General features: G+C 43.2%; 2 protein-coding genes across 2 annotated transcripts; one reads left to right on the top strand and one right to left on the bottom strand.

Annotated features, from left to right (window-relative positions):
- The first annotated feature begins 74,868 nt into the window (after nt 1–74,868).
- On the top strand, nt 74,869–103,653 carry hsf2 (heat shock transcription factor 2). Its single transcript, XM_078542162.1, has 12 exons — nt 74,869–75,020; nt 75,352–75,460; nt 80,911–81,038; nt 82,831–82,955; nt 84,117–84,192; nt 85,373–85,434; nt 87,218–87,299; nt 87,388–87,518; nt 89,312–89,560; nt 90,236–90,341; nt 97,002–97,071; nt 103,196–103,653. Exons 1-12 carry the CDS (start codon nt 74,928–74,930, stop codon nt 103,483–103,485), a joined length of 1,521 nt encoding a protein of 506 aa, XP_078398288.1. The 5' UTR covers nt 74,869–74,927; the 3' UTR covers nt 103,486–103,653.
- A 956-nt stretch (nt 103,654–104,609) lies between these two features.
- serinc1 (serine incorporator 1) lies at nt 104,610–140,854 on the bottom strand. The gene is made up of 10 exons (XM_078542163.1): nt 140,701–140,854; nt 134,033–134,194; nt 129,585–129,778; nt 127,278–127,357; nt 125,211–125,348; nt 124,681–124,850; nt 122,857–122,947; nt 121,183–121,324; nt 107,611–107,841; nt 104,610–106,157 (listed from the first exon to the last, which is right to left on the bottom strand). Exons 1-10 carry the CDS (start codon nt 140,737–140,739, stop codon nt 106,019–106,021), a joined length of 1,386 nt encoding a protein of 461 aa, XP_078398289.1. The 5' UTR covers nt 140,740–140,854; the 3' UTR covers nt 104,610–106,018.
- Nucleotides 140,855–144,179: the final 3,325 nt, after the last annotated feature.

Here is a 144,179-nt window from a genome sequence, read left to right as displayed (position 1 = left end):
CCCTGTCGAGCCTGCAAAGTCATCCATACTAATATCTGGGGGCTAGCGCCAAAATTGGGAGAGCTGTCTCACAGATTAGTCAAGCAACAGCCTGACATAGTCATCCTCACAGAATCATACCTTACAGATAATGTCCCAGACATCACCGTCACCATCCCTGGATATGTCCTGTCCCACCCGCAGGACAGACCCAGCAGAGGTGGTGGCACAGTGGTACACAGTCAGGAGGGAGTTGCCCTGGGAGTTCTCAACATTGAAGTCTTAAGGCATCAGGTCAAACATGAGCAAGGAAACCTCCTGCTGATTACCACATTCCACCCTCCCTCAGCTGATGAATCATTGCTTCTCCATGTTGAACACCACTTGGAGGAAGCACTGAGGGTGGCAAGGGTGCAGAATGTACTCTGGGTGGTGTCTTCAATGTCCATCACCAAGAGTGGCTCGGTAGCACCACTGCTGACCAAGCTGGCCGAATCCTAAATGACACAGCTGCCAGACTGTGTCTGCAGCAGGTGGTTAGGGAACCAACAACCATCAAACTCCCTGCCGCAGATGCATCTGTCCATGACAGCATCGGTAGGAGTGACCACAGCACAGCCATTGTGGAGGTGAAATCCTGCCTTCACATTGAGGATACCCTCCATCGTGTTGTGTGGCACTACCGCCGTGCTAAATGGGTTAGATTTTAAACAGATCTAGCAACTCAAGACTGGGCATCCATGAGGCACTGTGGGCCATCAGCAGCAGCAGAATTGTACTCGAACACAATCTGTAACCTCATGGCCCGGCATATTCCCCACTCTATCATTACCATCAAGCCAGGGGATCAAACCTGGTTCAATGAAGAGTGCAGGAGGGCATGCCAGGAGCAGCACCAGGCATACCAAAAAATGAGATGTCAACCGGGTGAAGCTATAACACTGGACAACTTGCGTGCCAAACAGCATAAGCAGCAACTGATAGACAGGGCTAAGCGATTCCACAACCAACGGATCAGATCTAAGCTCTGCAGTCCTGCCACATCCAGTCATGAATGGTGGTGGACAATTAAACAACTCACTGGAGGAGGAGGCTCCACAAATATCCTCATCCTCAATGATGGGGGTGCACAGCACATCAGTGCAAAAGATAAGGCTGAATTATTTGCTACAATCTTCAGCCAGAAGTGGCGAGTGGATGATCCATCTCAGCCTCCTCCTCAGGTCCCCAGCATCATAGATGCCAGTCTTCAGCCAATTCGATTCGCTCCACGTGATAGCAAGAAATGGCTGAAGGCACTGGGGACTGCAAAGCCACGGGCCCTGACAATATTCCGGCAATAGTACTGAAGACTTGTGCTCCAGAACTTGCTGCGCACCTAGCTAAGCTGTTCCAGTGCAGCTACAACACTGACATCTACCCGGCTATGTGAAAAATTGCCCAGGTATGTCCTGTACACAAAAAGTAGGACAAATCCAACCTGCCCAATTACTACCCCATCAGCCTACTCTCCATCATCAGTAAAGTAATGGAAGGGGTCATCAACAGTGCTATCAAGCGGCACTTGCTTAGCAATAACCTGCTCATTGATGCCCAGTTTGGGTTCCTCCAGGGCCACTCAGCTGCTGGCTTCATTACAGCCTTGGTTCAAACATGGACAAAAGAGCTGAACTCCAGAGGTGAGGTAAGAGTGACTGCCTTGACATCAAGGCAGCATTTGACTGAGTGTGGCATCAAGGAGCCCTAGCAAAACTGGAGTCAATGGGAATCAGGGGGAAAATTCTCTGCCGGTTGGAGTCATACCTAGCACAAAGGAAAAAGGTTGTGGTTACTGGAGGTGAGTCATCTCAGCTCCAGGACATCACTGCAGGAGTTCCTCAGGGTACTGTCCTCGGCCCAACTATCTTCAGCTGCTTCATCAAAGACCTTCCTTCCATCATAAGGTCAGAAGTGGGGATGTTCGCTAATGACTGCACGATGTTCAGTACCATTCGTGACTCCTCAGAGACTGAAGGTCTCCATGTCCAAATGCAGCAAGACCTGGACAATGTCCAGGCTTGGACTGTCAAGTGGCAAGTCACATTCGTGCCACACAAGTGTCAGGCAATGACCATCTCCAACAAGAGATAATCCAACCATCGCCCCTTGATGTTCAATGGCATTAGCATCACTGAATCCCCCACTATCAGCATCCTGCGGGTTACCATTGACCAGAAACTGAACTGGACTAGCCATATAAATACTGTGGCTACAAGAGCAGGTCAGAGGCTCGGAATCCTGCGACGAATAACCCGCCACCTGAGTCCCCAAAGCCTGTCCACCATCTACAAAGCTCATGTCAGGAGTGTGATGGAATACTCTCCATTTCCCTGATTGAGTGCAGCTCCCACAATGCTCAAGAAGCTTTACACCATCCAGGACAAAGCAGCCCACCTGAGTGGCACCACATCCACAAACATTCACTCCCTCCACCATCGATGCACAGTAGCATCAGTGTGTGCCATCTACAAGATGCACAGCAGGAATTCACCAAGACTCCTTCGACAGCACCTTCCAACCCATGACCAATACCATCTAGAAGGACAAGGGCAGCAGATAGATGGGAACATCACCACCTGGAAGTTCCCCTACAAGTCACTCATCATCCTGAATTGGAAATATATTGCCATTCCTACACTGTTTCTGGGTCAAAATCCTGGAACTCCCTTCCTAACAGCACTGTGAGTGTACCTACAACACATGGACTGCAGCGGTTCAAGAAGGCAGCTCACCACCACCTTCTCAAGGGCAACTAGGGATGGACAATAAATGCTGGCCCTGCGAACAAAGCCCACATCCCATGAATGAATAAAAAAATAGATAGGGAAATACTGTTCCCCCTCATAAAAGGATCGAGAACGAGAGGGCACGGATTTAAAATGATTTGCAAAGAAGAAATTGTGATGTGAGAAAATACTTTTTCACACGGCAAGTGGTTCGAGTCTGGAATGCATTGCCTGGATGTGCGGTGGAGCCAGGTTCAATTGAGGCATTCAAGAGAGCATTAGATGTTTATTTGAATAGTAACAATGTGAAAGGGTACAGACAAAAGTCAGGAGAATGGCATTAAGTCATAATGCTCATTTAGAGAGCAGGTGCAGACATGATGGGCCAAATGGCCTCCTTCTGCGCCTTAACAGTTCTGTGACTCTGTGAATTGCTCGCACAGCGTTCGATCACCAGTATGTTAGATAAATTGGCATACTTCAAACTAAGTCCTTTTTTAAAGGGTTTTAAAATGCTCAGCAAGAACTGCTAGTCCACCTGAGGCAGATGCCCTAGTAACAACATAAACAATCATGTTGTTCAACTGAAATATTTTTGTTGCTGGAAAATGGGCTGACGTCAGGGAAACAAATGGAAGCCCTCTCAAAGTTCAGCTGCTACCGAGGTAGTCAGAAAATTTGTCTCCTATATGTTTTGTTGTGTGGTAGGGCTTTAGATGGGATTTGGGGATTATCTGGTCTCCTAGAAGTATGCTGCTCCAGTCATTTTAAGCAGAACTATTTATTTACATTAAATATTTACACATTTGGATCTCCACACAAGGTAAGAGCTTCTGCTCTCTTCGAGATCTCGCTTGCTACTCAGTCATGTGACCTGACATCATCATTATATCAGCATCATGTATGCTTCCGATGTTAACTCTTTACTGTAGCAAAATACTGTAGAAGCTGGAAATCTGAAATAAAAACAGAAAATCCTGGAAATAATCAGCAGGACACGGGAGCACCTGTGGAGAGAAACAGAGGCCAGAATTTTACGTCAAGAGGGCGGGCACACACCCGACCTGAATGGACGTGAAATAGATGATGTTGGGCGAACATCCTGACGTCATTGTGCACTCGTGCGATATTTCACTCAGCGGGCATGCGCAGCAGCTTGAAGCACTCCTGCTGACAATTAAGTGGGTGACTAAGCCCATTAACGATGCAATCAAGAGCGATTTTACATGGTCTGTCCGCATTTAAGGTTGGCGGATGGGCCAATCTCCCAGGTGGCATTCATATTTCTGCTCAAACCTCACTCCAGGGTGGGATGAAATCTCTGTGAGGAAATAGAATAAAAAGAGATATCTGGGTACTGTTTTTTTAGGAAGTATGCTTCCAGGTGCTTGATTGTGCTGCATGGACATATTTTGCAACATTTTCGTGGTATCCTTTAGTCTGTGGAAGTCTGCAGCTCCCTGGGGCAGTTGTCTGCCTTTAGGGAGCTCTCTCTCGAGGCGCTCAGCCGCACCCTTGGTTACATCGGTGTCCACCCACTTCCCGCTCCCACCCCAGCAGCGCTGAACATTTCAGTGCGTGTTTCATGCTGGCTGGTCATTAATTGGCCGGCCAGCGTGAAATCACAGTCGCGGGCCAATTGCGACCTGTGGTCCATTTCCCATCTGCTCCCGGGCCCGCCGATCACGTGCGCCCGACAACTGAAAAATTCAGGCCAGAATTAATGACTCTTCATCAACCTGAAATGTTTGGCAGAATTTTACAGTCCCCCGCCGAGGGGCTTAAAGATGGAGGGGCTCATAAAATGCAGCCTATGGCCTGCCCTACCCTCGCCTGCCAACCTCTGACCTGCCTCCCATGCTATGGGGTGTTGTTTTGCTCACGGCAGGGGGAGATCCATGCCAAACGACAGCCATGTCAGGCATGGGGGTAGGTCCTCCTTTGCGGTTTCCCTGTGTCCATTGCACAGTGTAGTATAAGGATCCGGCACATATGGGGTTAATGTAGGGCTGAGTATGGTACCGCCCACACTGTGATGTAAGACAGCACATGACCCAGACCCAGGGTTAGTCTGGTGTTGAGCAGAGATGTGTATAGACCTAAGCATGGAGATAGCTCCTAGCTTGTGCCCTTTACTGTACATGTGTAAATAGTTCCAGTACTTAATAAAGGTTTACAGTTACCCTACAGAAGACTACGGAGACTTATTTAAGACATAGCAACCTGTAGCCTACACCATCCCAACATGGGGCAGCAATAGGATAAAAACCTAGACCCTCGCTAAAATGCAGAGACAAACCGAAATGCTGGAAGACTAAGAAAAAATCAACAAAGCACCCTGACCTGAAAAGAATATTCTCAAGAAGCAGAGGTCAAATTTTCATAAAACGCTCCAGAGAAAGGCATGGAAGCTGATGGCAATGATTTTAAATTCCTTACTGCAGCAGGAGACTCCATTGAATCTTCTTTGGAAGTCCAGGCCCAGAGTGCGGAGTCGACAGGACCTGCAAGTCTTTTAAATTCCGGGCAGTGGCAAGTCCTGAGAACTCCTTTGAGTAATTCAGTATCAGAAGGACCATTTGAAAGAAACCCAATCCCTGAATCGGAGCTTGAACATGCAATGTCGGAACTCATCCGAAAGAGAAAAGAAAACAAATTAATTAAATATTTTGGGAATGTTGCGACTTCACAGCTCAGCAGAAGCTTTAATTTGACTGACTCGACAGGTTAGAAAGTAAACTGCTGAACAAAGGAAGTCAGCAGGCAGCTGATCCAGCTAGCCATTGTTAATTATTTTCTCAAGAGCACCATCGCCATTTTGCGAAGCCCGCCAAAACCGTAAATGCCTTTGTCTCTGAGCGAATGGTAATGCCATCTTGAAATTCAGACAGCTCTTAAAGCTGAAGTTTTAAAAATTTTTAACATGGATCACAATTCCACATTTTCAAGTCAACTTGGACTAATCCAAGACCCAGACCAATCGCAAAATTATAGACTTTGGAGGAAAAGATTCTTAAGATACAACATCGCTTCAGGTTTAAATAAAAAGTCAGAAGAAAGCAGGTGAACTTGTTGCTTTACCCATAAGGCTGGGAATTAATGAATCATCCACAAAATTCAAAGAGGTACTAAAATCATTCAACATTATTTCAAACTAAGAAGCAATAAAGTACTCAAAAGAGCTAAATTCAATAAGAGAGTCCAACGTCCAGGGAAACCAACCAATTCATTCATCAATGATATATCCGGGATGGCAGAAGGTTGTAAATATGGAGATTTAAAGTCTGAACTCATCAGAGGCAAAATTGTAGCAGGAGTAACAGATGATACACTCTCTGACTTTCTACAAGCAAAGGAAAATCTAACCCTGAAAAAAGCAATCTAGATATTTAGACTGTCTGAGCTCCATGAGCAGCACAGGACAATCTGAAGGGGAGAGAATAAAACTTGGTGCAGAGGCCAACCCTCAATCCAACTTGTCAGGCCACAAAGACACAGGGGCACTCTGAGCGTGGGTAAGCAACCCCTGAACTGGCCAGCAGAGCAACCATGCCAATGCTGTGGAGTGAAGCACCCTCACAGCAATATCAATGTCCTGCAAGTGCAGCCCAATGCTTCTAATGCAACAGGATAGGACACTATGGCAAACTGTGCAAGACAAAAACTCTGAAACACACAGGAGACCCAAGGAGGATCCATGAGTTTGAGATTGTAAGCCCAGAAGACACACAGCCATGTTTCTTGGGTGAGGTCAAAGATCTTGGTTTCTCATTTTGGAATGCAGATATTTCTGCCAATGGTCATCAAACAAATTTTAAATTAGATACAGGAGCCAGCTTGACAGTCCTAGTCAGACAAAGAACTGTGGCTGAAAGACCTCTGGCTTCAAACAACGGACACACCATTTTATGGGCCCGGAGGAATCCGCCTTCCAGTTGTTGCTATGATCCTGGGACCACTGAGGTATGACAGCAAACAGACCTTCGAGCTGATGTACATGATCTGTAACTAGCCTTTCTCTCTCCTGAGCAGAGACTGTGTAGACTTGGATCTCCTCAAGAAGGCAGATGATGTCAAGACTACCACTATCATTAGCCAGCCAGAACAGCACATTCCCGAGTACTTAGACAAAAAGAGTACCCTGACTAGGGCTTCAGCTTCAAACTATCTTCTCTCTTTGCAGAGCAGGTTTGTCCATTCTCATTACATGTCCCAGGAAACCTTCATTGGTCAGACCAGCCAACCACCCAGGAGGTAACCACGACATCTCCAGTGGAAGAGATTGATCAGCAGTCCGAGAAGTCTCTAACTCGGCCCCGACAACGTTACAGCAGGTCAACACTCCAACCACACTGCATGGACTGCAACTCCCAGTGGCATGCCAAAGCCATAAGAAATGCTGGAACCTGGTAGCAACTGTCCATGGCTGACAACGAAACACAGAGGTGAGTGCACCACTAAACCTTGTTCTTGCCACAGGACCGCTCTACCTCAGCCACAGAGGACGTTGAGATGACCCACATGATGATAGAAAAAGCAATAGAAGCAACAAGGAGATGGATACAATGTTTGTCCACCCTGCAAGAAACAACTTAGAGTAACAGCAACCACCCATCAACGCAACAGCTGGACTGACCAAGTGTGGTTCAACATGATGGAATGGTAGGAAAGAATGAAAGCATACCCAGATGCCTGCTCAACCTCCAGACCAACAGGAAGAACCAGCAACAACAGAGCCTACCACTCCTCCGACAGAACTGCGAACAAGACGGGTTATAAGGCCTCCAGAATGCCCAATCTTCTAAAATCAAGGACTTAAAGGGAGGAGATGGGATAGTGATAATATAGTAATAGTGCTAATGCAATAATAGTGCTAATGTAATAACAATAATGTAAAGGTGTAGGACTGATTACAATGTAAGACATGAAATAATTAGTATAACTCCAAAAACATTTGATAAAGACTTGGGAGGAGGTGTAGTACAAGGGTCTGGCACATATAGGGTTAATGTGGGTCTGAGTACAGTACTGCCCACACAGTGATGTAATAAGGCACATGACCCAGACCCAGAGTCCATGTGGTGTTGAGCAGAGACATGTATAGACCTAAGCATGAAGACAGCTCTTAGCTGGTACCCTTTACTGTACATGTGCAAATAGGCCTAGCAGTTAATAAAGATTTACAGTTAACCTACAGAAGACTATGAGAACTTCTTTAAGACACACCAAACTGTAACCAACACTCTCACAAAACAACCCCCACCCCCCCAAGGTCATACTCAACCCCCACCCCCTATAACCTCCATCCCCAGCCTCTCAAAGCTGGCCCCCCCAACCACCTCACTCCCCTTGCTGGGGCCTGCCAGCCAGGACCAGCCAATACCCTGGACTTAGCTTCAGTCTGGCTCAATAACTACAGTCTGGTCTCCATAACTTTTCTTCAGGACCTGCTATAGTCTCAACAGTGTCCACGGAATACTGTTCAAACCTGGCGCTGCTGGGACTACAGAGCTGGCTCCACCTGACTGGCTGGTAGCTCTCTGAGGTGGCATTTCCTCCCTAGGCGGAGGCAGAAGTCTTGCCCTGAGCCAATTAATGACCTGCCAAATGTTAAATGGCTTCAGGGCAGCCGGTATCAGTGGGAATGCATTCCCCATCAACACTTTGGGTGGCAGGGCGGGAAACCCTGCCATTTGGAAAATCTTGCCAGCTAACTCTTTCTCACTGCCTGATCTGCTGAGTATTTTCAGAATCTGTCTGCTACATCTGGATATCACTCTTTATTTTTAGTGTGTATTAGGAGTCTCAATAATACATAATGGATGCCTTGTTTATTCAGCTCATGAAGTATTACAACCAACTTCTTTCTCTCCATGACTCTTTATCAGGTGGAAGTAGATTGTATACAAACTCAGTGTCCGGTTTGACCCAGAGCTTTCAAACTCCTTATCTTGTCCAACACTAAAACTCGACACTTTCAGCTTCACTCCCTTTTCACTACTTTTATTATTTCAAGATATGACTTCCTCCTGAATATCCTCTTCACACATCCCCTAAAGCTCCTCTCCACACACTGTGCTTCCTATGAAAGGTCGTAGGCCTGAAATGTTAAGTCTGTTTCTCTCTCCACAGATGTTGTCTGACCTGCCAAGTACTTCCAGTATTTCCTGTTTGTATTTTAGATTTCCATCATCCACAATATGTTGCTTTTCAATTAGACTCTGCTTCCCATATTTTGTCCTGTAGCCACTTACACATCATCGCTGACATTCCCAAATTCAAAGTCTTATCCTTATTTTGCTTGTCTCTGGTTGATGTGATGCGCCAAGTGTGTTAGCATAGTGAGTGGTGCATAGTAGTTAGTCTGCTTGTGACCTCTCGCTTTCAGCTCTCCCTGCTGGCTAGCAGTAGAACCAGCATTGCTGCAGCGTCTCCATGAACTCTTGTGTCTCTGCTGGAAGAAAAGATTTGTGCCTCAAGACATGCGTGATGCAAAAATAGTCACCTTGTGCAAACAATTACCGAGGCATCACCTTGCTAAATATTGCGGGGAAGGCTTTTGCTCACACTGCTCTGTCCAGATTGCAGACCCTGACGTCATGCATTTACCCTGAGCCTCGTTATGGCTTCAGAGCTGGCAGATTGACGGTTGGCATGATTTTCTGACTTTAGCAATTGCAGGAGAATGCCATGAATAGCATTGACCACACCACATTGCCTTCATAGGCCTCACCAAGGACTTTGATCTTGTTAGCAGACTCTTTAAACCATTGAGGAAAGTAGACTGCCCTCCTTGACTTTTGGGCACCATTTCCTCTGTCCACAGGTTACAATGGAGCAACATCAGATGTTTTCAAGATCAGTAGTGGGGTAAAGAAGGAGTGCGCCCTAGCATCAACTAACTTTAGCATACTCTTCTCCATGCTGCTATTGTATGTTTTTGGCGACTCAAATTAGGGTGCCTCTGCATACCAGAGGTGACAGCAAGCTGCTCAGCTTGGTAAGACTGTGTGTCAAGACCAAAGCACAAGCCCTAGACTGTGAGTTGCTGTTTGCTGATAGTGCCAGTGCTGACACCCCATACTGAAGTTCACTTGCAGCAGTTTGTGGATTGGTTCTCCAGGCCTGCAATGAGTTTGGACTGGCAATCAGTGTTAGGAAACCAAAGTTATGGGCCAGGATGCAAAGACTCTACCTTCCATCAACATCAAAAACCCCAATCTAGAAGTCATAACCAGCTTCACACATACTGGATCACCAACTACCACCAACCTGTCACTTCAAGTTGAAATCAGCACCAGGATTGCCTAGGCTGCAGCTGTCATGTCAACGTTGAGAAGACAAGTTTGGGCCAACAGAAAACTAACTGAAATACAAAGCTCCGTCTGTACCAGGCTTGTGTTCTCAGCACCCTCCTTTACAGTAGTGAAGCTTGGACAACTTATGCAAGCCAAGAAAAATGGCTGAATAGCTTCCACCTCCACTACCTTAGTTGTATATTGGGCATCTCCTGGCAGGACAGAGCGCTGAATGTGAAAGTATACCAGAGTGCAGGGATACCCAGCATATTTGCCCTCTTCAGTCAGCGGCAACTCTATGATAAGCTTCTTTCAGCTCGAGACTGCCAGCTTACCCATGTCTGTGATCCAAGGACATCTACAAGTGAGACCTCAATTTGATTGGGATTGGAGTCAATGCATGGGAAGGCTTTGCTGCTGACCAGAGTGCCTGGAAACAAACAATCAGGAAGGGCGTAAAATATACAGAGGACAAAGGAAACAACCAGATGGCAGAAAAGAGAGCCTGGTGGAAGGAAAAAAAACATCAGTCAACCTTGGGCGAACGATGGAGGAATAGTCTGTGCTATAAGTGGTGCCATGTATCTGGCATGTGCCACATGTGGCAGACAACCCAGTGGATGGAGGAGTTGTGGGCTGACTTCTACAGTATGGCCTCATCTTTGACTTCTGTGGAGTGCTGTGTTGGTGCGATGTCCCTGAGCTGCCAAGTGTTCAGCCACTCCAGGTAAGCAGGTAGGCCGTGGTTGAAGGAGTGGTTGCTTGAAGCCTACAGCGGCGGTTTACCTCAAGCTGCTGTTTGCATTGTTGGTTGATCCTTGGCCCCTTTGATGGTAACACAAAATCTGCATGAAGCCCCGATGGCAGAGGTGGCCCCTGCCCAGATACATGTGACACCCCCCTCCAATGTGCCGGGTCCCTCTAGGCCTCAGCCACCCATAGGCTGCTCACTGTGGCCGTCTCATACACCAGAATTGAAAAGGCAGCACCATGTTTTCACATCAACAGATGGTGCCAGGAGAGCACAACTTAGGAGCAACGGAAGCTCTGCTGGTAAAATTTAAAACGCATCTCAAAATCACTGTCAATTGGCTGTTTAAAAGCCTCAGTTGCCTGCCTGCTGCCATCATGCAAAATTGCAATCCTGCTGCCTGGGAAATTTGGCCAACAGTGGGAGGATGTAAGGGTTCCACTCTGACACATTCCCCACCATTTTACCATCCCTAATACCTCCCAGCCTGTCACCACAGGGCTGGAAAAACTCCTCCCATTATTTTGATTTTTTTAATACCTTTTAACAGCTATGTAGAAAACGTCATCACCGTATCCCTAGGGTTGTTCTACAAGCTTGTAATAGGTCATTAGCTATAGCCTACAAAGAACCATAAGCATCTCTCTCCATTTGAGAAAGACAATTGGCTCGATAAAGCTTGAGGAGCACCACTCTGCAGCATGGGGCAAGGTGAGGAGGTAGGCCTCCCTGAACTACCAGGCCTAAAGGTTTGTCAGAAAACAACCAGTAGTTAAAGGGTTCATCCCTTTCCTTCGTTTCTACAGAGGCTCCATAATAATAAAAAAAAGTCCAGTTTAGCTGAGAAGACAGCAGTTTGATCAGTTGCTTCAGTTTCAGTATTCCTTAAGTTTCTGTAGGTAACTGTCTATTGTCTGTGGTGCTCAGCTACTTCATAGTACTATATTTCATATTTCACCTCTCTCCTAACTATACTTCAGTTCTGTTGAAGGGTCATGAGGACTCGAAACATCAGCTCTTTTCTTCTCCACCAATGCTGCCAGACCTGCTGAGTTTTTCCAGGTAATTCTGTTTTTGTTTTGGATTTCCAGCATCCGCAGTAGCTTTTAGCTTTTTGTTTTTACTTCATAGTACTTAGTGTCCTTTCTGTTTTTGCAATGACATCAGCAGGCTTATTGTTGAACTCTCAGCATTCCTGCAAAATATTATAAAACTGCTTAACATCTCACTACATTAAAAAGGCCTCAGCTGTCACAAATAGAGATAGATGTGCACTGTTAAAAAAAATTCTGCTGTGGCAAATATAAACCCTTTGTATTTGTCAGACAAGGTCACATCTATTATTTTTCCTTTTAATTCTTAGTCTGAGCAATTGTACCAGCAGTAATATTTCACACCTGAGAACAATAAAAAATGACAACCTGCATTGGTCACTTGCAGCCGTGTAAGTCCCTGAACTTGATCTGCCATTTAAAACACAACCTGAAAAAAGAATCCTATCCTATAGATTGTGATTCACCCCCCTGACAATGAAAAGGCTGTACACAACTCATTTTGTTGTGGTGTAAGATGTTATTTTGACAAAACTGAAACACAGCTTTTAATCTGAAAAAGTGGTTGGAACATCAACAGAGGGTAAAATTGACCAATTACCCATTGATTCGCTAAATCGAAAGTGAGAAGGAATCTGTGGTTGCTTTTGTCGTAAGTGGAAGTCTGGCAGTGATACTGCAGTAAAGCATCTCTTGAAAAGTCTTGCCTGGGTTAAATCATGTGAAATGTTGGTCTGCTACAAAATCATTTGTCTTTGTTCGTATTGTTGATTGTAAGTTGATTTATATGATTCAGCAGCCTGGAGAAATCCAAAGTAAGATAATCAACAGAACCTAATGGGCTGCTATGCAAACAAGCCAGGAAACACTCAACATCACTTAAAACCCAGTGACACTCTCCATTTATGAATGTTAAATGAAGAGATATGTTCACATACTGTGGGCTCAACCTTAATTATTGGAACCTTCTACATAGGAATGATTTTTGAATCTTTGAAATTTACAACTTTAGGTTTTTCCCGGACAGGGGGACCATTGTCGTGTTGCGAACCTGATCATTACAGCAGTAGGACTGCTGATGCAATCTTCTGGGAGGCAGCCAATTATGAGGCCGCCTCTGGGATTGCCTTCCAATTAGGGGCAATGGGCGAGTTGTGGAAGTGAAGGGTGGGGGGGCTGCAATTCAGAGTGCACCATTGCAAGCAAAGCTGGCAGTCTTGGTAAAGTACAGCTGAAGAGAATGGAATGAAAGTGGATGGGATGAAATGCAGGCACAAAATTACTGGAGGAAATGGCAGCTCACTACCAGTAGTGCCCATAACATCAGTCTCCAGGATCTCTGGATCCCAGGATCAATCTCCAGCAAGTCTGTGCCAGTGGGCAACCTCAGGCTTACCAGGAAGATGCCAACCAATTGTTTTATTATGATGCTCCGACCTCCCGCTGTGCATATGCCTCAAATAAGTTGATGAGTTGCAGGCACTATCTGGATCTCATGCGGCATTCCATTGCCCCTGGAAAATGCCTGTTAGCTGCTTATTTAATGACCTCAATTAGCTTCCCACCACTGTTAGGTGGGTTGCCATCAGTGCACCGAAGCCGCCTCTGGAAAAGTGGGGAACACATTGGGGTTGCTGTCCAGCACTTTTGTTTTAATGATCCTCACACAACCCCACACTCACCCCAAGCTTCAATCCCACCTCCCAAGGCCTGGAAAAACTCCCTCCTATATATTGATTATATTCACAAGAAAGGAGACATCACATAATACCTCAAGTCATGGCCATGTGGATGGTACAAACTTATTTCCTGCAGTTCTTAAAGCAATGTCGCCATTTGTTTCCAGTAGAGTATCAAAACTTATGCATCAGCCTTGAAACGCACGTTTAAAGATATAGTTTTGCATTGTAATGAGCCCAGAAAAATGACTGATTCAAAATCACAGAAATGTCAGTGAAAATAAGTTTAGAAAATGCCACACGTTTATCACGCAGGAGTTGTGAGAAAATCAACTTTTGGATTATAGTGCACACTTTTTAAAATGGCTGCCTTGGTTCTACAAGGAAGCGAAGATTAAATAAATTTTGAAGTAAGGAGCACAGACATTGAAAAAACTGCTTCAATTTTAGTGAATTTACCTTAAAGGGTTAATCACCAAAACACACAAAAAGTTCATATTGGTGTGACCACGTTTATATATTTTATTTAGTTCTTTTATATATGGAACACATTTACAATAATTGTTACTTAAAAAGTTGATTTACTTATATTATGGGAGACAAAACATAAATAAGCGTCAGTACAACTGACCCTCACCTCTCATCCCCCATCCACTCCTCGTGCCACCCCGATGTTCCTTCATATAACCCATGACACCACATGCCCCCTCAGATTCCCCCATGCCACCTCTATGCCCTCTCAGATCCACTATGCCACTTCCATGCCCCTTCAGGTCCCCCAGCCAGCTTCATGTTCCCTTAGACCCCCTCAGGTATGTCCCACAGCTACTCACACATTAACCAATATGGGCAGATCTCAGGATATCTTATAAATATATATATATATATTTTAAGATAAACTTTTAACAAGCTAATCCCACTCAATGACTCCATTTTGAAAAACTTTCCTTCAAAGATAGCCATTCCAAAAAATTTAAATCCCCTCAAGTGCTCAATCTGTTGTAGAAACAAACACCTATTTCAATGACCACATCAAAGACAGATAATCCTTTAATAACCTCTTTAGCTTGTCAATCAAAATGTATATACAGCCTCCTGCTGAAATAAGTGGCTGTGGACCTTTTGAAACTCAGACAAACATTCAGAATGGCCACAGATATCAAAATAGCCATCCCAACTCACAGGCAGTGAAGCCTATTGAAATTGCAGGAACCAATGCCTAAGATATTTTAAACTACACTCAATGGCCCATCAATCAATGTACTTGGCAGCAGATGTTTGTTTTTCTTTTCTCTAAATGATAGCTGCTGAATGTTTTTTTTTCATTTGTAAAGAGCTCTGAGCTTTTAAATAGAGTTCCTAAGAAGCATTTTCTTCAGTTCTGAATGCATAAGAGCGCTCTTCTCAATGGGTAAAGGGCTTTAATGCATGTCAACACTTATATAATGCTGGTGAAATTAATGCTCAACTTATCTTTGCAGGACAGAGCCATATATTCAATCACTGCAGTGAAAACATACCTACCTTATAACACAGCATCTAACTATTGAAGCTGAAAGACAGATTTATTTTATACTGCAAAGCCTGTCAATGAAGGAATTCCAGGGCAAAGTGACATGCCCTCCTTGCCCTCAGAGTTGGCACCTGTTACTGTCCCCATGCCTACCCTGACACTGCCTACTCCCGATATCTGAGCCACCTGTCTTATGTCACCATGACCCACCCGGTGAGACTTTCACCTACCAGACTCTCACCCTGGGCTTGCCACCCTACCGCATCCCACTCCCCACTGTTCCCTCCTATCACCAGTACCCTGAGTTCATCCCCAGGACTCCACTGTCAACACCAATGACCCCACCCTCTAAGACACTCTCTCCTCCACCCCCAACTTCCCTGGACACTCTGATCCCCCCTTCCCCATACACTGTTCCACCACCACCCCCTACCACTTAGCCTGCATCCTGTGTCCAGCCTTGGTGCAGCTTTTGCTACTGGCACTCAATATGATTGAAATTATATGGGATACCCAAGTAGGAAAAAGCAGCATCTACTGACCTCCAAGTCATGGCTGAGATGAAGCTCACGAGGTGCACGCCACTTAAATACAGATGTAAAAATTAATGCTTTAAATTCTCACTGGGGGAGCAACTTAATTTGGAGGGCGAACTTAATTCTGGTGAGGTATTCTTTTAATAAGCATGCATGAAATGTTAATGCATGCAAATGGAGAGAAGCCAGACACCCGCCTTAAAAGTTGGGAGAGTTAAATACAGTTTATCCTGCTGTTGGAAAACAGACTTTTTGCCTCCCACCAAATTAAGTGCCCCCACCCACCATGATATCCACTGCTGGTTGGACTGGAAGATTCCACCTATTGTCTCTGTCATGCAATCATGTGCCAACAATATTCTGGTTACAATCTAAAGGCTTAGATTGTAGCCAGAATATTGAGCCTCCCCCCCTTCACCTAGTATATTACCAGCCTTGTAATTTTCACTAAGATTCCCCTTGATTTTTTTCCAAGTGATTTTTGATCTGAGTGCCAACCACAGCCTCCACTGAACCTGTCCATGGACTTATGAACTTGAACATTGACCAGTGTTACCCTGTAGGTAACTTAACAAGAGTTAGTCAGAAAAACACAAGTACCTACTTTGTAAGTGCAGTACCCGCCAGCTGCAATGGCGGCTTTTCACGCTGTATCATCCCAATCCCACATCATTAATCATGCGTTCCCAGGAAACACGCTGTTTCGATGGTGGGCGGGCTCACATTCGCCCGCCACGCCATCACCTCGCCACTTCCTCACATCAGGCGCCATATTTAAAGTGCTGCGGTGCACACACCTCTCAGTGAATCCAGCTCAGGACTGCTGCAAGGAAGACATGGCCCTGAAAGGCAGGAAGACTGCAGCCCCCCCCCCCAGTTTAACGATACGTCCCTCGAGCACCCTTTGGACGCCATGGAGGCCCGCCATGATGGCTCTACCCCCACTCTGCATAAAGACCAGCAAGCAAGGTCACCCATCCAGCATGGGAGGCAATGGTCAGCATCAATGCCCTGCAAAGGAGGAAAGCCACCCAGTGCCAAAAGAGGATGAATGGTCTCAACCGTTCCGCCAGGGTAAGTCACTCTTCTCATCACTCTCAACTCACACTCACAAACCAATCACACATCCACAGGGATATCACACCTCAAGGACAACACCACTAACTCTCACACACACTCTCACATCTCCATCAGGTTCATATCCTCTGGAGCTCACGTCCTCATCCAGTCCACGTCTCTGCTCGCCACACAAACATTCCATGCAGTGCCATGCATCCTGCTCACACTCTCTCTATCTGTTTTCATGCAGGAGAAGCTGGCCCACAACAGCAGCGAGAGGTCCCAGACTGAGGGTGGAGTAGCTTATATTAGGCCCCTCACTCATCTGAGGAGCATGCCATCGTGCTGACTGGTGAGGACGTGGACTGTGCCTATGGCAACAATGAGTTCGACGGCGAACACCCAGCTCAGGATCCTGCACCACATCATCCCTCTCTCAACGCAATTGTGAGTGCTCTCTCTCCTGCTTTGGGCTCTGCTGATGTTGTAGTGTGGCCTAGTTGTACTGTTAGTAATAGAGTTGATCTGCAGATGCTTCCTAAGTGGAAACATTAAGTTTATTTACAATATACTCAGCAGCAACTATACCTGTGCTTTCAACTCCAACCCTATCTCTACACTGTCTGCTGAGGTAGCCCATGCTACTCTCTTATTGGTTACTACAGATCATATGATCTTTCCTAACAAGTATTATTCTTAAAGGTACATTACACACTAAATAAAATCATAATTACTACAGCTGACATGCACTAATTATTTCTACTTTGGTTCACAGGGAGCTCTGCCAAGCGACCAACACCCTCAGCCAGCCAATCCCTCAGCTCCATCCAGGTCCTCACCTCCAACCAAGAGGACACCTCCTCCATTGAAGAGCTGGAAATAAACAGCCTTGAAGACCCATCACTGCACTTACCCACACCCTGCACCAGAGCAGAAATGCACACCTCGTTGGGACCTAGATCTAGAGCAGGCTCGGGTTCACAATCTGGTGGTCTCTGCACAGACACGTGTCCGCAGCAGGAGGTGGCAAGTTCAGCTGAGCTCTCTGGCATTCGGAGCACTGCTGGGGAAGAGGCATCTGTGCGGTCTGAGTCAGTTGATGAGCCTCTGGATTTGGTCTTCCAACCCATCATGGAGAGTCAGCAGAAGGTGGGGGAACATCACCCAGAGCTGTTGGAAGCCCTCAACAGAGTGTATCCGCCTGCTCTCTGATAAAGTGGTGCCCACACGCACGCATATGGAGGTTTCCATGGGAAGGATAGTGAATGTCATGGAAACCCTGGTCCAGCAGAACGCAGAGATGTGCGCAGACCCGCACTCCATTGCAGCAGCCATGGGTGAGTTCCTGCATTGGCAATGTTGAGAGGGATACGAGATATCTTGACGCCCCCTCCAGGTGCTCCTTCCCCTCAAGGAATCAGGCTGGGGCCCTCGGGCAGCCGAGGGGAGGAGGAGTGGCAGCTGGACACCCCTGAGTCATCTACTCATGAATCTCAGAGGCTGTCTACTCCCTCTGAGTCCCCTTTGCCTGTGACCACCTGAATCTCGTCCTCTGTTACCACAGAGGGAGCAGCTGGCCCACAGGAGGCCAGACAAAGCAATCTGGGGCTGTCAAGGCCTTTTCTCTCCAGAGAACCCACACCAAAGTCATCAGAGGCAATAGGGCCAATGATTACACAGGCTGTCTCCACCCCTGCTGCAGATGTCAGGGCAGCACCTAGAAATCTAAGGCATAGAAAAGTTAAGAAACACTGATCAAAGTTGGTTTCATGGGTGAACACATTTTGTCACTTTACAATCTGAAAATATATTCACTTTCACAGAATAATGTGTAATGGTGTCTTTCAGCTTCACTTACAGTATTCGCGAGTCAGCCCCTGCATTCCCCACCCCCCGTCCCCACCCCACCAACTAGCAGTTCAGCTGCACACAGCCGGCCCACGAGTGATTCTGGAGGGAGAAATTGTGTGCGGCTGGGCCTTTCAGACCTCATGCAAGCACTGTCCCACGCACACTAACCCTTCCCCCATCACACTCATCTCACCGTCCTGAGCATTTTCAATGCTGCCTGCTGGGGTTCTCTTTCCGTTGTCCATCTGAGCTGAGCTGCATCTCCACCCACCCACTGATCACACTCCCATGCAGCGCATGATCTCGCCCAACATGAGTTTCATTTCACTTTCGATTTAACAAGCATGGTAGTGGTACAGTTTTTATGCAGGTCCCCCATCCTTTATCCACCCCCAGTCACCCATTTCCTTTCCCCCATCACCGTCAACCTCCCTGGCATCACCTTCCACCTCCCCACTGTCATCCACCAGCCACAAACCTTTTCTATCGGGGATGTCCAGGTGAACATGCACACTTCCTACCTTTTCCAAAGTCCCAGCTCCATCCACATAAACTTCCCCGAACTCTTTCTTCCCACCCACCAAGGTCCATGTCTGCCTCCAAGTCCCCACCAACCACCATCACCAGCCCTTCTACCGTTACTGGTGCACTCTCAGGCTCCCACCCTACCACCTCTCTCTGCCCTCGGTTATTTTCACCATTCCTTCCTACCATGCCCACCCTCAGTTTCCTCCCCAGGAGGCAACCAGGGACCCCACAGACACCTCCCTTGCATGTTCACTCTGGATTCCTTACCCCCTTGGAACCCCTTCCCTTCTTGGAACTCATTCCCCCCTGGGAACTCCTCAGCCCCCCGGACACCCCCTCCGCAAGTCCTTCACCATTCCTGAGGTTGGGAGGGGGGGAGCACCCACCCCTCCACCCTTATTTCTTCCTCCATCCTTACTCCTTCCCTCTCCGGACTCCTTACTTCCCCCAGGCTCCTTCCTTCTCCCGGATTCCTTCCACTTTCTGAACTCCTTTCCTTACACCTTTCTTCCCCTTTACACCTACCTCCCTAGTTGCTGTATTCTCCTCCATTACCCCCTCTCCCCGCCTATACTCCCTCGTCACTCCCAACCTCACCCCCCTGACGCCTTTGATTCCCCTCCCAACCTCACTCCCCCACAACACCTTCGCTACCTCCCCTCCCAACCTCACCCCCCAGCAAACCTTCCTCTGCCAGCCGAACCTAGATCTTTCTCTCCCACCTCCCGGTACGTCTTCCTCTCCCAAACACAGCTGGACCTTCCTCTCCACCCCCTTGACCCCTCACTCTGCCCTTGATCATTCTCACCATTCCTTCCTACCATGCCTACCCTCAGTTTCCTCCCAAGGAGGCAGCCATGAACTCCACAGACCCCTCCCTTGCATGTTCAATCTGGATCCCTTCCCCCCGTAGAACCCCTTGGAACTCCTCAACCCCCGGACACCCCCTCCCCAAGTCCTTCACCATTCCTGACTCTTTCCTCAACCAATAATCCATTCATACCATGGCCAAGACACTGAGCAGACCCACAACAGTGACTTTCCACCCTCCGTGAGCTGCTTTGTGGTGGAACCATGTCCATCAGAATCCACCCATCATGCAATGGATGTTCCTCAAGGGCCCCATGGCTGTCCGGCCCCAGTATCTTCTGTTCCTCGGATGTCTGTGATGTGAGCAAGGCCCTGATTGTAAGTCCCGACATTTGCACATCACACTTGTCAAGGCTTGTTTTCCCACCAACGTGCTCAGATGACCTAGCGTGGGGGATGATTCCAGCGAGCTGGGCTTATTATAATATGCAGATGTATTACAATGAAGTTCCCGATATCCGATGGTGGAAAACGCGGCCCGCTATTGAAGGGAAGAGCAGACGATTGCAAACTGCTTTCATGGTGTCCATGAAACTGACTTTTAGCCTTCTCACCATACTGTCTGCTCACACCATCAAACACGCCCGATGCCATGGAAAATTCCGCCGTTTGTGTCATGAGCAAATTTAGCTGGCATACATTAGGTCCCTTCATGCAAGTCATTGATATACATTCTAAATAATTGAGGCCCCAGCACTGATCCCTACGGCACTGCACTAGCAACAGCTTGCCAACCCAAAAATGACCCAATTTTTCCCTGCCCCTTGCTTTCTGTTAGCTAACCAATCCTCTATCCACCCTAATATGATACCCCTGTACCATGAGCTCTTATTTTGTGTAGTAACCTTTGACGTGGCACCTTATCTAATGCCTTTTGGAAATCCAAGTACATCACATCTACAGGTTCCCCTTTGTTCAACCTGATTGTTATTTCCTCAATAAATCTGTCAAACACGATTTCCCTTTCATAAAACCACTTTGACTCTGCTTAATTGTATTATTATTTTCTAAATGTCCTGATATTAGCTCCTTAATAATGGATTCTAGCATTTTCGCTATGGCCGATGTTAGGCTAACTGGCCTATAATTTCCTGCTTTCTGTCTCCCTCCTTTCTTGAATAGAGATGTCAAAATTATGATTTTCCATTCTGCTGGAGCCTTTCCAGAATCGAAGTAATTTTGGAGGATCGCAACCAATGCATCTACAATCCCTGCAGCCACTTCTTTTAAGACCCTAAGATTCAAGCCATCAGGCTCAGGGCATTTGTCAGCCTTTCATTCTAAATGTTTTCCCTGTACCTTTTCCCTAGTGATCATGATTGTTTCAAGTTCTTCCCTCCCTTTACCTCTTTATTTTTAACAATGAAGACAGACATAAAATATCTGTTCAACATTTCAGCCATTTCTCCTGTTTTCCATTGCTAATTTCCTCGTCTCACCCTCCTAGGGACCAGTGTTCACTTTATTACTCTTTTCCTTTTTAAACACTTGTAGAAACTCTTACTATTTACTTTTATATTTCTAGCTAGCTTTCTCTCATATTCTAATTTTTCCCTCATTATTCTTTTAATTATTCTTTGCTTGTTCCTGACCTACCACTAATCTTTGCAGTAGTGTGTGTTTTTTCTTTCAATTTGATACTATCCTTAACTACCTTAGTTAGCCACGGATGGCGCATCCTTCTCATACAGTTTTTCTTTCTTAATGAAATATATCTTTGCTAAGATTAATTAAATACCTCCTTACATGCCTGCCACTGTCCCTCTACTATCTCCTATCTTTTAACCTATTTCCTCAGTTCACTTGAGTCAACCTCATACCCTTGTAATTTCCATTAAGTGTAAGACACTAGTCTTTGTAGGCCATTCCTACCCCTGGGTTTATAGGTTTACTCTAGATATCAACAACTCAAAACTACCAAGTTTGTCCAAACCAAGCAAGTTTATTTAGTGCTTCATGACGCTAACACAATTATATAGTCCCGTATCCACGCGGGTCAGGTTGCTAGTTGCTTGGAAGGTCCGAGAGTCAGATCAGAGGGGATAATCAGTCCTCCACGTTCTGATCTCCATGTAGTTGATCAGACTACTTCATTCCCAAGCTAGCTAGCTTATCACCTTTGGGGCACCTTCTGTTATACCCCAAGGGGGCACCTGCACATTCATCCCCCAATCCCATAGATCCTCCCACCAGGTAGTTACCTGGATTTTTTCAATGTTTCATTGCACTGTTTTACTCCTCTGCTCTAAGAGGTAATAGGTTTGCTGTACTCGGTCCAACCCCTGCTTAACCTTTGGCAGGTGCTCTGGTAAAAGGGGCATGGGGTACGAGAATTGTTTTACATATAGGCCCAATCTGTCCCTCAGATCTTATGTGGCATTGAGAGCAACTGCCTCTCGCCGGTGTATGTTCACTAGTTCTACCTGGCCTATCCTCGAGGGAAGCATTGGGGTAAAGCATACAATGCTGTCGTTTAAGGGACACTGTGTTCCACCATGCCAGAACGATGCCAGGGAGGTAGTCACACAGTATCCTCCTTTTCCTACATATGCCAGCCGTGTCAGGCCCACGACCACTGGTAGGGCTTCCATAGTGCAGTTGGCTGTCGCATTGAAACCACACAATTCCTCCTCCGTGGCATAAATAGGATGAGGACACACTATAGTCACCTTCCCCACAGTACATCCCCTCAACGATCTTCCCAGCATCATCTTCTCGAATTGGATCACATAAGGGTGGATATTATGATACATGACATGATGTCCTTCCCTCATTACCCCAATATCCTCCACTTGATACACATTCTTAGGGGCACTGTCCAATGTAACAATAAGTATTGCTATTATCATTCCTAACATCATTCCATGCTTCACAAAACAATCAACATTGGTAGAATATACGCGCACTTATCCCCTGAGTTGGTAACCGGTCAAACTGGTGGGCTTTGGGGTCAAACCCTTAATCTGGTCATTGCTTATCCATAGGGGTCTCTCTCCTTCGTGAATCTGCCTCAAGTTTTCCTGGGTCAGCTCGAATACCCAACTGCTGTACGTAGAGCAGACATCATTCTCCGCTGCCCGTTCCCTAACTTATACATTTCACTTGACAATTTGTTAATTGTTTTTGCACCATCTTTGACAGTCAGCACCAACACCTTAACCCAGTTGGTCAATCTTTGATTGTTCTGGAACCCGTCTATCTGGATTTGCTGCCCATCCCTTAGGATTTCCTTTAGCTGAGCACTTAGTGTCCAAACCTTCTGGTCCAAACTTGCTATATCCATAATATTTACCATTCCTGTCTCGGTGTTAAATCCTGTTATCACATAATTTACCAGCCCCCTTTTTCCCCTCCTTAAGTTCCCTTGAGATCCTTGTCTCAGCCCAGTCACCTGTCCCTGGGCCCAGCCCCCCTCCGGAGCCTCAGCCTGGGATCCCTGTTCCTGGGTTTCCTGTTTGATCACTGGCCTCACCAATTTCTCATATAGCCGTTGGGTTAGGTTGCAGCACCACGATGGGAGGTCCAGACCTGAGATATCTAAGACCACGGGTACCAACTCATGGTGTACATTATTATACAAAACTTTAGCTTCTTTAATTAGAACAAGTCCATTTATTGGCCCAGGTGTCTGTCCGGGACACATGACAGGTTCTGTTGTCGTCTCTGTGGTTGCCATGTGTCTGACGGTAGTCGGGCGGAGGTGGACCGCTGGTGGGCCCAACAGATTACTGACATCGGGACCCCAGAACCATTTAGGGTGCCACACTCCTGTTGGACGCCTCTCCTCGGCCTTACCTCTGGAGGTCCGAATACTCTTACCCCTTTGATCGGACATTCCACCATTCGACACTTCGCATCCGGCCCAATCGCTGGGGCTACCGAGGCATCGGTCACACAGCTCGCGGTTCCATCCCCCCACACAGACTGTACGCATATTGTCATTATTCCCGGACGAACGTTGATCTGTCATTCCGACATGACCCATCCGTTATGTTAAATAGAACCCTGGAAGATCCGTCTGGATGGTATTTTCACTCGACTGCACTGGCTCTTTTGGCAGCCGTGATAGCAGCCATGTCAAAAGTCCTGCGAACAGACGCCGGTCCATGTCCCTGTAAAATACAATATTTATAATTTGCTAAGGCTCTCCATTAAAGACTTGCTTGCAGAGGGTATTAAAGTGAGCAACCTAGCACTTCCTGTGGTCACAGAACCGTGCTGGTGGCTTCCGTATCCTCCTGCTTCACCGGCCACCTCCGGGCAGCTGAGTCGGGGTATAGTTGGGCATGGGGCGCCCATTTCTCCTCTGGTGCCCATCCTCCTTGTCCCAGATTAGTGGGCATATCGGGGAGTCAGCCTCCTTTTGAGGTGTGCAACTAGCCACTCTCCCTTTGTCAGGACTAGGCATAGGCACCCTTCCCATTTGGTTAATGTGGAACCATTTATTGCATTTGGGCAGTTGGACAACATAGACCATGGGGCTGGCCTTATCCACAATATGGTACGGACCCTTATACTAGGATTCAAATACTCCCACCCTTGCATAGTTCCTCCCCATTACCTGATCTCCAATATCCCATTCTTGGGCCTTGTTCAGCATCAGCAGTAGTTTGTTCTGCCGGTGTCTTTTCCCGATGTTGCTGGCTGCCCGCTTGTGCAGCAATTGCAACTGATGCAACAGATCCCGGGTAAATTTGTGTTTGGTTACCTCCTGGACCTGCTGCTCGATCAAGGTCGGTATTAACAAACGTATGGGAGTGCGCATAAGTCTGCCCGTAACCAACTCATGGGGAGAGTATCCTGTTCCTTTGGATTTCTGTCCTCGGATGTTCACGAGGATCACAGCAGTACTTCATCCCACCGCTGGGGTTGTCTCTCAAGCTCCTATCGTAGAGCATTTTAATGGTGCGGTTCATGCGCTCCACTGTCCCGGATGATTGGGGGTTGTGAGACACATGCCACTTGCCCTGTATTCCCAACAGTTTTAATGTAGCTTACATCACTTGCCTAGGAAAATGGCTTCCCTGATCTGATTCCACCATGTCAGGCAAACCCCATCTCATGAATACCTCCCTCACCAGGGTTTTGGCAGTCCATGTGGTGGTAGCTGACTTACATGGGAAGGGTTCTACCCATTTGGTGAAGTTGTCCATCAATACCAGGCAATACTTATTTCCCCTCTTGGTGGTGGGCATGAGTCCAATAAAATCGACCTGGATCGACCGGCATGGTCCCTTCACCCTTCGGGTAACTCGCAATTCAACCATCCTCTTCTGAGATCATGGTTGTTTGCCAGGTATATTAAACATCACTTCACATGGTCTTCCACATCTGATCTCATTCCTGGCCACCAACCTACTTGTCTAATACATTCCCAGGTTCCCTCACTCCCTGGATATCCTGCACCGGGACCTCCGTGGGTCAACTGCATTACCTCCTGTCGATACCTTTCGGCTACCACCCATTTGTCTCCCTTAAGTAGCATTCCTTCCTTCACCGCTATGTCACTAGCCTGCTAGGGTCCTTCCAATTCCTTTCCTCTCTGCTTTGCTTCAATAATGGCCTTTAGAACTGAATCTTTAGGTTGGACTTCTGTGAGGTCTGGGGGTAGGGGCACGGACATGGCTCCTTCCTCGCCGACTATGACTACCACAATCCCTGAGCTGTAGGGATCCCATGGATTGCCCTTCTCCGCCCCCTCCTTGGCTAATTCATCGACCCTTTTATTCCCTTCCCACCTGACCTCAGTTTTTGAGTGGGCTTTTACTTTATGGATATAATATTGTTGTTACGGATCCTTATTGATGACCTCCAGAATCCTGTGGAGTGTGGGGCTAGTTCCAAGTGGTTTTCCTTCCGCCAAAGGGTACCCTCTACAGGCCCACATGGCCAGATACTCGGTGCATGAGTTACATGTGAACATAGAGTATGGCGGGGGAAATTCTCGGGGGTGGGTGGCCACGTAGGTTACCGCGGCTAACTCGGAGGTTGGGCACTCAGGGTTGATGGTAACTTCAGGGCCAGCTCCACTCCCCTTTCTGGGTCATAAATACCACACCCGGTCCTCCTCTCCCCTTGTATCACTGAGCTAGAGCCATCCACAAAGAAGTCTCATTCCGCTGGGTGTATGCCTGCACGCATGCCACCCTTGGTGTCCCATACGCCTTCTATGGGACAGAGATGGGCCTCGCCCTCATAGCCCATGTTCTCTGCCAGTTTTGGTTCATCGAGTGACTTAACTCTTCAGTCCATCCCATTTAAAAGCAACGTCCACTGGGCTATATGTGCACTGCTCACTGCGCCATCCTTGATCCTCCCCTCCAACAAAAGCCTCTTTGGCGTGTGGTGGAAGATCAGGGTTATACTGCATGTGCCGGTATATACTGCAAAATGTTTCATGGCCCAGAAAATGGCTAAGAGATACCATTCACAGATGGAGTATGCCTTCTCTACATTGAGCAATATGTGGGAGGTGTATGCCACTGATAGAACTCGACCGTGCAGCTCCTGCATTAAAACTGCTCTGAGGCTCAGGTCCGTGGCCGCTACTTCCAAGGTGAAATCCCTTTCGGGGTCTATGGCTCCTAAAGCAGGCGCAGTCTGCAGGTTGGACTTCAGCCAGACCAAAGCGTCCTTGCACGCCTCGGTCCACTCCCATTCAACCCCTTTTGCAGTAGGTGGAGCAGGGGAGCGTAGTCCTCAATAAACTCCCTGCAGTACCCGGTCAGCCCCAGGAATGACTGAACCCCTGACACACTGTTGGGTCATTTTAGTTCCTGTGCTGCTTTTCGTTTTCCCTCCTCTATGGCTTTTTCCCTAGGTCAAAGGATCGATTCTAGGAACTGAGCTTCTTTCTGCCCAATCTGAGCTTTCCTGGGGTTAACCTTGAGTCCCATTTCCTGTAACAGCTGCAGTAATTCCCCCAGGAGGTTCAAATGCTGTTTCTCAGTCTCCAAGAACAACAGCAGACCATCTACATACTGCACCAACTGCTTGGGTAAACTAAACCCTTCCAGCCTCTGCGCCATGCACTGGTGGAATATGGAGGGGCTATTGTAGAACCCTTGGGGCAGGCACATCCACGTATAACATTGGCCCTCAAAAGTGAACGCAAACTTGTACTGGTCCCCAGTTCTCACCGGTATGGACCAGAACCCGTTTAAAATGTCCAACATAGTGAATACTCTGGCCCCACTGGGTATTGCCGCTATTAGATCAGCCACCGTGGCCACTGTGTGCACGCAGGCTGGGATATTCTTGTTCAGCATACGATAGTCCGTCGTCATCAGCCAGGATCTGCCAGGCTTCCAGTCCAGTCAGATCGTTGAATTCAAACTGATGGTTAAGAGGCACAATAAGCCCTGTTCTCCAGCAATGCAACTGTACCCTCGAGATCTCACTCTGCTTCCTTTGGGAAGGGATACTGCTTCAGGGGTGGGGACATGGGTCTCCGCCCACCTGCGCCTCCCTTGACCGCATCCTTCCACAGTCATGTTTGTGTTTCGCAAAAGCATTTGTGTTCTCTAGGACTAAGCTCTGGTACCATGTCGGTACTCCTGCTAAAAGTCCCTGTAAATCATATGGCTTCATTGCAGCCACATGTCCTGTCCCTCTTCCTGCATGAGGAATTATCAAAATCCCTGCTTCTCCCTTTACTCCTCCTCAGAGGCAGTCATTGGCCATATCCGCCGCCACACAATGGGTGGTGGGCCAGTCTTGCCACAATTGGAGTATTCCCCACCTCCTCCGAGGAACTTGTTTCCCCCTTTACTCTTTTCCTCCTGTTTCCAGGACTTGGGGATGGTGTTCTTTGCCTCATATACCTTTCCTCGGGGTTTCTGTTCTGACGCAACCTTCTTATCCCATTGTTGCCTTTTGAAGCGTAGGGTCATTCTCCTTAACACCCCGGCTTCGGTGTTATCGGTCAATTCTAGGTAAAAATCTTCGAAGGCCGCCTGCAGATATGGGAGCGAGTGGGCTGTTAAGGTTCTCAGCCAATGAGTTAAGGGGGCCCCTGAAGATTATTCCTCCCCCAAGATCCCCAGGGGTGGCTGTCTCATAGGCTGCCCATAACTGGTCCGCATATGAATTGGGGGACTCATTAGGCCCCTGCTGGACCTTGTCTAAGTGCCCCATTGGGTCCCCTCAGGTATTACCCATGTCTGTTAACACTTCAGTTTGAAGTTCGGCGTACAGCCCTTCTCCCTGCTTAAATCTGGCAGGGAGAGCGGCGAACAGGCTGCTCGCTAGCGCGAATAGTAGCACCTTCCTCTTTTCCCCGTCATCCAGACCATGTAGAGTGGCTGCCTGGTCCAGTTCCTGGGCATGCCAGTGCGGGTCTTTGCTAAAACCTAACTTGGGAAGCTTCTCACCCATTCCCTGTAATTGATCAGGAGTGTATGGTACCACATAATCCTGTTGTACCGCCCCAAGCTGCCCGTTTGCTCCTAGAGCACACCATCACTGTATCATGGGGGCCATTGGATGGTGTCTATGGGGATTCTGGGGCTGGTGTCGCCCGTCTGATTGTCCCATGTACTGGCCATCCTGTCTTTCGTCTCCTGACTCAAAGTCACTGATGTCTACTTCTCCTCTCATCGCACATACCATACCCTTTGTTCACCTCAATGCTTCCCTTAAGACAGTCTGTCTTGACATGGGCCATGATTCTCCTCTTGACACTACCTATGCTGTTTCTCCTTGACTAGGCACTGATACGCAATTTTCGGTTCAGCGCATTGTTTGTCTGCCTCCTCCACCCTACAATGTTGCGCGTGTCCCTCCTCATCCAGACGTCACACTGACGCTGATTATTTATGCACTGACTTTCTACAAACTGAAGTAGGCTACACCATTTCTCCTCCTCTGCCTCTTGCCTTTCAAAATCCTCCTTGCAGCCCTGTCGTTCACTTTCTAACTCCTTTAGCAACCTCTCTACCACCGCATCTTTCTCCCCTAACTTCTGTTTCAATCTCTCTATCTCCTTCTGCGCCTTTCTTTCTTTCTTCTGATAAGCCAGCAGCCAGATGGCTTTCTCCATACTCGGCTTCCGAGTGGACCCTTGTGCCTGTTCATTTGCCTTTTGTACTGGGTCCTCATCCTGGAGGATGGCCTGTACCCATTGCTCCTTGAGGGGCACCTTTTTCCCTATACACCTCTGCACTAATGCGTCCATGGTCAATTTAGCTGTATCTTTACCTTCAACCTCCTGGCTGGCTCGCCACTTAATCTGTAGGCCGTTCCTACCCTTGGTTCGTAGGTTTACTTTAGGTATCAACAACTCAAAACTACCAAGTTTATCCACACCATGCAAGTTTATTTAGTGCTTCATGACTCTAACACAATTATATACTCACGTATCCACGCGGGTCAGGTTGCTTGGGAGGTCCGAGAATCAGAATTGGAGGGGATGATCAGTCCTCCTTGTTCTGTTCTCCAGGTAGTTGATCAGACTACTTTGTTCTCGAGCTAACTAGCTTATCACCTTCGGGGCACCACCACTTATACCCCATTCTCCACATGCATCCTGCATGATCAGGCTTTGATTGGTCGACCCCAGTATCCAGTTCTTGATGATCGGTCTGTTGACCAACTGGTAGGCGTCACAAACGTGCCACGTTCACCACAGTTGGTTGACCTTTCTGCTTGTTTTTCAAGGGTCTTATCCCTCAGTTTTGACTGCACAGGGCAGCTAGTTCCCTTAGCTATTGTCTCTCAGGAAGATAAGTAGATATTATCTCATCTCGTGGCCTTTCGGGTCTCCAAGCAACCAGTCCCGATTACATGGTTAATGGATATTTAGCAGTCCTTCACTCCTTCGCATTACAGACCTCTGGACTCCAATATGTTTACTTCCCCATTTCCTGTCTCACTTCACTGTACATTATGTCTATTCAGCCAGTTCCTTCAGAACACGTCTTTTCCCAAATCTGTTTAAGACCCCCTCCAAGTGCTTTAAGTCATGTCACCTATAGTCCACAAGCTTTAAGTGGTTGCCTACATCTTAAACCAACACTTTTCACTCTCAAACTGAACATGAAATTCTATCATGTTATGATCACTGTTGTCTGGAGGATCATTTACTATAAGATCATTAATTAACCCTGTTTCATTGCACATTACCAGGTCCAGAATAGATCGCTGGCTGGCACTAAATGTACTGTTCTAAACAACTGCCTGAATATACTTTATAAACTCATCGTCCGGGCTACATTTAGGAGTTTGATACATTCAATCTGTATGAAGATTAAAATCACCCATGATTATTGCAGTACCTTTCTTACAAGCTCCCATTATTTATTTCTGTACATGCTATCCTATAGTGTAGCTATTTGGAAACACTCACATGAGTGCCCAATCCAATCATCGCCCGTCGACGTGAGTGAAACTACTTCCAGGATGGATCACAGCCAGTTGGGAGGGCTATTTGGAGGACTAGAGTGAATACGACCATAGTTCCACGGGATCAGCCAAGCAAGGAACTCATCGCAAAGAACGGAGCTAGTTCAGATTAGTTACTCGAATGTCCGGAGACGTTTACCCTCCTGTCATCATTTGATCATGATATTTTATTAGTTAAACATACAACAGCACTCAAGAAACAAGAACAAACACAACGTAACTTATGATACCATACTCACACACCTGGGAGTAGGCCACCTCCGTTAGTACTTACCCAACCCTTTGGGAATGGGACAAATGGGTGTCATAAAGGAAAGGTTTCTGCGTTCCTGCAAACTGAACTCCTTGTCCACATCACCAGCGATTCCGCTCCTCCCACAAGTGACCTTTGCTATTTCTTATCTCTACCAACCTGATTCTACATCTTGATTTTCTGAACTAAAATCATCTCACACCACTGTACTAAAGTCATCTTTAATTAACAGAGCTACCTCACCACCATTTCCTAGCTTCATGTCCTTCCAAAACATCAAATATCCTTTAACGTTTAGGTTCCAGCCTTGGTCACCTTGCAACCATGTCTCTGTAATGGCTATCAGTTCACACATGTTTATTGCTATTTGTGCTACCAATTAATCTGTTTTGTTTTGAATGCTGTGCATATTCAGGTACAGAGCCTTTAATTCAAATTCTGTCTTTTTATCATTCTTGCGAACTCTGGCCATATCTGCTAGTGTACTCTTACGTTTGGTGGTTCTGTTCCTTCTTGCCAGACTCTTGTTAAAATTACCCATATCAGTACCCTGCTTTATTGTCATCGGTTCTCTTTAATTTAGCACATCTACCTTCGTGTGAACCCTCCCCCCACCACCACCAACACCACCCCCCCCCACTATTAATTTAAAGCCCTCACTACCGCACTAGTCATACAACTCAGCAAGCACTGGTTCCAGCACAGTTCAGGTGAAGATCGTCCCAATGGTACAGCTCTGACTTTCCCCAGGACTGATGCCAATGCTACATGATTCAAATCCCATTTCTCCCACATCAATTTTTGAGCCAGCCATTCAACTCTTTAACCTTATTTGCCCTACGCCAATTTGTTTGTGGTTCAGGTAGAAATCCAGAGATGATTACCCTGTGATTCTGCATTTTAATTTAGCCCCTAGCTGCTCATAATCTCTAAAGCGAATCTCTTTCCTAGTCCTACCTATATTGCCATTACCCACAGGGACCATGACAACTGGATCCTCCCCTCCCACTGTAAGTTCTTCTCCAGCCCTGAGCAGATGTCCCGAATGCTGGCACCAGGCAGGCAACACAGCCACCTGGACTCATGCTCTTGGCTGCAGAAAACTGCTTATCCCTTGACTGTACTGACTCCCACTACCACTACATTCCTATCTCCTCCTCCTACATGAATAGCTCCCTGCATCATGGTGCCATTGTCAGTTTGCTCATGCACCCTGCAGCCCATAACTCATCCCAATAATTTGCAAGAACCTGAAACCTGTTGGAAATTGCAAGGGCTGAGGTTCCTCTTGCTTCTACCGTCTCGATCCCAATACCTGCCTCACTGGTAGTCAAACTCTCTTGTGCCTGATCATGGGCCAAATCAGAAGACCCTAGCCTAAGGATTTATTTTTATTCATTTACAGAATGTGGGTATCACTGGCTTGGCCATCATTTATTGTCCATCCCTAATTGCCCAAGAGAAGGTGGTGGTGAGCTGCCTGCTTGAACCACTGCAGACCATGTGGTGTTGGTACAGGGAGGGAGTTCCAGGATTTTGACCCAGAGACAGTGAGGGAACGGCGATATATTTCTAAGTCAGGATGGTGAGTGGCTTGGAGGACAACTTCCAGTTGGTGGTGTTCTTGTATCTGCTGCCCTTGTCCTTCTAGATGGTAGCGGTCATGGGTTTGGAAGGTGCTGTCTAAGGGGCCTTGGTGTGTTTCTGCAGTGTATCTTGTAGATGGTACACACTGCTGTGGTGGAGGAAGTAAATGTTTGTAACAATCAAGCAGGCTGTTTTATTCTGGATGGTGTCAAGCTTCTTGAATGTTGTTTGAGATGCATTTATCCAGGCAAGTGGAGATTATTCCATCATACTCCTGACCGGTGCCTTATAGATGGTGGACAAGCTTTGGGGAGCCAGGAAGTGAGTTATTCACCGCAGTATTCCTAGTCTCTGACCTGCTTTTGTAGCTGCAGTATTTATGTGGCTGGTCCAATTCAGTTTCTGGTCAATTGTAACCCTCAGGATATCGATAGTGGGGGATTCAGTGATGGTAATGCCATTGAATGTCAAAGGGTGACGGTTAGATTCTCTCTTGTTGGAGATGGTCATTGCTTGGCATTTGTGTGGTGCAAATGTTACTTGCCACTTGCCAGCCCAAGCCTGGGTATTGTACAGGTTTTCTGCATTTGGACATGGACTGCTATAGTATCTGAGGAATCGTGAATGGTGCTGTACATTGTGCAATCATCAGCGAACATCTCCACTTCTGACCTTATGAAGGAAGGAAGGTCATTGATGAAGCAGCTGAAGATGGTTGGGCCCAGGACACTACCCTGAGGAACTCCTGCTGTGATGTCCTGGAGCTGAGATGATTGACCTCCAACAATCACAACCATCTTCCTTTGTGCTAGGTATGACTCCAACCAGCAAAGAGTTTTTCCCCTGATTCCCATTGACTCCAATTTTGCTAGGGCTCCTGATGCCACACTCAGTCAAATGCTGCCTTGGTGTCAAGGGCAGTCACTCTTACCTCATTTCTGAAGTTCAGCTCTTCTGTCCATGTTTGAAACAATGCTGTAATGAAGTCAGGAGCTGAGTGGCCCTGGTGGAACCCAAACTGAATGTCAGTGAGCAGGTTATTGCTGAGTAAGTGCCACTAGATAGCACTGTTGATGAGCCTCTTCCTTCACTGTACTGATCAGCGAGAGTTGGCTGGGTTGGATTTGCCCTGCCATTCATGTACAGGACATACCCAGGCAATTTTCCACATAGCTGGGTAGATGCCAGTGTTGTAGCTGTACTGGAACAGCTTGGCTAGAGGCACCGCAAGCTCTGGAACAGAAGTCTTCAGTAGTATTGCTGGAATATTGTCAGGGCCCATGGCCTTTGCAGTATCCAATGCCTTCAGCTGTTTTTTGATATCACGTGGAGTGAATTGAATTGGCTGAAGACTGACATCTGTGATGCTGGGGACCTCTGGAGGAGGCCAAGATGAATCATCCACTTGGCACTTCTGGCTGAAGATTGTTGCGAATGCTTCAGTCTTATATTTTGCACTAATGTGCTGGGCTCCTCCATCATAGAGGATGGATATATTTGTGGAACCTGCCCCTCCAGTGAGCTGTTTAATTGTCCACTATCATTCACGACTGGACGTGGCAGGACTGCAGAGCTTAGATCTGATCCATTGGTTATGGAATCACTTAGTTCTGTCTATTCCTTGCTGCTTATGCTGTTTGGCACATAAGAAGTCCTGTGTTGTAGTTTCATTGAGTTGACAACATATTTTTAGGTATGCCTGGTGCTGCTGCTGGCATGATCCCCTGCACTCTCCATTGAACCAGGGTTCATCACCCAGCTTGGTGGTAATGGTACGGGGGGGCATATGCCTCACCATGAGGTTATAGATTGTGGTTGAGAGCAGTTCTGCTGCTGTTGATGGCCCACAGCGCCTCGTGGATGCCAAGTCTTGAGTTGTTAGATCTGTTTGAAATCTATCCTATTTAGCATGATGGTTGTACCACACAACATGACTGAAGTATCCTCAGTGTGAAGATGGAACTTTGTCTCCACAAGGACTGTGCAGTGGTCACTCCTACCGATACTGTCATGGACAGATGCATCTGCGGCAGGCAGGTTGATGAGGATGAGGTCAAGTATATTTTTCTCTCTTGTTGGTTCCCTTGCCACCTGCCACAGACCCAGTCTAGCAGCTATATCCTTTAGGACTTGGTCAGCTTGGTCTGTAGTGGTGCTACTGAGCCACTCTTGGTGATGGATATTGAACTCCCCTACCCAGAGTATATTCTACTCCCTTGCCACCCTCAGTGCTCCCTCCAAGTGGTTTTCAACATGCATGAGTACTGAGTCATCAGCTGAGGGGTTTGGGGTAGTGGGGTGTGGGGTACGTGGAAGTCAGCAGGAGGCTTCCTTGCCATGTTTGGCCTGATGCCAGGAGTCTTCTTTGGGTCCAGAGTTGATGTTGCGGATTCCAGGGAAATTCCCTCCCAACTGTATACCACCTCTGCTGGGTCTGTCTGCCAGTGGGATGGCGGTGGTGGTGCCTGGGACATTTATCTGTAAGTTATAATTCCGTGAGTATGTCTATGTCAGGCTGTTGTTTGACTCATCTGTGAGACAGCTCTCCCAATTTTGGCACAAGCCCCTAGACGATGGTAAGGCGCACTTTGCAGGGTTGACAGGGCTGAGTTTTCCATTGTCATTTCTGGCTTCATTCCTTTTAGGCTTTTTAGCATTTTGAGACAACTGGACGGGTTGCTAGACCATTTCAGAGGGCATTTGAGAGTGAACCACGTTGCTGTGTATCAGGAGTCACATGTAGTGCAGACCAGGTAAGACAGCAGATTTCCTCCCCTAAAGGGCATTCGTGAATGAGATGGATTTTTACGACAATGGACAATGGTTTCATGGTCAACATTAGACTTTTAATTCCAGATTAATTGCTGCTGGGTCAAAATCCTGGAACTCCTCCCTTAACAGCACTGTGAGTGTACCTACACCACATCGACTGCAGCGGATCCAGGAGACAGCTCACCACCACCTTCTCAAGGGCAATCAGGGATGGGAAATTAATGTTGGCCTAGCCAGTGACACCCACACCCCATGAATGAATAAAAAAAAGTTTTATTTAATTCTAATTTTACCATCTGCTGTGATGGGATTCAAACCCAGGTCCACAGAGCATTCCCCTCAGTCTCTGGATTACTAGTCCAGTGACAATAACACGACACCACCTCCTCCCCTAATGGATTGGTTGCCTGGTGGAAGGCTATGGTACAGTATATTCCCTGCCCTGGTATTAAGATCGGCAAGGCATTTGGCATTGCCTTGTTCTTCCTGCAATTTTAGAATAAAACAAAACAAGCTCATTTGCAAAAGGTGTTGCAATAATAAATGCAGTGTCAGCCACAATGAGAACAGAATTCCAGTAGGAAATGTGATAGTTTTACAGTTAAACCCTTGGGTGGTTCTCCTACGGGCTTTGCTAGTAATGAAGCTTGCCTAAAACACTTCCCAGTATGGTGACAATCCTTAATTGACATTAACAACCGTTTTATTAGAATTCCAAGTTTCCCAATATTCATTGTATTAAGAATTAATACAGTTAAGAAAAATTCAGCACTAATGTTCTCAGAACATATTTTCTTTAGTTGATTTGATCAGGGAGAATCAATGCAAGTTGCTTTAGTGTTGCAAAGCAGTCCACGTTCTCCTTGGCTTCATATTAATGTAAGTAAGGATCTCTGGCTAAGACTGCTACTAGCTGTGGTGCTGGCTATAGAACTGGGGATGCTGGAGCTGGATGGTGTCTGTTCCCACTCAAAAGGATGGCGCATACAAAAAATAATCTGAATTTTTTAGAATCTAGGCTGCTGAGATTTCTGGGATATTTCACCCAGGCTACTGAGAAACAAGTAATGTGACAACACCCTTTGCTGGAAACTCCTACCTGACCACTATCTGTACTATACCATGGCCATTTTTTGGATGGGCAGAGGTTCCTCACTTTACTAGGCCCTGTGGAATTCCTAATGTTAAGTCTGATTTCTAGCCTTTCCAAAACATTCCCACAGGATTTGCAGAGGAACTGTGTGGGAAGTGCTATGGATTTTTGCCTCCCTGAAGAAATATTTTGGCTTTGTTTTTGCAAAGCAGGCACAAAGATAGCAGCTTGTCACTGAGTGCATTTCGAGACAGAGTGTGAGCGTGGGAATTTCATGAATGTGGAGAATTTGGTACAGTGAGGGAGCAGGTACTGTTCTGACTTTTACAAAATAGGAGTTGGCTGAGAGAGAGAAACAGAGACTAGCAGTAAAATGTGAGAGCTGAAGCCCAGAAGCATTAATAATTGAGCCGATAGGTGAGTAGTTGGTGAATTTAGGTTTCCTTTTTCTCCTTAAATGGGGAATAGGGTTGGGTGGAGCGGGGGGAGGTGGTTGTGCGGGCAGTAGTTTAAACTGGCACTGGGGGGATATAAGTATTGCGTTAAATTTATGGCTTAACTACTTGAACTACTTTATATAAATACAGATAATAATCATTGAGTGATATTTCTAAATTTAATTAGTTAAATAACAACAAAGATGGCAGGGCAAGTGATGAATTGCAGTGTGATCCACAGGAATCACATTTGCAAAAATGTCAGCAGCTTGAGGAACTTGGGCTCAAAATTGATGAGCTGGGGTCTAAGCTTTGGACAGTAAAATGCATCAGGGAAGGGAAAGTTACCTGGACACTTTGTTCCAGGAGGCAATTACACCCCACCCCCCTCAACTGAAGGTAGTGTCCTGGGCCCAGCCATCTTAAGTTGCTTCATCAATCACCTTCCCTCCATCATAAGGTGAGAAGTGGGGATGTTCGCTGATGATTGCACAATGTTCAGAACCATCCAAGACTCCCCAGATAATAAAGCAGTCCATGTCCAAATGCAACAAAACCTCTACAATATCCAGGTTGGGCTGACAAGTGGCAAGGAACATTTGCGCCACAGAAGAGCCCGGCAATAACCATCTCTATCATAAGAGAATCCAACCATCGCCCCTTGACATCCAATGACATTACCATCACTGAATCCCCCACCATCAACATCCTGTAGGTTATCATTGACCAGATACTGAACTGGACTAGCCATATAAATACTTGGCTACAAGAGCAGGTCAGAGGCTGGGAATCCTGTGAGGAGTAACTCGCCTCCTGACTCCCGAAAGTCTGTCCACCATCTACAAGGCACAAGTCAGGAGTGTGATGGAATACTCCCCACTTACCTGGATGAGTGCAGCTCCAACAACACTCAAGAAGCTTGGCACCATCCAGGACAAAGCAGCCTGCTTGATTGGCACCCCATTCACAAACATTCACTCCTTCCACCACCGATGCACAATAGCAGCAGTGTGTACCATCTACAAATGCACTGCAGGAACTCACCAAGGTTCCTTAGACAGCACCTTCCAAACCCACAACAACTACCATCTAGAAGGCCAAGGGCAGCAGATACATGGGAACACTACCACCTGGAAGTTCCCCTCCAAGCTACTCACCATCCTGACTTGGAAATATCTGGCCGTTCCTTCACTGTTGCTGGGTCAAAATCCTGGAACTCTCTTTCAACAGCACTGTAACTGCACCACAGGTTCTGCAGCAGTTCAAAATGGCAGCTCACCACCACCTTCTCAAGGGTAATTAAGGGATGAGCAATAAATGATGGCCTAGCCAGCGACACCCACATCCCAAGAATGAATTTTTAAAAAGTTGACTGCCTGGCCGGCAGGCGGGAGCATGAACAGGAGGCATGGTGAGAGGGTACAACAGGGCCATGCTCAGGGAGAGGATAGACAGAGGACATTGGTGCCCTGATCCAGGCTAATGGAGGCTTAAAGTTTTCTTGTAATACCTTGGGCTGGGGCATCCTTCTGGCCCACAAGGAGTACACTCAAAGGAGCAGATATTGAGTACCTATCTTGCCCAATCAACACCTTCCACCTCAGATCTGCTGCTGAGAATCCCACAAGATGAACCTCCCCTCACTCACTGTTAAATTTAATCACAGTGACTTTTGAATGTTAAGTAGGCCCTCTCCTTAATTTTGCAGGTGCCTCATTGGGTCCTGGCTTGTTTATATTAAATTTTAAAAGGGTGAAAATGGGAACAGGTTGGAGCTGATTTGCTTATTTATGGTATTTCACTTTTCCTTTAAAGACCTTCTCAAAAGCCATCTTTTTAACTTAATCTTCAATCACCTCTCCAAACCTGTCTCCCAAAGCTGTAATTTGTTCCTTTTATTTCTCTTAAGGGGACATCTTACATGCTGAATTTGAAATGTAAATGTAAAATGTGGCTAACTCACATCGCTTTTGCGAAAGATACCAAAAATTTGATGTACTGGTGCATTCATTATTCAGTAGTTTGTTCCGTTACTTAACATTAAGGCTGTAGTTATTGACCTGGGAGCAGTATTTGTGAACAGAACCTAATGATAGTACATGCTGACCGAATTCTGGCCAACACATAGGTGTAGTGAAATTAGAGTTCTGTAGATGTGTGTGCAAAATTCTGCTCCATGCTTTTCCCATTTTTATCGATTGGTCAGCAATGCGATCATCTGAATTCTAACATGAAAAGTATGTCATTTAAAATTTTAATGGATGACTGACTTCGGGGTAGGACTTTGTGTGATAGCGAAATGGGTGATGGCAAGCTACCAGCCTGTTTTCCGTTTTCCATCTCTCCTGATCTTTCTTTACCTTAATGGAAATAAAAATTGGGTGAGATGAAAGACAGGCAACCAACTCACTATCATCTGTTTTACATTATTCCATAAAGTCAGAATCTACCCCGTCCAGTGAAACACCAGATGTTTGCCATGAAAATTTTACAATTGATTGGAGTTACACTGCAGTCATTGTGGACACAAAGCTCGCAAGATACCCTCTTGGAGGGATCACACACCACTTGGGCCAGAAATTTCCCCCGTCAGGGGGGTTGCGCGGGAGTGGGTGGGGGCGGGGGCAGGCGCGAACCTGATCGGCGCCCCCGATCAGGTGCACGCCGCCATTTTATGTGGGCGGGCCAATTAAGACCCGCCCAGTGTGATGTCTGCCTGGAAGTGTGCCGGGGAGAAGGGGGGGGATTCCCTGAGTTGGGGCCTGCGCTCTTTCGCGCATGCACGCAAAAGAGCACAAAAATCTCCCTGAGGCACAGGGGTGCCTCAAGGAGAGTAGTTTAAACTTAAAACTTTGAAATAAAGGAATTAAAAACTTTTAAAACATGTCCCCTATGAGCTGGGACATGTCATTGAATTTTTATTAAAACTTTTATTGAATTTTTAAACCCTCCATGAAACCTCATCCCGCCCGTGGATAAAGTTCCATGAAATATACGAAGGTCGCCTGGGTTCTTCGCCTGCCCACCAACCTTAAAGTTGGACAGGCAGCTACTTTAACTGTTCTAATTACTTTTCAGTCGGTCTTAATAGGCCTTTGACAGTTTGGCGAGTGCCGAAGATATACCGAAGATATGAAGATATACTTCTTTTTCTCATAGTCTATCTTTAATTCAGTTAATTATTCATTAGTACCATTGGGGTTGATTCGCTAAACTTTCCTCGTCTGAAAAACATTGTGCAGCAATGATTCTAAAAAATTATTTTACTTGCCGAAGGGAGAATTCTGCCCTTGGAATTAGTACAATTGGGAGGGTAACATCACGATCTCACACGTGACTTATGCTCTTATTTTTCCTGCTGAGGCAAGTGAAGGTGAAAGCAGGAGGGTAACTGCATCCTAAAGCAAATCTGCAAACATCTCATTCAACAGTCTATTAATGCCCTAAGAATTTATTAAGTTGCAATACAGGATCGTTTTTATTTCGATCAGCATTTAAATGGCGCCATCCAAAGCATTCAGCATGTAATTGCAGAAATAGTCATGACAAACACAAAATGGGCTGGCATCGCCCAATAAAGCAGTTAGTCTATTTTCTGGTGTTACTTCTGGGTGCAGTTCTCATGTTCAGGTGTATTATAACTGATGATGTATGACAGATGGCAGGAATAGTGGCAGAGTCCTCTTCAGCATTATCAGAGTGGGTTTCTCCACAATTCACAGCATCCTGGAGGGAGGAGCAGCTTCAGGAACATTTACCAAAGGACAGAGGCCTCTTGGCACTTAACTCCACAAATGTGTTGAGGATCTTCTGGGACTAGACACTCTGGTGGCTGAGTACATATAGATGTTTCTAGGCCAAGGTCCTCTCTAGCTTTTTTTCTTGTTGTGCTCAGCTTGTTTATCTGAATGCGGGGTACCTTTAATTTATTTTCTGCGGTCAGATGTGTGTGGTATCTTAAAGGGGACAATTTGTAAATGGCCCAACGGTAATTCCCGGTGTACGACGCTTACAGAGAACATTAGTCTGGACTCCTCCACATGGTCTTGGCTTCTGTATTGACTGATCTCTTGTCATGCACTCTTACTATTGCATCTACATACCTCGTTTTAGAGCATTTATATCTCACTTTGAGAAAATGGCTGCTTGTTCTTGTTGCAGCAGTGTCTGTACTGTAAAGTGTTAACATCAGGAGCATCTGATACTAATGTAACTACTGATGTGACTATGATGCAATGTCACATAATTAAGTAACAGATCTAGTGGGAAGTAGAAGTACAAGCTCGTGTAGAGTACTTGAGATGTACATAGATCTGTAAATAAACAAGAATGGTTTTTACAATAACATTCTATGGTAGCATTCTTAGGGTAACAGGCAAACCCTGAAGAAACCCCATCTAGACCCCGAACGCAAGATGAAACATTTACCTTACTGCATGCTAGTTTCTCTATGAGAGCAGTGCGACTTTCAGTTCTGCAGCTGTGCGCAAACAAGTATTTCCTCTGCAAAAACAAAAATACCTGGAAAAATTCAGCAGGTCTGGCAGCATCTGCGGATAGGAGCACAGTTAACGTTTCAAGTCCGAATGACCCTTCAGCAGAACTAAGTAAAAGTAGAAGAGAGGTGAAATATAAGCTGGTTTAAGTGGGGGGGGGGACAAGTAGAGCTGGATAGAGGGCCATTGATAGGTGGAGATAACCAAAAGATGTCACAGACAAAAGCTCAAAGAGGTGTTGAAGGTGGTGATATTATCTAAGGAATGTGCTAATTTAGGGTAGAAAGCAGGACAAGCAAGGTACAGAGAGACCTAGTGGGGGTGGGGTGGGGTGAAGGAATCAAAAAAGGCTGAAAGGTAGAGATAAAACAATGGATGGAAAAGAAAAATCTATATAAATTATTTGGAAAAAAAAAGATGGGGGGAAATTGGAAAGAAGTGGGGGGATCAGAAAGGGGGTGGGGATGGAGGAGAGAGTTCATGATCTAAAATTGTTGAACTCAATATTCAGCCCGGAAGGCTGTAAAGTGCCTAGTCAGAAGATGAGGTGCTGTTCCTCCAGTTTGCGTCGAGCTTCACTGGAACAATGCAGCAGGCCAAGGACAAACATGTGGGCATGAGAGCAGAGTGGAGTGTTGAAATGGCAAGCGACAGGGAGGTCTGGGTCATGCTTGTGGACAGACCGAAGGTGTTCTGCAAAGCGGTCACCCAGTCTGCGTTTGGTCTCTCCAATGTAGAGGAAACCGCATTGGGAGCAGCGAATGCAGTAGACTAAATTGAAGGAAGTGCAAGTGAAATGCTGTTTCACTTGAAAGGAGTGTTTGGGCTCTTGGACGGTAAGGAGAGGGGAAGTAAAGGGGCAGGTGTTGCATCTTCTGCAGTTGCATGGGAAGGTGCCGTGGGAGCGGGTTGAGGTGTAGGGGGTGATGGAGGAGTGGACCAGGGTGTCCCGGAGGGAACGATCCCTGTGGAATGCCACCGGGGGGGTGAAGGGAAGATGTGTTTGGTGCTGGCATCATGCTGGAGTTGGCGGAAATGGCGGAGGATGATCCTTTGAATGCGGAGGCTGGTGGGGTGATAAGTGAGGACAAAGGGGACCCTATCATGTTTCTGGGAGGGAGAAGAAGGTGTGAGGGCGGATGCGCGGGAGATGGGCCGGACACGGTTGAGGGCCCTGTCAACCAGTGTGGGTGGAAAACCTCGGTTAAGGAAGAAGGAAGACATGTCAGAGGAACTGCTTTTGAAAGTGGCATCATCAGAACAGATGCGACGGAGGCGAAGGAACTGAGAGAATGGGGTGGTGTCCTTACAGGAAGCGGGGTGTGAGGAGCTGTAGTCGAGGTAGCTGTGGGAGTCGGTAGGCTTGTAATGGATATTGGTGGACAGTCTATCACCAGAAATTGAGACAGAGAGGTCAAGGAAGGGAAAGGAAGTGTCAGAGATGGACCATGTGAAAATGATGGAGGGGTGGAAATTGGAAGCAAAATTAATAAATTTTTCCAGGTCCAGATGAGAGCATGAAGCAGCACCGAAGTAATCATCGAAATACCGGAGAAAGAGCTGTGGGAGGGGGCTGGAGTAGGACTGGAACAAGGAATGTTCCACATACCCCATAAAGAGACAGGCATAGCTGGGGCCCATGCGGGTACCCATAGTCACACCTTTTATTTGGAGGAAGTGAGAGGAGTTTAAGGAGAAATTGTTCAGTGTGAGAACAAGTTCAGCCAGACGGAGGAGAGTAGTGGTGGATGGGGATTGTTCGGGCCTCTGTTCGAGGAAGAAGCGGAGAGCCATCAGACCATCCCAGTGGGGGATGGAGATGTAGAGGGATTGGACATTCATGGTGAAGAGGAGGCGGTTGGGGCCAGGGAACTGGAAATTGTTGATATGATGCAGGGTGCCAGAGGAATCACGGATGTAGGTGGGAAGGGACTGGACAAGGGGAGAGAGAATGGAGTCAGGATAGCAAGAAATGAGTTCTGTGGAGCAGGAACAGGCTGACACGATCAGTCTGCCGGGACAGTCCTGTTTGTGGATTTTGGGTAGGAGGTAGAAGTGGGCCGTCCGAGGTTGGGAGACTATCAGGTTGGAAGCTGTGGAAGGAAGATCTCCAGAGGAGATGAGGTCAGTAACAGTCCTGGAAACAATGGCTCGATGTTCAGTGGTGGGATCATGGTCCAGGGGGAGGTAGGAGGAAGTGTCTGCGAGTTGACACTCAGCCTCTGCGAGGTAGAGGTCAGTGCGCCAGACAACAACAGCACCACCCTTGTCAGCGGGTTTGATGACAATGTCAGGGTTGGACCTGAGAGAACGGAGTGCAGCAAGTTCAGAGAGAGAGAGACAGGATAGAGTGGGTGAAAGGAGCAGAGAAATTGAGACGACTAATGTCACGCCGACAGTTCTCAATGAAAAGATCAAGAGAAGGTAAAAATCCAGAGGGAGGGGTCCAGGTGGAGGGAGAATATTGGAGGTGGATAAAAGGATCCGTTGAACGGGGAGAGGACTCCTGCCCAAAGAAGTGAGCACGGAGACAAAGGCGGCAGAAGAAGAGTTCAGCATCATGCCGAGCCCGAAATTCATTGAGATGAGGGCGTAAGGGTATGAAACTAAGTCCTTTGCTGAGCACTGAACGTTCAGCGTCGGAGAGGGGAAGGTCAGGGGGTATGGTGAATACGCGGCCGGGGCTGCGATTGGAAGACGGGATGGGGACAGAGGGACAGGCAGGGGTGGAGGGTCCTGGATGGATGTTGGTGTCGATGAGTTGTTGGAGCTTGCGTTCCTTTGCACCTGAAAGAAAGAGACAAAGTTTCTTGTTGAGGCGTCGGATGAGACGAAGAATAAAATGAAACTGGGGGCACGCGCAGCTTTGAAAAAGGGTGCGGCGGTGCTGCTGGAGGGAGAGGTCGAGTGTTTTCATATGGTGGCGCATGGCACTGAGTGTGGATCTCAGAATGCAACGAGAACAGCAGTCCGAGGAGCGTTGTATGTCCCGGAGATACCTATAATCCTGGGTGGGTTCGAAACATGAGGGATGGAACTTCAGTTGAAATCCACGTGGGGTAAGTCGGAGACGGAGACAGTCACTGAGGAAGGAAATATGGCTGTGAAAGCGGGTTTTAGTAAACACCTTATCAAACACCAGGAGAGAAATGGAAAGCAATGAAGGTGAACAAGGCAGAAGAGAGATACGAAAATCCTGACGGAGAGAAGGGCAATACTTCTTCAAAGAGAAGTATTTCCTCTGACTCCCCAATACATTTACTGCACCTCCCAGGAACAATGGAAGTTGACCTTGCACCTTTGTCTCACCTAAGCAGCATTAAAGTAAGTTGGCCCTGTGATTTTCAATGGGACCAATGGGTGAACCAGGTATTCCCTCCTGCCACACATTCAATGTCTGGGCCATTGCGTGGACCAGGTGTTCCCTCCAAACATTCAATGGCTGGCCACAAGACTCAGCCCTTTAGGGCCAGGGATTTTTTTAAAAATTCTCTTCAAAGTTAATCTATATAGAAATGGGATCCTTTTAACACATAATGATTTCTTATTAAACTAGGCACCTAGAATAAAATTAGGCACATTGTATTAATTCATGATTGAAAGATGTTTATCTTTAAAACTAACCTGATTTCTTTCTATATTTAAATCAGTTACAGTGAACACCTAAAAAGAGCTATATATCTGTGTAGTATATACTTCTTTTTCTCATAGTCTATCTTTAATTCAGTTAATTATTCATTAGTACCATTGGGGTTGATTCGCTAAACTTTCCTCTTCTGAAAAATATTGTGCAGCAGTGATTCTAACAAATTATTTTACTGTGAATTATTTCTCAGTGAATAAAAATATTTGAATAAAAAACTATTCATTTAACACTACTCCTAATCAGTGGAGGAAGATTGTGTGTTCACAATGTGTACTTTGACTAGACTGTAGGAATTCATGTAGGGTCACAGCAGTGATAGTATGAATGAATATGTGGCTTCCTAACCTTGAAGGAATATTTAGTAGGGATATGGTTAAGCATTGCTGATATGGGGAAGTTAAGTGAATAGAACCTTTAATAAAGTCAAAGTTTTTTTTATTGTTTATACCCATTGTATTCACATAAATTAACTGAGGGCTTTCAGCTGTGCATTCCTGTGAAATGAATAAATTTTTGCTCAGATTCCAAATAAAATCATTTTAAGGAACAGTGGGTCATATATTCCAATTGTCAATATTTTTTACAATGAATCAATGCCAGGCAGAAAATAACAGGCTTGGCATGATAACATGCTCTCATGGTGCTTTGCCATGTCATATTTTCCTATATGGACCCTTTTCAGTGGTAAACATTTATCATTAATGGACTTAAAAAACACTAACAGAGCCAATTAGCAAGGGAGAGATCCCACTTAAATAAGTGAACCTTTTCATCACTTAAGCTATAAGCCACACTTGGAACAGGCTTTAGCACTGCTAAAAGTCTTAAGTCAATATGTTTTTAAGTGTGAAATTCCTGGCAAGAGCAAACTATTCCTTTTATAAACACATTTCTCTCTTTAGTTGCAGTGCACTACAGTGACCCAAGATGACTCTTATCTTTGTATCCTTTGGTTCAAATATATAATTCAACTGTCTAATAAAGCTTGTTTTGGCTATTTTATAAGCTTACCACTACTGTGCCACGTTGTGTGCATCTCAGGATAATTTTTAAGACCTAGAGGGGAATAAAAATGATGGGGTGCGAAATCAGGCATAGGGATCACATTGCCTGTTTAATGTTTGTGCTGCCATCTAATTATAATGATTATGGCATGCAGCCCAGTGCCAACCACACTGCTAAATGGCTACATACCTCAGCATGGGACCCATATTTGTTCGCAGCTAATATCACTTACAGTTAGCCTGCACTACTTAAAGTCAGACTGCACCACTTAAAGGCAAGGTGCATTCTGGCTGAGCAGGGGCTAGAATGGTTTAAAAATGATTGTAATTTCAGGAGGAAGCTGCAAATATGACACAACAGACCAGAAGTTTGACCCAAGATTCTTGGATGAAACACTGGAGGTCTTGATGCAGGAGATACACAGGAGGAGAGAGTTCTCTTCCCTCAGGGAGCCAGGAGGCCCTCTAGACATGAACTGGGAAGACAGTGAGAGTAGGGAGCCATAGTGGTCAATACTAACAGTCGAGCTCCAAGGACCTGGATTCTATGCCAAAAGAAGTTTAATGATCTAAGACAAGTGGTCAAGCTCTGAGTTTTTCCAGGTAATTCTGTTTTTGTTTTGGATTTCCAGCATCCGCAGTAGTTTTTTGTTTTTATATCAGTAAATGTACCCTCAGGCATTATATCCTACTCGCATCATAAACTGTTCCATTCACAGCACCCAATTCACTTGCCTTTCACAACAATTCCTACCAACCACAACACAAACCTCATGTTCATTTGCTTTTCCTAACCCTCACACACTGAGTACTATTGGAAGTTGCACATTCACATCTCACAGCTTGCACATGCTGCCAGCTATACAACTATATCAGGCACATCACCCAAAAACAATGTACCACATTCATTGACACACTTCCCTCCTTCTTGAAGGAGAAAGTAATCCATAATAGAGGCTAATTGGTGGGATCAGACATTGCTGTCATGTTCTTATCCCTATGGAGGAGACATTTCTGGAAATAATTGGTGTGCCATCACTGAGGCTAAATCAGCAGTTGAACCAACCAAGGATGATGGTGTGCCCCTGCCTAATGCACCTTCTCAAACCCCATTTTATTCTCACCCCACAACCTGCTATGATGTGCAGTCTGCAGCTGGTGTAATCATGCACCCAACCCCAACACCCGTCCCTTCACTCCAGTCCTGTCTTTTTGCCTTTATGTTTTCAAATATCTGAGAACTGCCACTTGTTTAGTCAGTGGTTCAGAAGGCTGAAGATCTCAAGGGAGAAAAGACTGAAGAAGAAGAAACACAGTCACTACATCTGATATTTGCAGCCATCAACTCAGATACTGACGCTGCAAGAACTTTAGAGGGCAGTGTAGAGATGTGATCAACATGTGATGAGTCATTGGGCACGAGTGGGCTGCAGCCCGGCCAGGGTCACTATTAATGCAGGTGTCAGCTCCTGAAGGACAAGGTCACATATGAGTTCTGCTGCAGATGACTCAGCTGAGGACTTTGATGGGGCAGCATATAGAAAAAGGCTGAAGGGCACATACATGGAGATACTGGGTGCTTTGGTAGGCCTGCCAGAGGGCCTGCTGCCATTGTCAAGGAACAAGAGGTGTCCTGCTCCAATTTGGCACAGGGGCTTGCACAGAGCTTGGAGGTCATCCTTTCAATTGTGGAAGTGGTGCTCAACTCTCTGAGAACACTTTCAGACCAACCATGATACAGTGTCTAATGCTTCCATTGCAGCACATACAGACGCCAGTCTGAGTGCTCAAAGAAGTTTTCAGAGTGTCACAATAATTTAACAGTTTGTCCTCCGGCAGATTACTAGATTGAGCAAATTCCAACCTAGGGGAGCAGTAGTGGCTCTATGGAGCACAAACCTGCTGTCCTCTCTCAGAATGACTTGCCTGTCAGCCAGTCAATTCAGATTGCTGCTACCCATGCTGAGGTGATGGAGTCCAAAGCCTGGTGTCCTAGGCCCAGGCATGCTTGAGAGTGTCCTGCAAGGTGCATTCTCCCCCACTGAAGGTCAGCAGCTTTCCACCACCCTTGCTGCAGCCACTGGAGGAGCTCTAGGCCAGGCAAAAGCACAGGGAAGACAGACAGTGAGAGAATGCACTAGGATGATTAGCTGAGCATTGTATGGGATATGAGGTGTTTGGTTGAATAAAGTTAGTATGGAATGGTTGCTTTGTGATGACATTTCTTTCAGGATTGTGACTAAGGATGCCATGATTGACCATAACAGAGGGAAGGTAAGGAGCAGAACTGTTGAACAATAGGGATCTGGGATTTTATTCAGAGGAACCGGAATCAAATGATGCCCTCTCTTCCACACCTCTTCATCCTCTGCTTCCTCTTCCAGCTGAGGCACTCACTGAATCTCTATCAGCAAAGGCTGTGTCCTCTTGGTGGCCAGGTTTTGGAGGATGCAACAGGCCACCATGACTCAGGATACCCACTCCATTGATAAAACTTAAAAGCAAAAATTACATATTTCATAGTAACGTGAATTGTCCACTGAATTGTCTTTTCACTAAAATTTATACAGAGAGATCAAAAATTGTCAAGGTGACCACTTTAGCCTTGGCATTGCGGAGAGAGAGGGTCCCACTGCAACATAATCCGTTGTCCTCCACAACTGTTGAGGCAGTGGAACCATTGCTGCAGCACCACGTAAGTGCTGGTCACATGCGGTTGGTTTGTGAAGGGGAGTCATCAGCCAGATGTAGAACAGGTAGCCCCTGTAGTCAAGCAGTCACCCTTTGGTTCTACGCAGTGTTTGAAAGAGTATTAGAACAACAAACTGGTACATGATAAACATATCATGACTGCTGCCAGCATAGTAGCACGCAACAATGTTACACAATGAGGGATGACCTTTTTGGTTTCGGTACATATCAGCATTGAGATGCAGCACCCACAAAGCCATCTGTTGATGACATCCTGCATTATAAGGAATCTTGCTATCCTTGTAAAGTCACGTGCGTGCTCATCTTGTTTCTCTCTGTTTAGAGAGAAGACAATTAAGTCCCCTCTCCTAGCACACAGGGTGTCTGTCAGTTCCCAGATGCAGTGATGGGCAGTGAGCTGCAAGCTATTAGTTATGTTGCCTATTCCAGCCTGGAAGGATACACTTACTATTCAGGGCCTTGGTCATTTTCATCACCACAGGCAACATTGATCTCGTTCTGCTCTGAGACTGAGTATCTGATTCTAAGAGCGCCTCCTTGAGGATCACAGCTGCTGAATACACATCCTGCCTCAGGTGGAGCTAAGAGTACTGCTCCCTTTGCAAGCAGTTTGTCTTATTTGCTGTCTCTGCTCTATCCCCTGTTAATGCTGCCACCCAAGGGGAGCCACTACTATAGCCCCATAACTGGGATCAAGACATGTACTCAGAAACCTTGCAGTAGCAGGCAAAATCTTACTTATCCTTGTGCAATAGAACTCCCCGCTGACTTTACCAACTTTTTTTAACTCAACAAAATACTCAGCCCTTCCACAAACTCAGCAAGACCCTGTCAAATAAGCAAATAATCTGCATGTTTTTGATGATCCCTTTAAACAACATTGATGGGGCAGTCTCTCATGCTGCTGAACATATGTTCAATGTGTGAGTTTAAAAAAGGGCTGGTCCAGTGTCAAATCAGTGCTAGATGCTGACATGACATCATAATCTCCCTACTCTGCATTCTGCTGGGGCACGGACTTAATGCCTGCAACAGTGCCCTTACCAACATGACATTTGGCATGAGCTGTGCCAGAGGTGGCACCAGTGCCATTTTTCAATGAAATTTGCACCAGCAGTACCAAAACTATTGGCATTATGGTGTTAAATTTTGCAACCAGAAACTTTTTGGATTGATAGTACCAGTGAATTCCTGATAATTATGTTTTTAGCTTGAATGCCTATTTGTCCCCAAATTAATTTATATCTTAAGAAGAAAAGAATGTGTTATGATCTGATTCTACTTACATTAAATAATTTTAAAAACATTAAAATGCAATAAATCAATATTTTGATGGACAACATTAAATATTCGGCAAAATATGAAGTAAGTAAAGCACGTTCATCAGGCCTATTCCTTCCAGAAACTGTACTTAGTTTTATTAAAGATGTAAGCAAATGTATTTATTCTCAATGAGACTGAGGTGATCAACCATAGGTTCAATGCCAAGCTCCGTGGAATTTGTCCTTAATCATTCAAAGTAATCTTGTGAAACTCCAGCTTAGCAGTCAACATCTACAAGCTATATTTGCTTTCCATACAAAACATTCCATGGTCTAAGCAAGAATATCTGATAAATTTTGACTATCTTACCTTAATAATGTTTATCTCATCCTTCATTAGATACCCATTTTTCTTTTCTTAAAATAGCAATTAATATGTGGGAGAAATTCTTTCTGTTTGGACTTAATTCAATGTTTTGAGTACTCTGGAGGGAAACAAAAAATCTTTTCATGACTAGAACCTCCTTTTTACATGTGTCCTATATTAGCTTAATTATTTCAAAGATTAAGATCCATCCTCCTCTCAGCCTTATTATCATTTTTAAAAAATCAGTTCAATGATGTTCATGATCAGCGTTCCAGCTGATTGCGTAGGTTTCTTGCCTGCTGGATTAGGTTACTGTTATTATTACTGTTTCTCTCTTCACTGACGCTGCCTGATCAGCTGAGTGTTTCCAAGATTATAGAGTAATTTACGGCACAGAAGGAGGCCATTCACTCATCGTGTCCATGCTGGCTCTCCGTAGAGCAATCCGGTCAGTCCCACTCCCCTGCTCGATCCCTGTAGTTCTTCAGGCTCATTTCCTTCAAGTGCCCAATGAATTTCTTTTTGGAATCACTGATTGTTTTCACTTCCACCACCCTCATGGACAGAGAGTGCTGGGTCATTTTCACTCACTGCATAAAAATGTTTGTCCTCACATTCCCATCCGCACATCTCTTGTCCAAAAACTTAAATCTATGTTCCCTAGTTCTTTTACTATCAGCTAATGGGGACAGTTTTTCTTTGAATACCTTATTCAAATCTTTCACAATCTTTTACACTTCTATCCAATCTCCCTTCAATCTCTTTTGCTCCAAGGAGAACAACCTCAGCTTTTCCAACCTATCCTTGTAACTAGAATCACACAATCCTAAAACCGTTCTGGTAAATCTCTTCTGCACCCTCTCAAGAACACTCTCATCTTTTCTAAAGTGTGGTGACCAGAACTATATATAATACTCTACTTGGGCTTGAAGACAGCTTTATAAAAGTTCAGCATAACTTCCCTGCTTTGTACTTAATGCCTCTATTATTGAAGCCCAAGATCCCATATGCTTTGCTCACCACTCTCAGTCTGTCCTGCCACTTTCAAAGATTGATGCACTGCCAGGAATGGCATCCTTCCACCTGCAAAAGATGATAGGAATGTAGCCGTAGAATTTTGGCGTGGTCAAATAAAATCATCTGCTGCACTTCTTTTGATGGCTGAACAAACCAATTCTGAAAAGCAAAGTCTGCCACAAGGGCCACACATGAAGCTGTCCCTTGCCAGCAGTGCAGGATGATCTCTGCTGATGTCTTATTTGCAGAGCTGGTGTCTGTTTTGGAGCTTCTGAAACTACACGTCATTGCAGTGGCGAACTCTTGCCCACAGCTGGTGTTGCCATTTGCACATGCATGCCCAAGTCCCCCTGTTCTTACACACTGAGTGGTGTCATTAAGTCTATATTGCCTCTCCCCATCTCTTCTGCAAAAATATATTACCTCACACTTTTCTGTATTAGATTCCATCTGCCACTTGCCTTCCTGTTCTGCTAGCCTATCTATGTCAAGTTGCAGGTGATTCTTACCATCCTCACTGTTTGCCATTCCTTTAAGTATGGTATCATCGTCAAATTTTGAAATTCTACTTTGTATTCCAAGATCCAAGTTATTTATACATAGCACAAAAAGCAGTGACCCTAGTACTGACCTTTGGGGAACACTTTCTACCATCCTCCAGTCTGAAAAATAACCATTTACCACGACTCACTGTTTTTAGTCCATAGCCAGGTTTTCATCCAGTTGAACACTGACCCTCCTATTCCATGAGCTTCAGTTTTATCAACCAGCATTTTATGTGGTACTTTGTCAAACACTTCCTTAAAATCCATGTAGACAACATCCATGGCATTCCTTTCATCAACCTTCTGTGTTACTTCATTAAAAAACTAGATTAGTCAAGCATAATCTGCCTTTTAAAAATCCATGCTGGCTATCCTTAACTAATTCAAACCTCTCCCTAATTATTGTTTCTAAAACTTACCCACTATTGATGTTAAACTTTAGCTTGTAGTTGCTAGAACGGTCCTTACTGGCTTCATTGCAGAATTGAAGCATTAGGTTTTGAAACATCAGTTCCAAGATTATTTCTGGTCTGGTTTATGCATTTTTAAAATATTCTATTACAGTTGCTTTAAGAGCTGAATTTGTATCAATTGCAATGAGACTGCCATACAGAGACAAAACTTGCTTTGAATCACGACAGAGCTTTATTCCACGTTAAGGTGATTATCTGAATATCTGGAGTACCAGTTACGATCAGATTCACTTAATTCAATTGGTAAAATGTAATGTTCTGAAATGGTCTAAAAACAGTGAACACACTACATTATCCTACTTATGTGTCCTGCTTGACCTGTAAATCAATTTCTTAACTCCTCTCTCCTGTATTCCACCTTCCTTGCAAAATTTGCTGCTGGACTGACCCCCTTTAACAAAACCTGACTACCCCATTTGTTTTTTTCCTCTGTTTTTTCCTGTTCCACCAGAAGTTGAGGCTTGGTTCCTGACCTCTCCTTCTCTGTCCAGGGTGAGGCCTGAAGAGCTGTTAATCAAGCCTGCTACTCCATCTTTCTCAAACTAGTTTCATGTAAAAATCGACAGGAGGAGGCATATCCGTGCATCATGCAGATATTTGTTAGGCACCTCTGGGAGGAGGTACTGACTGTTCTGAGTAACACTATCAATGTCAGATAAACGTCTAGCGCTTGTGGCCTCCCTTTCCTAACTTTTGGAAAACTAATTTGTTTTTAAAATCTTCATTTAAAAATGACTTTTTCCAAAATCTTTTCTGTGGAAAATTGTTCAGGAAATCCCAATACATGACAGAGAGACGTGGATTTTATTTCATTTTCAAACAAGACCTGGATAACTTTTCCATGGAATAATACAAATTTCCATGTCCAATGCATAATTGGCTCTTTACTGAATGAAACAGAAATATATACAACTGCAGATTTTGTATCATTTCCTTCTGATGTATGAATGTGCTATGTTGAGGATTTTGAATATTTTCAACATGGCATCATTTTTAGTCACTACATATTAGAAAAGTCTTCATCAATTGATTTATGGTTCTTACAGAAAAATGTAGTTCAAAAGAGTACATACAGTGAATGACGGTAATGCCTGGTAGGTTTGGCACAGGCATAGACAGAAACATTTCAATGCCCTGCTAAGTATCAACCTCTCATGCCTTGCATTTTACTTCAATGGGTAACATAAACGCATTAATCAAAAACAGTGAAACAAATCTGGTTCCAATTTCATAACGTGCACGCAAGTAAATTTTTGTACAGGCAGTCTTGCAAACTCACTGACAACAACTGGAGACACAAGAGCCTTGATTTTCCATATGGCTGAAAACTCTGCAGGAAACGTGGCAGATGGGATTTTCACCTGCATCACATCAGCTGTGCTGACTTTGTTGGGGGTCAGCTTGCATTGAATAATAAGAGTATTTGTGGAAATGTCTCTCCTTGTTGCTTGGGTGGGGGGAAGGGGACAGAAAATAGTGCATTGCTGCAGGATTTAAAGGCCTGCAGTAATTTAAAGGATCAGACAATATCAAAAAACTTTCTGTTACAAACCAAGAAGTACAATGGCGGGAATGTCAAATGAACACATGCAACCAACAGAACAAAAAGCCCAGCTGGCCCATTCAGTCATGTCATTTTGCCAATGATACAACTCATGAAACCATGACTCCCTTTTGTAGATCTGCTGTAGGGCTCTGAGTTCCATGCTTCATCGACTCGACACCTCTACATTATTGCTGCTGATTCCATCCTCCACCCCAGCCACTGTCTCAGGCAGAATCAGATTGTTCTCAATGTCAACATTCTGTTTGACCTTGCATTGAATTTCCAAACCAACATCTTTTTTATCACAAGGACCAGTTATCTCCAACTCCAAAAAATTTCTCACCTCTATCCCTGCCTCGACCCATCTGTTCCTGCAACCTTCATCCATAAAAAGAGGTGACTAAGAACTTGGTCAAGGAAATGTGGTGCTCTTAAAGAGAGGCATTGAGATTTAGGGAGGAAATTCCAGGGCATGTCGTCTATGTGGGTCAAAGATAGGTGGATGCACATCAAAAGGCCAGAGTTAGAGGAACAAATAATTTGGAAAGTGGCATTATATGGCTGAAGGAGGTGGAGATAGAGGAAGGGACAAAAGTTTAAAACACAAGCAAATACTCAGCGCTGTGGAAGAAGCTACCATCAACATAATAAGCCATGTCAACACCCAACATCTAAGATTTAAATAGATCCTTCTCCTCAGGTACTGTACCTCTCCCTTTTAAATATCCTGTCTTCACCTCCCCCCCTCTAAAATGCCCTTGACCCCATTGTGCTTGCAAACTATTACCCCATTTCCAACCTCCCTTTCCTCTACAAAGTCCTTGAGTATTTGCAGCCTCCCAAATTCATATCCATTCTTCCCAAATCTCCATGTTTGGACCTCTCCAATCTAACTTCCATCCCTGCCAGAGCAGTGAAAATGCTCTAATCAAGGAAAACTTGCCATCCTCTGTCAATATGACTTTGTTGCATGATCTTCTCCAGGACCTTCTTGACCTGTTTGCAGTCTTTGACATAGTTAACCACAGATCATCCTCCAACATCTCTTCTTTACTGTGGAGCTGGATGGGCCTGCCCTTGCTTGGTTCCACTCTTACATATCCTACTACATCTGTTTAATATGAATATTGACAGCAGATTGACTGTTGTTATTGATTTCCTCTCAGGAACCGGGAAGAAGCTGGAGGCTCAGAAGTGCAGGGGTGCGCTGACCTTGATTGCAACAGGCAATGTTGTGCTAGCTGTGACAATTCATTGCACAATCTGACACAATTTTAACATTGTCACCTAGAGAATTGAAGCCTTCTTAAGCACTGCTGCTCAGAGAATGCAAGTACATTGTGCTGGCCATGTTAACTCTTGGGTGGTACAAGTTGCTCTGAGGATGCCTCCTCTCTGCAGATGTAGCTCCAGTTGCTCCGTCCTCTACTTCCCAGAGTAGGATTCATAGAATGATCCCCATAAGAAACAACTGCAGTCCGCCAGAGTCTTTATAGTTCAGAACCTACCGGAGCAACTGTAAACCTTTCAAATACTTCACCATAAACACACAAATTACTGCAAGAAACATGCCTCCAAAAGTTCTATATAGCTTTACCTGGAAGCAGTTGAACATCCAGTTAAAAAGCATTTGAATAGATGACCTCAAGATTCTACCATACATGGTTGGTAATGCATAAGCCTCGCTGAATCCCCCACTATCAGGATCCTGGAGGTTACCATTGACCAGAAACTGAACTGGACAAGCCATATAAATACTGTGGCTACAAGAGAGGGCCAGAGGCTAGGAATCCTGTAACGATTAACTCACCTCCTGCCTCCCCAAAGTCTGTCCACCATCTACAAGGTACAAGTCAGGACTGTGATGGAATACTCCCCACTTGCTTGGATGAGTGCAGCTCCCACAACACTCAAGAAGCTTGACATCGTCCAGGATAAAGCAGCCTGCTTGATTGGCACTACATCCACAAACATTCACTCCCTCCACCTCCGACGCACAGTAGCAGCAGTGTGTACCATCTACAAGATGCACTGCAGAAGCTCACCAAGGCTCCTTTGACAGCATCTTCGAAACCCACAACCACTACCACCTAGAAGGACAAGGGCAGCAGACACATGGAACACCACTGCCTGGAAGTTCCCCTCCAAGTCACTCACCATCCTGACTTGGAAATATATCGCCAATCCTTCACTGTCACTGGGTCAAAATCCTGGAACTCCCTCCCTAACAGCACTGTGGGTGTACCTACACCACATGGACTGCAGCGGCGCAAGAAGGCAACTCACCACCACCTTCTCAAGGGCAACTAGTGATGGGCAATAAATGCTGGCCCAGCCAGCAAAGCCTACATCCCGTGAATGAATAAAGAAAAGGAAGTGATTTACATCAGCTGGTGAGATCAGAAAATGGTTTTGGCTTTGAAATAATGTCTTTTGATCCTGATCTCAATCTTTTCATGAGGTTCCTCCCTGTTTCAGGAGGGAACTCTATCCACCAGGATTAAATGTTCTTGGAAAATTAGGCCAATTGTAAAAGAGGCAGTGAGTGAGCAGAAGGAACAACTATTTTTTTTTTCTGTCTACTGCTTATTACTGAGCCCAAATAGAGTGATAGGGACACAATAATTGTTATATATCTTTTTTTAACTATCTATAATATCTATATATAGTACCTATAATATATGTAATATATAATGTAATATATAATCATTATATCATACCTATGTCATTAAGGGTCTAGACAGAGTAGATGGAGAAAAAATGCTCCCATTCAGAGAAGGGTCAAGAACCAATGGACACAGGTTGAAGTGATTGGCAAAGGATCCAACTGCAACATGAGAAAAATACTTCTTTATGCAGTGAATGATTAAGATCCGGAATGCATTGCCTGAGAGGATGCTAGAGACAGATTCAATCATGGCTTTCAAAAGGGAATTAGAAGAGAAAAAAATTGCAGGGCTACGTGGAAAGGGTGAGGATGTGGGACTGGCTAATTTGCTCCAAATTGTTCTTGCAGAGAGACAGAATGAGTTAGTTATAATAGTACTGATGTGTAAAGTTCTATTCTAGGGTGGGATTGCAGAGTCCAAACCATTCCAATGTCATTCTATATATCCAACCTCCACATCAAGAATAATCAGAAAAAGGGGGGAAATTCCTCTGAATGTATTATAAATCATTCCAATTATATACATAGAATGCCAGTATAATTGAAATGGTTAAAAACTATTTGTTATGTAATGTCCTAAATGTAGATACTTGAGAAGAAATATTTGAGTCTGTCAGCAGAGGGCACTCCCATGCAAGAACATGCACTTTAATTCTGCTCTAAATATTTTCTCCGAAATTCTGCTTAGTGAACAAGTTTAACAGATGGAATGAGCTGGTGTCCCCCCCAGACTGCCAGTCGCTTCTGCATGGCTTACACAGCATTCTGTCAGGGTAAGGGTGCAGACAGTTGTACTTCCTGCACACACCAGAGACTCTGACTTGGTACTATCCCAATGTCACACAGCTTAACCAACTGATGTGACTGATGCCAAGGTGCTAATTCTGGCCAATGAGTACCCAGGCAGTGTCTGCAATATTTACTCAAGAAAATAAAATAAGCCTGAAGCTAGAAATGGACCCAACAGTAATGTTATTTAAGAGTCTGGCACCGTGATTACAGTTAATTTAAATTTTTGGAACAGTTTCTATTGCAAAATGTCTAGACGCACGCTGGACTGTTTTTGAATGTGTTTTTGTGAGTTCCTGGATTTTAAAGAGAGCATTGCTACATCTTCACAGGGACAGCCAGAAGGGTAGCTGGCCTGTGCATAAAAAGGCTGGAACAAGTTGGGGGCATTGGTATGAGTGGCAGTGCCTCCAAGTATACAACACGACAGGGGGATAGAACAGAGGCTGTGGAGAGGGCAGTCTCTGCGCCATCCCTTCTGCCAAGTCAAAGCCATACTCCTCCATGTAATATAAGGGTCTGGCACAATCAGGGTTAATGTGGGACTGAGTACTGCCCACATAGTGATGTAAGAAGGAACATGGCCCAGAATTAGGGCCAGCACGGTGTTGAGCACAGACGTGTTAAGATGTAGACATGGAGATAGCTCCTTGCCTGTACCCTTTACTGTATAAATGTATATAGTTACAAGTAGTTAATAAACACTTTATGTTAACATACAGAAGACTACAAAGATTTCCTTAATAGACATGGTCTGTAACTAATACCATTATGATATGGTGTCAGCTGGGGATTAAAAACCCCTCAACCTCACATGAATGCTGAACAATTAAGAAAAAGAAAATCTTCAACAGATTCTGAACTGAAAGAAGCCCCCAACTGAAGCTACAGGTGCTGAGAAAATTAGCCAGGAAAGGCTCTGGAAAAAAGTGCCTGGAAGCCGAAGGCAGAGATTTTATGGCAGCAGAAGACCCCATTGAATCTGCTTTGGAAGTCCAGCTTCAGATTGAAGAGTCAACAGAACCTGAAAGGGTGAGATAAACTTTTTTAACTTCCAAACTGCAGCCAAACCTGAGAGGCCCCTTTAACTAATTCAGCCAAAAGCACCATTTGAACAAAACCCAATCCCCAACTCCAAGCCTCAACATGTGGCCTCCAAGTTGAAAAGAAAGAAAGAAAATATCAATAATTAGCTTATTCAACTCCTGGGGACCTCGCAACCATCTGAATCCTTAAACAGCAAGCCTGCACTTAATTTAAATGCCTCACTCCTCGCAATACTACATCACTGAATAAATCAAGTTGTCAGACAATTGACCCCCGCAGCCATTGTTAAAAATTCTCCTTCTGGTAGCCCACAGCCGCCATTTTACAAAGTCCGCCAAAACTGGAAAGTGGGGGAACTCCCCTTTATCTCTGAAAAGGCACGTGACACAACTTTGAAAACTGGAGAGCTGCATCAAGCTCCACTGAAGAAAGAAAAGTTTTTAAAAATGGCAGGCAGAGTTCAAATTAACCTCCCAGGATCTTTTGTCTAATTTAGAGGGCCATTAGAGGGACCAAATTACTTGTTTCCAATATTTCCTGCAGGGAGAACAGTTGATAAGCTTTCTTTTAAAAAAAAAGCAGCCCACAATTGCAGTGGAAGCCTTCCAAAACTGACAAGTGTGGAAAGATCAGAGAGAGAAAAAAACAGCAGTTGGGGAGCCATTTTGAAGAAAAAAATGGCGACTGCACAGACATTCTTAAAAGGGCAATAACATTTATAGCAGTAACTGCAGAAAAGCAGAGAGGGAAAAAAATGGTTACTGTACAGCTATTCCTAAAAGACCAACAACATTTAAAGCTACAACTGCAGAAAATTTTTAAGTAGCCATGGATTAAAAATGCAACTTATGAGATCAGTTTAGACTCATCCCAGGGCCAAACCAAATGAAAAATTGGGTGTCCTGGAGAATGGAATTTTTAAACTACTAGAAGACATCAGGTGTCAGTAAGAAATCAGAAGAAGCCCAGATTAATACCCTTTTATCCTTGTTTGTTGAACTTGCTGACAATATGATCCTCATGCAGTTTGGTGAACTTGCTGATGACATGATCCTAATGCAGTGCATTGATGAGTCCTCAATCAGCTTCGCTGAAATATTAACAGCCTTTAAAAATTGTTTTGGTCTTCAAGTGGAGGAGCATGTATAAAAGGGGTCTAGAACAGCAAAATGACATAAAGGCAAAAGACAACACCCAAAGAAACCACATGCAGGCACCAGAGAGGCACAGAACTTACCGAAAGCCGCAGGAATATATCTTTATGGAAAGCGCAAGACAGAAGTCCCAAATGATTTCTTTCCTGAAGACGTGGACACGTTTCCAGAACTGTACCAGCAGCTGGTAGTGAACAACAAGGGGAAAGCCCTGCAGCAGACGAGCCAAGATAAAGCATAAGTGCGATCAGAGAACGTTTATCTCAAAGCTGAGTTAGAAGAACTCAACTTGAAGTACAGCCAAGCATGACAGCAAACAAGAAAGGCGCTCACCTAGGTCACTGCCTTGAAAGACTCTTTAAAGAACCAATACATGCCTCTGGAAAAACACAAAGAGCTGGAAAAGTTGTTGAATGCTACTTGAGAAAAAGCTGCATTAGAGTTATCAGTAATGGCAAAGCTATACGCTGATACACAGAGGGAGAAGACAAGAGCATAACAAGAAAATAAACAGTGGAAAAGCAGGTAATTGTCCTTCAAGATCAGATTCAAAAACATTCTATTACCCTTCTGCAACATGACAGAATCAAGAATACCTTGAGCAGCAGAATGGCAGAACAGTAGGACAAACTCAATGAAACTCTGTTAAATTGCAAGAAAACTCAAAATGAAGTGCTTGAGCTTTGCAATGAAAAGGAAAACTTGCTGTAGGACCTTCACACACTATAAGGATCCCTCAGGTCCAAGTTTGTAAGTTGGGAACATTACAAAGCCAAACATAATGAACTTAATGAAAGGACTGATGATCCAGTTTTCAGAGAAGATGCAGAAATGTTCAATATTTCAGGAGGAAGCTAAGAGGTACAAGAAAGTGCTGAAGGCAACAGTTGCACATTTGGAAAGAACCCTGGAAAAACATTACATTCCAAGAGAGGTATATGAAAAGATGAAAATCAAGAACATAGAATGGCAAGCAAAGGTAGAAATTCTCACCAAAGAGCGTGAAATTTTTCAAAAACAATTGGCAGAAGCACAATTACAGAATGTGTGCTTCAAATGTAGCACAGAGGAATTATACTCTGCCAATGTAAAACAGATCAGTGGACAGAATACAACTTGGGCAGCAAACAGATCTTTGAGCTGATGTACAACTTCCATAATCAGCCTTTCTCTCTCTTGAGCAGGGATGCCTGCGTCACTCTGGATCTCCTCCAGACAGCATAAGATGTCAAGACTACCGCTGTTGTTAGCCAGCCAGAACATCAAAATCCTGAATACTCAAACACTAAAGAGTATTCAGACTTGAATTTCTTCTTCGGTCTTTCAAACGAGCACGTTTGTCCATTATCATTCCAGGTTCCAGGAAGTCTTCAATGGTCAGACCAACCTACCACCCTCGAGATTATCATGATAGTTCCAGTGGAACTGGAACAGAGCCTACTAGTACTCTCCTCCGTCTGGCTGAACTTGTTCTCACACTGAACAATTTCTCCTTAAACTCCTCTCACTTCCTCCAAATAAAAGGTGTGACTATGGGTACCCACATGGGCCCCAGCTATGCCTGTCTCTTTATGGGGTATGTGGAACATTCCTTGTTCCAGTCCTACTCCGGCCCCCTCCCACAACTCTTTCTCCGGTACATCGATGATTACTTCGGTGCTGCTTCATGCTCTCGTCTGGACCTGGAAAAATTTATTAATTTTGCTTCCAATTTCCACCCCTCCGTCATTTTCATATGGTCCATCTCTGACACTTCCCTTCCCTTCCTTGACCTCTCTGTCTCAATTTCTGGTGATAGACTGTCCACCAATATCCATTACAAGCCTACCGACTCCCACAGCTACCTCGAATACAGCACCCCACAACCCCACTTCCTGTAAGGACTCCATCCCATTCTCTCAGTTCCTTCGCCACCGTCGCATCTGTTCTGATGATGCCACTTTCAAAAACAGTTTCTCTGACATGTCTTCCTTCTTCCTTAACCGAGGTTTTCCACCCACGGTGTCTCTCAACCGTGTCCGGCCCATCTCCCGCGCATCCGCCCTCACACCTTCTTCTCCCTCCCAGAAACATGATAGGGTCCCCCTTGTCCTCACTTATCACCCCACCAGCCTCCGCATTCAAAGGATCATCCTCCGCCAAATCCGCCAACTCCAGCATGATGCCACCACCAAACACATCTTCCCTTCACCCCCCCGGCAGCATTCCGCAAGGATCGTTCCCTCCGGGACACCCTGGTCCATTCCTCTCATCACCCCCTACACCTCAACCCCCTCCCATGGCACCTTCCCATGCAACCGCAGAACGTGCAACACCTGCCCCTTTACTTCCCCTCTCCTCACCGTCCAAGAGCCCAAACACTCCTTTCAAGTGAAGCAGCATTTCACTTGCACTTCCCTCAATTTAGTCTACTGCATTCGTTGCTCCCAATGCGGTATCCTCTACATTGGAGAGACCAAATGCAGACTGGGTGACCGCTTTGCAGAACACCTTCGGTCTGTCCGCAAGCATGACCCAGACATCCCTGTCACTTGCCATTTCAACACTCCACCCTGCTCTCAAGCCCACATGTCCGTCCTCGGCTTGCTGCAATGTTCCAGTGAAGCTCAACGCAAACAGGAGGAACAGCATATCATCTTCCGACTAGGCACCTTACAGTCTTCCAGACTGAATATTGAGTTCAACAATTTTAGATCATGAACTCTCTCCTCCATCCCCACCTCCTTTCCGATCCCCCCTGCTTTTTTCCAATAATTTATATAGATTTTTCTTTTCCCACCTATTTCCATTATTTTTAAATGTATTTCCTTCCATTGTTTTATCTCTACCTTTTAGCCTTTTTTGATTCCTTCACCCCACCCCCACTAGGTCTATCTGTACCTTGCTTGTCCTGCTTTCTACCCTTAATTAGCACATTCCTTAGATAATATCACCACCTTCAACACCTCTTTGAGCTTTTGTCTGTGACATCTTTTGGTTATCTCCGCCTATCACTGGCCCTTATCCAGCTCTACTTGTCCCCCCCTACTCCTCTTAAACCAGCTCATATTTCACCTCTCTTCTATTTTTACTTAGTTCTGTTGAAGGGTCATTTGGACTCGAAACATTAACTGTGTTCCTCTCCGCAGATGCTGCCAGACCTGCTGAGTTTTTCCAGGTATATTTGTTTTTGTTGTGGAACAGAGACTGATCAGCAGTCTGAGAAGCATCTACCTCCAACTATGATGATGGTACAACTGGTTGACAAAGTAACAACTGTGCACACACTGCAACTTCTAACCAGCATGTCACAACCACAAGGGATGCTGAAACCTGGTACCAGTCTCTCACCATCAACAACAAAATGTACAGGTGAGTGTAACACTAAACTTTCCTCTTATCACATGAACGCTCTTGCTCAGCCTCAGAGGGCTTCGAGTCAGCCCATATGGAGAAAGAAGAAGCAAAAGCAGCGGCAAAGAGATGAATACCATGTTTGTCCACCCCACAAGAAAGGATTGAGAGTAACAGCAACCATGGATCAACGCAACATCCAAGCCAGTTAGGCGTGGATCAACATAAAGCATTGGAAGAAGAGAATGAAAGCAAACCAAAAACTAGTCCAACCTCCAAGCCAACAAGAAGAACCAGAACCAACAGACCCTGCCACTCTTCCGACAGAATGGCAAATGAGATGTCGAAGGGTTGTAAGGCCTCCTGATTGCCTGAACCTCTAACTTCAAGGACATGAATGGGGGAGTTGGGGTATTCAGAATGTTGTTAATGCTAATAGTGTAATAGCAATAATGTTAGAATAGCATTAAGGTTGTAACAATGAGGTAAATGCATAAGATTTATAACAATGTAAGACTTGAAGTAGATTAAAATAACTATATCCATTGGATAAAGACTTGGGGGAGGTGTAGTATAGGGGTCTGACACATGCAGGATTGATGTGGGATTGAGTACAGTACCGCCCACACAGTGATGTAAGTAGGCACATAACCCAGACCTAGGGTCAGTGTGGTGTTTAGCAGAGATGTGTTAAGATCTAGACATGGGGATAGCTCCTTGCCTGTACCCTTTACTGTATATAAGTATATGTTACACATAATTTGTGAAACTACCAATTTCATGAAATGGGCAATGGTAGAACCCATTTTGTGAACTGGGCAAACCCATTGCACAGACCATGAATTAGGCAGTTTGACTGTTCATTTCATGAAATGGCCAGTGCTATGTACACATTTTAAAATCTTGTTCGTGGAATTGTTGCTCAAGCCTGTTGCAGTGTACAAGCTTAACATCATGTACTAAGTTGCTCAATAATAGCATGAACATTCTAAATTTGGGAAAGCAAGTTTGTCTACAAAGGCACAAATGGTGGTTGGTGGAAGGCCATAACAATGGCTCCTTACCAAGTACTCACTGGAAGCAAACCACAGTGCAGCCTGAGATCAAAGTTGCCAGATGAGCTCCTCAACAGAATCTCCACAGCCATTGAAGAAGAACAACTAGAAAGACTACTTGAGGAGAACATGGAAAATCCTTATCCTGAACTGGCCCCTGGACCAACCTCCATGGATAATCCTGAGCTGGCCCCAGAACCATCCACCACAGACAACTCCAAGTCAGCATTGGACCATCCAACATGAAAGATCCTGAGTGAGTCCCAGAACCATCCATGATAGATAACCCTGAGTTGGCTCCTGGATCACCCAACATTGTCAACCCTGAGCCAGTTTCTGGATCATTCAGCACTGATGATTCTGAGACATCCCTAGGATCACCCTCCATGAATGACCCAGGGCAGGCATCTGGATCATCCACTACAGATGATACTAAACCTGATGAAGGACTTCATCCTGCCAGATGTGCAAGGAAGGTGGCACACCAGGACATTACACAGGAAACTAAATGGATGATGGCACGCAGCACAAGGTCATTTCCAACGGTTGGTGTTGAAGACAATGTGGCTGCCCCAGTGTCAGCATTTGACCGCAGCAAAGGTAACCCACCGAATGTTTTAAATGTGGTGCTGGCAGCAGATGGGACTGGCTACATAATTGGAATTGCTAAGGGGATTGTGAAAGGCAAACTTGCCAGGAATCAGTTTGAATTTGTGGACTAAGTGAAGAAGACATTCCATCAGAACAACTCAGCCTTTGTGAGATTGTACATGATCAAAGTGTTTGTGGTGAGCAAGGGTTCCAGGGATGTCACTGCAGGGGTAACTGCATATCAAGATGGTGTTCCTGCTTGAAAGCAGATCCCTGCTGCAACAGTGCCTGTCACAGCCACAAGTCCTGTGACAAAGTTGACCAGTGCTGACATTGCTGGCATATTAAATATGCATAAATTGTATTTATGCTGTTTTTGTAAACATTGATGTGTAAGCTTTCTGAATGGTTTGGCTGTGATCCTGGATGAAGTATAATACAACATAAACCAATGAATTGTTTGGATATAATACTGGATGAAACCTAAGAGGACAGTAAACAGAATTAAGCGGATTATTCGTTTGTGAAGGAAATTTTATTTTTTGTTCATAAAAATTGGCCATTTCATGAACTGGGTAATTTTTCCAATGCCCATTTCATGAACTGGGCAGTCAAACTGCCAGTTTCATGAACTGTGCAGATAGGCTGCCCATTTCAAGAAATGGGGAATTTTACTGGCCATTTCATGAAATGGGCAGTTTCATAAATTGGATGTAACATGTATTGTTACAAGTGGTTAATAAAGACTTGCTGTTAACATACAGAAGACTGTTACAAATATTCAGATGAGGTGGGTACACAAAGTTTGTGTGTAGACCACCACGATCTGAGTAGGTATGGATATGTTGCATATCGTGAGTCCCACGTCCAAAAAATAGGGCTAACTAATTCCTCGTCCATAGTGTTATCTCCAAGCTGTTAAATTCTGACTATGTGGGTGACGTTATAGCAATCTGAACAGCAGAAAATTGACACAGTACTGGGCTAATCTGGCCACATATTGTCAATGAGGAGGCAATCTAGTCCTATATGGCAGGCAATAATTTAATTTTTATTTTAAGATTTGCCTTTTTTGTCAGCAGATCGTACAAAAGCCTATCTCAAAATTAAGCTACAGAAAAGCCTCATGCTGAGGGCTTCTCTTTTCCTGATGTGTAGTACATACTCCCTCACAGTCGTGGTATAGAATATTTTTCCCAAACTGAAGAATTGAAGCACAAGTTGACAAAGGTCAATTCCATACTCCCAAAGTTTACCAGCATTAGGCTGTGATACATTCATATCAGTCTCCAAATCTCAAAAAAGTTATTCAAAAAAGATAACAGCACAAAAAAAAATTGCAAACCTGAAAGTAGCTCAGAATTCCATAGACATCACAACAATGCAACAAGCTGTTCAGCCCAAGCATTTCAGGTTGGTATTCTTCTTTGACATGAGAAGTAGTCCTTAATGCCATGAGCCTGCCCTTTCCAAATATCCTGTCTAACCGATTCTTAATATTGACATGGTCTCTGTGTCAATCACTAAGCCTGGTCATTGCCTCAAATCTCTTTGTGTGAAGCAATTACTTCTGTTCCCTGTTCTAAATCTCTTTACGTTTAATCTTACATTTGTCTCCTCATTCTATATTTTTTAATCACCAAAACTAGTCTGTTCCTAAGATTTTATATAGATTCACCATTACAAGTCAGCTTTTATGTTTTATATTCTATACGGCTTGTCCTGAAATTCAGTATTCCATAGTTTTTTTCTAATTGTTTTATCCACTGGGCGCTGGTTTTAATCTCATGAATCTGAACTCCCAAATTCGCATCATACAGTTTTCCCCATTCAAAATACCTTTTAAACTAAAATAGACCATCTTGTTGGGGTAAATTTAACTTTTATTATCAGGCAAAAAATTGCAGTCAACTTCATATATTTAATAAAATTAATTAATTTTAAACCGCTTAATCTCTGATTTATCTGTTATTGTATTCGAACATTAAATAATATAATCTCTGACAACTGCTCATGATTGACATTGACCAGCAGAGGTAATCACTGTCATGAATCAATAAAACAACAAATGCAGGGTAACACTGCCTTTAAATCCATGTTTGATGAACATATTGATTTCTGTAACTTTGACATTTTATGTATTTGTGCTACACAACGTATAATTGAACAATTGAGAATTAAAAGTGTCCCCAAATTTAAAAATCTTCAACTTCTGCCTAAAGAAGATCCATAGTTGGCGTGAGCTTTCATCGACCTGAACTGTTTACAATGGCTGGGATTTTCCGTTTGCGTCGGACGCTTTCGGTGGCATGAGTGAACAATAAGGCGAGAAGGCTAAAAATCGGTTTCACAACATCGTGAAACCAGTTTGTGATTGTCCACTCAGCCCATCAATGGCGGACCGCATTCACTGCCATTGGACGTCGGGAACATATTGTAATACATCAGCATATCATTATAAGGCCAGCCCACTGGATTCATTCCCCCTTCGCTAGATTGTCCACCCACATCAGCGGGAAAACACATCGATGTGTTTCACAACAGCATATATAACACGTGCACTTGGCGAGCTGCACTTTGCTTGGGACTTTAAGGTTTGTTTGCCTACCTTGCTTCGGTCAGCACTCGCAGTCATCAGTGCCAGGCTTCACAGACAGCACCACATCACTTTTTGGTCTCTACCTACCAGATCAGTCATATGTGGGTGGCTTTTCAATGGCTGCAGGGCTAGGGTTTGCTGGGGAAGGGGGAGAAGGGAAGAGGCTGCAGGACGAGAGCTGTACTGGGGAAGGAGGGTATCCCGGGGTGTGTGTGGGGGCACATCTTGATCTGTGCAAGTAGCCTCAAGATGGTGAGGGCCGAGGAGGCGGTCTCCAGAAATGAGGTCAGGTGGGCATGTGAGGATATGTGTGTGAGAATGGGTGGTGATGTCCCTTGAGTTGGCAGTGAGTGAGATGCCAGTGTATGTCTGATGGGCTTGAGTGTGTGAGTTTGGAGTGATGAGATGGTTGCCATACCCTGGCTGCACAGAGGAGATCATTCATCCTCTATCTGCATTGGATAGCCAACCTCCACTGTGTAGCATTGGCACCGATCCCCACTGCCATCGCCTACCAAGTCGGAGTGGTAATGTTGCTGCCCATCCTGTGGCCAGAGGGTGGAGGACATCACAGCGGGCCTCCACGGTGTCCAAAAGATGTTCGATGGCTGCAGTCTTCTTGCCTTTGTCTTTGTTTTTGCCATGTCTTCTTTGCAGCAGTCTTGGGCTGGAAACACTGAGCGCGGCTGTACTTTAAATGTGGTGCCTGGCGTGGTGAAGTGGTGAGGCGAATCAGAGCTCATCCGCCATGGACACGGCGCATATCCTGGGAATGCATAATTAATGCAGCTGGCTTGGGACGATACAGCGTGAGAAGCCGCCATTGCAGCTGGCAGGTAGAACATTGTTTTTCCTGCCCGCTACTACACTTAGTACAAACCTGGGACGATTCCGCCCACTGCTTTTCTCTCTACATGCTGCCAGACCTGCTGAGTATTTCCAGCATTTTGTATTTTTATTTCATATTTCCAGTTTCTGTCGTATTTTGCATTTGCAGAGAATTGGAATGGCTGGGAAAGTAGATCGGTATCAGAGACCATAGTCAAAATCATTATAAACTAGCACATAGGAACAAATGATTGTTCGCAGCACAGCGCCCAGAGTCCAAAATTGCAGATTGAATGAAAGCATTTTCAAATCATACTATGACTCAGATCTTCCGTTCCTCGGAGGGTTGTACCCCAGAGGTACCCCGAAGGATGCGCTGGGGGACCCCTGGCATATTCCCATGGGAACTGTCCAGGAAGTTTCAAATTCCACTGAGAAATTACCCTGTGCCTAGAACCCACCAAAACCCCAATTTAAAGTTGGATACTTGGAATGGTTCTGACTCTTAAATAGTTGCTCAATAAAAGTTAGAAGGGCTAAAACAAATTCTAACTCCTGGGTAACTATACTACTGACCCCCCAACCCTGAACCCCCACTGGACTCCCTCACTCCCCCCGACTACCCTCCCCACCCCGACTCATCTGACACTCCCCATCGCCCAACCAACTCCCAACCTCCGGGTAACCCTTGACTACACCCTCACCCAACTACCGCCCCAACCCACTAACTAATTCCCCCAGCCCCCCGATCACCCAGCTAATCCCCTGACCACCCAACTAAGACCCCCAGACTAAGACCCCAACGCCACCCACCCACCACCCACAGCCAGCACATGGCTACGCCCCGACCACCCAACTAAACCCCTCCACCACCCCCCAACTACCCAACTAAACAACTCCACCCCCCAAGACTAACCCCCACCCACCATCTCACCACCTGACTAAATCTCAACTGTCTGACAACGCCCCCCCCACCCTGACTACCCCATGACTAAACCTCAACCCCCCGACAAAACCCCCCCCACCCTGAATACCTCCAACCATCCGACTAATCCCCCCATCCCATAACTACCTCCCACACCCTGATTACCCCTCCACCTTCACCACGCGGACTGCAGGGGTTCAAAAAGGCAGCTCACCATTACCTTCTCAAGGGCAATTAGGGATAGGCAATAAATACTCACCTATTCAGCGACGCCCACATCCCATGAATGAATAGAAAAAAGCCCTGATTATTCCCCCCACCACCACCTGGCTAAATCCCCCAACCCCTGACTAAACACCCACACCCTGACCAGCCAACTAACCTCCTCACCCCCACCCCCCAACCCCATCCCCATTTCCTGATTCCAACATGCCTTTTCAAAAGTCTTCTTAACATGTCCTAACATCTTCAAACATCTCAGTTCATGCACCCCTATAAATATGAATCATTTAATAGAAACATAGAAAAATAGAGGCAGGAGTAGGTCATTTGGGCATTCCAGCCTGCTCCGCCATTCAATATGATTATGGCTGATCCTCTATCACAACAACATACTCCCATTCTCTCCCCATACCCCTTGATGGCTTTGGAGTCTAGAAATCTATCTATTTCCTTCTTAAATATATAAGTGACTTGGCCTCCACAGCCCTCTGTGGTAAACAATTCCACAAGTTCACCACCCTCTGAGCGAAGAAGTTTCTCCTCATCTCAGTCCTAACTGGCCATATCCTGAGATTGTGACCCCTTGTTCTAGATCCCCCAGCCACAGTAAACATAATCCCTGCATTGAGTCTATCCAGCCCTCTCAGAATTTTATATGTTTTAATGAGATCCCCTCTCATTCTTCTAAACTCCAGTACAGGCCTAGTCAGCCCAATCTCTCCTCATATGACAATCTTGTCATCCTAGGAATCAGTCTGGTGAACTTTTGCTGCACTCCCTGTATGGAAAGTATATGCTTTCTTAGGTAAAGAGACCAATATTCCAGGTGTGGTCTCACCTAGGCCCTGTACAGCTGCAGTAAGACATCCTTGCTCCTGTACTCAAGTCCTCTCGCAATGAAGGCCAACATACCATTTGCCTTCCTAACTGCTTGCTGCACCTGCATGCTTGCTTTCAGTGATTGGTGTACAAGGACACCCAGATCTCTTTGTACATCAACATTTCCCAATCTATCACCATTTAAATAATACTCTGCCATTCTGTTTTTCCTATCAAAGTGGATAACTTCACATTTATCCACTTTGGTTGGTGTTCGTCATTCTTCCAACCAAAATGAATCAGTTCACACTTTGTTTAAAATTTCACCTGCACATGTCAGCCGATTTCGTACAGTGGGGTAAGTGTAGGTTTAATTTTTTTTGACTGTCGGCCTTTCTAGCTCCACAAATCCTCCATTGCCCCAATCCTTTCCTCCGTCCCGCAAAAACCTGCCGCTGTCCCTCATCCCCTTTCCCCCCATCAAACATCCCCCCTCAACGCCTCTGCCTAAATCTCCTTTCTATATAAAGTCTAGCTTTTCTTTAGTTTAGTGATTAACTAAAAGTTGCTGTTCGGGGGGGAAGAAGGTGAGTTTTAGGCCAGCTTTAAAACAGGGTTTATACAGGCTCTGCTTGAAGCTACAGCTAGTTAATTAGATAACTGGTTGAAACAAGTTTTCAGCGGCTAGACTCAGAGAGTATAAAAGCAGGCCATCTTACAGTGCTGACTTTGTCTGCACTGGAGTGCTGCTTTGGGCTGCAGTAGAGTGCTTAAGTTGGGTCTTGGTGGCTGAAGGAGTTCAGTGAGGAGGGAACAAGGTGATCCTTTGAGTACCGTGAGTACGGTTGGCTAAGTATTTACTACTTTTATCGCTTATAGTTTTTAAGGTCTTATTTTGTGGTTCATCGTTTGTAAGGACTATATTCTGTAACAACGAGGAGCAGGGAAGAAGGGCCCTAGAGTAATTGATGTTATTTTATATTAAGTATCTTCCAAAAGGTTTAATTTAATTTAAAGGGGTAAGTCATGGCAGGAGAGCTCAAAGTCGTGGTGCGCTCCTCCTGCTCTATGTGGGAAGCTGGGAACATTTCCAGTGCCCGGAGCCAGCATGTGTGCGGGAAGTATCTCCAGCTGCAACTCCTGGAAGCCCGGGTTTCGGAGCTGGAGCGGCGGCTGGGGACACTGTGGAGCATCTGCGAGGCAGAGAGTATCATGGATAGCACTTATGGAGAGGTGGTCACACCGCAGGCTAAGAGTCCACAGGCAGGAAGGGAATGGGTAACCACCGAGCAGAGCAAGAGGACTAGGCAGGCAGTGCAGGAATCTCCTGTGGCTATTCCCCTGCAAAACAGATATACCGCTTTGGATACTGTTGGGGGGAATGGCCTCTCAGGAGAAAGCAGCAACAGCCAAATTCGTTGTACCACGGTTGGCTCTGCTGCACAGGGGAGGAGTAAAAAGTGCGGGAATGCAATAGTTGTATGGGATTCAATTGTAAGGGGAATACATAGGCGTTTCTGTGGCTGCAAACGAGACTCCAGGTTGGTATGTTTCCTCACTGGTGCTAGGGTCAAGGATGTCTCAGAGCGGCTACAGGACATTCTGAAGGGGGAGGGTGAACAGCCAATGGTCATGGTACACATTGGTACAAATGACATCGGTAAAAAAAAGGGATGAGGTCTTAAAAATAGAATATAGGGAGTTAGGAAGTAAGTTGAAAAGTAGGACCTCAAAGGTAGTGACCTCAGGATTACTACCAGTGCCACGTGCTAGTTAGAGTAGAAAAAGCAGGATATATCGGATGAATACATGACTGAAGAGATGGTGTAAGGGGGAGGATTTCAGATTCCTGGGACATTGGGACCGGTTCTGGGAGAGGTGGGATCAGCACAAACTGGACGGGTTACACCTGGTCAGGACCGGGGCTGATGTCATATGGGGAATATTTGCTAGAGTGGTTGGAGAGGGTTTAAAGTAAAATGGCAGGGGGATGGGAACCTATGCAAGGAGTCAGAGGAGGGGGAATCAAGGACAAGAACAAAAGACAGAAAGGGGAATAAGAAAAGTGACAGGCAGAGAAATCAAGGGCAAGAATCAAACAGGGCCTCAGTGAAAAATAGTGGGAACAGGAGAAGTGATGTTAAAAAGACAAGCCTTAAGGCTTTGTGCCTTAACGCGAGGAGCATTCACAATAAAGTGGATGAATTAACCGCGCAAATAGATGTAAACAGGTATGATATAGTCGGGATTATGGATACATGGCTGCAGGGTGACCAGGGATGGGAGCTGAACATCCAGGGATATTCAGTATTTAGGAAGGACAGACAAAAAGGAAAAGGCAGTGGAGTTGCATTGCTAGTTAAAGAGGAAATTAACGCAATTGTGAGGAATGATATTAGCTCCGATGATGTAGAATCTGTATGGGTAGAGCTGAGAAACACTAAGGGGCAAAAAACGTTAGTAGGGGTTGTATGGACCCCCAAACTGTAGTGTTGATGTTGGGAATAGCATGAAACAGGAAATTAGAAATGCATACAATAAAGGAACATCTGTAATTATGCATGACTTTAATATACATATAGATTGGGCAAATCAAATTAGTAACAATATGGTAGAGGAGGAATTCCTAGAGTGTATATGGAATGGTTTTCTGGACCAATACGTTGAGGAAACAATTAGAGAACAGGCCATCCTAGACTGGATATTGTGTAATGAGAAAGGAATAATTGGCAATCTAGTTGTGTGAGGACCCTTGGGGATGAGCAACCATAATATGATAGAATTCTTCATCAAGATGGACAGTGACGTAGTTGATTCTGAAACTAGGGTCCTGAATCTTAATAAAGGAAACTACGATGGTATGAGGCACGAGTTGGCTATGATGGAAGTTACTTAAAGGGTTGACGGTGGATAAGGCAATGGCAAACATTCAAAGAGTGCATGGGTGAACTGCAACAATTATTTATTCCTGTCTGGCGTAAAAATAAAGCAGGAAAGGTGGCCAAACCATGGTTTACAAGGGAAATTAGAGATAGTATTAGGTCCAAGGAAGAGGCATGCAAATTGGCCAGAAAAAACAACAGACTTGACGATTGGGAGCAGTTTAGAATTCAGCAAAGGAGGACCAAGGGATTGATTAAGAAGGGGAAAATAGAGTACGAGTGAAAAGAAAAAGATTAGTGAAAACAAATGTCGGTCCCTTACAGTCAGAAACAGGGAATTTATAATGGGGAACAAAGAAATGGCTGACCAACTAAATACATACTTTGGTGCTGTCTTCACAAAGGAGGACACAAATAACATACCAGAAATGTCGGGAGGAACTGAAAGAAATAAGTATTAGTAGGGAAATGGTGTTGGGGAAATTGATGGGATTAAAGGCCGAGAAATCCCCAGGGCCTGATAATCTACATCCCAGAGTACTTAAGGAAGTGGCCCTAGAAATAGTGGATGCATTGGTGGTCATCTTCCGAGATTCTATAGACTCTGGAGCAGTTCCTACAGGTTGAAGGGTAGCTAATGTAACCCCACTATTTAAAAAGGGAGGTAGAGAGAAAATAAGGAATTATAGACCCATCAGCCTGATGTCGGTAGTGGGGAAAATTCTAGAGACCATTATAAAAGATTTAATAGCTGAGGGCTTGGAAAACAGTGGCAGAATCGGACAGAGTCAGCATGGATTTATGAAAGGAAAATCATGCTTGACGAATCTACTGGGATTTTTTGAGGATGTAACTAGTAGAATTGATGAGGGGGAGCCAGTGGATGTGGTTTATTTGGACTTTCAGAAGGCTTTCGACAAAGTCCCACATAAGAAATTAGTGTGTAAAATTAAAGCGCATGGGATTGGGGGCAGTGTACTGAGATGGATAGAAAACTGGTTGGTGGACAGGAAACAAAGAGTAGGAAGAAACAGGTCTTTTTCCAAATGGCAGGCAGTGACTAGTGGGGTACTGCCGGGATCGGTGCTGGGACCTCAGCTATTCACAATATATATTAATGATTTAGATGAGGGAACTGAGTGTAATATCTCCAAATTTGCAGATGGCACAAAAAGCTGGGTGGGAGGGTGAACTGTGAGGAGGATGCAGAGATGCTTCAGTGTGATTTGGACAAGCTGAGTGAGTGGACAAATGCGTGACAGATGCAGTATAATGTGGATAAATGTGGTTATCCACATTGGTAGCAAAAACAGGAAGGCAGATTATTATCTGAATGGCTATAAATTGAGAGAGGGGAATGTGCAATGAGACCTGGGTGTCCTCGTACACCAGTCACTGAAGGTAAGCATGCAGGTGCAGGTGGTAAAGAAGGCATATGGTATGTTGGCCTTCATAGTGAAAGGATTCAAGTACAGGAACAGGGATGTCTTGTTGCAATTATACAGGGCCTTGGTGAGACCATACCTGGAATATTGTGTGCAGTTTTGGTCTCCTTATCTGAAGAAAGATGATCTTGCTATAGAGGGAGTGCAGCGAAGGTTTACCAGACTGATTCATGGGATGACGGGATTGACACATGAGGAGAGATTGAGTCGGTTAGGATTATATTTGCTGGAGGGGGGATCTCGTAGAAACCTATAAAATTCTAACAGGACTAGACAGGGTTGATGCAGGAAGGATGTTCCCGATGGTGGAGGAGTCCGGAACCAGGCGTCACAGTCTGAGGATATGGGGTAGACCATTTAGGACTGAGATGAGGAGAAATTTCTTCACCCAGAGAGTGGTGAGCCTGTGGAATTCGTTACCACAGAAAGTAGTTGAGGCCAAAACATTGTATGTTTTCAAGAAGGAGTTAGATATAGCTCTTGGGGCGAAAGGGATCAAAGGATATGGGGAGAAAGCGGGATCAGGCTATTGAGTTGGATGATCAGCCATGATCATAATGAATGGCGGATCAGGCTCGAACGGCTGAATGGCCTACTCCTGCTCCTATTTTCTAACCTCAAATCCCCTTCCCTCCAACTCCCTTCTCCCCTCCCTGAAACCCCTGTCCTCAACCCCCCCAACTCCTTCCTTCTAACCTCCTCCCGTTCTTCAAATCCCCCTCCAACCCCCTTCTCCCTCTGTCAAGCCCCCTCCCTTAAACCCCCTTCCTCAAACCACTTCGCAGTCCCTTAAAGCCCCTCCTCGAACTCCCACCCTCAAACTGTCTTCTGCCTCCCTCAAACCTCCTTCTCCCTCCCTTAAAGCCGGTCCCGCGAACGCCTTCTCCGACATTCCCGATCCCTCTGTCAAACCCCAGCTCCTCAAAATCCCCACCCTCGCGAGACTCTAAGTTTAGGAAAAGGGTGCGCGCCCAGCATGCCAATAGCGTGCGCGCGCCGGGTGACGTTAGGGTGCGCGCGCCGGCGGTTTGTCTGTTGTTGTCTCCGGGTCACGTGAGGAACCTGGGCCGCCGCGGGGATGAAGCAGTCGGTGCCCGTGCCGGCTTTCCTCACCAAACTGTGGGCCCTAGTGGAGGACCCCCATACGAACGAGTTCATCTGCTGGAATCAGGTAACCGACTGGATCGGGCAACAGCGCTTCCCCTTCCCCTTCCCCTTCCCCTCAGCAATTACCAGGACCCCCTGAATAGTGACGGCGTCCTCTCGGCCTGGTGCCCGGTTGTGGGGTGACGGTCCAGCAGAAAAACAAAGGCAAAGAGAGCCGAGGCCTGGAGCCGGGCCTAGAGGCCTGGCGCTGGAGCTGGAGCCGGGGCCTAGAGGCCTGGGGCTGGAGCAGTGAGGCCGTATCACATGTCAGCAGGAGTTTGTGAAGTTTCACTGTGAAGTGGGCCCGAGCTCTCGGTGGTGACACATTCTCTGTTTGTTCCCTGTCTCCTCACTAGAATGGCCACGGATTCCTGGTTCTGGACGAGCAGAGGTTCGCCAAAGAAATCCTGCCCAAGTATTTTAAACACAACAACATGGCTAGTTTTGTGCGGCAGCTCAATATGTGTAAGTATAAACATACCTGCATGGGGATTGGAGTACAAGGATAAAGAAGTCTTGCCACAATTGTACAGGGCTTCAGTTTGACCACATTTAGTTTTAGTGTCCATATTTAAAAAAAGGATATAATTGCATTGAAGGCAGAACAGCATACCAGGTCTCTGGTATGAGGGGGTTTTCCTCGGATGAACAGCTAGATAAATTGGCTCTATGTTCTCTAGGGTTTAGAAAAATGAGGTGATCTCATTGAAACATACACAAGTCAGGAGGGTAAAAGCAAAATACTGCGGATGCTAGAAATCTGAAACAAAAATAAAAATAGCTGGAAAAACTCAGCAGGTCTGACAGCATCTGCAGAGAGGAACACAGTAAACGTTTCGAGTCCGTATGACTTCTTCAGAACAATTCAGGAGGGGCTTGATAAGATAGACACGAAGAGATTGTTTTCCCTGGCTGGGGAATTTAAAACATTGGAACACAGTCTCAGGTTAAGGGGCTGATCATTTAGGACTGAGATGAGAAACTTCTTTGCTCAAAGGTTTGTGAACCTTTGGAATTATCTACCCCAGTGGGTTATGGATGCTCCATCGTTGAATATTTTAAGGTTTTTGACCACACTGCAAAGGTAAATGGGTTATCTCTATTTACTCTATCTAGGCACCTCATCATTTTGTACATCTCGATTAAGTAGCGCTTCAACCTCCTCTGTTCTAAGGAAAATAACCCCAGCCTCTCCAATATTTCTTCGTAGCTAAAATTGACTGGCAAAATATTCTGTTCTCAAGTGCTTGCAGTTAACTAAAGGATTGAGATATCTAAAAGTGATAAACACTAGATATAGTATAGAAAATGTGGCAAGGAGTGAAAAAACTTTGTAAGTCATGGCTTGAAGTTTCATATACTTCTTGAAAGTGGCAGACAGGAGAAGCTATGAAAAACAGGGGAGTTTGCATTTTACTATTGTAAAAGTGTGGGGTTTAGAAGTGAAAAATAAGCAATATAATGTAGACAGGAGCACACAGTGAATGAAACACATGTCTCTGATGTAGCTAGGGCGAGTTGAAGCTCTAATCAATGATCAATGTTTTTCTAAAAGGAAATTGATATACGAGTGGTAATGTTATCTATACAGTAAAATTTACATTCATTTATCCCACTCCACTCAATTCTGATCTGAATCAAGCAAAGGCGCGGGAGGAAGCTGTGACACCTCAGGAGCGGGAGGTGAGGTAAGAAGACTGGAACCTCATTAAGTAGTTATTTTGTGTCTCTGAGGCTTGTTAGTGGGTATTGGAGGAGGTCTTCAAATCGGATGCCTAACCCTTGTTAGCAGAGATATCAGATCTGGCAGTATACTGGGAAGAAAGTTGACTGTGTGCTGTCATTAGAGGAAAAGAAAAGCTTCTCTAAGAATTCCACTGAAAGATGCAATATACAGTAAACAATATTCAGTTCATTTTAGATAAATGTAGGTTATAACCCTGGTTTTAACACTTACAGGGATTTCCCAAGGTTGTGAAAACCTGAATAACATTGTTGATCTGAACTAAATTTGAGTTTGTTGAAAGATAAGTTTCACTTCAAAAATTGGTAAACTTCAGTTTGATTTAGATAAACTGGGTGAATGGTGCCTCTTGTACAGATGTCCTTGATTGGATAAATGATGTAATGTATTTGGACAAGGATAATTTCAAGCCCATAACACCATACATGGCTGATTATCTTCTAACATAGAGTTTGGTAAGTTGATGTTTATGTGGACGTTCAAAAGGTGTTCAATAAAGCACTACATATTAGAATTGTTAGCAAAATTGAAGCCCATGGTATAAAATAGCAGCATGGATACAAAATTTGGTAAGGGGTAGAAAACAGTTGTGATGCATGGCTGTTTTCGGACTGGAGGGAGGTTTACAGTGGAGTTCCCTGAGGCCCAGTACTAGCACCACTGCTGTTTTTGATACCCATTAGTGACTTGGACTTCGGAATACAGGACATAATTTTGAAATTTACAGATGAGGTGAAACTTGGAAATGTGGTAACCAGCAAGGAAGATAGTATTATGCTTCCAGAGGACATAGACCGAAGGAATGGGCAGACAGATGAAATTCATGCAGAAAAGTGTGGTTGGAAAAAAAGAGGCAAGGCAATACAAGCTACATGGCACAATTTTAAAGGGGGCTCCAGAAGAGAGGGGCCAGGGCATGTTTGTGCGCTAATCTTTGAAAGTGGTTAACAAAGCCATTAATAAAGCTTATGGTACAAAAGTTAGCAAGCTATTCTAAACCTATATAAAACATAGCTTTGGCTCCACCTGGAGTATTGTGTCTAATTCCAGGCACCACATTTCAGGAGGAGTGGGGAGGCAATGGCATAGTGGTATTGTCGCTGGACTCATAATGCTCTGGGGACCCAGGTTGAATCCCGTCACGGCAGATGGTGGAATTTGAATTCAATTTAAAAAAACCTGGAATTAAAAGTCGACTGATAGATGGAACAATGATGGGCTGTAAAAACCCATCTGGTTCACTAATGCCCTTTAGGGAAGGAAATCTGCCGCCCTTACATGTGACTCCAGACCCACAGCAATGTGGTTGGCTCTTAAATTGCCCTCTGAACAAGGGCAATTAGAGATGGGCGATAAATGCTGGCCTAGCTAGCGATGCCCACACCCCATGAATGAATTAAAAAAGTATGTGAAGGCTTTGGAGAGGGTACAGAAGAGATTTACTAAAATGGTTCCAGGGATGAGGGATTACAGATATGTGAATGGACTGGAGAAGCTGGGGTTGTTTTCCTTCAAGAAAGTAAAGCTGAGAGAAGATTTGATAGAAATTTGAAAATCATGAAGGGTTTAGTAGAGTAAATAAAGAGAAACTGTTTCCAATGGCAGGAGAATTAATAACTAGCGGGTACAGATTTCAAGTGATTGGTAAAAGATCCATGTGGCATGTGGAAAACTTTTATGCAGTTAGTGGTTAGCATTTGGAATGCATAGGGTAGTGGATGCAGATTCAATTATAGCATTCAAAGGAGAATTGGATAAATGCTTGAAGGAGAAGTTGTTTTAGGGTATGGAGAAAGCAGGGGAGGCGGGTTAAAGGCAAAATACTGCAGATGCTGGAAATCTGAAACAAAAACAAAAAATGCTGGAAAAACTCAGCAGGCCTGACAGCATCTGTGGAGAGAAAGACAGAGTTGACGTTTCAAGCCTGTATGACTCTTCAGAGCTAAAGGGAGGTAGAAATATGGTGAAATATACACTGTTTAAGAGGGGGCGGAACAGGTGAAGCTGGATAGAAGGCCAGCGATAGGTGGGGGCGAAGGAGAGATTGTGAAAGATGTCATAAACAAAAGGTCAAAGAGTTGTTAATAGTGGTGGTACGTTGGGATGGAGGAGAGAGCTCATGGTCTGAACTTGTTGAACTCAATATTAAGTCCGGAAGGCTGTACAACGCCTAATTGGAAGATGAGATGCTGTTCCTCCAGTTTGCGTTGAGCTTCACTGGAACATTGCAGCAGGCCAAGGACGGACATGTGGGCATGAGAGCAGGATGGCGAGTTGAAATGGCAAGCAACAGCAAGGTCTGGGTCATGCTTGCAGACAGACCGAAGATGTTCTTCAAAGTGGTCACCCAGTCTGCGTTTGGTCTCTCCAATGTAGAGGAGACTGCATTGGGAGCAGCGAATGCAGTAGACCAAATTGAGGGAAGTGCAAGTGAAGCGCTGCTTCACTTGAAAGGAGTGTTTGGGCCCTTGGATGGTGAGGAGTGGGGGAAGTAAAGGGGACAGGTGTTGCACCTTTTGCAATTGCATGAGAAGGTGCCGTGGGAGGGTGTTGAGGTGTTGGGGTTGATGGAAGAGTGGACCAGTGTGTCCCGGAGGGAATGGTCCCTACGGAATGCCAACAGTGGAGGGTGAAGGGAAGATGTGTTTGGTGGTGGCATTATGCTGGAGCTGGCAGAGGATGATCCTTTGAATGCAGAGGCTGGTGGGGTGAAAAGTATGGACAAGGGGGGCCCTGTCGTGGTTCTGGGAGGGAGAGGAAGGTGTGAGGGCGGATGCGCGGGAGATGGGCCAGACACGGTTGAGGGCCCTGTCAACCACCATGGGTGGGAAACCTCGGTTAAGGAAGAAGGAAGACACGTCAGAAGCTGTTTTGGAAAGTGGCATCATCAAATGCGACGGAGGCGAAGGAACTGAGAGAATGGGATGGAGTCCTTACAGGAAGCAGAGTGTGAGGAGCTGTAATCGAGGAAGCTGTGGAAGTCGGTAGGCTTGTAATGAATATTGGTGGACAGTCTATCACCAGAAATTGAGACAGAGGTCAAGGAAGGGAAGTGTCGGAGATGTACCATGTGAAAGTGATGGAGGGGTGGAAATTGGAAGCAAAATTGATAAATTTTTCCAGGTCCAGACGAGGCGGGCTAATTGGACAGCACTGAAAGAGATTGGATGTAGCGATTGATCTCCTGTGCTGTACTAATCTAAGATTCAATGCTTAAGGCTGCACCACAGGAGTTCTTGAAACTTAAGATTCATGAGGTTGCAGGAAAACAAAGGAGGTTATAGCCAGGACAGTTAAATGTTTACTCTGTTCAGATCCCTGATAATTTTTAATACCTCTTGGCCTCTCCTCCAAGGAAAACAGCCCCAACTTCTCCAATTCATCTACATCACTGAAGTTCCTCATCCCTGGAACCATCCTTGTGAATTTTTTTGCATTCTGTCCATTACCTTCACGAAAGTGTGGCTTCCAGAACTGGACACAGTACTCAGTCGTGGTCATACCAGTGTTTTATACAAGGTTAACATAGACTCTTTGCTCTTGCACTCTATGCCCCTATTAATAAAGTCTAAGATACTGTATGCTTTATTAACCACACTCTACCTGTTCTAGAACCTCCAGTGACTTATCCACATATATACATACCCAAGTCCCTCTGTTCCTGCATCCCCTTTGGAATTGTACCCTTTCTTTTGTATTACCTCTGTGTTCTTCCTACAAAAATGAACCATTTCACACTTCCCTGCATTGAACTTCATTTGCCACTTGTCCGTCCATTCCACCAACTTGCCTATTTGTCACATGTCTGACAGGTTTTCCCCAAAATCTTTCGTGGCTATGGAATCTGTTACTTTTGCGATGAATCAAAGATTCTGGACCAAGTTTAATAGATCATTAAACACGTTCCTGTTGTAGTAATGAACCTATAACAATATGATGGGTAATAGTTTTAACTTTTGTGGTCTGAATGTGAATTTTGGGGCACCAGTACCCTTTAGCTCTTCCCCTCTTATCAATTTATAACTTTTGTAGTAATTTATGATTTTGTCATATTTATCTTTCCTGTTTCCTTTGTGGTTACACAGCCTCTGTGTCTGGAACAAAGTGACTGACTGACTGAAGCTTTAAGGAATCCTACTTAACGATGAAGTAACCTGTAATTGCATTACAGATGGCTTTCGTAAAGTACTGAATGTTGATGCAGGCATAGTTAAACAGGAACGTGATGGGCCTGTAGAATTTCAACACCCTTATTTCAAGCAAGGACAGGATGAGTTATTGGAAAACATAAAAAGAAAGGTGAGCTCCCTAAGTTCCAATGTATTGCAGAAATTTTTTTTTTCATTTTTTTGTTTTCTTTTGTGCCGTGTCCTTTTTCTACTTTCCAGTTAATTTGTTTGACTTTTTTGCTGACTTTGTGAATTGTTCTATTTGTGTTCCTTTCAGCAACGAGTTTCTTAAACTATTCAATATCACAAGTAGTTCTGACAGCGGAAGGTTAGGGGTGGGAATAGAAGAAAGTGATAGCTGAGGCTGAAGGATATAGTATCTAATCCGAACTCATGCCACAGTATCTAATCTGAAATAGTGAGAGTGTCTCCAGTGATTAGGCCAGCTTCCTTATGTGCTTTTACCCCAAAAAAAATGTTGATTGAAATTATGCTGCATTTTGATGGTAGATCCTGAAGAGGGTTATCCTTTTATGCGGATAATTGAAAATTTAAAGTCTTGAAGGAACTAAAGGTGTTCCTAAACTTAAACCTTGAGTTCAGATTTATACCTACAGCCTGTTGAATTCTGAATCTGGTTATATATGTGAATTCCTTAATTACGTGTTCCTTTATTGTGAAATATCCGAGAAAAGTGATCTTTGGGACAGGTTACACACTGGAACTAATTCTGAGATGGTCTTGATTTGCTTTGCACTATGGGGGCGAGTTCAAGTCTGCTATTAAACACGATTATCTCATTCACTCTATCCAAGTTGCTATGCCACTCCTGCACCATTACTTGTCGTGTCTCCAAAGGAGCTATCTTTGGCTATTCTTCAATTACATGCTGCATATCATCCAAAAGCACAGCATTAGCTTTCACATGTACATTGACAGCACTCAGCTCACTACATCTTTCAACCCTCTTCATTGTCTCTAAATTAGTACACTGCTTGTCTGACATATGGAAAAGGAAAGCCATTGCTTTTGGTCCCCGCCACAAACTCCTTTCCCTAGTTACTAACTCCGTCCTTCTCCATGTCACTGATGCTGAACCAGATGTTTGCAGCTTTGGTATCCTATTTGACCCCTAGCTGAGTTTGCGAACCATCACTATCACTTCCTAACCCTGTAACAGCGTTCAACTCCACTTGCCTTAGCTCATCTGCTGCTGAAACCTTCATCTATGCCTTTGTTACTTCCAGGCATGACTATTCAGTGTACTCCTGGACTGTCTCCCAATTTATACGTTCTGTAATCTTTAGATCTTTTAAAATTCTGCTGCCGTGTCCATATCACACAAAGTCTCGTTCACCAGCCACACCTGTACTTGTTGACTTACAATGAGCCCCAGTTAAACAGTATCTCGATGTTTAAAATTTCCATCCTTGTTTTCAATTTGTTCTGTTGCCTCACTCCACCCTTTCATTGCCCTCCAACTCTCTGAGATATGTGTTCCTCCTCTTGAGCATCTGCGATTTTAATCACTCGACCATTGGTGGCCGTGGCTTTGGCTGCCAAGGCCTTGTGCTCTAGAATTCCCTCCCTGAATCCCTTTTCAGGCACTTCTTTCAGAGGAATTAACATACATGAACATTTACTTGAGCTTTTATATGTACTTGAATTTTATGGTTTTTTTTAAGGAGGTCATACAGATTGTGGGTTAGAGGCAGTAAACTCTACATGTTCTAGTATTGTACCTAAACTCCAAAATTATGCTCCAGTGTATTAGTGCAGCGCTCTAATTCTTCTAACTATCCCAACATCTTTTTTCAATTGAGTTTGGTTCTCAGTGGACAGCAATAGAAATGTAGCTGCCTGCCATTTGTACCTTTGATTGTGCTTACTCAACTTATGTAACTGTGCTTACATTAACTTAGGTATCTTCGATTAAGCCAGAAGAAGCTAAAATCCAGCAAGAAGGCTTGAATGCAATTTTATCCAGTGTGCAGGAAATACAAGGAAAACAAGAAAACCTTGATTCGAGATTGACTTCCTTGAAATGGTATTGCTGTGCTCCGTTCTTTTGTAACTGCATTCTAATTAAAAAACAGCTTGTGTTAGCTAGACAACCAGTGTAGGGACAGTATTTTCTGTTCCTTGACTTGGGTCTTTTGGATCACTTGAGTGCATCAAATAGAAGAATGAAATGAGAATTGGGATCCCCTACAAATGTGAACATTTCTCTGGGTGCCTTCTCTTACCATTGGACATCATGTGAAATGTTTTATATTTGCCTCAATTTTTCAGTTTAAAGAAAAATGTTTCAAAGTATTAGTTTGAGTTGTTGAGCCCTTTCTGAATTTCTAATAAAGAGGCACACCTTGATATATCCTGCAAGATTTGCTTCATAATCCTACAATTTACAATCCAATTTCATAATAGGATCTATTTGTCGTTTATCTGTGTTTCCCAAACACTAAGGTACATTGCCTGGTGATTCCTGACAGATTAGTGAGTTAATTAAATCAGTAGCAGGCAGAGGGTCTCAGCCTTGACTCCTAGCCTTTGTTGAGTTATGTATTTTCAGCATATAGAACCTAAATTTAAAATAGTGCCTCTGGATCAGTTGTTGACCAAAATCTCCATACTTGCTTTCAAGTGAAATCTCCAAGATATATGTAAGTAGATGATGGAGCTTGAATACCCACCGTGGTAAAATAGACTGTCAACGCTCATTGTCAAGGTTCACAAAAGAATGATGATTGTTTGGGTGATATACTGAAGGATGACCAGTGCTTACAGAGTAAAATGCCTTTGAGAAGCAAAACATTACTTCAAAGAGAGGCAGGCTAGTGAGACCAGAAGTTAAAATATAAACTTGTGAAATGGATATCTTAAATAATGAGGCGTTTATATAAAAGGTACTAATTGCCTAGTGACAGCTTGGCGTATTTGGTAGCATTTTCATTGTTTGTGTTTGATGGTGAGAATTCAAAGCGGTACACAGAGGATGTGGCATCTATCAATATTACCTTCCCTTTCTTTTCCACATTCCTCGCACTCCACCACCACCCCCCCTTCTCCACCACGACATTAAGCTTTAGTAAACTGGCATTCCATGATTGCATGGATATTTGATTATCTCCATTTCAGTTTGAACTATTAAAGTAGCATCGTTGTCAGTTTGGCATTTACAAAAGTTGTTTTTTCTGTGCACCAACAGGGAAAATGAAACACTTTGGAGAGAGATTGCAGATCTTAGGCAGAAACATACACAGCAACAGCAAGTAATCCGACAGGTTTGTTTTTGCCTCACTTGTTCAACTTTCATGCAATTGTGACATCTGACTGGAGAAAAACATCCTTGAAATTCATTTTGTGCAGTCAAGTGACACTCTGCCCCCGCTGTGCCTATTGCTAAATGTCAAACAACAAATTGTATTTGTATAGCGCCTTTAATGTAACAAAACATCAAGGAGCCCAGATGAAGGCTCTTAATTGGTTTGCTCTGGTCTTCTGCAACTAGAAGGCTCACTAATTGGGAGGTTGAGTTCGTGACCCAAAAATGGTCTTGCTGTTGTACCAGAGACTAAGACAGTAAGATTTTGTCCATGATGATAGGTCCCACATGTATGTTGGCAACACAGTTCTATCTCACTATCACCGCATGCGATCTGCAAAGCCAGTTTGTCTGATATCTATTCCTGAATTGGCTGCAATGTTTTCCATTTAAACTTTGGTTCCCTAACGACTGATTCCATTCCCCTTCTCGGCCACTGTCTTAATGTGAACTGGACTGTTCAATCTCAGCATCTTTCTTGACCCTGAGCTGAGCATTCGACCCGCTATCCTTCCCACCACAAATGCCACCTATTTCTTCCTGCATAACATCACCAATCCTATCCCTGCCTCAACATTTATTACTTCCTAACTCTACTATTCCAGTGCCCTATTGGCTGGCCCTCTATCTTTCATCACCCTCCTCCAGTTTTGTAACCCTTGGATCTCTCTCTTCCTCTCTCTCTTGTGTATTATGCACCCCCCATCCCCATTGCCCCACCATTGCTAGCTGTACTTTTTGTCATCCAGGCCTTAAGTAATCTCTAATTGACCCTCCTTGTAACAGCTATTTGACTAAGCTTTAGACACCTATGGCTCTTGGCTCCAGCTTTTGCCTAATTGTGCTGCTGTGAAACATCTTGGGATGTTTTAAAGGTGGTATATGAATGAAAGTTGCTTGGAGGTCTTGTATTTTTGAGATCTGTTAACATCCCTTGTTTACCTTCAACGCTAAGTATTGAAAAGAAAAAAAATGAATTGATCTTTCGTAAAAGACATTAATTTTTTACTGCCATTTTCAGTAGGATCTTACTAGATTTGACCTATTGTATGATTTTCTATTAAGACAAGAATGTTGATTTCATTATGGACTTCATTTTGGATTTTTGATTATAAATGGTTGTACTCCATGTTTTTCAGATTATTAAATTTATCGTTAGTTTGGTCCAGAATAACCAAATTGTTACCTTGAAGCGGAAAAGGTGTGTATGACTATTTTGTTAATGTTTGATAATATTAGCGCCTCATTTTCTTTGCTGTTGTTTGGAAACATTCTAAGGTTCCACTTAACTGATGTACTTACTTAATTTGTGTAAATATAATTTTAGCTTTTAGATCTAAGAAGCTCTACGTTCAAACAATTTTTAGAATAGTAACTTTTAATTCATCTGGATTTATTAAGTATTTGCTTCCTAATCAGTCAATTTCCTGAGGTGGTTAAGTGTTAATGAATTTACTGTGTTTTCTTCAATAAGTACCATGTATTTGTACAGCAAGTATACTGTGCATTATTTGATACATTGTGACATTGTTCAAGGATTGCTAATTTCCTGAAATTCATACAGTATATGAATACATGCTCACAACCAGTTTTACATTTAAAAGTTAAACATTAACCTGCAACTCTTCAAAGCAATTGCAGATAGTCATTTTTTAAACACTCAAATTATAACAACTCACCAGCCAAAACATCTTACAATTTCTTCAATTCTCCAGTTGCTAGGTTTGTTCTACCTTTTAGCACTGATATTACTTATTTTCAGATCTTATAGTTTGATCTGGAGTGAATGTTTGTTAAACTCATAATTATGAATGATCAATTTTATTATTACTTGACAAAATCAGTCATCTCAGATATTGGAGTGTGCCAATATAAAATGTATGTTTAAACCAGACACATCTATGAATTAATTAAGATTTTTTTGTGTGTGTTACTTTATTAAACAAATGCCAGTGCAGTTTAATAATAAAGATGGACACTTATCACAAGTTTAATCTTTAAAAGTGTTTTGTGAGCTCTGTTGATTTTTAGAAATCTGATACTAATTCTAATTAGAGCATGATATAAATTTGAGTTTTTTTAAAATCCCATCAACTGGTTTGTCACTGTTAATGAATTGCATTGCAAAATAATAGCCATTGAATGTTTAAAACTCTGGACCAAAAGTGCATAGACCTTACAGTGTGCAACTGTTCACAATCAGCTATTTTAACCTGAATTTTGAATATCACACAATAACATGAGCTTGTCATACAATCAATTCTGATCACAAATTTAGTGCTGATTTTTCTAAAATGTTAATGAGATTTGTAGGACATGAGTCTTGGATTGCCATTGCACTGCAGGTTGCCACTTCAGGCTGGAATCTATAAAGTACAATACACAGCCAGGTGATCTGAGTTGTACTGTTAGCAGTATAGTGCTTTGGGTTCCATTGGGTTAGGTGAGAACCTACATCTTGGAATGTTTTCATGGAAATTATTACAAGAAATTTGTTGGGGGATATGTACAGTCTAATAGATTAGAGGCTCACAAGCAAATTTATAGTTTCCAGGAAGTCTAATGGGTTATTTTGGCACCATTAAAACATGTTAAGTATCAACTGTAGTTAAATTACTTATGAAATGAGCTAGTAGATGTATCCTGTGTTTCTGTACAATGCTTGGGAATCAGATGATCCCAAGCTACACTACCACTTAGATGCCTCATGAATCTTTGCATTGACCATAAATTAATTGAGTAATATCACCCTCTATCATTAGAACATAATCTATTCATGGATAATGGTCAGTGAAGACTAGTGCAGGACTTATCCTTGCAATTTGTGTTTTCTCTCATATGCATATTAATTAATCAGAAAGCAAGAAGCATTTCACATAGCTCATTTTGACTGTTTGAAATATGACTTTAAGATGGCGTATGTGCTGTCTTAGTTCATTTTAAGGGGTTATATACATACTTAACTTTGTTTTCTTTGTTTCCAGGCCAATTATGATTAATACCACTGGACCTTCTAAGCCAAAGTATTTTCATCATATAGTAAAAGAGCCAGATGATACAACACATGTAAGTAGAAACCTTTTGTACTTTTTTTTTTAAATAAGGTGATATGAACTTGAAAAGAATTTACAATACATATCCTTTTTCCTGGTAGGTACCTGTGCATGGACCTAATGGTGTGAAGCAGTGTGTCAGAACGGTAGATGACATTGTTATTTGTGACATCACAGACACATCAGCAGAAAAAACTGAAGAAGAGGAAGTATCAACATTTACTGTTAACGAGTATGAGTTCAATTCCTAATTGGTTTGATCTTCGTGTGCTTCAATCATCAAATTACAGCACTCAATTATAGAAATAAGTTCTAAATTATAAATGCCATTGCGCTACAATTTTGGTGGTAGAAAATTGCTTTAAGAAAGAAACAGCTGCTATTGGCCTCTCATTCTCTGCTTAATACCATTGTCTAACCCGTACGTTGAGGTGTTCTTGTTTTCGATCAACTAACTTTATAATGTTAATTCCTAAAAGTTTTAAATATCTTTTTATTTTGGGGCTCTATACCACTGACTTGACTCAATGGATTCAGAACTTCCTGAAAATGAATCTGTCTCCTATGATCTTGCTTTATTTTTATCAGTAATTTGCTTTTGGTTGAATTGCATGGTTGGTTACCAACATAATGTAATCAAAGTGTCAGTATGACTTGGTTGGTAGCACTTTCGTCCCTATGTCGTAAGGGTTCGTGCTCTTGGTAGACACACAAGAGAGATGGTTGTGAATTCAAGATCCGCTTCAGGACTGAGCACGATCTAGGCTGATAATCTATGTGGTACGGAAGGAAGAATGTGCCCTCTTTCAGGTGCATTAGTAACCAGGGGGGCACATTCATCTATTTATGTAGATATAAAAGATTTATAACACTTTTTGAATGTGTTTCAGCCAGCATTCTTCCTATTACTCGCATCACCAAAAGAGATTTAGCTGGCTGTTCATCCACAGTTTGTGGACCTTGTTTTGCAGAAATAAATTGCTATGTGTGCCTGCATAAGTGACTACAAAGGACACATAATTACATCAAAGCATGTATCATTTGCCAGCATATTATTTTTCCTTCAAATTGAATAAGTGGAAAACTATAAGATGGTGAGCACAGAAATGCTGAACCCATCCAATGTTGTTTTGCATGATAAAATGTCTTTGTAAAAGTGCATATTTCTAACTTATTGTCAGCATCATCTAGAAAAATTCAGGTCACAACTGACAATTTTTGATTGCTATACCTTACACAGCATGGTGATTGCAAGTATCTTTATGACTAAAGTCGATGCTTTGCAGATGGCTGTCTGACATAGACTATAAAGATTGTTTCTCTCAGCCATTAAGGTAGGAAGTATGCTGGGGCTGCAGAACTGTTTGGTTCAGTCATAGTGATTGCAGCTAATCAGCATGCTGATTTGCCACTTTTCATGCAATATATAATTGAAAATGTAACCTACTGTCACCAGGGTGCTTCTGAAAATATGGCCAAACATTTCCATATCTTACTGATGTCATTGAGCCTGCTATTTCAGTCTTCTTTGTTATTAGGTGCCTTTATCTGCATTAATTGTCTCCCAAGGTGTTCATCTCTGTCTGCAGATGAGGTTCTGCAATGGGCATAGAATATCCCACATTCTGTTAAGCATACCTTCAGTAATCCTCTCCTGCCAAAAATTCAACTGGGGGAAACTTAATGGTGCTAGTAATGGTATGTGGGAAGAAAATTATGCAGTGATTTGCAGAAAGGCTCAACAGACCCAGGGACCAATGGGGAGAAAAATCATTGAGAGATCCACAAAATGACATTTAAATTGATTAACTAGTTGCCCTTTGTTTGAAGATTAAGTTCTTGATAGGTTATGGATATTGTTCTTTGGCTCCCATGATGGAAGAAGAGATTTGTTATTAATGTTGATTTTTAAAATTTTGTTCTTAGTTTTAGTATATAGTTCTTCATGCAGTCTGCAAAAAATACTAATATTAGAGAAATGTTCCCTGTATCATCTTTTAAATTCAAAGCTTTGTATATTTTTAGTGACATGCCCGGAGTCATAGAACAGGAAAATCCTTTGTGTGAAGAAAATACTAAAAATCAGGAGCAGCTTGCATCATCTGAGATAATGGATGTATGCAGTACTGACCATGTTATGAACACTATGATGAATGATAATATTGAAACAACAAACACTGAATCATCAATCAGTTCTGAAGATCCTATTTCCATGATGGACTCCATTTTGAATGAGAATGCAGTTATTTCACAGAACATAAACCTTCTTGGCAAGTGAGTAAATGTGAAGAATATTATGATGTATATGTATTATGAATTTTCCTGATGTCCTGGCCAATTTTTTCCCCCTTAGCCAACATAATTGGAAATAAGTTACTTAGTCATCCATTAATTTACTGTCATCCATTAATTTACTGTATGGGAGGTCTTGCTGAGTGCAAATTGGTTGCAGTATTTATTTTGCTTAAGTGATCGCACTAATCCATTTCAGGTGCCCTAAATTGGAATGTAAGTTCAAGTTTGTTCTTTCTGGACAGCGTAGCACCAGCCTACACACCATATTTAAGAGTCTGGATGTAGTCTAAAAGTATGTTTATCTTACGGTCATTGCCTATAAATGATCCCCTGAGAGTTCATTTTGTTATTGTGTATTTTATCTTAATGTAAAATGCTAAAACCCATTTGAATTTGAGCTTATTTGGAAGATCAGTATTGTGTGAATTGCCTTATGCTGAGCTGTAGACAACTGACTCCAAATTGCTTCATGAGTATAGTTTTTCTACTGATGCATGCATTTATAAATCCTTGCACTTTGCTATTAATGTTAACAATCACTCTGGTCACAGTTCTTATTAAATAGCCAGTGAATCAGTTCTTCTTTGAAAGCTGCCTTGAGATTCATTCAGTTCGAGATTTATTTGAGCATTTAAACAATCTCTCGTTTTGCAGGATAGAACTTATGGATTATTTGGACAGCATTGACTGTAGTTTAGAAGATTTTCAGGCAACGTTATCAGGAAAACCGTTCAACGTGGATTCAGATATTCTATCAGATGTAAGTACCCATTATTTGGCTGTGTCTTAATTCAGTCTTAGAATTAGGCTTGGAAATAAATCAAAGCTGCATTTCAGTTGTTATATGGCACATGAGCTAAAACTACACTCAAAATGATTGCTTTAGAGTTGTATTTCTTTGAATTATGGTATTTATCTCTTTTTGCCTCTTATTCAAAAGTGCTGTCACTTTGTCTAATGTGTATATAGAAGCTAATGTGCTTCACTTAGAATCCAGAAACATGCAAGGAGGAAGAATGAATTTTGCCATACCTTACACTTATAAGGAATAGTAATCTTGTTTCATAAACCCCTTGCTGTGCCGACAACCAGCTTCACATTAAACTAGTTTGCTAACTTCATACAGTCAGCCATGTTGCTTTCTGGGTCTTATGTAGGAATTCATGGGTAAGTTTTAATTTTTCCCTTGGTCCGATTACCTTCAGTACCAGGTGAAGAGGGCTACTTCATGTTTTCCATCTCATATCAAAGTTAATGTTAACTGATGGTGACTATATTCAATGTACTAGACACTACCTACCAAAAGATCCAATCACTGGCCCTGTTGAGGATGACTTTGTAGAGTTACCTTTTTAACTAGAAAAACAAGATGATTATTTCAGTGAGTTGGATGAGATAGGGCCTTATTTTTTTCATAAGACCTAATAGCATTGCAGAGGCTCAACACAGATGAATTTATGATGTCTTATTTTGAAGTCCAGCTGGCTGCGTCCACAAGCTTGAGATGGACCTATCTGCTTGCCAAATCATTTTGTCAGCTTCACTCAAGTGTTTGGCAGTCAGCAACCATATGGGAGAAGTTGCAACAGACTGGGGCCTCATCCTCCCCAGAAAGGATGTCTGGAGGGTTCATTTGTGGCCTAATTACCTATACATTCCTCATAACTTTTCAGGTACAGAAAAGTCAATTACTTCTTGAAGAATTGAAATTGATAGCATTTTATATCAACACATTCCAGATACAAATGGCCCTCCTGCTGGACTCATGGATTCCAATTTATGCATTAGTAACCCACTTAAACTGGATTTACTTACAGCATCTACCCTTCCTGTCTAAAAGTGTGTGCGTTCCGGTCTAGATAACACAGAGCAGCAGCCACATAAGAATACCTTGAATTGTAATAGTTTTAAAAATTGCAAGAGTTAAGTGGTCACTGATGACTGTTCACTGTTCCTTCCTGACCATCATTTTCTAATCTTCACTGGATGCAGGTGTGGTGCTGGAGGATTAGAGGTCTGCTAATGTTGTGTCATTTGTTTAAAAATGGAGCAAGGGATAGACCAAATAATTACAGGCCAGCCAGTCTAACCTAGATGGTGGGCAAATTGTTGGAATCCATTTTTTGAGAGCTAGGATAAACTGTCACTTAGGCACCAGGCAATCAAGGACTGTCAGCATGGGTTTGTTATGGGGAGATTGTGTCTTGACTAACTTGATTGAATTTTTTGAGGTTTAATAAGGGTAGTGCGGTTGATGTGGCCTACGTGGATTTAGAAAAGTTTTGGCAAGGTCTCACATGGCAGACTGGTTTAAAAAAAAAGCTCATGGAATCCAGGGGAATGTAGCAAGCTGGATACAAAATTGGCTCAGTGGCAGGAAGCAAAAGGTAATGGTTGACGGGTGTTTGTGCGACTGAAAAGCTGTTTCCAGTGGGGTTCCACAGGGCTCGACACTAATCTCCTGCTTTTTGTGGTATATATTAATGATTTGGACTTGAATGTAGGGGGTATGATGAAGAAGTTTGCAGACAACACAAAAAAATAGCCGTGTGGTTGATAGTGAGGAGGGAAGCTGTAGACTGTAGGAAGATATCAACGGGCTGGTCAGATGGGCAGTAAAGAGGTAAATGGAATTCAACTTGGAGAAGTGTGAGATGATGCATTTGGTGAGGTCAGACAAGGAAAAGGAATACACAATAAATGGGAGAATACTGAGAGGTGTAGAGGAAGTTAGGGACCCTGGAGTGAATTTTTTAAAAATTTATTCACGGGATGTGGGCTATGCTGGCTGGGCCAGCATTTATTGCCCATCCCTAGTTGCACTTGAGAAGGTGGTGGTCAGCTGCCTTCTCGAACTGCTGCAGTTCATGTGGTGTGGGTACACCCACAGTGCAGTTAGGAAGGGAGTTCCAGGATTTTGACCCAGCGACAGTGAAGGAACGGCGATATATTTCCAAGTCAGAATGGTGAGTATCTTGTAGGGGAACTTCTAGGTGGCGGTGTTCCCGTCTTATCTGCTGCCCTTGACCTTCTAGATGGTAGCGGTCGTGGGTTTGGAGGGTGCTATTGAAAGAGCCTTGGTGAATTCCTGCAGTGCATCTTGTAGATGGTACACACTGCTGCTACTGTGCATCGGTGGTAGAGGGTGTGAATGTTTGTGAATGTGGTGCCAATCAAGCAACCTGCTTTGTCCTGGATGGTTTCAAGCTGCTTGAGTGTTGTGGGAGCTGCACTCATCCAGGCAAGTGGGGAGTACTCCATCACACTCCTGACTTGTGCCTTATAGATGGTAGACAGGCTTTAGGGAGCCAGGAGGTGAGTTACTCATTGCACAATTCCTAGCCACTGACTTGCTCTTGTAGCCATAGTATTTATATGGCTAGTCCAGTTCAATTTCTGGTCAATGGTAACTCCCAGGATGCCGATAGTGGGGAATTCAGTGATAGTAATGCCATTGAACATCAAGGGACGCTGGTTGGATTCTCTCTTGTTGGGGATGGTCATTGCCTTAAACTTGTGTGGCATGAATGTTACTTGCCACTTGCCTGGATATTGTCCAGGCCTTGCTGCATTTGGACATAGATTGCTTCAGTATCTGAGGAGTCGCAAATGGTGCTGAACATCCCCGCTTCTGACCTTATGATGGAAGGATTTTTATTGATGAAGCAGCTGAAGATGGTTGGGCCGAGGACACTCCCCTGAGTAACTCCTGTAGTGATGCCCTGGAGCTGAGATGACTGACCTCCAACAGCCACAACCTTCTTCCTTTGTGCTAGGTATGGTTCCAACCAGCGAAGAGTTTTCCCCCTGATTCCCATTGACTCTAGTTTTGATAGGGCTCCTTGATGCCACACTCTGTGAAATGCTGCCTTGATGTCAACGGCAGTCACTCTCCCTTCACCTTGGGAGTTCAGCTCTTTTGTAAATGTTTGAACCAAGGCTGTAATGAGGTCATGAAGCAGCAGGACAAATTGATAAGGTGTTTAAGAAGGCATGCGGAATGTTTTCCTTTATTAGCCGAGGCATAGAATATAAGAGCAGGGAGGTTATATTGGAGCTATATAAAACACTAGTTGGGTCACAACTTTAGTACACAATGCAGTTCTGGTCACCTCATTACAGAAAGGATGTAATTGCACTAGAGACGGTATAAAGGAGAGTTACAAGGATGTTGCGAGAATTGGAAAATTGCAGTTATGAGGAAAGGTTGGATAGGCTGGGGCTGTTCTCCTTTGAATAGAGAAGGCTGAGGGGGAGATCGCACAAGGTTGTGAGGGGCCTGAATAAAGTGGATGGGAAGGACCGACTTCCCGTAGAAGAGAGGTTAGTTTCAAGGGGGCATAGATTTAAAGTGATTGGTAAAAGGTTTAGAGGGGAAAAGAGGATAAATCTTTTCACCCAGGAGGTTGGTATGGATCTGGAACTCACTGCCTGAAAGAGCAATAGAGGCAGAAACCCTCAAGCCATTTAATAGTTGTGGCCAAATAGTACCTGAAGTCCCATAACCTCCAGGGCTATAGATCAAGTGCTGGAAAATGGAATTAGCTGGGGGGCTCATTTTTAGGCCAGCGCAGGTGGGATGGGCAGAGTGGCTGCCTCCTGTGGTGTTAATTTTTCTACATTTTTTAAATACCTGGAAAGGAGGAAAGTGCATAGATGTGGGGAGAGGGCAGGGGGAGTGGCAGTATACGAATTGGACTGAGCATGAACACGTTGGACCAAATGGCCACTTTTTGTTTTAATGATTCTATGACTTGGAAGTTTCTAAAACCTAATTGGGCCAGGCACTGGTAAAGACCTCATCACACTGTTTTGTGAGGGAATATCCCCAGTTTCCAATTTTGGGGGAGAAAGAAATTATGAAACATTTTTTAAAATTTGTTTTCTCCCTGCAGAATAAGCCATTCGCAAATGAGGTTATCTAACAACTAATTTATTGGGACCATTTCCTCCGCAGCACCCTGGTCCACTCCTCAGTCACCCCCAAAACCGCACCCTTCCCTACAGCACCTTTCCATGCTATTGTGGAGATGAAGCGCCTGCCCTTCTCTCTCCTCCCTTCTCACCATCCAACACCCCAAACACTGCTTCCAGGTGAAACAGTGATTTTCTTGTACTACTTTCAATTCAGTATACTGTATTTGCAACACTGAGAACAAACGCAGACTGGGTGACCACTTTGCGGAACACCTTTACTCAGTCTGCAAGCATAATCTCGAGCTTTCAGTCATCTGTCTATCTCTCATTTCCACACTCTATCACGCACACTCACACTCTCTCTCCTAACCTTGCTCACTTTCTGACCTTTCTGTCCTTGGTCTAAACAGTGTTCCAATGAAATTCAATGTAAGCTTAGGGAACAGCACCTCATCTTTCAACTGGGCACTTTACAGCTTTTGGACTCAACATTCAGTTGAACAATTTTAGATCATAACCTCTGCCCCAATTTTGTGTTTTGTTTTCTGCTGGTTTGTTTTTTCTCTTGTTTCTTTCTGAATTACTTTGCATTTAGACGGCTGCTATCTTGCCATTCACACCACCATTAGACACACCCTTTGTTTCTTGTCCCATTACCACTCCCTTTGGCTTTTGATGATGGAATCTTTTGTCATTTAAACTCTCCTGCCCTCCACCATATCACAGACTTTCCCTTTTGACTCTCCTTGTTTTAATTTTAAGCAAGTGAAAACATTTCTAAATTTTTTCATTTCTGTTGAAGGGTCACAGACCTAAAGTGCATACTTTGTTCTCCACAGATGCTGCAGACCTACTGAGCATTTCCAACCTTTTCTGCTTTCTATTTCTGATTTCCAGCACCACAATATTGCTTTTTTATAACTAGTCCATTTCCAGGTCCTATCAGTGGTGCTCTGAAGACTCTAAAGAGCTGAATGAGAGTGACTTTTGTCTCTTCCGACTTCCTTAGTTGGTGCCTCCTCTGGTTGAAATTGGAATTAAGGGTTGATTAAAATATATTGTTCTCACTTTTGGAAATGTATTTTCAATGTAAAATGCATGGGTGTACATATGAGGAAAGGATATCCTCGAATCAAAAGGCTCAGGGGTCACCTAATGGAGGTCTTTAAAATTGTGAAAGGTTTTGATAAGTGGATACAGAAACAATGCTTGGTCTTGTGGGGAATAGCATACCTAGAGGCCATCAATATAAGACAGTGACCAAGAAATCCTTTAGGGAATTCAGAAGAGTGTGTGGAGCTCACCACAGGGAGTAGTTGAAGCAAATAGTATTCTTGCACTTTAGGGAAAGCTAGACAAACATTTGAAGGAGAAGGGAATAGATAGTTACGATGGTAAATTTAGATGAAGAAAGATGGGAGGAGGTTCAAGTGGAGCATAAACACAGGCATGGACTGTTTGGGCCGAGTGGCCTGGTTTTTTTTTGCCATATATCTAATGTTATTTTTTGTTTTCTGTTGTTGATAAATATTCACGTAAAGTTTCCCAACGGAACATATTTTAAAAAAAGATGCGAAGTAATTGATTTGTGGAAAGTAACTGAGGGAGGGAGAGTGGGCCCGTTATACATAAATAAATATGGCCTTGAATACTTCTTATTGAAAACCTTGACAGTTAAAAAGTAAAATCCAGTTGACTGCATTCCTCTTAACAAATTATACATTTTTGTACATATAGTGGGTTTGGTACCCATGCTGCTTATGAAAACGTTTAATATCAATTCATTTCTTATGGAAGTAGGATATAATTTACTAATATGCTACATTGTTAAAAGAAATCATTCAGGAAATAATTTTCCCGAATATAGCAAGGCATCTCATCTGCCATCAGCATGCAGGAAAATATAGCGCCTCACATTTCATTAACAGGTACAAAGCTAGTTGTAATTTTTTGTACATGATATTTGAGTTCTGGAAACAGAGTTCCAAAGGAAATATCCTGGAGTGTGATGTTTACTCTCAGATCTCCCCTCCAAATTGTGCATCTGATGCCTGCTTATTTATAGGATAACTTCTTGATTTCTCATATATTTTAGACGAAACCAAGAAAGCTAAAGATAAATAATGTCTACAGATGATCATTTGATGATCTTATGCTGTGCATGGAATACCGTCTGAATGTCCTTTGTATTATATTGTTAACAACAGCCAGGAAAGCATTGATCTGAAATTTGCTTTCACTTTCAGTAACAATTTTAAACGGATGAACCTGCAGTCGAGTAAACTGTGATCCATAGGGGCAATATCAATTCTGATAGTATTAGGGCCACATTAGAAACCTTAAATGCAAATATAAGTCTCCCTCCAGAACAGAGTGGAATGTAACTGGAAGGATGGTGAGCAAGATAAAACTGTGCACTGCTAAAATTTATTACAGATTTATATATTGTTCACAAATCATTTAAGTTCAATATGTTCACGTGAATTTCTGTTTCTAATGCCAGGTATCGGGAGCTAAAGAAAACCGTAATGGAACAGAACCTAAGGTGGATGAAAGCAAGTCTTCTGATACTGGTTAGTGGTTGTAGGATTTGTGGTATATTAACTGGCATAAGAGTGCAGCTGGAGCAGTTGTAATGAGACTAGAGGTGAATTTTCCTGTTCCTCCTCCCCTTCTGCATTTAATTCACCTAGGTGCTGGACACGAATAACATGCCTGAACTGCACTTTATATGAGTTCTGAATATGCAGAGCCTTGTGGTCAGATCATTAGTGAGGCCCATTCATACTCTGACCATAGTCCCACCTCCAGACTCTTAAGATCCATTGAAAAGCTGGAATAGAAAAGTATTTGCCTTTTTAGGCCTCCCTTACCTTGAAATCTGAGGGGCTCCAGCTGCAATGCCAAATTTCTCTCTCACCTGTGTCATCATACCCTTTCAGTAAGATACAGTCCTGAGTCCTCCTGGTGGGGTGCACTTATAGTGCTGTCTTTCTCATGGAGACAGTGGATACCTAGTGTCACCCTATCGGCCCTGATCAAAATAATCCTGAAATTACTTTTAAGAACATTACACTAACATTACATGAATGTGTGTACATCCTTTTTGGAAGAATGCATCATCTTGAGAAAGCCTTAGGGTTCCTTGAAGATTTTTATTTCATTCATGAAACAGTGCATCACTAGCCAGGCAACTAGGGATGGTCAATAAGTGCTGGCCCAGCAAGCGAAGCCCACATCCTGTGAATGAATTTTTTTTTAAAAAGGCCAGGCAGCCCACCCCTAATTGTCCTTGAGGTAGTGTTGGTGAGCCACTTTGAACTGCTACAGTCTGTGTGGTGCAGGTGCACCACCAGTGGTGTTAGGGAGGGAGTTCCAGTATATTGGTCCTGCAACAATGAAGAAACAGTGATGTCTTTCCAAGTTGAAACGTTGTGTGACTTGGAGTGGAACTTGAATGAGGATGTTCCTCTCTGCCTGCTGCTCTTGACGTTTTTGGCATTAGAGGTCATGGGTTTGGGTTGGGTGCTGTCAAAGATGACTTGGCAAGAGCACAGTGCATCTTGTAGGTGATACACACTGAGTTGCTTTGCCCTGGTTGGTGTCAAGCTTAGACTGTTGGCAAGGCACACATCCAGGTAAGTGAAGAATATCCCAGCATAGTTCCTTGCTTTGTGGATATTATAAAGACTTTGGGGAGTCTGGTGAGTCACTCGCTGCAGAATACTCTGCGTCTGACCTAGTCTCATTGTCAGCAGTATTTATCTGGCTCTGAGGTGCCTATTGTAGGCGACTTGGCCAACCTATAGCTTGCATCTCAAAGCACGAGAGAAGTACCAGCAGTGGAGCCTTTGCCAAGGCCCCCCCTGCCGGACCGCTGGTGCCTTTGCCAAGGCCCCCCCTGCCGGACCGCTGGTGCCTTTGCCAAGGCCCCCCCTGCCGGACCGCTGGTGCCTTTGCCAAGGCCCCCCCACACCGGACCGCTGGTGCCTTTGCCAAGGCCCCCCCCACCCCGGACCGCTGGTGCCTTTGCCAAGGCCCCCCCCACCCCGGACCGCTGGTGCCTTTGCCAAGGCCCCCCCCACCCCGGACCGCTGGTGCCTTTGCCAAGGCCCCCCCCACCCCGGACCGCTGGTGCCTTTGCCAAGGCCCCCCCCACCCCGGACCGCTGGTGCCTTTGCCAAGGCCCCCCCCACCCCGGACCGCTGGTGCCTTTGCCAAGGCCCCCCCCACCCCGGACCGCTGGTGCCTTTGCCAAGGCCCCCCCCACCCCGGACCGCTGGTGCCTTTGCCAAGGCCCCCCCCACCCCGGACCGCTGGTGCCTTTGCCAAGGCCCCCCCCACCCCGGACCGCTGGTGCCTTTGCCAAGGCCCCCCCCACCCTGCACCGCTGGTGCCTTTGCCAAGGCCCCCCCCACCCCGGACCGCTGGTGCCTTTGCCAAGGCCCCCCCCACCCCGGACCGCTGGTGCCTTTGCCAAGGCCCCCCCCACCCCGGACCGCTGGTGCCTTTGCCAAGGCCCCCCCCACCCCGGACCGCTGGTGCCTTTGCCAAGGCCCCCCCCACCCCGGACCGCTGGTGCCTTTGCCAAGGCCCCCCCCACCCCGGACCGCTGGTGCCTTTGCCAAGGCCCCCCCCACCCCGGACCGCTGGTGCCTTTGCCAAGGCCCCCCCCACCCCGGACCGCTGGTGCCTTTGCCAAGGCCCCCCCCACCCCGGACCGCTGGTGCCTTTGCCAAGGCCCCCCCACCCCGGACCGCTGGTGCCTTTGCCAAGGCCCCCCCACCCCGGACCGCTGGTGCCTTTGCCAAGGCTCCCCCACCCCGGACCGCTGGTGCCTTTGCCAAGGCCCCCCCACCCCGGACCGCTGGTGCCTTTGCCAAGGCCCCCCCACCCCGGACCGCTGGTGCCTTTGCCAAGGCCCCCCCACCCCGGACCGCTGGTGCCTTTGCCAAGGCCCCCCCACCCCGGACCGCTGGTGCCTTTGCCAAGGCCCCCCCACCCCGGACCGCTGGTGCCTTTGCCAAGGCCCCCCCACCCCGGACCGCTGGTGCCTTTGCCAAGGCCCCCCCACCCCGGACCGCTGGTGCCTTTGCCAAGGGCCACCCCCGGACCGCTGGTGCCTTTGCCAAGGCCCCCCACACCTGGTGGCAAGAAAGGCTGCCCAACAGCAGCACTGTTTCCCAAGCCAACATGCCAAATATTAAGGTGCTAATCACTCAAGACCAGCACCGTTGGACATGATGTTATTCGTAAACCTGATACCAGACTCCTGAAGCAACTGCTCTACTCAGAACTCAGTCATGGCATGGGATTCCCAGGAGGACAATGGAAACACTTTAAGTGTGCCCCCAAAGCATCCCTGAAGAGGTCAAATATCTCCACCGATTTATGGGGCTCCTGACTTGTGACTAACTGAAATGAGGAAGGTTCATTTGGGAAGACACCGAACACGTCGAGAGATTTGATTGGGAACTTGCACAGGCAAAGTCGAGATGTCAGAGAGAGTGCACGGACCTTCCAACAATTCATCTGCCCGACCCTCCATGCACAACCTACTCCGCACAAGGCAGAGCCTGCAGATCTCAAAACCCATCGAACTAGAGTGGAAGAAAGTCATCCTCTATCCAAAGGGACTGCCTAAGAAGATGATTTATCTGGCTGATCGAGCCATGTTTCTGGCCAAAGATGAACCTCCAGGATGTTGATGGGGGATTCAATGATAGTAATGCCTTTGAATGTCAAGGGAAAATGGTTAGATTCTCTTGCAGGAGATGGTCAATGCCTAGCGCTAGTGTTTTGCAAATGCTGCTTGCCATATGTCAGCCCAAACCTGAATGTTTTCCCCAAGTCTTGCTGCACGTAGGCATAAAGTGCACCATTATCTGAAGAGTTGTGGATGGAACTAAACAGGGAAGTCATCAGGTTTGCATTCCACAATATGACCTTGATGGAGGGAAGGTCATTGATGAAACAGCTGGCTCAGATCATTTGCTGCTTGTTTGGTTTGTGTATCTTCATACACTTTTTTTCCTCCCTTGGAGAATGGTGTGGACTGTTGAAAGGATTTTGCAGGCTGATTAACAACCTGCTTTGAACCACGTGAACATATCTTGCATGGCCAACAAGTCCTGGAGTTGGATCCAGGGCCTTCTAGCTCAGAGGCAGGAGAACTGCCAAGTCACTTGTGTTTCATCAGCATACCTTCTTTATGCCTACACTGAACTATTCTGATGCACATTAACCTTTGTAAACTTTAGATAGGTCATCCCAAAATTCTGCTGTCCCTGTCTGAACTTGCAGCAGTACCATTTCCCTATCACTTCTGTGCTCTCCATCCTATGTTGGCTCCCGGTCAAGCAACATCTTGACTTCAGCATTCTCATCCTTGTTTACATGACCTTGCCCCTCCCTATCTAAGTAACCTCCTTCAGCCCCACAGCCCTCTGAAATATCTGCGCACCTTTAATTCTGATCATTTGTGCATTCTTGATTTTAATTGCTTCACCGTTGGTTCCTGTGCCTTCAGATGTCTAGCCCTCACTCTGGAATTCCCTGCATATGCCCCTCTGCCTCTCTATTCTCTTTTAAGATGCTCATAAAAGCCCATCTCTTTGACCAAGTTTTTGGCCATTTGATCTAATAGCCCTATGTGGCTTGGTGTCATACTTTGTTTTATAATATCCCTGTGAGGTGTCTTGGAATGTTTCATTACATTAAAGATGCTATATAAATATTATAAGTTCTTATTGAAGGTGGTTGGGCTTAGGACATTGCCCTGAAAAACTATTGCAGCAGTCACCTGGGCCTGAGATGAAAGGCCCCCAACAACCACAACCATCTTCCTTTGTGTTAGGTATGACTCTAGCCAGTGGAGAGCTTTTACCTTGATTCCCATTGACTTCAGTTTTGCTAGGGTTTCTCAGTGTCACGTGCTGTCAAATGCTAGCTTGATGTCAAGGGCAGGAATGCTCATCTCACCTTTGGAATTCAACTCTGTTGTCCATGGTTGGACCAAAGCTGTAATGGGGTCTGAAATTGAGTGATCCTGGTGAAACTAAAATTGAGCATTGGTGAGCAGGTGATTGGAGAGTGTCAGATAGCACTGTCGACAATGCTTGCTTCCAATTGAGAGTAGACTGATGGGGTAGTAATTGGTTGGATTGGATTTGTCCTATTTTTTGAACAAGACTTATCTTGGCAGTTTTCCACTTCGTTAGGTAGGTGCAAATATTGTAGCTGTGGTGGAACAGCTTGGCTAGAGGCACAACTAGTTCTGGAGCACAAGTCTTCACTACATTTGAGATGTTGTCGGAGCCAATAGACTTTGGATGTAGCAGTGTGCTCAGCCATCCCATGATGTAAATCGAATTATGAAGACTGGCAACTATGATGATAGAGACCTCGGGAGGAGGCTGAGATTTATCTCTGCTAGGCATTTCTGGCTGAAAATGGTGGCAGACAATTCAACCTTGCCTTATGTAGCCACATTCTGGGCTCTGCCATCATTGAGGGTGAAGATGAATCACCACCTCCAGTTAGCTGTTTAGTTCTCCACCATCATTCATGACTGGATGTGGCAGAACTGCAGAGCTTTAATTTGATCCATTGGATGTGAGATTGCTTAGTCTTTAAGTATGCTGCTTCTGTTGTTTACCATGCATGTTGTCCTGTGTTCCTGCTATGCTGTTATTGATATGCTGGGCCATGAGGTTACAGATTGTGGTGGGATGCAGTTCTGCTACTGCCCCACAACGCTGCATGTTTTCCAGTTTTGAACTGATATCTGTTCTGAATGTTTCCCATTTAGCACTGTGTTGTCTTGCACTAGCACTATGGAGGGTGTCCACCTTCAGTATGAAAATTAGGCTTGGTCTTCAAGAGGACTATGCAGTAGCCATTTTGACCAATGTGGTCATGGAGCGATGCAACTGCGATAGGTAGATTGGTGAGGAGGTGGCCTGGTAATTATTCACTCCTGTTGGTTCTTTTAATGTTACAGTAATCCCTGCCTAAGGGTTAATAGTGGTGCTACTGATCCACTCTGCGATGGATATTGAAGTTCCTCACCCAGCATACATTCTGGGTCTAGAGCCCATGTTGAGGACTTCCAGGGCCATTCCCTCCTGCCTCCATACCACTGTGCTGACATCTCTGGTGGAACAGTACACAGCCAGGGATGAGGTATAGAATCATACCTTTCAGCCAATGTCCCAGATTTCTCTAAGTATGACAGTCAGTGTGTTGCTTGGCTCGTCTGTGGGACCACGCTTCCAATTTTGGCACAAGTCCCCAGATGTTAGGCAGGTTTTGCAAGGTTGGCTGGCGGGTTTGCCATTGTCATGTTCAGTGTTTTATCACAGTTGTGTAGTGGCTAGATATAACTCAGTGGCTTGCTAGGCCAGTTAAGAGTAGTTGTTGGTCTGGAATCTCAAATGACTGGGTATGGACAACATATTTCCTTCCCTAAAGGACATTGGTGAACCAGATAGATTTTTATGACAATCTAGATTACAAGACCAGTAACAAACACAATGGTACTGTTCCTTCCAGGAAATTTTTTAAACAATTGTCTATTCAGAGAAAAGATAGCTTAATATTTTTATATAAAAGTTCTGTTGAAAGATTGCTATCTGTTTGGTTTTCTGTCCTTCCCATCTCTTTTAAAAAGCTCAATTTATTTTGGTTTATTTGCAGGAAAGCAGCTGATGCAATATAATATGTACCCTGTACTAACTTTCTTGGATGGAAATGCATCATCTATATTGGAAAAGGAACACACTACTTCAGGCCTTAAGTGTACATATGAAGACAATCATCTACAGAGAAATGAGATAGAAGGGGAAAATGAGAAAAAAAAGACAAGTCAACTTTTTAAATTAGAACCTCTCACAGAAGAAGAAGCAAGTGAAGAAACACTGTTTTATTTGTGTGAATTGGCTCCCTCAAATACTCTAGATGGTGAAAATTCTTTATTGGACAGTTAGCCAATAAGTTAAAGATTCTTATCCATACATCCAGCTAATGACTAACTTAAAACTTGAAGCATTTAATTTATACTGTAAGAATGGTTTGTGTAGTTCATGTCCTGTATTATGTTTCATGTAAATATGTTGTATTCAATTTTTTTGCTAATATATATAAAGTACTTTGTTTCCTGTACTCTAAAAATTCCAACAGAATTGCAGCTTTATGTATGTCGTGATCTTTTTTGTAATATTGCTGTGACATTACATGGCATTGTTTTATTTTGTTACAGATGGCATGTGTGAAATTGAAATCAATACCTTGCAATTTTGTAGTGTGTAAAATGACACATTTGCCCCCAAACTCGCTTGGGATAACTGAAAGCACCCCCCTACATTCCATGACCATTAAAAAAAAACTACTATCCTGTTTTGGATAAAGCTTGTGCATTGTTCAGTGACATGTATTATAGCTGATGTAACCAGATTCTTGATCACCTTAGCAATCATTTTTGAAGCGTAGAAATATTCCTTACATTTCTTTAAGGTTATTAATTTGCTTTATTTTGAGGGTAAAAAGGAAATTCAGTAGATATAGCTTGCTAAAAAGTGTAAAGAATAACATTCTCAATGTTGTCCCATGCCCAGGGTGCTGCATTAAGACTTTATTTTGGCTTGTCTAAACAGTCATACCTCTATGAAACTTCACATTTTATTTATAGTAAAATGTGATTATTTTGGCCTTTGTGTTGCTGTTAACTTTGTTAAAAACAACTCTTCCTAGAGTGTTGTTTTTCCAGTCAGCTAAGGTTGGGCCATGACAAGTGTGCACTTGGTCCAGTGCTCTGCATTCAGTAAGAATCATGCATTCACCCTGTGCAGTAGAAGAAAACATTAGTTGTAAATAACGCAAATGCGTGAGGAAAGATCAGATACACTCAGGAAAATATGTAAACTGGGAATGAGGTTAGGACAAGAGAATGACAGACAAATGACATTTTTCTTTCAGCATGTATAATGAGTTATCGGCTTAACACTAATGAGCAATACCACATCAGAATGGTAATTTTAAAATGGTTGTATTCCTAAGTAGAGATGCAACATGGATTAAGGAACTAGCAGGTTTTTGGAGAATAAAAACTCACTTGCTTTGTTAAGGTTTATTTGAAACAGTTACAATAGGTGGCTCACATAAATAAACAAAAGTTTCACAGCAATACATAATTAAATCTCAATGTCCATGTTTCAAAGTGGCTAATACTCACATTAGAATTTTAATTTTTAATTAAAACCCTCTCCAATCATCTTCATAGTTCCAAGAAGGTATCTACTCATTCCCCCTCCAAAATAATAATGTAATAACTTACGTGGCAGTAATTAAAATTAAAACACGTGCTCAGTCTTGTTTCTAAGTCATTCTCTTCAGTAAGTGAAACTAAAACAGGCCAATTGGAACAGTAATGGTGTATTTTAGAAATAAAGTGGGAAGAATACTGTCAAAACAATCCAATCATCAGAAGCATCAATAACTTGGAGATTGGGCTTTAAAACTATGATTGGCTTTGAAACTATGGTTGTCATCACTCATGAACAGATATAAAGTTACTGTTGCATGTGCTCAAAGGGTGACTCAATTACCAATATACATGCAGCAAAGACAATTAGGCAGTAAGCTACATTGAGTTCCTATGGAGATCCCATAATACAAATAAAACTTGCATCAACCATTATCCATCAGAAATTTATATTACTGAAGCTAACAAGCCTAGAGTCAAATCAATGTAGACATTGGGAACTCAAATTTATATAAACTATTATTAATACTGTTTACATTAAAATCCACAACCAAATTCAATCAGCAAAAGAGGTTCTCAGTTTTCTGCTAAATTGCTTCCATCTAATCTGAACTTGAGAAAGCTAAGTGAATCAACTATTAAATATCAGCAAGACTAGCTGACTAAATTCACAGGTTTAGTACGTGCACCCAAAAAGCCAGTAAAACAATTCCTACAATACTTAAGTGTTGCATTTGTAACAGCATAGGACTAGACACATTTATTTTGCAGTGTAGTCTATTGTACGTGATGCTGATAAGCCTTTTCTTAGACACCACTAAGCCAAGCAGAAAACTTGTATCAAGACCAGTTACTTAATTCTCAAGACTTCCTGTATTTTAAAGCTAACATAAGTTGCCATTTCCACTTTAAAGGTATATTTACTAAATGTGTGCACGATTCACTTTATTTGGAGATTCAGTCACACTTTCTAACATCTATACAGATGTAAAACATTTGATGACCAATTTTCATATTTCAGTCATCACAAGATTGGATGCTTAAGGTGGAGTTAAGCAAAATTCTTTCTAAACATCAAACAGCTATGAGTCATTCCAATAATGCAATAAAACAGAGGGAAAAATAAATTCTACCACATGGTAGCACACCCATATTTAAAATTACAGTCATCTTCAAATACTGCATTTAATTTGAATTTTAAATCACAAGACAAATCTAAGCATCGCAGCAGAAAATCACCTGCTTCTTAAATTTACTCTTCAATCAAACTCACGAGTTGTCAAAACAAGTGGAGCAACTAGGGTCCACCCATAGAGCATGATGCAGATCCAGCTAGAAGAAATCTTCACCCAAACCGATGGCCATTTACTAGTCATCATTTCATATGAGGAATCAGGGCTGAGAAGGTGAAAGAAACAATTTAACATTTATTATCCTTTATGCACTAAGTTGCTAATGTACACTATGTCAGACTTAAGCACCCTTCATAATATCATTTCAGCTACTTATCCCCCATTTCTTTAATGGATCTGGCAACAGGTACAAGCTCCCTCCACCACAATGGTTATTCATAGGACCATTTTCCTAACTTCCCTTTCTCCAGGCGAGCACATATTAGAAATTCTCAGCCTGATTTTCCAAGAATTGATGTTTAGAAGATTGTGTACATAACATGCTGGAATTTCTGATGTGACCTCAGCGGATAATGTTTCCCACCAGGAGCACAACGTCAGCAAAATATCCTTTCAGGTAAACTCAGATGCTGAGCATTATGATGTTAATCACACGTTGCAAATTCAATTCTCACCCAAAATTCACATGTGCGTACTTTCTAGCAGGACTGACCAGATAGTCATCAATGACAGGAACCACAGCCAATTAGGGCCACTAAGACAAAATATAACATCTCTACTACAACCCCAAGATTGCATCTGGAGTTTTGTATACAATTTTATTCTCCTTATCTAAGGAAGGATATACTTGCCATAGAGGGTGTGCAAGAGGTTCAGTGGACTAATCCCTGGGATGGCGGATTGTCTTGTGAGATTGAGGAAACTGGGCCTGTATTCTTCAGAGTTTCGAATTGAAACTAACAAAATTCTTACAGGGTAGATGTGGATAGGATGTTTCCCCTGGCTGGTGAGTCTAAAACCAGGGGACACAGTCTCAGAAGAAAGAGCAGGGCGTTAAGATTGAGATGAGGAGGAATTTCTTGACTCAGGAGTGGTGAATCTTTTGAATTCTGTAACCCAGAGGGTTGTGGAAGCTCAGTCATGGAGCATGTGCAAGACAGAAATCAATAGTTTGCTGGATATTAATGACATCAAGAGATATAGGGATAGTGGGGAAAATGGCATAAGAAGTAGACAATCAGCCATGATCTGTTTGAATGGCAGAGCAGGCCTAACAGGCTGAATGGCCTACTCCTACTCCTGTGTTCCTATCTTCCCAAAATGAAGTATTTCCCACAAACTGGGTTCCAATCTGTGAATTCCTTCATCTTTATGGCTTAGTTCCAAAATGAACAGCAAATTTAACACCTAAGCCATTGAAGAGCTACAGATTCATTTTTTGCAACAAAGATACAAATACAAAATTTATCATGTTTCACTGAAGCTACAATGCTTATTTGTTTAATTTTAAAGCACTTGCTAATGTAACAAAAATGGTTCATATTTTTAAATATTAGCCTATAGTCTAATTCTTTGGTGTTAGAGTTCCATGTTTATATTTCTTTATAATGTATATACATTGCTCACAATTTATGCAGGAAGAACAAGTAGAGTGCTGAACCATCTTTTGGTACTAGTTTATCAGCAGTAAAGATTTTTGACTTAAAATGTTTACGTACCTATACCAGTTAGTTAATGTCATCATGATATAAAGAGAAGCCAAAAACAGCATAAAGTGAAAGAAGGAGTAGCTGTAGGTGACACCATCTTTCTCATTGTCCTCTGCACGATGTGCATTGTTACCATCATCCAGGGAACCGTCACTTCGACCAACCCCTTCGTCTATCAGTGTAGATTCATCACTCGTTAGAGTCAGTTTGTTAACCTGGCTATTGTTTGATGTCCGGATGCTGTAAGAAAATTTCAAAGTTTAAAATCACATTAAGGGATCATATAAAATCAACATACAAGATTATTTATTGTAACTGACAGTTACTGAATAGTAAGTTGTCTGCTTGGGCACATTACCCTTGTTTGCAATTACTTGTTAACACTTATTTTACTCAAAATAGGGAAATTATATTAACTGACAAAGAAAAATAATGCATAGTGAAATTTATCGTCAAGTGTTGCAGCATTCACCTTGGTGTTCATCTTTAACACATGGGACTTTTTATGGAAAATATGAAGTTCTCACCCATTACCTTTACAGTCCAAAGTTATGATCTATAATTAATGTTTTAGTACAGTTTATTTGGAGGATGAAAGGAACATAAATTAAAATAAACACCTTGTTTTGGAAGGTGGATACTTTGCAAAAGGTGATGGAAACAGCTGAAGTTCCGTTTTGTGAGCAAATCAAGGCCTGTGCAGAAATCATGAAATTGTTACAACACTGAAGGAGGACATTGGGCCCGTCATGTCCACACTGGCTCTCTGCAAGTGCCAATCAACTAGTCCTACTCCCCAATCCTTCCCCATAGCACTGCAAATTCTCTCTCCAGATAATTATCCAATTTCTTTTGAAAGCCACGATTGAATCTGCCTAAGGTAGTGCATTCCAGATCCTAACCATTTGCTGTGCAAACCTGTTTTTTCTCATATTGGCATTGGTTCTTTTGTCATTCACCTTATATCGATGTCCTCTGGTTCATGATCCTTCTGTTTACGGGAATAATTCCTCTCCACTACTCTGTCTAGACCCCTCATGATTTTGGACACTTTCTAAAAAAAAATCTCCTTTCCACTTCTCTTAAGAAGCCCCAGTTTATCCCATCTATCCACATAGCTGAAGGGCTTGATCCCTGGAACCATTCTAGCAAATCTTTTCTGCACCCTTTTTGAAGCCTTTGCATCCTCCTTAGAAGTGTGGTGCTCAGAACTGGATGCAATATTCCAGCTTAGGGTAAAAAGTGTTTTGTAAAGGTTCATCATAACTTCCTTGCTTTTGTACTCTATTTCTCTATTTATAACATCCAGGATCCTGTATGCCAATTTAACAGCTTTCTCAACGTGTCCTATCACCTTCAATAATTTGTGCACATGTTCCCAGGTCTCTCTATTTCTGCACCTCCTTTAGAATTGCACCTCCTTTATTTCATATTGCCTCTCCTCGTCTTTCTTCCTAGCAAAAATGGATCACTTAACACTTCTCGACATTAAATTTAATCTGCCACACATCTGCTCATTCCACCAGCCTATCTATGTTCTCTTGAAGTCTATCACTATCCTCTTCACAATACTTCCATGTTTTGAATCATCTGCGAATTCTGAAATTGTGCCCTGTACAGCCAAGTCGCTGTAGGTCATTAATACACATCAAGAAAAGCAGTGGTTCATCTAATGTTTTGAGTTTTGCAAGCGTGGGTTGATTGGGTATGGTCAGTACTTTGCCTGTTGCACATAGCTGAAGGTACATGCTGTTTGATACACTCCGCCAGTCGGTGGTATGTACAGCCTACATACCTGGCATCACACCAGCACTGAAATTCATATACTCATTACTCATTTGTGTGATAGGCATGATGTCTTTTTTGGTTGACGGCAGCATCCTGTTAGCGGAGAATACCGCTTGCGTTGCTACTGCATAGTAACAGCTTGAAACGGCTAGCTTTTCACCTGTTGCTCAAAATTTTGAGACATCTTACCCTTCCAGGGTAATGAGGTAGACTGGGCACTTTTCAGGATCGAAAGTGCCAGTCTTAGGCCCGTTCATGAGCTTACACAATATACAGTGAGCAATGATCTGTTCAGGGTAGCCATTATCCCACAGGACAGCTTTGATGCGCCATATTTCAGCATCAAGCTTGCACGGTGAGCAAATGGCTGATTGTGTAAAGCATTAGAATGAAAACCAATTTAAAATTATCAGTTGGGCTTGCAGTGTGCCTCACTTATGCATGCTAGTAGCCACATATTATCTCACACAGGGCCTTGTCCTTTGCAGACAGGAGTATGTCCATGCATTGCGCCTTTTTCATCTAAACTAAAGGTTGAGGGGACAGCCATTCCCTGGTTCATTCCCCAAGGCAATGCCTTGACCAGAGTTGACCTGCCTGGTTTGAATTTGAACAGAAGCTTGGCAGTTAACTGTTCCCTGCTGCATTCTCCATGGCATGCCTCTACCAATGAAAGTCCACTTGCCAACCAAACAGCAGTCTCTTCTCATGCAGTATAAATTGTTGTTCCCATTACTATTGTAAATCTTGCCATCTGTCCTGGTGAGTGCAAGATGAAAAGCTTAAACAGCATGTCCCTTTTTTCAGCAATACTCAAGTTTTGTACTACCAAACAACTATACTGGCTTTCCTTAATTAATCCACACTTCTCCAAGTCTGAACAAATACAATGAGAGGCAGCTTGTCCATCCTTTCCTGGTAGGTATAAGCTCACGGGCAGAATTTTACGGCCCCGTTTCGGTGGGGACGGGGCCGTAAAATGCGACGAACTATTATAAACGCCATTGACTTCAGCGGGAACATAAAACCCAGCTGTTGTCAAATTTTTCCCCACATTTCTGCTATTATTCTTGTAAAATGTTTCGCACCCTCTCCAGTGCATCTATATCCTTTTTACAACATGGCAACCAGAACTATACACAGTATCTACGTTTGGTCTATTCAAGGTTCAATACAGGTTCAGTATAACTTCTCTTTTTTTAAAAAAATTGTATCCCTCCAGAAATAAACTCTAGTGCTTGGTTTGCTTTTTTAATAGCCTTAGTAAATGGTGCATTTGCACTCCTGGATCCCATAACTCCTCTACTCCATTTAGATTCTTATTTTCTGAATAATGTGATATCCTTAGTTTTCTTACCATAATGTATTACCTCACACTTATCTGCGTTGAAATGCATTTGCTAATTATATGCTGATTCTGCATTTATTAACATCTTCTTGTAATCTGTTGCTGTCCTCTTCCATATTGGCTATCCCGCACACCAGTTTGCTGGCAACTGCAAATTTAGAAAATGTGTTCTCGATTCAATAGTTGAAAAGGTCAATATGAAATGCTGAACAGCAGTGGTCCCAGCACTGATTCTTGAGAACCCACTTTCAGCTGCTGTCACCCTGAATAGCTCCCATTTACCCCTAGCTCTGATTTCTGGCTTGTAGCCAGCTCACAGATGCATTCTGCTACTTGTCCTTTGACTCTGCATGTATCATTAATCAACTGTGTGGTAATTTATCGCAGAATTTTTGTTAATCTTGATAAGTTATATCTACTGCATTACTCCTGACTACTCTTTGTTACCTCTTTAATGAGGTTGGTCAAGCAGTACTATACTTGTGGTTTCTGGTTTTTTTAGTGTTCTCTTTTAGTAGGAATTCCATTATTTTTCCTACTACCAATGTTAAGCTCACTGGTCTACAATTCCCTGGTCATGTTCTATCTCCCTTCTTAAATACAAGTATAACATGAGTTAGCCGCCAGTCTGCTGCTACACCTTTTTTTGAACAAATTATTAAATAGATGTAATATTGCCTCTGCTATCCCTTCTCTAGATTCTTTTAAAATGCATAGATGCAATTTATCCAGACCAGGGATTTTAACCTCAGAGTTTGATTCATTTATTTAATATTTCTCCTCTTTTTATTCTGATCTGTATCCTTAGTACATTGAAGCAAAGTAATTATTTTTTAATATTTCTTCCATTTTGCTGCCTATGATTTTATCTTGTCTATCCCTTAGGCCAGGATTTCCCGGTCGGCGAGCAGGGAACGGGGCCCGCTTGTTAATGCGTAAAATGACGCGGGATGACGTTGGGCGGAACTCCCGATGTCACCGCGCCCCATTTCAATTTTCAGGAAGGCAGGGGCTCAGCAGAATCAGCTGATTGAGGCCATTGACAGACTCGTTAAATTAATTAATGTACTTGCCCGTACAACCTGAAGGATGGCGGGCAGGCCAGGAGCCCTGGTGGGAATTAGAAAAAGCAGGAAACCTCATCTACGGGCGGGATGAGGTTTCATGTAGGTTTTTAAAAATATAATTAAAGTGTATTTAAAAGTTATGGACATGTCCCAGCTCATGTGACAGTGTCACATGAGGGGACATGTCAGGGAAATTTTTTTTCCCTATTTTTCTGATTTTTTAATGTACAGTCAATCTCCCTGAGGCAGCACTTAGCCTCAGGGAGATGAGCGCTCTTTCATGCGCATGTGCGAAAGAGTGCACTCTCGGCTAAGGGAAGCCCCCCAGCACAGGGAGCACACAGCGCTTCCATGCGGACGTCACGCTGGGCGGGCCTTAACTGGCCCGCCCACGTAAAATGGCGGCATGCCCCCGATTGGGGGCACTGATCGGAAGCATGCCTCCGCGCGCCCGCTCTTCAACTTACCCCCCAATGGGAGAAAAATTCTGCCCTTAGTGTCCCTATTGCCATGGAAACATTCCTTCTGTTTGTTTCCGTAGGATACTTTACTATTATATGTTTCTTCATAATGTGATTTCATATTTTCTCACTGCATTCTTTTATTTTATTTCTCTTCAAATCGTTTGTACTCTGCCTTATTCTCTCCTTTGCTGCCCATGTAGTTAATGTATGTCACTTTCCTTATTCTCAATTTTCCCCCTATCTTTTTATTTATGCATGATGTCTGATTAGCATTTAGTTTGTTCTTGTTTTTTTTAAGCTTGGCTCTGTTGTTCAGTTTTAAATATTTGCCATCGCTGTTCTGCATCACCGTTTACCCAAATTGTTGTTCATTTACATTACCCAGTTCTATTCTTAGCCTCTCAAAATTGCCTTCTGTTAGAACTATTACACAGTTTTTTGGCACGTTTATTTCCTTCTCACCATAATAATATGGGGGAGAATTTTCTCCCCGTCCGGGGTGGGGGGGGGGGGCTGATCGGGAGCAGGCGCGGGCAGGTGCGCAGCCAATTGGTGCCCGTGATCGGCTGCACACCGCCATTCTAAGTGGGCGGGCCAGCCAATTAAGGCCCGCCCAGCGTGATGCGCACTCGGAAGTGCTGAGCGCTCCCTGTGCGGGTGGGGGGGGTAGGCAGAGTCGGGGCCTGCGCTCGCAGAAATCTCCCTGAAGCACAGAGCTGCCTCAGGGAGGTTAGTTTGATTTTGAAAAATTTAAATAAATAAAAAAATTTAAGACATGTCCCCTCATGTGACAGTGTCACATAAGCTAGGACATATCAATGAATTTTATTTAAAATTTTTTATCAAAGTTTAAAATCCTTCATGAAACCTCATCCTGCCCGTGGATGAGGTTTTATGATAAATGCGAAGGCCGCCTGGGCTCTTTGCCTGCCCAGCAACCTTAAGGTTGGACGGGCAGCTCTGTTAATTATTTAAATGGCCTTAATAGGCCTTTGACAGTTCTGAATCGGCTGCACGCCTGCCGAACTGAAGATCTGAATGACGCGCGGTAACATCGGGACGCACGCCCGATATCACCGCGTGTCGTTTTAAGCGTCGGTGAGCGGGGCCCGTTCCTGCATGATGACCCGAAGATTCTGCCCATGGTCACTGTTGCTGAGATGATCCATTACCTTTACCTTTTTTTAAAAAATCTGCTCTGGTTCACTCCTCATTGCTAGTTCCAGTAGCAAATCCTCCCTTGTTGGGCTAAGATAAGATAAAAAGGAGTCCTGCACACATTGTAGTAACTCTATTCCCTTTGCCTACTTGTTTTGACCAATTAAATTCAGGGTAGCTGAAATCCTTTTACTCATTTTCCTAATTTGTTTGCACATTTTTTCTTTCACCTTCCACTATTAGATGGTCTATAGATTAGTTGTGATTGATCCTTTATCTCTATTCATGTTGATTCTACTTTAGTCCTACTGATGGCTGTGTTACTTCTTTTTACTGCCATGTTATCTCTATTAAGTTGAGGTACTGCACCTCCCCTTTTCTGTCTCTATTATTTCTAAATGTATTCTGTAATGTTTAATTCCCAGTCCTGATTTGCTGTAGCCATGTCTCAGTAATTACCTCTGCCAAGGGAGCTGGGTGCAGATAATGTTTTCACCCCTGTATGTTAATCTATTTTAGCCTGTAAACAATATATTTCAAAACCTAATGGACAGATTTCAAAGAAACTTGGTACACAGATAGGGTATGTCCCAAGGAAGAAATGATGAATTTTTAGCAAGGATGTGGATCCAGATTCGGGAATTTTTTTTTAAAAGGCTCTTTTAACAATGGGGGAGAGGGTATGTAGACTTTGTTAAAAGAATGTTGTTGCTTGTTTTATTTAGAATTTGCTGATTGCTTTAAAATGTTGTGGACTGTCTCAGCTGCTGTGGTGGAATTTGTCACAGCTGTCAGATTTTTTTTTTTAAAACTTATTCATGGAATGTGAACAGAATTTTGAGCAGGTTGTTGGCTGTGGATTGACCTGGAGCTAGCTCAGTGAGAGGGAAGCTTTTAATAAAAAATATTTCTTTTTTCAGCTTTGTAGTTACAGAGCATCAACCAGGCAGGAAAGAGCCTCAAGGAAGAGCTGCCTAAATGTGATAATGTTAACACAGCACAGTGGAAGTATGCACTCCACTGAGTGCCCTCTTCACTTGTTCCTAATATATGAGGTTCCTTGTGACATATTATTGCCTGATTATGGACGCTGTATGTGTTATTATACAGGGGCTTTAACTTTTTTTTAAATTTGTTCATGAGATGTGGGCATCACTGACAAGCTCAGCATTTACTGCCCATGCCTAATTGTCCTTGAGAAGGTGATGGTGAGCTGCCTTCTTGAACCACTGCAGTCCTTGTGTAGGTACACCCACAGTGCTGTTGGGGAAGGCGTTCCAGGATTTTAAACCAGCAGCTCCTCTTACATTTTTAACCATCATTTTATCCTCCTGTTCTATAGCTACTTATTCTCTGGCCATTTTTGTCCTTTCTTAGTCAAATCTGTCCAATGCTCTCCTTTCCTGTTTCATTTAGGCTTAAGTTTGCTTCATTTCTCAGATGCCACTCTCCTCCCACCCATTCCATTTTACTGGTTTAAAGCCTTCGCCACCTCCTTATTTAAACTTTACACTTGGCCCCATTTCAGTTCAGGTGGAGCCTATCCTCTCAATCCTGTCTCAGTACTGGTGGGAATGTCATATGAAAAGGTAACTCTCTCAGTCTTTCTCACATCAGCCACATGTTAACTCTCCTGATCCATCTGTCTCTATGCAAATTCGCAGAGTTCAGGCAATAATCCAGAGATTATTAGCTTCGAGGCCCTGCTTTTTAATTTAGCTCCTAATTCCTGGCACTCCCTCATCGGGACCTCCTTCCTGCTCTTATCTATGTCATTTGATCTGACATGGTCCAGAACAACTGTTTTTTCACCTCCCTTTCCAAATACCTCTCAAGGTGCCTCTCTTAACTCTGGCATTAGATCAGCAGCACACCTTTCAGGACACTCGTTCATGTCTCCATAAATATGGGATCCTGTATCACTGCCACATTTTCTATCTTGTTCCGTTCTTTCCCCCCACGCACCCCCCCACCACCCCCTCCCTGCTCACAACAGCCTTCTGAACCACCAAGATAAAGGCAAAATACTGCAGATGCTGGAAATCTGAAACAAAAACAAAAAGTGCTGGAAAACCTCAGCAGGCCTGACGGGTGTGCGTCCCGACATCACCGCGTGTCATTCAGATCTTCAGTTCGGCGGGCGCGCACCGGAGTTGGCTGTGCGCCCGCTGAACTGTCAAAGGTCTATTATGGCCATTTAAATTCCAATTAAAATAATTAACAGGGCTGCCCATCCAACCTTAAGGTTGGCAGGCAGGCGAAGAGCCTTCGCATTTTTCATGGAACCTCATCCACAGGCGGAATGAAGTTTCATGAAGGGTTTTTAAATGTAATAAATTTTTTTAATTAAAATTCATTGACATGCCCAAGCTCATGTGACACTGTCACATGAGGAGACATGTCTGAATATATTTTTTTCTTTATTTCAATTTTTCATATTGAAATTAATCTTCCTGAGGCAGCTCTGTGTCTCAGGGAGATTTCTGCACTCTTTCGCCTCCTGACTCAGCCTCCTCCCCCCACCCACACAGGCAGCTTCAGGGTGCGCATCATGCTGGGCGGACCTTACTTGGCCCGCCCACGTAAAATGGCAGCGTGCAGCCAATAGCGGGCAGCAATTGGCTGCGCACCTGCCCACACCCGCTCAGTCCCCCCCATCCCCACCGGCAGGAAATTCTCCCCAATGTTTCGAGTCTGTATGACTCTTCTTCAGAGCTAAAGGGAAGTAGAAATGTGGTGAAATATATACTGTTTAAGGGGAGTGGGAACAGGTGAAGCTGGATAGAAGGCCAGTGATAGGTGGAGGCAAAGGAGTGACTGCAAAAGAAGTCATAAACAAAAGGTCAAAGGGGTGTTGATGGTGGTGGTACTGGCTAAAGGAGGTGCTAATGCATTGCCTTGGTCTGCATTGTGGCTGCCCATCCACAGTCTCTCTCCTTGCCCTCATCATACTTCGAGTACAGCTTTAAGATGAAAACCTTCTCTGTTTCCCTTTACTGGATGATTTATATACCATATACACTAGAAATTCAATCAGATTTTGGAACTTCCGTACAAACAACTGCTGCATTCAGCGTTCTGCAACTACGTTGTTCTAACTTTACATGACTAAGTGAACAATACAGATTGAGATAAAACAAACTGCACAGGAGGAGAAAAATGCGGTGGAGTCCGTCATCATAGCCCTTTCCAATCACTAATTAACTAGATTGCATATTTTATTTCAAAATCACTATTTTACCAGGAATTATGCTTAGAAAAGACAAGGAAGTAATTTGACTAAAATTTGTCAAACTCAAACTAAATAAGCATGACCCTAGATGGATTCACAAACAAATTAAAAGTGAAATAAAGAGTAAAAATTAACTAGAAATCCTGCAGCGATAAAGGAAAAGGAGCTTGCCCTGAGATTAATATAGGGTTATATTAAAAAGTAGTTAAATGATTGTCCCTCTTATCAAAGGAAGACTTACGAATAAAAAGCACACCTGCAGAAGCAAAGTATAACAGTAAAACGTGACTCCAGTGCTACATTGGTAAGGGGGCCATCAGAGAAGAGGTGAGAACATTAAATGATGTAAACAGTTAAAGCTAATGATGAGCACAATGCTGTTAATGTTTCGAATGACTGCTGCCTCCAATTACAGTACAGTCCTGCTGTTTGCAACTTCCTGGTTTACGTTTTCACTTACCGCGCTTTGCACTTTGTACACGGAATCGTGCATCGCATGAGCAATGTTCGCTCATCCGCAATTTCTTCTCCCTCTCTCTTCTTTCTCCAGGGAGATAACAGCCATAACGGAGCAGAGACCAGAATGGTTGCAACTGAAGTGCAGCCCGAATGAAGGGATTAACACAGTAATGTCCGAATCGCACTGCAATGACCACTGTGTTCATTTTGAAATCTTCACCAATATATTGCTCAGAAGCTCCCCTGTCTGTCGGATACAGGTACTGCACCACAATTTAGAGTAGAGTAACTGCCCAAACCCATGCTCCCCTCCCATGGCTGGAAACTATCTAATTCAGCCCCATGGAAAAGCATGTTCATTGTTCACGATTTTGCCGTTTGAGGTTTCATAGGAACGTAACCCCTGCGAATGGCAGGACTTTACTGTATTTCATGGGAAACACATAAGCAACATAACATCCCCAATAAAGTCCTCATTCAGGACTTTAATACCAATGAGGTGAGAGCCATATAGAAGCTGAAATGATTTTAAACAATTGTTCAGATTCTGATGGCATTTATCCTAGAGGTATGCGAGAAGAGTGCATGGATTTACAAGGCAATGGCAATGAATATGATGGATAAATGGACACTGGAGATGTACCAGCTTATGGAAAACAAGCTAACATTTTGTCTATGTTCAAAAATGGTGACAAAATAGATACAGACAACTACAGACCTATTGTTTTTACTTGTAATCCCATGTAAAATAATGGTACTGATCTACAGTAAATTAGAGGATTATCTATACAGCAACCTAGTAAACATCATTTTTTGATGAAACAGAGAAGGTTAATGAAGGAAATGCAGTGGACGTCGTCTACATGAATTTTAAGAAAGTGTTTGACAAAGATTTTTTATTCGTTCAAGGGAAGTGAACATCACTGGCAAGGCTGGTGTTTGCTGCTCATTCCGAATTACCCTTCAGGGGCCTTCTGAAACCGCTGTGTGGCGTAGGCACACTCATAGCAGTGCTTTGATACAACTGAGTGGTTCACTAGGTCATATCAGAGGGCAGTTAGGAATGAACCACCTTGCTGTGGGCCTAGTGCTAGATTTAGGTTAGGCTATGTAAGGACAGCAGATTTCCTTCCCTAAAGGACATTAATGAACAAGAAGGATTTTTAATGACAATCTGGTAGTTTCATAATCATTGGTAATGAGACTAGCATTTTATCCCAGATTTATTAACTAATTCCATTGAAACTGCACCAGCTACCATGGTGGGAACTGAACTCATGTGTCCAGACATTAGTCCAGGCCTGTGGATTACTCTAGTTGCATTACCACTATGTTACAATGCCCCTAGTACCACATAAAAGGCTGGTTAACAAAATTGAGGTTCATGAAATAGGAGGGTCAGTATCAACTTGGATAAAAAATTGGCTTAACCAATAGTATGGGATAAAATCAATAATCATTTAGACAAGTGCAGGATAATTAAGGAAATCCAGCATGGATTCATCAAGAGAAAATCATGTTTAACTAACTTGCTGGCGTTTTTGAGGTGGTAACAGAGAAAGTTGATAAGGGAAACTGTGCTGATGTGGTGTATATCGATTTTCAAAAGGAATTTGATACAGTGCCACACAACAGACTTGTGAGCAAAATTCTAGGTCATGGAATAAAAGGGAAAGTAGGCACTTAGATAAGAAATTAGCTGAGTGACAGGAAACAGAGCAGTGATAAATGGTTGTTTTTCAGATTGGAGGAAGGTTTGTAGTGGAGTTCCTCAGGGGTCAGTGTTGGGACCCTTGTTCTTCTTGATATATAATGATCTAGACTGTGGAGTGCACGGCATGATTTCAAAATTTGCAGATGACGACATTTCCAATCTTTGTATCAACTGTGATGGGGATAGTCTTTGAACTTCAAAAGGACATAGACATGTTGGTGGATTGGGCAGACAAGTGGCAGATGAAATTCAATGCAGAGAAGTGTGAGGTGATTCATTTTGGCAGGAAAGATATGGTGAGACAGTATAAAATAAAGGGAGAGCCTCTAAAGGAGGTGCAGGGACAGAGGGACCTCAGTGTATACGTATATAGTTCATTGACAATGGCATGGCATGTTGAGAGAGCAGTTAATAAGGCATACAGTATCTTAGGCTTTATTAATTGAGGCATTGAGTCCAAGAGTAAGGAAGTCATATTGAACTTGTGCAAGACACTAGTTAGGCCTCATCTGGAGTTCTGCATCCAGTCCCGGGCACCATACTTGAGGAAGGATGTGAAGGTATTGGATAGAGTACAGAGGAGATTCACAAGAATGATTCCCGGGATGAAGAACTGTAGCTATGAGGATAGATTGGAGGTGTTGGGACTGTTCTGCTTGGAGAAAAGAAGGCTGAGAGGAAACTTGATAGAGGTATTCAAGATCCTGAGGGGTATGGGCAGTAAATAGTGAGAAACTGTTTCCACTCAAGAGAGCATCAAGAACTAGAGGGCACATTTTCAAAATAATTGGCAAAAGGAGAAAGTGTGATGTGGGGAAAAAAATTTTCACCCAGAGGGTGTTTAGAGTCTAGAACAAACTTCTTGAAAGTGTGGTGGAAGCAGGTTCAATCGAGGTATTCAAAAGGGAATTGGGTTGCTACCTGAAAGGAGAGAACGTGCAGGGTTATGAGGATAAGGCAGGGGAGTGGGACTATGTGGAATGCCCTTTCAGAGGGCAAGTGTAGACTCGATGGGCTGAATGGCCCCCTTCTGCACAGTAAAGATATTGTGATACAGTGATAGAAAACAGCGAGTGGTGAATGGTTGTTTTTCAGACTGGAGAACAATCAGCAGTGTGTTCCCCAGAGATCATTGCTCCAAACCCTGTTGTTTTAAATGGCTCAGATATTGTAACACAGATAAAATTTCAAAATTTGCCAATGATACCAAACTTGGAGGTGTGGCAAACAGTGATGATCATACCAATCAACCACAATAGGACATAGATAGGCTAACAAAATGGGCATAGAAGTGGCAGATGGAATTTAATATAGTGAAGTGGTGCCATGATACATTTTGGCAGAAGTGATATGGAGAGGCAATACAGATTTAATGGCAAAGTTATAAAGAGTGAGCAGGGACATAGGGGCCTGAGGGTGTTTGTGCTTTGTAAGTGAAAGGACATATTGAGAGTAGATGGCAAAGCATATGGGATCTTGGGGTAGTAAGTGGAAAAACAGAGAAGTTATGCTCAACTTTCATAAAGCTCTGGTTAGGCCACAACTGGAGTCCAGTTCTGGTCACCACATTTTAGGAAGAATGTGAGGGTCTTTGAGACAGTGCAGAGGTGATTTACCAGAATGGCTCCAAGCTGCAAAGTTAGGTTGGAGAAGCTGCAGTTGTCCTCCCAGGAGCAAAGGAGGATGAGGTATATCTCTGATAGAGATATACACAAGTATATGACAAGTTTAGATAATGGAAGCTGTTCTTAGCTAATAGTACAAGGACTAGGGGACACAAATTTTTGGTTCTGTGCAAGAAATACAAGAGGGATGTGAGGATGACCTTTTTTTAATGCAGAGAGTGGTAATAACCCAGAACTCTTTGCCTACAAAGGCAGTGGAAGCAGAGATGATCAATGACTTCAAAATGAAACTGGATAGGCATTCGAGGGAAACAAATGTTCAGGACTACAAGGACAGACCGGAGGAATGGAACTAATTAAAGAGAGCTGGCATAGACTTGATGGGCCAAATAGCCTCCTTCTGTGCTACAATGACTCAAGCAACATGGCTTCAGATGGGGAAGATCCTGTCTGATATGCTCCCTGACTTCTTTGAGAAAGTGACAACCCAAATTAAACATGGTAACATTTGAGTATCTAAATTACAAGTAAACTGACAGCCCCCCATCATTACTTCGTGTAGTGCAAGTACAGTTCACATGCGACAGTATGACTTTAGCTAACATTTACTGTTGTTGTTAACCTTCTGACAAATGTTTTTTTTTAAAATACCTCCTAATCAAAATGACATCTTTGAGGGAAAAACGGACAGCTATTAACAAAAGCAAAGATCTGATGGTTACTCACCTTGAATAAAGAACACAAAGCAAAAATAGAACCAGTCCTACAATTCCTTGTGCATCCCACCACTGGATGACCTGACCAGGGACATGAGTTCCTGTGCTGTTGTACCCAATCATGCTCAGCAAACTGGGATTGCATTTTCGGTCTGTAAGAAATTAAACATGGAAAAGTAAATTCCCCTTGGCGTGACTAATTGTCAACTTATTGTCTATGCTTCACATTTTTACTAAATCTAGATAGTCAACTACATAATATTATATTTTAAAAAGCCATTACTTTGAAAGCAATGTGATTTAAGGATTGACTTGACTGAATTATGAACAGGGCAAAGCATTCTCCTTATGCCAGTGTCTCTAGTCTGACAATGAAAATTAAATTATTCATGAAGTTTGTTAACGTAATTGAAGATAGAACACAGAAGGCCTTGGACCCATGCCGATCCATAAAGCCCGAGGGGCATCTGTGCTTTATTCACTCAGGACAGGCCAAATAGCAATAACATAAGTTTGAAAAATGCTTCTATCCAACTTCCAGGAGTCTCAGTTGAATTTTCTATTCAATTACAATGAACAAAACATATTCAGCTTTACACCACAGTAAATCTCAGCCATCAGCCTGTTCATTATAATGAATTCTTTCAGGTCTTTCACTCTACTGCTGTAAATGAAAATTACCATAAACTTGTGCAATTTTTTTCCCCAAAATTTGTAAAATTACATTTGTAAAATATTTCAAATTGGACATTACGAGAAGTGCAATAAAATTTAACTTTCCTCCGTGAGCACGTTGACTCTTGACGTGCCTCAATACGATTGCAATGCATGTGTTATATACAGTGCATGAAAAGCATACAACCCGAGGGGTTCCACACAGTTTCCAGCCCCTCGGTGTACTGGGCAGGCAGGCATTAGTCGGAGGCCTATATTAATAGGTCATATGTAGAAGCAGATTAACATTAAATTTACCCAATCAACTGCTCTAATCAGCCAAATAACTAATCTAACTATCGGGGTAACAAGTTATTAATTTGAGATTGTTGTTAAGCAAAACTGTGATCATATTTGCCGCAATTGCCAAAGAAAACAATTTTTCAAATACAATAATACTGTGTTACTTCAACAAGCACCATTTTCATTGCAGGCAGGCTGGGGCAGCTGCAATTTCCCACTCATTTCCAGCCTGGCATAATTTCTCTAAGCTACACATGAACCATGTCAAGCTTGACTGCAGATTTCCTAGACACAAATATTTTTTTTTTTAAAAAGTACCATCTGGAGGAAAAGCAAAATAAAGTCCACTGCTTCCACAAAGCCTACATGTCAAATAGGAAAACAAACTAAAAGAATTCCAGCACCAAAATATAAACCAAAGTATGTTAAGTTAAATGAATGCAATTTTCAATGCAATCCTTCCAATGTTGTAATCTAAATCAGATAAAAATAAAAAAGGCAACCTAGCAGCATCCTGGATGAACAAAGTGTCCTTATACACAATGAAAACTTTGTCCTTCGCTGCTGGAGGACTGCTGGACCTCAGGTCATTTGTTCAAATTGGATTAGATTGTATCACGGGGCATTATTCATAATGCACACAAAAGTAATCTATTTCCTATATGACATTATTTATGGATGGTGGACTGTAGGAACTAAAGCACAATAATAAAAATGAACAAAATACCTGGTTCGTTAGTCATAGCAGACCACGTTAGATACATGGTATACAAGGTGATGATGGAGGATTGGAGCAAACCAGATCGAGGTTGGGACTCCTAAAAAAGCATCAACAATCTCTTCAATATATTTCTAACATATTCATTTAACAAAGATGAATAATTTATTTAGGTTCAACAGTCTTTTTTATATACACAGTTTATTCCTACAGATAGCATACACCTGCTATCTGATTCTAATAGGCAGCCTAATTTGTCACTTCTTAGTCACTTGTCACTGCTTGGTCTTCCTCAGGTCTGTACATGTTTCACTTACACATTTGTGAAAAGTTGACCACATCTGACTAATCTAGTTGATTTTTTTGGGAAGGTCACTGGCAGGGTAGACAAGGGAGTATCTATAGATATTTTCTAGACCAACTACCAGAAGGCATTGATAAGGTTTTGCACGAGAGATTATCAAAAAATCACAATGCATTGAATTTGAGATAACCTTGTGGCATGGGTTGATAATTAATTAGGAGGTCGGAGACAGAGTAGGGATAAAGATAACATTCTTTGGTTGGCACTGGTTGGATATGAAAGGTGGTGCTCGGGCCTCAGCTATTCAGCTTACAAATGACTTGGATAAATGAATAGAGTTGCTGATACAAATTTGCAAATGACTAAGTCAGAAAGCACAATAAGTTGTGTGGATGGGAGAAGGAAGTTCCACAGGGGAATATAGATTAAATGAAGGGCAAAACTGTGGAAGATAACATTCAATATGGAGGTGTGAAGCCATTCACTTTGGATCGAAGAAAGCCATATTGGAATATGTTCTTCTAGTGGAACCTGGGCGTTGTAGAGGTATTTGGTTGTCAATGTACAAAAATCACTAAAAGCTAGTGCACAGGTACAAAAAGTAATCAAAAACGCTAACAGAATGTTGGCCTTTATCTGAAGGGAATTGGAATTCAAAAGTGAAGAAATTATTCTTCATTTGTAGAGAGACCTGGTCATAAGCCATCAGGAGTAGTGTGTCAGTTCTGGACACCACGCCTCTGGGATGGCATATGGGCCTTGAAAGAAGTATAGCATATATTCACCAGGAAGATAACAAGAGCTGAGGGTTAGGTTAAGAGGACAGGTTGCATAAACTTGTTTTGTATCCTCTCAAGCTTAGAAGGTATTTCAAATTTAAAAAAACTTTTGATATTTGAACAAAGAGTTATTTCACGTAGTGGGAGAATCCACAAAAGGCCATAATCTTAAAATTAGGGCTAGGCCAGTTAGGAGTGAAATAAGGCAGCATTTTACCCCCCCCCCACAAAAGGTCACGGAAATCTAGAACTCTCTTCACTCCAAAATGCTGTGAATTCTTGGTCAAATAAAATTTTTAATACTGTAGGTAGTGGATATCAACGGTTACGAACAAAATACAGGTAAATAGTAACGTGTATAACAGCCATGATCTAACATAATGGCAGAAAAGGCTCTGGGGATGAATGGGCTACTCCAGTTCCAATGAATATTGGTCACTATCAGTCACAGTTGAGTTCAGTACGGCTCCAAAATATATTAAAGGTCGTTGCGTGAAAGCAGTTGCAATGAACAGTCTAAAACTATACTGATTAAGTACATTTCTTGAACCCTGCTCTTTTGGCATTGTTTTAGGTTTTTTTTCTATTAAAGCTCTTTTTTTTGTCTGTCAGAACAGTAAATATATTTACAACACAACACCATTGATACAGCATCTATTTAGGCAAAACAAAATAAAACTAAAGGAGCTGGGTTTTAATGATTCACGCTCCAAAATTTAGGTCAACTGTTCTAAAGATCCTGGGTTATACCTGTATCTTTGGGAGGATGGACATGACAGAGGAAACTATGCATAACAGCATATTTAAGCTGATGAAGACCTTGTTCTCAGTGCAGCCCTCAGGATGTGTGTAGTAACAGTAGAAGAGGACTATGGCAACCAGTGATAGAAGGTAGTTCATGCCTGTTGCTGACAGCAGTGCTGTTAAAAATATTATGCAAATTGTTAGCTATTAGTTCTCTAGGTTCTAGAACAGTAATTTCAGAAAACTATGTTTTAAAATAAGAAATCACCATTTGGAACAAGTTTTAGGGTAGACATATTCTGAGACATGAAGCAAGGGAAGGAGCACATGGCCTTGGTGGTAAGAATGGTATAAAGCAGATGTCCTTCAGCAGGATCCCAATGAGAAATAATATTTTATCCAAACAAGTAAATGAATGAAGGAATACCGTAATCAGTATTTAACAAAAACTCTTAACTGTCGCCGTCCCACCCTGTCCCAATCTACATAACACCATCACTCTCAGGAGTTACTGGTCTTCAGTTTGCTTTCCTTACCTGCATACCAGCACCTAGAGTTGCCTTCTTCCATTTTTTCAACCCATGATTCATTCCAAGAGTGGGCAAAGTCAATGAGTAGAACCAGTTGGATTAAGATGAAACAAAATGCACCAGCCATTCCAACATAGAACCAGACTACAAATAAATAAAATAAATTAAAGCTCAAAAATTAAGTTAGCTTATATTGTATTTAAAATGATGTAAAATCATTTCAGCACATATTTCAAGTATAAAAATAAAAAAAACTATTTTGAATATATTATAAAAAATCACAGCTCACTCAACAGGAATTTTAAAGTAAAGAGGCCTTAAGAGTATATAAAGTGTTCCAAGTAAAATTGGGTATCTTTTACACAATAGAAGTTTGTACATTTAGAAGTTTGTATAAAGGCAAAAATAAAATCACAATATTGAAATGTAATAGTTAATACAGTAAGGTTATTTGGTCTGTCGAGTCCATGTTGGTTCTTTGCAAGGGTAATTTGGCTAGTCCCACTCCCCCACCATTTCACCATGCCCCTGTAAATTTCTCTCTTCAGCTACCTATCCTCTTCCCTTTCAAAAGCCACAATTGAATCTGTCTCCATCACCCCCTCAGGCAGTGCATTCCAGATCATAACTACTCGCTTTATAAAAAAGCTTTTCCTGATGATGCCATTGGTTCATTTGCCAAGCACCTTAAATCTGTCTCCTCTGGTTCACGTCCCTTCCACAAATGGGAATAATTTCTCTCTCTCTCTCTCTGTCTAGGCCACGCATGAGTTTGAACATCTCTATCAAATCTGTCCTAAAACTTCTCTCCTCTGAAAACAACTCCAGCTTTTCCAATCTATCCACATAACTAAAGTCCCTCATCCCTGTCCCATTCTTGCAAAACTTTTCTGCACTTCCTTCAAAGCCTTCACATCCAACCTAAAGTGCAATGTCCACAACTGAGGTACAATACTCGAGTTGAAGCCGAACCAGTGTTTTATAAAGATTCATCATAACCTATTTGCTTAAATCAAAGGATCACATTTTCATTTTTAACATCATTCTCAACCTACCCTACCACCTTCAATAATTTGTGCATATATACTGCCAGGTCTCTCAGTTACTACACCCCCATCAGAAATGTAGCCTTTCATTCACATTGCTTCTCCTCGTTCTTCCTACCAAAATGCATCACATCACACATCTCTGCATTAAAGTTTTATCTGCCTCGTGTCTACCCATTCTACCAGCCTGTCTATGTCCTCCTGAAGTCCACTGCTATCCTCACAGTTCACAAACCTTCCAAAATTTAGTGCCATCTGCAAACTTTGAAATTGAGTCCTATACACCCATGTCCAAGTCTTCAATATAGATCAAGAAAAGATCCTATTGTATACCTTCCTCTAGTCCAAAAAGCAACTGTGCACCACTACTCAGTTTCCTGTCACAAAGCCAACTTTGTATCCATGCCCCCACTGTATCTTTTATTCCATGGCTTCAGCTTTGCTGGCAAGCCTATTATGTATCACTTTATCAAACACCTTTTGGAAGTCTACACAAACTACATCAACCCCACTACCCTCATCAATCCACTCTGTTACCTGATCAAAAACTTAATCAAGTTGGTCAAACAAGAATTGCTAACAAACTGGTACTGGCTTTCCTGAGATAGTCTATTCAAAAAAACAACTGTTCATCAATGTCTTTGTATTCAGTGTCAGCATCAAGCTCTTCCAGATCAGGTACAGCATCTCTGATCCTAATTTCAGTTAATGCCAGTTCAGTAAATTAATGGTAAAAATATTTTCACTGCTCCCAGTTAACCTTACATGGGTACTTTTCTGTGTTACTTTGCACTATGTGAAGTGACATCTGCCATCAACATGAGACCATGTGACAGTTGGTAGACCCAAAGTTATTTATTATGACAGTGCTGCCTTAGTAGTGTATCACAATTCCATCAAGATTTAGTGCACATTGATGCACCAAGGTAAAAATACACAATCAAAATGCTTTGTCTAAGGCCGCTTTTAAAAATCTCAACAGAGTCATATGAACTAGCGGTGTTACCATTACATGCCTTATACAAACCTGTTGTAAAGGGTCCTTCTGGGATGAAGAAAGCACCCACTGTGATAGCAACCACTGTGGCAAATTTAAAAAACCAAAACCTAAAAGAAAAAAAGGTTTGTCAGGTTACCATCAATAATGGATGTTTCTAAAGTTTAAGACAATCTTGTATCCTTATCATTACTGCAGCAACGATCGGACAGCAGCAAGGAGAAATTTAATGAAGTATTTCAATGTGCCTGCATAATTTATCATATCCCTCATCAATCTTTTCATTTCCATCAATTGTACATATATTGTTAAAACAGTCAAATACATTTATATAACATTATCATTGTAATGAAAGAGGACAGGAAAACACAAGATTCAGAAGTTAGCAGTACATCTTGTTCCTTAATCACTGCTGTTCTCTTTAATGTCTCATTATACTGTTCATCCAGTTCTAAAACTGTCAAGACTTCCCATCCTGTAAATTTTGACAGAGATGCAACCAACTATTGGAGAGATTATAGTTCTGTCTCATTTTATTTGCCTGCAAGTGTAAAATAGATATCAGTAGTGGGCTTTCATTTGAGGGAAGAGAACTTGGCGCAATCCTCAAGATTTCCACAATATCAAATGTTATGGGCACAAACTCATCCAGGCTCATCTTACTTGACCAATATCAAAGTTGAATTGTCAAAAGAAAAATGCCTCAGGCAAGACAACACTCATTAAGTCTGGCAAAAATTGCTCTGGTCAAAAGCAAAATACTGTGGATGCTGGAAATCTGAAACAAAAACTGCTCTGGTCTGACTGTTAACTTCTGGTCACCAAGAAACAAAGGAAGATATTACAGCAATGGGAGGGAGCCCACAGAAGAGCCACAAAACTGATCAGTATTGTCAGAGGTTTGAGCTACAAGGGAAAGGTGAAGAATCTTGGGCTTTTCAGCCTGGAAAGGAGGCAACAGCAACTTCAAAATTGCAGTGCCTTAAATGTAGAAAACATTCTAGAATGTTTCATAAAGGTGTAAAGAACAAATAATAAAAATAAAATAAAATAATAAGTAAAATTGAATGGGTGACCAAAAACTGTCAAAGATGAGGGAGGGAATTTTCTCCCTGTTGGGCGGGCCGGTCAGGAGCGGGCGCGGGCAAGCACGGAGCCGAATGCTGCCCGAGATCGGCTGCGTGCCGCCATTTTACGCGGGCGGGTCAATTAAGGCCCGCCCAGCATGATACGCACCCGGAAGCACTCAGCACTACTTGTGTGGGCAGGGGGAGGAGGAAGAGTCGGGGCCTGCGCAGAGCGCAGAAATCTCCCTCAGGCACTGAGCTGCCTCAGGGAGATTAAGTTCAGTCATAAAGATGGGAAAATAAAAAAATAAAATTATTCAGACATGTCCCCTCATGTGACAGTGTCACACGAGCTGGGACATGTTTATGAATTTTCATAACACATTTTATTTAACTAATGAGCCCTTCATGAAACCTCATCTTGCCCATGGATGAGGTTCCATGAAAAATGTGAAGGCCGCCTGGGCTCTTAGTCAGCCCGCCAACCTTAAGGTTGGACGGGCAGCCCTGACAAGTACTTTAATTAGTTCATTAATGGCCTTAACAGTCCTTTGACAGTTCGGCGGGCACGCAGCTGATTCCTGTGCACATCCACCTAACTGAAGATCAGAATGATGCACGGTAACGTTGGGACGCATGCCTGATGTCACCGTGCATCATTTTACATGTTGGCGTGCGGGGCCCATCCCCGCACACCAAACAAAAGATTCTGCCTGACGATTTTATGGAGAGGCAAAGGGTTTAAGGAAAGAATTTCAGAGTCTGGGACCAAGGTGGTTGAAGGCGTAAACACAAATTATGAATTGAAGGAAGGGGAAATGCACAAGAGGCCTGAGGCAAGCATGCACAATTGAAATTTCCAATCTTAATGACATTTGGATTATTTATTTATTACACTAGACACCCATTTCCAAACCTCCTTACAGCTGGAGCTGAGTGACACTGGCACAGCCTGGGAGCAGATCAATTTACCTTTACGCTGCAGCAATGATATGGGAGGATAACTCAGGTACTTCATACCAAAAAGTAAAAATGTGGAAACAAACCTTGGGTCAAAAGCAGACATACAGGGAGAACCATAACTAAGTCACTTCCCATCACAAGACTAATGAGAAAACTACAAATTTTACAGCTGATTACGCAGTTGTTGCTTGAAATCAAATTGCTAATAACCCAGCCCCTGACATAAATCAAATTGCTAATAACCCAGTCCCTGACATAAGCTTGCAGCCTACAATGTCCTTTATAAAATTGGAATGGTGCATATTACCCATTGTGTATTGCAGCCCTTGGATCCTGACTGCTCCTCACTTTAATCATCAGCAAGGAAAAAAGAAGGTAGAACATTGCCATGCCAAAGCAAATCCGGTACACGGCCTTATATCCAACCAGCACGTCACAGTTCACCTGTCCACGGACTCCAGGAATGGATGTTTCCATTCCACCATCACAAAATCCAGGAATCTGCATAGGAAGGAGGTGATAGGAGAAATTAAAATCCCTCAGGCTTGTTTTATTGACACATATCACAGCATCCATTAGTATTTTAAAAATACACTTTAGTACAAAGTAAAACTAAAAACACATTTCTTGTATGGAAGTAGTTTATCTCCATAGGTCTGAAGAACTTGAGCGTTCATTCATCACTTTAAGACAATTCATATTCAATTCTTCAATGCAAGTTATCCCTCCAGTTGTGTGTAAATTGCACAAGATGCTGAACTACAAGGAAACAAATGGATTTTCCAAGAATGAGCAAGCGATCCAGTGCCATCCAAACCAGAGTACTTCCCACAAGTTTCCATCCTGCTTCTACTCAACGCCAACCAGTTGCTCAAATTAATTTGTTGTTACTACAATATTCATTGTATGCTAATTATCCATTTCAGAGCTACAACAGCATCTGAAATGGAGATCATGAACTCGTGCAAGTCTTGCATCCCCTTCAGGAGTCCTGCTGGTGAACAACTTGCATTCATCTAGCACCTGTAACGTAATAAACTATCCAAAGGCACTCCATTGGAGTATTATAAAATAAAATAACACTGAGCCATATGAGGAGATTAGGGAAGATGGCCAAAATCTTGGTCAAAGATGGAGGTTTCAATGAGTACCTTAAAGGAGGAAAGCAAGGTAGTAGGTAAGTGAAGAGGTCTATGGAGGGTATTCCAGAGCTTAGGGCCTAGACAACTGAAGGCTCAGCCACCAAGAGTGGAGTGATTAAAATCAGAGATGCTCAAGAAGCTGAAGTTAGAGCGCAAAAATGTCCGAGGGACTGGAAAAGATACAGAGCTAGGGAGGGGTGAGGCTATTGAGGGATTTGAGTACAAGGACAAAAATTGAAAATCGAGGCATTGTTTAACTGGCAGCACAGGGCTAATGAGTGAAAGGGGTTTGAGCAAATTAGGGCATGGGCAGCAGCCATTTGGATGACCTCAAAATTTTATGGAAGGTAGAATGTAGCAGCTGGATGATGTTGGAGAGGTGTTGGAGGAGTATGGTGTGAACAACCATGTCAAAGGCAGCAGGCGTAGTAAAAGTCACAGTCACATCGAATGTCATTTGTGACCTTAATAAGAGCCTTTTCAGTATGTGACATTGGCGGAAATCTGATTGAAGGGATTCAAACATAGAGTTCTGAGAAAAATGAGCAGGGATTCAGGGGGTGACAACATTGTTCAAGGATTTTGGTGAGGAAACAGAGGTTGGAGATGGGGCAGTAGTTTGCAAGGATGGAAGGGTTAAGGGTTAATTTCTTGAGGAAAGGCATGATGGTGGCAGATTTGAAGGAGGGGCAAAACCCAAGGGAAGCTGGGTGATCTGTAGTTTAGTGGGAATGGGGTCACAGACAAGATGAGCTGAGAGGGGGCATGAGCGGAGATAGGAGAGAAGCTAACAGAAAAACACAGGAGGTGACAAAAAATAATCCATTGCCTCCTCAAACCTGTTGTTGGAGGTGAGGATGGAGAAGACAGGAGAAAAGGGTTTAAGGAGACAGCTTGCAGTGCAGACAAGAATCTAGGGGGTTACCTTTTAGGCTAAAGAACCCCTTTTAGCACACACATTTAATTAATAACATTTTTTTTATGCCTAGAGCAGAGTTGAAACAAGTCCATTCCTGAATAAAATGGAACCCTACTCTTGATCCTTCGCATCTGATTAAAAGGATGTCAGTGTTCCTTAGCACTTGGTAACATTGTGGCTATGTTACTGGACTAGTAATGTAGAGGCCTGAACTAATAAACCAGTGAACGTGGATTCAAATCGCAGCAATGCAGTTTAATAGAACAGTATCAGTAGAAGTGACTACAAATGCTGCAAAACTGCAATTGATGTCTATGTTGAAGGAACTCGGTAGACCTTACCCATTCTGACGTGGGATGGCAATCCCACACCAACATAATACATTTTTAAAAATTCATTCATGGGATGTGGCAAGTCGATGGCTAGGCTAAATTTATTGCCCATCCCTAATTGCCCTACAGAGCTGCCTTCTTGAACCGCTGCAGTCCATGTGGAGTGAGTACACCCACAGTGCTGTTAAGCAGCGAGTTCCAGGCAAGTGGAGAGTATTCTATCACACTCCTGACTTGTGCCTTGTAGATGGTGGACAGGCTTTGGGGAGTCAGGAGGTGAGTTACTCGCTGCAGGATTCCTAGCCTCTGACATGCTCTTGTAGCCACAGTATCTATATGGCTAGTCCAGTTCAGTTTCTGGTCAATGGTAACCCCAGGATGTTAATAGTAGGGGATTCTGTAATAGTAATGCCATTGAATGTCAAGGGGTGATGGTTAGATTCTCTCTAGTTGGAGGTGGTCATTGTCTGGCACTTGTGTGTTGTGAATGTTACTTGCCACTTGTCAGCCCAAGCCTGGATATTGTCCAGGTCTTGCTGCATTTGGACATGGACTGCTTCAGTATCTGAGTTGTCATAAATGGTGCTGAACATTGTGCGATCGTCAGTGAACATCCCCATTTCTGACCTTATGATTGAAGGAAAGTCATTGATGAAGCAGTTGAAGATGGTTAGGCCGAAGACACTACCCTGAAGAACTCCTGCAGTGATGTACTGGAGCTGAGATGATTGACCTCCAACAACCAAAACCACCTTCCTTTGTGCTAGGTTTTCCCCCTGATTCTCATTGACTTCAGTTTTGCTAGGGCTCCTTGATGTCAAGGGCAGTCACTCTCACCTCACCTCTGGAGCTCAGCTCTTTTGTCCATGTTTGAACTAAGGCTATAATGAGGTCAGGAGCTGAGCTGCCCTGGTGGAATCCACACTGGACATCAAGAAGCAGGTTATTGATAACCAAGTGGCGCTTGATAGCACTATTGATTACCCCTTTCCATCACTTCACTGATGACCGAGAGTAGACTGATGGGGTGGTAAATGGCTGGATCGGATTTGTCCTGCCTTTTGTGTACAGGACATACCTGGGCATTTTTCCATATTGCCAGTGTTGTAGCTTTACTGGAACAGCTTGGCTAGGGGCATGGCAAGTTCGGGAGCACAAATCGTGAGTACTATTGCTGGAAAAATGTCAGGGCCCATAGCCTTTTCGGTATCCAGTGCCTTCAGCGCCATTTATTGCTATCACATGGAGTGAATCGAATTGGCTGAAGACTGGCATCTATGATGCTGGGGACCTCCGAAAGAGGCTGAGCTGAGTCATCCACTTGACACTTCTGGTTGAAGACTGTTGCAAATGCTTTATGTTTTTCACTGATGTGCTGGGCTCCCCCATCATTGAAGATGGTGATATTCATGGAGCCTCCTCCACCAGTGAGTTGTTGAATTGTCCACCACCATTCATGACTAGATGTTGCAGGACTGCAGAACTTAGATCTGATCTATTGGTTGTGGAATCATTTAGCTCTGTCTATCACTTGCTGTTTATGCTGTTTCAGAGGGCATTTAAGAGTCAACCACATTGCTATGGATCTGGAGTCACATGAGGACCAGACCAGGTAAGGACGGAAGATTTGCTTCCCTAAAAGGCGTTAGTGAACCAGATGGGTTTTTATGACAACTGACAATGGTTTCATGGTCATTATTAGGCTTTTAATTCCAGATTTTTACTGAATTCAAACTTCACCATCTGCAGTGGTGGTATCTGAACGACAGTCCCCAGAGCATTACCCTGGATGTATAGATTACTGGTCCAGTGACAATACCACTATGCCACCACCTCCCACTAAACTGAATTCTTAACTGAAGCATTAAAGAGCTGCAGAAAATGTGTGATTTGGCACACACAATGCTCCAACAGAGAATCTGTGCTGATTATACTTTCTGGGATTGGAAGGAGGTTCCCTTACTGCCCAAGTATGACAAGCAACCAGTCCATAAACAGTGCATTTGGGGGACCTATTATTATTACGATATTAAGAAAGTCTAGTGGGGGTAGCCAGACCAGGGATTGGAGCTTGCATTTATGTCCATTCAAACCCCCTCATTGTCCTTCCTCATCTAATTCTATCAGCGTAACCCTCTACTCCCTTCTCCCTCAATTCATGTCTAGCTTCCTCCTAAATGGATCTATGCTATTTACCTCAGCTGCACACTCTGGTAACAAGTTCCACATTCTCACCACTCTCTGGGTAAAGACATTTCTTCTAAATTCTCTATATATAAAATATTAAGATGTATTTGTATGGCTTGCACTTGTAGACCAGGTTATACATATAAGTGAAATATACTGCCAACAGATACCCAACCTTCTTGAGCTGCTCTTCCATTCCTGGCATTAACATAATACAAGCCACTCCCACTCCAAGCAGCAGAAAGAATGCGAAGATCAAACGAGTCACTGTTGAATTTTTCCCACTTGGGCAGCATCCACAGAGAAGACATGGTGCACTGCCACATAAACAGGGTATCTGCAAAGAGAGAGAAAATAACCAATGAAACTGTACCTCGATATAGGAAGGCCACGAAACATGTAATTAGTGTTGGATTTTTTTTACAACTACTTGTAACATGAATGTTTGCAATTAATATTCTTTAATACTCACTGAAGGGAGTAACTGTAAGTGAAATGCATAATACTACATTGCAGCTATAAGAAAGAACTTGTATAGTTTTTATTATTTCATTAATTCTCCCTCCTTTCTTAATGAAAGTGTGTACACCGGATTATCTTCAAACATTACTGAATTGAATTTGGATAAAGCATCAGCACTACAAACAAGTTTGTAAATCTTGAAACAGTTTATAGGGAGGAAGGGGAAATAGTACTATCATGTCATAACTCCCATAGCAATTCATGCCTCTAACTCACCTCTCAAATTTGCAATTGTTTGAGCAGTAATGATTTTGAAAGCCAAAAGTAATGAAAGGAGAACAGAAAGGTGAAGGGAGGTTGAAAGCCTACCAGAAAAAGTGAAGGAAGTAGAACCTGTGTAGGTTTTTAAAAAGTTTCTAATTAAATGAAAATAAAATGAAATAAGGACATGTGGAAACAAAAAGGAAAATGGGACCAAGTGAACAAGGCTTTCTGAGAGATGGTACAAATGAACTGGATCAAAATCTATGCTTTAAGATTCTTCTATAAAGTGTCATGAGGTGGGAAAGAGAAGTCTGCCCGTCGACATTTTTAAAGAAGTATTTTAAATGTCACTATGAAATCAGCAATTTAAAAAAACACCTGCATACACAAAGATCAGATACCAGCTTGGCACTGCCCTTATGCCAGAGTTTTGCCACACCAACATTTTCAACATGCTAATGCCAAAAGAAAGCATAACCCTATCAGTGAAGGCTGCCATTAGTGCGCTTGAGAGCACTTTCAAGAAACCATACTTAGCGTTTATTACAATTTTACTTCATTTGTTCAACACTGGAAAACTTGAATAAAATCAAATACACACTAGAAATGCTAAAGAGCTCTGGTTAATACTTTTATGAGTTCAAACAAAATAAACTAAATGCAATGATCAGCATGACTTTAGGAACATTAGGCTATGCCACACTAATCTACTGGGATTCTTTGAGGAACTAACTACTTGGAAATAATTCACTTAGATCTGCAATAGCAATTGATGAAAGGTCTAAATGGGAGACCTTTTTAAAAAAAACAAAAAGAATAAATTTAATTAATTTCACTGAATTTGTTCACAGAATTGAAAACTGCCTTAGCAATAGAAAGCATACATGAAATTATATGAAGTAGACGCTGTCTACGGACAGACATCGGCACAGATTTATTTGGGGCTTTGTGGTTTTCACATCAATCCCAAATTGTACTGGGAGAGACATTGCACTTTTATAGCCCAACATTCTTTAGTGACCCAGAATTAAATATTCAGGTGACTTGCATTGAGAGCATTGATAATATTTTGAAAGGTTGGGCAAGTGAAAGGTTCAGCTAAGAAAAACAATGTAACATTAATCAATTTAGAGAAACATACTGTGGAATAGGAAACAGGCACTATGGCCTGAATTTTCACCATGTCAGGCTGACTCTGGGAACCTTTAAAAATGGTGGGCGGGCCCTGCTTACCGTATTCCCGACCCCATTCCTGGGCTGTCTGAATTTCAGGAGCACCTTTAAAGGGTGCAGGTTGGTTCCTGTAAAAAACCCACTCCAGACCTGGCTGGGTCTAATTCGGAGATAGGCATGTCCTCCTCGTCTGCAATTTTCTTGGAGTCAGGCCAAGTTTTTAAAGAGTCGAGGTTCACAGCCCCTCAGAGGAGTCGTGAACCATAGTCTGCATGAGCGGACCTTTTAAAAAGTAAGTTCAAAAGGTCTGCCTCATGCCCCCTATGCCAAACTCTGCCCTTCCACCCATCCCCTATGGTTCCTCTTGCCCCCTATGCCAAGCTATGGCACTTCCATGTCCATTGAACTATTGTACATTTCTAGAACCAATATACACCCACAGTGTATAGTGGTTTGTGTAAAAAGAATCTTTGAAAAAAAGTAATCAATTCATAGCTTTCTGCTATGTTTGAAAAAAGTCTTCACTGCAAGCCAATAAAAGTGTCAATCATCCAGGCCCTTTAAAGTATCAAAAACCATAAACCCTTGAAAGCATTTAACTTGTGTAAACAAACATTATGAAATTGACAGTAGAGATCAGAGAGCCTGAGTTGTCAATCAAACAATATTTCCCCCAGGGAGCAGCTGTTTCAACAAACTTAATGAGGGTACATAATGAGGCGTGGCTGAAAGCCCAGGTAGTTAATAGAGCACTAGAACATCTGCTCATCAGAGGAAACATTAATAGAAGAAAAAACACATTGCCCAATTCCAACAGAAACTTTCAAGCCATGGCAATGACAGAGCAGTGATTTTCTTTTCTACCTCAATACAGCTATCGCCATAAATGTTGCATTAGAGCTATTCTAAGTCATTCTTTTGTTATGATCCCAGCTGATGTTATAGCTGGACAAGCCTGATCCCAGGGTGGATCCCAGCTTGATAGATCCTAACTTTTATTTGTTTGTTGAGATACGTGGAGAGTGGCTACTGAACAGAGTCACTGGAGTCAGCGAATGAACTTTTAACTAAGGGATAAAAAATTTATTTAACAAAAAAAGATTAACTATATTACAATACTCCTTCGCCCACAACTATACCTTTACAGATATATACAGATTTGTAAGGATAGCACAAGTTACAAAAACTTATATTCTAATGTTCACAGTAAGTACACAGTTCAAGTAATCCAACTAGCAACCTGTGGTCAGACACGCCACACTCTGAAACCAAGTGACAGATACCACCCCAAACAGATGCTATGGATCTCTCCTCAACTCCACACCCCGCTCGCTTGTCACACCGTAAGCCAACTAGTCTCACTGAATTCCGTCTTTCACACGAGAGTTTCCAATCTCCACTCTCCAAGAACTCACCTTGGAATCTTCTCCCAAACCGAAGCTTTCTCTTGGATGCCTTCCGCAAAGGTTCACCACCAAGGTTTCAAACTCTCCTTCCGATGTTCCTCTCCCCTGGGTCACCACTTGTATTCAAACTTTTTTCTACACTCTCTCTCACCGACTCAGCCATCAAAAGCACACTGCTGCTTCACATGCCCACAGCAAAGATTACAGACCTTCAGCTATCCCTTTGGACCTTCTGACTTCTCACAAGCTGTTCTCGCTTTAAATCTGCAGTATTCATCTTTTTAAGCATTAAGCTTGGAGCCTTTCTCTGTTCCTCACTCTTAACTTCACTTAACAATATCTTTTCAAGCTTCCTGTCCTTTCTTTGACCAGAAGATCTGCTTGGGATCTTTCCTGTTCCTCTCCCCTGGATTTGGGGCCTTTCTTCTTTTGCTTGGAACTTGCTATATGTCCCTTTGCTCCCGTCTGCAGCAGCTACTTTCAACCAACTTTGGTTTGGGGCTCAAAACTGCTGTTTCTTTAGTTTTTGTGTGGGTGGATGGGAGGGGCCTGCCTCTCTGAACCCCTGTTGCTAGGCAACAGCACCATTTTTTTTCTAATCTTGTGTTTGCTTTAACTTCTCTTAGAGTTGTAAAACTCATTAGAAATGCAGGCATCTTTTAAAGCGAAACTAAAACTCAAATTGAGCTTTTCTCAACACACAATTCCAGGAAGACAAATCAAATTTAAACATTAAAGATATATCTTAATCTTAACACACCCAAATATACATAACTTACTTAAACTACCTCTATTTCATAACACTTTCAAAGATTAAATGCTAACCTATATCTGAGTTTTGGGTAGGGTATTTGTGCAATGGGCAGACCATACTCATGGTTGAAGTTATGGATAAGGAAAGCCATTAGTTTAACTAAATTCATCCCCATCCAGAAAACACCACCAATTATAGCATCCATTTCTTTCTTAAATGATCTCGAGGTTTTTGTTTCCTTTGCTGGCTGGAGGTTTATTACAAATATTTATCAAATTCGGTATTGAAAGCATCTCCTTTTAACAGTCTCAAACAACCTTTGACTACTATGAATCTATATTTTTCTCTAAAATTAAAACGTAGCTTAAGTTAATATTCTAGGTGTACCTTTTCTATTCTCTTAATGCTGTTGCATATTTCTAACACAAAAATTGCACAAATTTATTTTATCATATCAATCCTTTGGACAAATACAATGTCCAACTGATACCTGCAGCAAACTCACTAATTTAACATGATATTCCAGCGAATAGTTCACATTTGGCCAGCCTCATTGAGCAATTTTACATCTCACAGCCACCCATCAAATTTAATCTTTCAAAATATGTGTTGTGTGACCCCCAAGAATTCAACTCCCCCATTTTGAAAAAAATATTTTTTCTTATATATCACTTGGTTTATTTATTATACCTCGTTAGCTTTTTCTCTTAAAACTAAATTCACACCCCCACTGAGACGATGGACCAGTCTTCCTGGGGGTGAGTCATGCTGTGCCCTGAAGTAGGAACTTTATCACTCCTTTATGCTACTTCAACTACCTTTTTTTGTCTTAGGTAAGATATATTTCTATTCATAAATAGTTGTTAAATACTATTATAATACTTCCTTTTGTGATAGTAAGAGGATTATTAGAAATATTGGATGATGTCTGTGAATTACATATAAGAAATTGTGTAAGGTATCACCTTGGAAATCTTTTTCCAAGAATGGAAGTTTTTATTTGTATAAGTCCATTTGTTGTATAGTCTAGCCAAGGAATGAAAGATGCTTACTCAAGATTTAAGTTCGACTATGTTTAAGATGTTCTGGACAGTTGTTAACTTATTATTCACTTTAGTTAGAAAACACACAAGAATTGGGGGCAGGAGTAGGCCATTCAGTCCCTCGAGCCTGCTCCACCAATCGATAACATCATGGCTGATCTGATTGTGGCCTTAGTCCCACTTTCCTCTCTGTCCCCCCATAACCTTTAACTCCCTTGTTGATCAAAAATCTATCTAACTCAGCCTTTAAGATATTCAATGACCCAGCCTACACTGCTCCCTGGGGAAGAGAATTCCACAGACTAAAAGATGGTATTTCTCCAAGCATTGAACCAAGTTACAATTTTATTACGTCCAACAACTAGGATAGCTATAACAAATGTAGTAAAAGAATAGTTCAATACTGGAATACTTGTTTAGTGCTTTGTCTGGTAAAGTTTAATCCTTTATGATCTGTTGGATGTAGTCTTAAAGTTGAATAAGCCATGAATATAATTATTTTGGTACCAACAGAAGTATATAATCATTAGATTATGTGATGCCAAACTTATCATTGCAGTATTTGACTCATTAGAGGGATGTGCAAAATCATAGCACAGAAATGAGTTTGTATTTAATGAGTTGTTTAAGGTGTGATGACATGAATGTTTGTGCTATTGCGTATTAAACCAAGGTTCACTCCTTTATGTTACTTCAACCTACCTCTCTCCAGTTTGCTTTTTGTCTTAGACACATCACCACCCCTCCCGTTCGGGAATGTGCAACAGTGTCTTAAGTCTTTTACAGGAGTAATTAAAGTGGAGTCAATAGTTCAGCTAGAAATTTTCCAAGGTAGGCTCTATCTCCACAGCAACCGGTCCAAAAGCCCAGCTCAATTTACATCCCATCAAACTGGCAGCTAGAGATTTGTTGCTGAAAACTCTGCATTTGCTGCAGCGTGTTCATTTTACAGTTTTCATAAAAAGCCAAATAAAAAGTAAATATAATGTTAATAACCAACACAATATCATCCTATTTCTCCATTACAATGGAGACGTGTCTTGCAGCACCTTAAAACCCGTCAATGTAATACTTCACCGCTTTCACTGATTTATCACAGGCGAGCAGTGGCTCACAGGTTTTCAAGACACTATACATTCAGAATTTCACCCTTCAGCACACCCCTTACTGCAACACTCAATCCAGCTTCCTTCACAGCTTGGAGGGGTATATGTGTGGGGAAAGAAGTGGCATAAAATTTGGGGATTTGCCAGACATTTGGTGCAATACATACACTTTCCCCTTACCAACTATCAGTTTTTAAAGCACCTTACGGGTTCAGAAAGCTTTCTGGAATTTTACATAATCGGATCAAGCCAGTTAGCTATTTAAAGGCCTTGTGTCCACCATGACTCAGATCTTCAGTATCACAAATCAGTGACATCACCAGTCCAGCACAGAGGCAATGCATCTATAAAAAACATACAAATCAGGCACAATAACAGGACTTTAAAAAAAAAACATGTACCCCTTTCACCCCCACCCAGCTACCAGCGGAAATACAAAGAGAAAAGCGCCAGCAGCCAGGATCCAGGATCCAGGCACAGGGTTTACTTTCCCTCTTTGTTATCCGCTCTATCTGCAGTGATGACGGAGAGGCAAACGGCGCATTCTCCCGCACCGCAATTCATTTGCAACCGGTTTAGGACCAACACTTTCGCTAAATTATCTGCGGACCACTGCATTGAAGCTGTGCACCTACCCAGCTGGCTAAGGAACAAGCTCCAAGCACAGCTCCCATTGCCGCGGCTGCTGCTACTCCGGCTCCTGGCGCTGGGAATGAGTGGAACCCGCAGAGTGACTGACAGCTTGTTTACACCCGCGCCGCTTCCGCTCCCAGGCTCTTCCCCAGCCCTGATCCAGCAGCACAACCCAGGAGCTGGCCAAACCTCAGCAGGAACGCTTTAACTTCTTTTGTTACCAGAATTTGCGTATATATGTTTCCCTCCTTGAGGCAAATAACTATTCGTATCTTTGTGTTATTTCAAAGAAGTTGGCAAGTTGTAAATTTGAACTATTTTGTTGATGGAGGTAGCAGCACGGTGAATTCTCCTCAATGTTATTGCTGCTGCTCTCAATGAGCATTTAACTAGTATCTCCAAAGCCGTCTCCTTTGTTGTGCGTTGTAGCCCAGAACCATCACAAGTCCCTTCTCCTTTATAAATCCTCATTCCACAACAAAGGTTTTGTGGCATAGTGGTTAATGTTCCTGCCTTTGAACCAGAAACTTAAGAGGCCAAGTCCCCCTCCAGGACTTGATGACCAAGGAAAAGTGTTCCTAACACAGATATCAACTTTTTAAGTCCTTCCAACATGCACCCCCGGGCAGAGAGAAAGAGCAGGAGAAATTCCTGGTCAGTCATGAGGTAGATAGAAATTGGAGCCTCTACCATCACTATCCAGGCTACAATGTGCATGTGAAAGTATTGCTGCAGCAGTTCAGACTCCTTGCAGGGGCCGCTCACTGTATGGCCAGTGTGGGTCAGATTAGTGCGAACAGCACATGGTTCAATCTCTGTTCCGGCTGGGTTGGATCTGGGACTTGCCTCCTTGCCCTACCTGAGGTAAAGGTTGTGATGTGGTAAGTTGGTCCTACCTTCACGCAGAGAACTCAAGATGACAAAGATTCCATAACAAATCTACTCATGGCTCTTCTACAATCTCCTTCAGCACTACATTTGGGTGGATATGAATAGTTATATTCTCATTATTTGTTTCCCTTTGCCAGTCTCATTACATTGCCATGTGTCCATTCCAGTAATTACAATTTGCCATTTATCAGTCCACCTTCCCAACCTATACGGATTCTTTTGCATTTGGTTGACCCATTCTACATTTTTGAAACCCCTTCCCTCAATTTTTTCATGGTTCCCTTCCTTTCCCTCCCATTCAGCTAATGCTGCATTCTCCTTCATTTCCTACCCCAGTGTGCTATTCCCAGCTGTTTCCTTCTTCTCCCTAAATTACTTCCACTTCTCCTTCATTACCATCCATTCCACTTTCTCTCAATTTCTATCCATTTCCATTTTCACTGCCATCCATTTCTTTCTAAACTCTCCCACTCCTTCCCCTGTGATCTATTTTCCTCTCCCAAGGTATTCAGTTCCCCTGCTGTCCATTACTGCTCTCCCCTTGCAATCTTTGTTGGCAGATTTTCCTCCATGTACTCTTCCTACATGATTATTTAGCACCAAAAAAGGAAAAATCTATGAACAAAAGAAGAATGTGGCAAAAAAGCTAGGTCACAAGGGTTAGGGTTGGTGGCCAAAATTACCATAATGCCAAACAAGAATATCTGAAGAGATATATGAAGAAACAAAGCATGGTGAGTACAGGCAGTTACATAAAAGTCAGCTGTGATCAACTGAAAGAATCATTAGAGGAGGTAAAATGACAATAGAAAGATATTGCTGAAAAGAGACATGTTGCTGAAGCTTTTTGTCCTGCACTTAACAGGACAACCACAAGAATACCAAATTTCAAACAATCACAACAATTTATACTACAAGAGAAAAGGTGCTGATTGGTTGGCAGATGGAGTCTGATTGGCTGAGGCATTGCCATGGAGGATGAAACTGGAAACTATAGGCTTCCCAAACTCCATATAATTCAAAAAAGGCGCAAGGCTTGAATATATTCCTTTTGTTTGCGGAAGACAGGAACCCGCATATGAATATACATCGCTTCTAGCAAACATAAATGTGTCATGTAACAAGCTCGACTGATTATCTTAAATTGGCTGTTAGTGTGGCTATTCACACACTCAGGATTGTTCAGCAACTGCTGCCCAATCACAAAATCACATCTAACAGAAGATGTTTTGTTTTGGGTTTTGTAAGCGCTGGCTGGTTGAGTACAAACAATCAAAGAAACATGCTGTTCAATTTGATCAGCCGATCGCTGGGACTTACAACCTGCAATAGAAAAACAGATTGCAAAACCAGCAAAATATGTTTTTAAATTACTACATTAATATTAGCTAGTATGCTAAACATCAGATTGATCGCTTAAGCTATAAATTGAGAAGGGATCAGGAAATTACAACTTTGTTCACAACAATTTTTGTAAGTGAACATTCCAGTTAAGTTCCAGTTGCAGTCATTTGGCTAAACAGTCTATAGCATTTGCAGCTCTACCTGAAGGCTTAAACATTAATCTGATTTTTAAAAAAGAGTGAGACATGAAATCACATTGAAGTTAGATTGTTTTGAGGATGATGTTTCAAATTATTTTATTACATGCTAACAACATTCATCTAAAGAGATCAGTGGATGTAATAAGTAGTCAGCATTGATTTAAAAGTATTTTGCTAGATTTTCTGAATCAGCTCTGAGCACTGACGCCGTAGGAGTTAAATTCTTTTTGGTTTCCCAGTAGTACCATTACCGCTACTGAGTCACTAATCTAAGATGAGGAAGTGAGAAAAATCTCTGCAATAATTCTGTGGCTGACCGCTTCCACTGTTGTCATGAAAGGATAATTATTTGTGCAAATTGTTTTAAAAAGAAGCACATTTGCACCAGGCAAGATAAACTTCTCATTTTTAAATCTGCCATCCACTTTCTTAGCAAAGCTGGATTCTGGAAGCACAACAATATTCCTGATGCTCATCGCTGATAAAGCATGAATGATTGGACATGCATCGGCAATTTTTGGATGTGTCTGCCCAAATATGAACAGTTATAGCCAATGTCTGGTAGAAAATCCAGCAGTAGTGATGGATGCTGAGTACCTGTGGAACAGCTCCCTGTCACATTTCCGCAACAGTTCCATAGAAAATTCAGGCTAATAACCTTTAACTACATTGCTAGAATCTTTTGGGCAAATCAATTGGTTCCGTTAAAATCTAGCACAGCAGTTGGAAACAGGAAATGATTATAAATTAAAAAATGCTCTATTTTGCATCTACTTTTTTGTACTCCTTGTGTTGAGACTATTGATAAATGTTTTGGAGAAGACTATTGTCATGGATCAGAGATCTGTCCTTTTCCATATCATGAGAAACTCCATGCCCTAGATTTTTTGTTTGCCTAAAATCCTTTTCAGAAAAATGGCAGACTGTGATTTACAACCTTAGGCCAGCTTCCTGCTCCTGTCCTCATCTCTGCCCACCCAAAACTAAGAAGACTGTGATGGAAAATTTATGTCCAGATTTATGACATTTTTTATTTGAAGTTTCTG

The sequence above is a fragment of the Cetorhinus maximus genome, chromosome 5 (assembly GCF_964194155.1).
Source record: "Cetorhinus maximus chromosome 5, sCetMax3.hap1.1, whole genome shotgun sequence".
NCBI classification, from domain to species: Eukaryota; Metazoa; Chordata; class Chondrichthyes; order Lamniformes; family Cetorhinidae; genus Cetorhinus; species Cetorhinus maximus.
The sequence above is the reverse complement of the archived record's forward strand: the minus strand, read 5'-3'. Positions and strand labels throughout refer to the sequence as shown.

Excerpts from the sequence above, each read along its gene's own strand:
- hsf2 (XM_078542162.1), top strand. The coding sequence starts at position 74,928 with ATGAAGCAGTCGGTGCCCGTGCCGGCTTTCCTCACCAAACTGTGGGCC. Across the intron at positions 82,956-84,116 it reads AGATTGACTTCCTTGAAATG|GGAAAATGAAACACTTTGGA; the intron begins GTATTGCTGTGC and ends GTGCACCAACAG. Across the intron at positions 87,519-89,311 it reads TCAACATTTACTGTTAACGA|TGACATGCCCGGAGTCATAG; the intron begins GTATGAGTTCAA and ends GTATATTTTTAG.
- serinc1 (XM_078542163.1), bottom strand. The coding sequence starts at position 140,739 with ATGGGAGCTGTGCTTGGAGCTTGTTCCTTAGCCAGCTGG. Across the intron at positions 129,779-134,032 it reads TGGAAGAGCAGCTCAAGAAG|ATTCCTGGATTTTGTGATGG; the intron begins GTTGGGTATCTG and ends CTTCCTATGCAG. Across the intron at positions 107,842-121,182 it reads CTTTGTGTTCTTTATTCAAG|CATCCGGACATCAAACAATA; the intron begins GTGAGTAACCAT and ends ATTTTCTTACAG.